The sequence below is a fragment of the Heptranchias perlo genome, chromosome 15, assembly GCF_035084215.1.
Source record: "Heptranchias perlo isolate sHepPer1 chromosome 15, sHepPer1.hap1, whole genome shotgun sequence".
Classification (NCBI taxonomy): Eukaryota; Metazoa; Chordata; class Chondrichthyes; order Hexanchiformes; family Hexanchidae; genus Heptranchias; species Heptranchias perlo.
In genome coordinates, this window is record NC_090339.1 from 58,049,298 (window position 1) to 58,169,711 (window position 120,414).

The following is a 120,414-nucleotide window of genomic DNA, read 5'->3' on the forward strand; positions in this document are numbered from 1 at the left end:
TACAAAAAACTGCCTAATAGAAAATTGGGTGTTTAAACCCAATCTGCACTCACCTCTTCCAAATGTGACTCCCACAATGCATGTACCAACCGATGGAAGATTTCTGGGGATGTTGAATTTTGGTAACAAATGGAGTATTATGGTTAATGTTATACACATTCTGGTTAATGTTATATAATCTCACAATTGATATATTTTTAAAATGTGAAAAGGAAAAACAAAGTGACATTTGGGTTTTCAACAAACCAACCCTTCCTCAAAAGGTGCCTCCACTGTAATTCTCCGATGTCCAACTCCTCTATCCCAGAAAAGCTCCTACCTACAATATGCCGAAGCCCAAATTGCTTCCAATAACAGCAAGACTTGGCTAGGAGTGGCATTGAGGAGAGAGGTCACAGTCTGTGCTGATCTAGAGCTGCTAGGCCCGCATGTCAAATGCGGGCGATTACTAAGTGGTATGAGTCTATCACGCCACTTCTCTCTGCAGTCTGGTCAGGCTCCGTGTTTTTTTTATTCGTTCATGGGATGTGGGCGTCGCTGGCGAGGCCGGCATTTATTGCCCATCCCTAATTGCCCTTGAGAAGGTGGTGGTGAGCCGCCTTCTTGAACTGCTGCAGTCCCTGTGGTGAAGGTTCTCCCACAGTGCTGTTAGGAAGGGAGTTCCAGGATTTTGACCCAGCGACGATGAAGGAACGGTGATATATTTCCAAGTCGGGATGGTGTGTGACTTGGAGGGGAACATGCAGGTGGTGTTGTTCCCATGTGCCTGCTGCTCTTGTCCTTCTAGCTGGTAGAGGTCGCGGGTTTGGGAGGTGCTGTCGAAGAAGCCTTAGCGAGTTGCTGCAGTGCATCCTGTGGATGGTACACACTGCAGCCACAGTGCGCCGGTGGTGAAGGGAGTGAATGTTTAGGGTGGTGGATGGGGTGCCAATCAAACAGGCTGCTTTATCTTGGATGGTGTCAAGCTTCTTGAGTGTTGTTGGAGCTGCACACATCCAAGCAAGTTGAGAGTGTTCCATCACACTCCTGACTTGTGCCTTGTAGATGGTGGAAAGGCTTTGGGGAGTAAGGAGGTGAGTCACTCGCCGCAGAATACCCAGCCTCTGACCTGCTCTCGTAGCCACAGTATTTATATGGCTGGTCCAGTTAAGTTTCTGGTCAATGGTGACCCCCAGGATGTTGATGGTGGGGGATTCGGCGATGGTAATGCCATTGAATGTCAAGGGGAGGTGGTTAGACTCTCTCTTGTTGGAGATGGTCATTGCCTGGCACTCAACTGGCACGAATGTTACTTGCCACTTATGAGCCCAAGCCTGGATGTTGTCCAGGTCTTGCTGCATGTGGGCTCAGACTGCTTCATTATTTGAGGGGTTGCAAATGGAAGTGAACACTGTGCAATCATCAGCGAACATCCCCATTTCTGACCTTATGATGGAAGGAAGGTCATTGATGAAGCAGCTGAAGATGGTTGGGCCTAGGACACTGCCCTGAGGAACTCCTGCAGCAATGTCCTGGGGCTGAGATGATTGGCCTCCAACTACCACAACCATCTTCCTTTGCGCTAGGTATGACTCCAGCCACTGGAGAGTTTTCCCCCTGATTCACATTGACTTCAATTTTACTAGGGCTCCTTGGTGCCACACTCGGTCAAATGCTGCCTTGATGTCAAGGGCAGTCACTCTCACCTCTGGAATTCAGCTCTTTTGTCCATGTTTGGACCAAGGCTGTAATGAGGTCTGAAGCCGAGTGGTCCTGGCGGAACCCAAACTGAGCATCGGTGAGCAGGTTATTGGTGAGTAAGTGCCGCTTGATAGCACTGTCGACGACACCTTCCATCACTTTGCTGATGATTGAGAGCAGACTGATGGGGCGGTAATTGGCTGGATTGGATTTGTCCTGCTTTTTGTGAACAGGACATACCTGGGCAATTTTCCACATTGTCGGGTGGATGCCAGCGTTGTAGCTGTACTGGAACAGCTTGGCTAGAGGCGCAGCTAGTTCTGGAGCACAAGTCTTCAGCAATACAGCTGGGATGTTGTCGGGGCCCAAAGCCTTTGCTGTATCCAGTGCAGTCAGCCATTTCTTGATATCACGTGGAGTGAATCGAATTGGCTGAAGACTGGCTTCTGTGATGGTGGGGGTATCGGGAGGAGGCCAAGATGGATCATCCACTCGGCACTTCTGGCTGAAGATGGTTGCAAACGCTTCAGCCTTGTCTTTTGCACTCACGTGCTGGACTCCGCCATCATTGAGGATGGGGATGTTTGCAGAGCCTCCTCCTCCCGTTAGTTGTTTAATTGTCCACCACCATTCACGACTGGATGTGGCAGAACTGCAGAGCTTTGATCTGATCCGTTGGTTGTGGAATCGCTTAGCTCTGTCTATAGCATGCTGCTTCCGCTGTTTAGCATGCATGTAGTCCTGTGTTGTAGCTTCACCAGGTTGGCACCTCATTTTTAGGTACGCCTGGTGCTGCTCCTGGCATGCTCTTCTACACTCGTCATTGAACCACGGTTGATCCCCTGGCTTGTTGGTAATGGTAGAGTGAGGAATATGCCGGGCCATGAGGTTACAGATTGTGCTAGAATACAATTCTGCTGCTGCTGATGGCCCACAGCGCCTCATGGATGCCTAATTTTGAGCTGCTAGATCTGTTCTGAATCTATCCCATTTAGCACGGTGGTAGTGCCACACAACACGTTGGATGGTATCCTCAGTGCGAAGATGGGACTTCATCTCCACGAGGACCATGCGGTGCTCACTCCTACCAATACTGTCATGGACAGATGCATTTGCGACAGGTAGATTGGTGAGGACGAGGTCAAGTAAGTTTTTCCCTCGTGTTGGTTCGCTCACCACCTGCCGCAGGCCCAGTCTGGCAGCTATGTCCTTCAGGACTCGGCCAGCTCGGTCAGTAGTGGTTCTACCGAGCCTCTCCTTGGTGATGGGCATTGAAGTCCCCCACCCAGAGTACATTTTGTGCCCTTGCTACCCTCAGTGCTTCCTCCAAGTGGTGCTCACATGGAGGAGGACTGATTCATCAACTGAGGGAGGGCAGTTGGTGGTAATCAGCAGGAGGTTTCCTTGCCCATGTTTGACCTGATGCCATGAGATCCAGAGTCAATGTTGAGGACTCCCAGGGCCACTCCCTCCTGACTGTATATCACTGTACTGCCACTTCTGGTGGGTCTGTCCTGCCGGTGGGACAGGACATACCCAGGGATGGTGATGGAAGAGTCTGGGACGTTGGCTGAAAGGTATGATTCTGTGAGTATGGCTATGACAGGCTGTTGCTTGACTGTGGGACAGCTCTCCCAATTTTGGCACAAGTCCCCAGATGTTAGTAAGGAGGATCTTGCAGGGTCGACTGGGCTTGGTTTGCCCTTGTCGTGTCCGGTGCCTAGTGGTCTGATGCCGGGTGGTCCGTCCGCTTTTATTCTTATTATGACTTTTCGTAGCGAGATTTTACAACTGAGTGGCTTGCTAGGCCATTTCAGAGGGCATTTACGAATCAACCACATTGCTGTGGGTCTGGAGTCACATATAGGCCAGACCGGGTTTCCTTCCCTGAAGGACATTAGGGAACCAGATGGGTTTTTATGACAATCCGGTAGTTTCATGGCCACCATTACTGATACTCGTATTTTAATTCCAGATTTTTATTTAATTAATTGAATTTAATTAATTAAGTGATTGAATTTTAATTTGCCAGCTGAACTCATTTGAACTCATGACTCCGGATTACTAGTCCAGTAACATAACCACTATGCTACCGTACCCTTGTCTGGAGTTAGACTGCAATTTTTGCAACACTGTGAAGCAAAAACTGCTGAAGGCACTTGCAGTATAAATACACCTTTCGATGGAGGGTAAAGCTACCACTGCTCTGCCTGAATAGAGCAAACTGCCCTCTAACACCTAACAGAGATAAGATTATTCTTTAGGTCAGTAATAGTTTTTTTCACCCTGCATTAAAATTACCAGGAAACCATTGACACTTTTTATTACCAATTCTTCCATTTATTAAATTCGTTCATGAGATGTGGGTGTTACTGACATAGCCAGCATTTATTGCCCATCCCTAATTGCCCTTGAGAAGGTGGTGGTGAGCCGCCTTCTTGAACCTCTGCAGTCCGTGTGGTGAAGGTTCTCCCACAGTGCTGTCAGGTAGGGAGTTCCAGGATTTTGACCCAGCGACGATGAAGGAACGGCTGATATATTTCCAAGTCCGGATGGTGTGTGACTTGGAGGGGAACGTGCGGGTGGTGTTGTTCCCAAGTGCCTGCTGCCCTTGACACCTACAGACGCTGAAAGACACCCTCGTAAGAACGGGATATGACGCTCGACTCGTCGATCGACAGTTCTGATGGGCCACAGTGAAAAATCGCATAGACCTCTTCAGAAGACTAACACGGGACGCAACCAACAGAGTACCCTTTGTCGTCCAGTACTTCCCCGGAGCGGAGAAACTACGCCATGTTCTCCGCAGCCTTCAACATGTCATCGATGACGACGAACAACTTGCTAAGGCCATCCCCACACCTCCACTACTCGCCTTCAAACAGCCACCCAACCTCAAATAGACCATCGTTCGCAGCAAATTACCCAGCTTTCAGGAGAACAGCGTCCACGACACCACACAACCCTGCCACGGCAACCTCTGCAAGACATGCCAGATCATCGACACAGATACCACCATCACACGAGAGGACACCACCCACCAGGTACATGGTTCATACTCCTGTGACTCGGCCAACGTTGTCTACCTCATACGTTGCAGGAAAGGATGCCCCGGAGCATGGTATATTGGCGAGACCATGCAGACGCTGCGACAACGGATGAACGGACACCGCGCAACAATCGCCAAACAGGAGGGTTCCCTCCCAGTCGGGGAACACTTTAGCAGTCAAGGACATTCAGCCACCGATCTTCGGGTAAGCGTTCTCCAAGGCGGCCTTCGAGACACACGACAACGCAAAATCGTCGAGCAGAAATTGATAGCCAAGTTTCGCACCCATGAGGACGGCCTCAACCGGGATCTTGGGTTCATGTCACGCTACACGTAACCCCACCAGCGAAAAAAAGTTATCTGTTTTTAATACAACGGGTCATTCTCTGTCTTTCTCTTCCTTTCGGATGTTTCTCTCTCTCTCTCTCTGTCTTTTGTTCTGGCCGTTTGTGTATTCGGTGGTCCTGTAGGTAACATCTCTCTGTCTGAACACTTTGATTGCCTTGACAACGGGCAGTTGGAAAGATTATCTGTAATCACCAGGTATTGTTCTCTGACTATAAATGCGACAACCTTCCATGGAATCCGAATCCCACACTCACCTGACGAAGGAGAAAGCCTCCGAAAGCTTGTGATTTTCAAGTAAAACAGTTGGACTTTCACCTGGTGTTGTAAGATTCCTTACATTTGTCCTTCTAGGTGGTAGAGGTCGCGGGTTTGGGAGGTGCCGTCCAAGAAACCTTGGCGAGTTGCTGCAGTGCATCCTGTAGTTATAGTAATTCTTGCATTAATAATTACAAGTTGTGCCCTTCCTATTTGATATTGGGGGGGTGGGGAGAGAGGGGGTTGTTGTTGGATGAGCAAGAGTTCTCTTTGCCGCCCCCTGGTGGTTAGTAAGAGGGAGCGGAAGTGAGTGGAGGCAGCGGGGCGGAAGTGAGAGGAGGCAGCGGGGCGGAAGTGAGGTCCGTGGGTAAGGGGGGTGAGTGAGAGAGTCGGAGTCGGGAGGGCGGCGCTGGAAAAGTGCAGCAGGTAAGAAGAGCGGCCAGTCAGCGTTCTGTGCGGTAACCAAGGACACCCCCCACCCCTCCACCCCTCCACCGGCGGAGACACAGCTGCCTGACCCCCTGGTGAGGACAGTGTGACCGGGGGGGGGGGGGGTTGGGGAGTTTGCGGCCTGGTAAATTCCAGGTTGTCTTTGAGCCCAGTGGTCGCCAAAAAGCTTCACGGTTCTGGGACTGGGACTAAATGTCAGCCTAGGCTCGGTGGTCGCCCTCTGGCCTCTGTATTTATACTAAATGGTTAGCATTGAGAGGAGGGAGGGGGGGGGGGGGGGGGAGGGGAGGGAGGGGAGAGAGAGAGAGGGAGGGGGGGGAAGTGCTTCTGGTTTTTTGCAACAACACTGACCTTCTGGAGTGCAGATTGGGTGTGAAGATGCAAATTGGCCACATTGAAAATAGTAAACAATTTTACAACACCAAGTTATAGTCCAACAAATTTATTTTAAATTTCACAAGCTTTCGGAGGCTTCCTCCTTCCTCAGGTGAACGGTGTGGAAGGAGGAAGCCTCCGAAAGCTTGTGAAATTTAAAATAAATTTGTTGGACTATAACTTGGTGTTGTAAAATTGTTTACTATTGTCAACCCCAGTCCATCACCGGCATCTCCACAACATTGAAAATAGGAGCAGGAGTCGACCATTCAGCCCTTCTCCGCCATTCAGTAGGACATATTGGCCTTGGAGGGAGTGCAGCGTAGGTTTACTAGAATGATACCCGGACTTCAAGGGTTAAGTTACGAGGAGAGATTACACAAATTGGGGTTGTGTTCTCTGGAGTTTTGAAGATTAGGGGGGTGATCTGATCGAAGTTTATAAGATATTAATGGGAACCGATAGGGTGGATAGAGTGAAACTATTTCTGCTGGTTGGGGATTTTAGGAGTAGGGGGCACAGTCTAAAAATTAGAGCCAGACCTTTCGGGAGCGAGATTAGAAAACATTTCTACACACAAAGGGTGGTAGAAGTTTGGAACACTCTTCTGCAAACGGCAATTGATACTAGCTCAATTGCTAAATTTAAATCTGAGATAGATAGCTTTTTTGGCAACCAAAGGTATTAAGGGATATGAGCCAAAGGCAGGAATATGGAGTTAGATCACAGATCAGCCGTGATCTTATCAAATGCGGAGCAGGCACGAGGGGCTGAATGGCCTACTCCTGTTCCTATGTTCCTATCATGGCTGATCCTCTATCTCAATACCATATTCCCGCTCTCTCCCCATACCCCTTGATGCCTTCTGTGTTTAGAAATCTATCTATCTCCTTAAATACATTCAGTGACTTGACCTCCACAGCCTTCTGTGGTAGAGAATTCCACAGGTTCACCACCCTCTGAGTGAAGAAATTTCTCCTTGTCTCAGTCCTAAATGTCCTACCCCGTATCCTGAGACAGTGACCCCTCGTTCAACACTGAACTTCTGGAAGATGCAAATTGCCTCCCAAGTAAAGTGAGAAAGAACTTGCATTTATTGATTGCCTTTCCTGACCTCAGGATGTCCCAAAAGCGTTTTAGGAACAGGAGAAGGCCGTTCAGCCCCTCGAGCCTCTTCCACCATTCAGTTAGATCATGGCTGATCTTTATCTTAACTCCATCTACCTGCCTTGGTTCCACATCCCTTGATACTCTTACATAACAAAAATCTATCAATCTCAGTTTTAACATTTTCAATTGCCCCCCCCCCCCCCCCCAGCCTCAACAGCCAATGAAGTACTTTTTGAATGGCTATCACTGTTGTTATGTAAGAGACTCCTCCTTATCCAGGGAGCCTGGGTCCTCTTCTTGCTGCTGTCATGTCGGGTCATGAAGCTGGCTTCATGTTTACAGTGTAACTGCAACATGAGCGCAAAGTGAGAGTTGTAGTGTGAGGAGCGATGACTTAAAATTAGCAGTGGGCAATAGGACTCCAGTGGAGAAGAAAATTGCCATTTAAGTATTGCAGCATTCGCGGTGCGGTGCACCATTGGTTCCTAAGCCTTGTTCTTGCCAATCTGTGCCTAAATTCTCTAGACTTGGGTAAATGTCGTGTGTTTCTAAAGGGAGAGTGACTAATCCATGTCGGGCCAACAGCAACTATGTGGAATTTCCGGTAGCTTAGTTTTGGGCGTGACTGTTTCAAAGAAAATGCTACTGTACTAGCTTAACAAGACTTAAGTGTTTTATGTCAAATTCTAATCATGTTGGCATCACATGAACAATTATATTGATACGGGTTAATCCTAAATTTTAAGACCCTTCACTCGATGACTCAAAAGACAAGGGCAGCAGGTGCATGGGAACATCATCACCTCCAAGTCTCACACCATCACGACTTGGACACTCTCTCTTCTTTCATCATTGCCGAGTCAGTATCATGGAACTCTGTACCTAACTGTCTTGTGAGAGAGCAACTGCACCACACGGACTGCAGCGATTCAAGAAGTAGGCCCACCACCAGTGGATGTTTAAGTCCTGCATTATGCAGAAATGATGACTTGATGTCATTGAATGCTCTTAATGAACTGAGTAGCAGTGATTATCAAACATAGGGATAGAGTTTCCGCTTTGGGCACAATCAGCAAATTGAGCGCAAAATACGCTTGAAATTGTGCTGGTTGGGTTACAGTTCAAGTTTCCATTAAAATCCATTTGCACAATCACAAACATAAAATCTTCCATGACCCAGCAATTGGGCAGCTTACTAGAACGTAATTGCTTTTTTTTTCTTTGCGTTAAAAAGTATTCCTTGATGTATTAAGAGTGGTAACCTGGCGCAGTTTTATTAATGACCGTACGACATTACAAGAACATGGGAAGCTGACAATGAATTTACCACCAAAAATCAGCATTTTTAATCTCTGTATCTAGTCCTGCACAGAGTAACCTGATTTTAAATCACTGAAATGACTCAGAAAACTATACTTAACCATTTACTATTTACTAGTTTCGTTGGTGTACATTAGTCTTGTTAAAAAATATTTAATTTACTAAGTAAAAACGTGCCTACAAGTGCTTGTGCGCCTTAGGAAATGAGTGCAATTTGAAGACCCTCCTCGAACGGCCGCGATCGGCAGAAGCTCGTTATTTCGATCTGGGGACATGGCCAGTTTTGTGGGCGGGGCAAGGTCGTTACAGATTGCGGAATCTCGATTTACACCTGACGTAACTTACGCTTGAGTTTGCGTGATCTTTTGCGCTGGTTCGGCCGGACTGCACAAGTAGAGCAAACTCTTAGTCATAAAATCTACGTAGTGCAGACTCGTCTCCCACTTGCACGGATGTGGGACTGTCATAAGCACCACAGGCTTGTATTAGGAATAGAAAGTTGTTGGGTCAAGTTTTAAACATAAATTCAAAGCCAGTGGAATGGATCCAATTGGAACACCCGTCAGAATTTGTAAGAATGATACCGGGGCTAAAAGGGTTAAATTATGAGGGCAGGTGGCATAGACTGGGCTTGGATTCCCTGGAGAATAGAAAACTAAGAGGTGATATAATTGAGGTGTTTGAGATGATTAAAGGAATTGATAGGGTAGATAGAGAGAAACTATTTCCTCTGGTGGGGGAGTCTAGAACAAGGGGACACAACCTTCAAATTAGAGCCAGGCCATTCAGGGGTGATGTCAGGAAGCACTTTTTCACACAAAGGCTAGTGGAAATCTGGAACTCTCTTTCCCCCCCCCCCCCCCCCCCCCCCCCCCCAAAAAAAAAGCTATTGAGGCTGGGGGTCAATTGAATGGTTAAAATACAGATGAGCCAATTTTACTAAGATGAGATGTGATTTAGCAAAAGTGGACTTGAAACAGCTACCTGAAGGTAAATCAGTGTCAGAGCAGTGGGAGGCATTCAAGGAGGCGATAGTGAGGGTTCAGAGCAAATACGTTCCCACAAAAAAAAAGGTTGGGACTCCCAAATCTAGAGCCCCCTGGATGTCAAGGAGCAGACAGGGTAGGATAAGACCAAAAAAGGGAAGCTTATATCAGATACTGAGAGCTCAATACTGCAGAAAGCCTGGAGGAGTATAAAAAGTGCAGGGGTGAAATTAAAAAGGAAATTAGAGCAGAGAGAGAGCATGAAAAAATATTGGCAAGTAAAACCCAAAGATGTTTTATAAATACATTAAGAGCAAGAGGATAACTAAGGAAAGAGTAGGGCCTATTAGTGACCAAAAAGATAACCTATGTATGGAGGTGGAAGATGTGGGTATGGTTCTTAATGAATACTTTGCGTCAGTCTTCAGAAAAGAGAGGGACGATGCAGAGATTGTAGTTAAGGAGGAGGAGTGTGAAATATTGGATGGGATAAACATAGTGAGAGAGGAAATATTAGGGGGATTAGCATCATTGAAAGTAGATAATTCGCCAGGCCCAGATAAAATGTATCCCAGGCTGTTAAGAGAAGCAAGAGAGGAAATAGTGGAGGCTCTGACCATCATTTTCCAATCCTCACTGTCTGCAGGCATGGTGCCGAAGGACTGGAGGACTGCTACATGGTACCATTTAAAAAGGGAGAAAGGGGTAGACCGAGTAATTACAGACCAGTCAGCCTAACCTCGGTGGTGAGCAAATTATTGGAAAGAATTGAGGGACAATATTAATCGTCATTTAGAAAGGCACAGGTTAATCAAGGACAGTCAGCATGGATTTGTTAAGGGAAGCTCATGTCTGACGAACTTGGTTTGAATTTTTTGAGGAGGTAACAAGGAGGGTCGACGAGGGGTAGCGCGTTTGATGTAGTCTACGTGGATTTTAGCAAGGCTTTGGACAAGGTCCCACACGGCAGACTGGTCAGAAAAGTAAAAGCCCATGGGATCCAAGGGAAAGTGGCAAGTTGGATTCAAAATTGGCTCGGTGGCAGGAAGGTCGACAGGTGTTTTTGTGATTGGAGGTTGTTTTCATTGGGGTTCGGCAGGGCTCAGTATTAGGTCCCTTGATTTTTATGGCATATATCGATGATTTAGACTTAAATGTAGGGAGCATGATTAAGAAGTTTGCAGATGATATAGAAATTAGCAGTGTGGCTGACAATGAGGAAGAAAGCTGTAGACTGCAGGAAGATATCAATGGACTGGTCAAGTAGGCATAGAAGTGGCAGGTGGAATTCAATCAGAAGTGTGAGTTAATGCATTTGGTGAGGGCAAACAAGGCAAGGGAGTACACAATTAATGGGAGGATACTGAGAAGTGTAGAGGAACAAAGGGACCTTGGAGTGCACGTCGACAGATCCCTGAAGGTAGCAAGACAGGTAGATAGCGTGGTTAAGAAGGCCTATAGGATACTTTCCCTTATTAGCCGAGGCATAGAATATAAGAGCAGGGAGGTTATGCTGAAACTGTATAAAAGACTAATTAATCCACAGCTCAAGTACTGCATACAGTTCTGGTCGTCACATTCCAGGAAAGATGTGATTGCACTAGAGAGGGTACAGAGGAGATTTATGAGGATGTTGCCAGGAGTGGAGAATTTTAGCTATGAGGAAAGATTGGATAGGCTGGGGTTGTTCTCATTGGAACAAAGGAGGCTGAGGAGAGATTTCATTGAGGTGTATAAAATTATGAGGGGCCTAGATAGAGTGGATAGGAAGGACCAGTTCCCTTAGCAGAGAGGTCAAAAACCAGGGGACATAGATTTAAAGTAATTGGTAAAAGGATTAGCGGGGAGTTGAGAATTCTTTTCACCCAGAGGGTGGCGGCGGTCTGGAGCTCACTGCCTGAAAGGGTGGTAGAGGCAGAAACCCTCATTGCATTTAAAAAGTACTTGGATATGCACCTGAAGTGCCGTAACCTACAATGTTATGGACCAAGAGCTGGAACGTGGGATTAGGCTGGATAGCTCTTCTTCGGCCAGCACAGAAACGATGGGCCGAGTGGCCTCCTTCTGTGCCATCAATTTCTATGATCAGCCATGATCTAATTGAACAGCGGGATAGGCTCGAGGGGCTGAATGGCCTAATCTTCCTATGTCCCTATCCCATTCCCAGTATTGTGCATGATATGATTCATGGAAAGTGGTCTCATTCAGTGTGATTTTGTTTGCTTTAGCATGTCCCACAGAAGCTGTTTCCTTGGAGCCAGGATACCATTGGAAGTAGACTTGATGGTGAAACAGCTGAAGGATTTAGACAAAGATATCTTCAGAAAAATAATCAAAGGTGAATATTGACATTTATGACTCGGGCTTGTGATTTGTCTAAACAAATGGTCATTAAGTGATGTGTTTTCTTAGGTTAAAAAGATAAAGATTGATAGTTATAACATGACGTCTGAAATATATATTGTCAGCATGTCATAGTTGATGTATAGCATCTTGACTGTCCTCTTTCGTGACGCAAACCCCTTTCCCCAGGGTGTCTCTTAACTCTTGATCTTAGCTGACACTTAAATGGGGGAGTGCTGCACTGTCTGAGGTGCTGTCTTTTGGATAAGACAATAAACTGAGCCCGTCTGCCGCCTTGGGTAAACGTAGAAGATGAGCAGGAGAGGTCTCATGCTGTCCTGGCCAATATTTATCCCTCAGCCAACATCACCAAAACAGATTATCTGGTCATTATCTCATTGTTGTTTGTGGGACCTTGCTGTGCGCAAATTGACTGCCAAGTTTCCCTACAATCCAACAATGACTACACTTCAAAAAGTATTACGTTGGCTGTAAAGCACTTTGGGACTTCCTGAGGTCATGAATGGCGCTATACAAATAAAGTCCTTTTCCTTTCCTTTTTATAATGTCCCAAGTTTATCCAAGACTCGAATACTCCTTGTGCAAACAAAATAGCTTGTCTTCTGGTAGGTGTCCTCGAGCCTCCAATCTCTCTCTCTCTCTCACACAGCTGTTCTTGTCTCTATTTTACCAATGCTACCATAGTTATTGTTCCTCTGAACGTTCCCCTCTTCATCGAGCTTGCGATGTGCCATCGCGCACAATCTTCCTCCACTCTGTATCTTCATTGTGCTGGAATCAAGGTCCATTGCACCATTTCCTTCTCTTAACTTATTCTTCCCAGAACTTCAAAACCACGGGTCCCTCACCCCCACCCCCAGTATTCTCTTCCTCCCACTGTCTCTTACTCTTTTCTACCTGTATAGTATTAATCAGCTATGGTGCTCAGTTTAAAAAAAAAAGTATTTTAAATGCAACTTTCTGGAATCGAGTGCCAACAAAACTATTGTCATTATTAAAAATGCTTGTTGCTTCTCTGTGTTTTAATGGGGCAGTACATTCGTCATGGTTAACATGAAGCAATTTGTCAGAATTCAAGTGGTTTTTAAAAAGTTAAGCAAACTAATATGTGCGGGCAAAATCTTCTTGAAATAGCCAATTCCTTTTTTTTTGTTGAATAGTACTGTAGTAAGCATGATTGTGTCCCGTAGCGGTCGTGAACTCGCTGGAAGGAAAAGACTCCAAAGAGTCTGTGAGGAGCATCACCGAGACTGAGAGCCTATCTGAGGAGCAACTAAGTTATATCCTAGCAGGCATGTACACGCTGCTCAGAGAAGCTCTGCGGCTACCACAGTCTTCCCTCAAACAAGAGGTGAGTGAAGCTCAGGCTATCGCTGTAGATAAGAGTCTGTTAAAAGCCACCCCTGCGCACTGAACAGCTTAACCTGCATTTTATGTACGTGAGCTTGCTCATTATCGTAACCAATTTGTCAGAAAAATCTGCAGCAAGTGATGGTAATGGGGAAATTCCACAGGAAGACTGAAATTTCAATATATATTGAAGGGTCGTAAGGTTTTTAAGGTCAGTCATATTAGGTAAAACAAATGCACTCTGGATGAGTTGTGCAGGTTATGAAAATTCTCATCCTTACTAGTATTGGGATGTACTAGTTGTGTGTGTATATATAATTCTGCAGCATCGCTATGTAAATGCTGTTGAATTGATGTAAATTGAAGAACATGGCTTCTGATTGAAGTTTTATTTGATTTCTTCAGGTTTTTAAGGAAGATCTAAGGGACCTCAGGTAATTATTAATATTTTCCCCCTATTTTGAGGGTGGCATTTAATGGTGAGACAAAAGGTGCTCTCGTTGCATCCCTTTACTGAGTTCATTTGTTCCTATTGATGGTTTGATCTGTGCATCTGAGAAAGCGAGAGGTTTTTTTTGTTGCCTGTCCTGTAGCTTTTGTTCAGTGATTTCCTGCAAAATGACGTGTGGGGTTGACGGTGAATTGCGTGTTTAGTTTCACTGCAGTACATTACCACACTAGGAATTGTAAAAATAACTTGTCCGGGCCTGTGTACAGCAAGGTTTTAATTTAAAATGTTTCCCTTCTGTAGTATAGACATACGTTATGAATGAAACCAGCATGTGGTGTTGCTCACAGTAAATGGGAGGATACGTTGACAGAAGCAAATTAAGTGACGGAGCTGTTGTCAAAGATCAGTAGCAGTCGCTCTGCTTCTGACACCAGTGCAAAATGTCAGAGATGGACGATTTTTGGCCTTGAAAAGTGGAGTGACTGGCACCTGCCCCTGGAGCCCGTGACAAGGAAAACCCAAAGATGTTTTATAAATACATTAAGAGCAAGAGGATAACTAAGGAAAGAGTAGGGCCTATTAGGGACCAAAAAGGTAAACTATGTGTGGAGGCAGAAGATGTGGGTATGGTTCTTAATGAATACTTTGCGTCTGTCTTCACAAAAGAGGGGGACGATGCAGACATTGTAGTTATGGAGGAGGAGTGTGAAATATTGGATGGGATAAACATAGTGAGGGAGGATGTATTAAGGGGATTAGCATCTTTGAAAATAGATGAATTGGCAGACCCGGATGAAATGTATCCCAGGCTGTTAAGAGAAGCAAGGTAGGAAATAGCGGAGGCTCCGACCATCATTTTCCAATCCTTTCTGGCTACAGGCGTGGTGTTGGAGGACTGCTAGCATTGTACCGTTGTTTAAAAATGGAGAAAGGGATAGACCGAGTAATTATAGGTCAGTCAGCCTAACCTCAGTGGTGGGCAAATTATTAGAAACAATTCTGAGGGACGGTATTAATTGTCATTTAGAAAGGCTCGGATTAATCAAGGACAGTCAGCATGGATTTGTTAAGGGAAGGTCATGTCTGACTAACTTGATTGAATTTTTTGAGGAGGTAAAAAGGAGGGTCGATGAGGGTAGTCGACATGAATTTTAGCAAGGCTTTTGACAAGGTCCCACATGGCAGACTGGTCAGAAAAGTAAAAGCCCGTGGGATCCAAGAGAAAGTGGCAAGTTGGATCCAAAGTTGGCTCAGCCCCAGGGACGCAAAGGGTAATGATCGGGTGCTTTTGTGACTGGAAGGCTGTTTCCAGTGGGGTTCCGCAGGGCTCAGTACTCGGTCTCTTGCTTTTTGTGGTATATGTCAATGATTTAGACATAAGTGTAGGGGGCATGATTAAGAAGTTTGCAGATGATACAAAAATTGGTCATGTGGTTGATAGTGAGGAAGAAAGCTGTAGACTGCAGAAAGATATCAGTGGACTGGTCAGGTGGGCAGAAAGGTGGCAAATGGAATTCAATCAGGAGAAGTGTGAGTTAATGCATTTGGGGAAGGCAAACAAGGCAAGGGAATACACAATAAATGGGAGTATACTTAGTGGTGTAGAGGAACAGAGGGACCTTGGAGTGCATGTCTCAGATCCCTGAAGGTAGCAGGACAGGTAGATAAATTGGTTAAGAAGGCCTATAGGATACTTTCCTTTATCAGCCGAGGTATAGAATATAAGCACAGGGAGGTTATGCTTGAAATGTATAAAACGCTAGTTAGGCCACAGCTTGAGTACTGCCTACCGTTCTGGTCACCACATTATAGGAAAGATGTGATTGCACCATAGATGGTACAAAGGAGATTTACGAGGATGTTGCCAGGATTGGAGAATTTTAGCTATGAGGAAAGATTGGATCGGCTGGAGTTGTTTTCTTTGGAACAGAGGAGGCTGATGGGAGGTACAATTGAGGTGTATAAAATTATGACGGGACTAGATAGAGTGGATGGGAAGAATCTACTTCCCTTAGCATAGAGGTCAATAACCAGGGGATATAGATTTAAAGTAATTGGTAGAAGGATTAGAGGGGTGCTGAGGAAAAATGTGTTCACCCAGAGGGTGATGACGGTCTGGAACTCTCTGCCTGAAAGGGTGGTAGAGGCAGAAACCCTCAACTCATTTAAAAAGTACTCGGATATGCACCTGAAGTGCCGTAACCTACAAGGCTACAGACCAAGAGCTGGAAAGTGGGATTAGGCTGGATGGCTCTTTTTTTGGCCAGCACAGACACGATGGGCCAAATGGCCGCCTCCCGTGCTTTAAATTTCTATGATTCTGTGACACAGTTTCACTTGTGTTCCCCTCCGGCGATCGTCCCTAGTCACTGGGGAAGATGGTGGCCCCTGACCAAAAAAAAAAAGTTGCATGGGCAGCTATTTAAATGTGGTGGAAATTGCCCCCATATATTAAATGAGACACCTGGCATTGCAGAACGAAAGGAGTTGCATTCGCATAGCACCTTTTCAAGTCCTCGGACGTCCCCAAAGTTCCCCATGGCTTTCAAATTAAGCTGATGGAACTCCTCTTCTCAGGCAAGAAAATAGAGTGTTTGATTAGGGAATGAAAGTCATCGCAGGGAGATTCATGGAGTCATAAGGGAGGGGGTGTTTATTTCACACCTGCATTCTTTGCCTGAGCCTCCCGATGATTGCGTGCCAGTGCGCTACCCCCCCCCCACGTTTACCACTGAAGGGGTGGTGCATCTGATTTTTCCATACCGATTAAGCCATCATGGAAGTATGGATGGTAGAAACTGGGATGGAGGACTACGTCCTCTAATTCTAGAGTGCACTTATGATACTGAAGGGTGCGATTTGCACAAGGCAGTTGGAGAGTTCTCAACCTTATAATATTCTCTGCAAAACGTTTACGTATAAAAAAATATTGGCTGGAGGTATCAAAAAGGTCTCTGTGGCCAGGGGGGCTCTTGAATTTTACTCCTGGTACTTCAAAAAGTTCTGAAAAGCAGAGCAACACTTTCAGCCGTACTTGGACCTGCAGTCCTTAATCACCTCACTGCACATTATCCAAACATTCATTTTTTGTGATTACTGTAAAAAGTGTTAAGAAGGACTCGTGATTAAGTGGTAGAACCCGTGAATGTCATTTTTATTTCAAAGACAAAAGTTCACTATTAAAATGCATCAGCCAAAACGATCACTGGTTCTGTTCCACAGATAAATCCTTATTGGTGCCCTGAACAGCACAACTTTTATTTCTAAGTGACTGCTCTTCACTTTTTTTTAGCTACTGTTAACTAATTTTGTCGATGGAAAATCTGTAGAGGATGCATCAAGCAAAGTGTGAACTTTTACTGATGCAGGAAAGAGCTATATTCAACATCAAGAAAATATACCAGTTATTTTAGTGATCGTACACTGCCGAAGCACAGGATAAGAGATTTTATTAATCGGTGTCCTTTACTTACATTAAAATTGCAGATGCCAGAAATCTGATGTGAGATAGAAAATACTGAAAATGCACAACAGGTGTGTCAGCATCTGTAAAGAAGGAAGACAAGTGAATGTTTTGGGTATCAATCCTACGCCAGAACAGTTGCAGGCGATCTGGTTATGCGTTTTCAGTTGTGAAACAAAAAATAGAAAATGATAGAAACAGCACAGACGGTCAGCATCTGAAAGTTGACTGTGTCAAGGGTTTTCAGTATCTATGAGAGAGAAAAAAAGACAAGTTAATGTTTCAGCCAGAGTCCTTCGGGACTGAAAGATGTACAAATGTTTTAATAGAAGCAGGAAAGAGAAAGAAAGGAAAGGGAGGAACAAATGCACAAGAGAACAACTAATACTGAAGTCATTTTTATGTTCTTAATTCCTTATTTGTATTATGCAAGAGTGCCAGCAGATGGCAGAGGAGCTGGATACTGTGTGTACTCTGGCACTCAAGGTTAGGTATGAAGATTGTTAGTTTAAAGGAAACTGAACGATGATGCTGAGCAAATATTTGTGCTGTACTGCGATGACCAATAAAATGTTATGATTACGCCACTCCCATTTGAGAAAAGGTGAATACAACTTTGTTTCACTTCCAACTTTGTTTCATTTTCATCTACTTGTTTGCAAAATGTGACAGAAAATAATTTTTCAAGGGCTTCAAAAATCTTCAGATTTTCACTTAGCATAGAATCTTACAGCACAGAAGGAGGCCATTCGGCCCATTGTGTCTGTGCTAGCTCTTTGAAAGAGCTATCCGATTAGTCCGGCTCGCCTGCTCTTTCCCCATAGCCCTGCAATTTTCTCCCCTTCAAGTATTTATCCAATTCCTAGGATAAGCTTTCTTTCTAAGTTTGATTTGGTAGCCAATGATAATTTGTGCAATGACGTTCCTCTGCTTTGGTTTCCAATCTATCCGCAACACTGCGACTGGCCTGGTGGAAGTTACCTGTGTGACTGTGGCCTTCTGGACTTCTCTGCCTCCTTTTCATAGAGTTGAAGTTTCCTGTATGTGAAATCTCGGGTTGGCGAGCGCAGGAATGGAAAACCCTGACCAAAATGTTTTTCTTTTATAAATAAAATGTAGTGGAGAGCCAGCGTGAAATTTTAAGAAGGGAGTTTGAAAAGTTTTACCTGGCTAATATCCCTCAACCAACATCACTAAAACAGATTATTGCTGTTTGTGGGACCTTGCTGAACACAAATTGGCTCCCGTGTTTCCTACATTACAACAGTGACTACACTTCAAAAGTACTTCATTGGCTGTGGTGAGATGCCTGAAGATTGGAGGGTAGCAAATGTTGTGCCTTTGTTTAAGAAGGGCGGCAGGGAAAAGCCTGGGAACTACAGACCGGTGAGCCTGACATCTGTAGTGGGTAAGTTGTTAGAGGGTATTCTGAGGGACAGGATCTACAGGCATTTGGAGAGGCAGGGACTGATTAGGAACAGTCAGCATGGTTTTGTGAGAGGAAAATCATGTCTCACGAATTTGATTGAGTTTTTTGAAGGGGTAACCAAGAAGATAGATGAGGGCTGTGCAGTAGACGTGGTCTACATGGACTTCAGCAAAGCCTTTGACAAGGTACCGCATGGTAGGTTGTTACATAAGGTTAAATCTCACGGGATCCAAGGTGAGGTAGCCAATTGGATACAAAATTGGCTTGACGACAGAAGACAGAGGGTGGTTGTGGAGGGTTGTTTTTCAAACTGGAGGCCTGTGACCAGCGGTGTGCCTCAGGGATCGGTGCTGGGTCCGCTGTTATTTGTTATTTATATTAATGATTTGGATGAGAATTTAGGAGGCATGGTTAGTAAGTTTGCAGATGACACCAAGATTGGTGGCATTGTGGACAGTGAAGAAGGTTATCTAGGATTGCAACGGGATCTTGATAAATTGGGCCAGTGGGCCGATGAATGGCAGATGGAGTTTAATTTAGATAAATGTGAGGTGATGCATTTTGGTAGATCGAATCGGGCCAGGACCTACTCCGTTAATGGTAGGGCGTTGGGGAGAGTTATAGAACAAAGAGATCTAGGAGTACAGGTTCATAGCTCCTTGAAAGTGGAGTCATAGGTGGATAGGGTGGTGAAGAAGGCATTCGGCATGCTTGGTTTCATTGATCAGAACATTGAATACAGGAGTTGGGATGTCTTGTTGAAGTTGTACAAGACATTAGTAAGGCCACACTTGGAATACTGTGTACAGTTCTGGTCACCCTATTATGGAAAGGATATTATTAAACTAGAAAGAGTGCAGAAAAGATTTACTAGGATGCTACCGGGACTTGATGGTTTCACTTATAGGGAGAGGTTAGATAGACTGGGACTTTTTTCCCTGGAGAGTAGGAGGTTAAGGGGTGATCTTATAGAAGTCTATAAAATAATGAGGGGCATAGATAAGGTAGATAGTCAAAATCTTTTCCCAAAGGTAGGGGAGTCTATAACGAAGGGACATAGATTTAAGGTGAGAGGGGAGAGGTACAAAAGGGTCCAGAGGGGCAATTTTTTCTCTCAAAGGGTGGTGAGTGTCTGGAACGAGCTGCCAGAGGCAGTAGTAGAGGCGGGTACAATTTTGTCTTTTAAAAAGCATTTGGACAGTTACATGGGTAAGATGGGTATAGAGGGATATGGGCCAAGTGCAGGCAATTGGGACTAGCTTGGTGGTATAAACTGGGCGACATGGACATGTTGGGCCGAAGGGCCTGTTTCCATGTTGTAACTTCTTTATGTAATCTTGTCCCAGTTATGTGGTGTTTATGTAGTCTCTTGTCACTTTTTTGTGTTCCTCTAGTGTCGTTTGCATTGATTTTTTAAGTGTTATGCCAGTCAGACACTCTTCCATTTTAAAATAAGAGCATGTATAGATTTAAAACACCAGTGCCTGAAATATTTTCCCAGTTGCAGTTGTGTGCCTGCACTAATCTGTCAAGAACCTCCGCAGCATTTGTATGTTGTGATACACAGACATAAAGAACTTGTTTTTACAGCATGTCTAATCTAATGAATGTTAAGTTCCTCAAGAGCTTCTCTTGGAAAAAGATTATTCCCCTTTTAATGAGCTGTTCCAGATAAAACAATCCATTCAGTTAAATATTACCTGCAATGAGATCACTTTCCTCCTTTTGAGAACTCACTTTAGCTTTGCGTAATGGAGTTATAAACGGATTAACTGGTCATTTATCTCATTGCTATTTGTGGGACCTTGCTGGCTGCAGGTTAGATGCTGCATTTGCCTAATAACAGTGAATGCACTTCATAAGTAATTAATTGGCTCTGAAGTGCGTTCCGACATCCTGAGGACTTGAAAGACGCTATATAAATGCAGTTTCATTCTTTAAAAAGCTGACTTGAATTAAATAAAACTGGCTAAAAATTCTTCAAATGGAACAAGAATGTTTTAATAATCAGAGGATTCGCTAATTTTTTAAAAATTCATTCTTGGGATGTGGGTGTCGCTAGCAAGGCCGGCATTTCTTGCCCGTCCCTGTTGACCTGAGAAGGCTGCTTCCTTGAACTGCTGTTTTTCTTTGTAGCAGTTTGGTGCAACTGGGTGGTTTACTAGGCCATTTCAGTGGGCAGTTAAGAGTCACCCACTGGCGTCACATAGAGGCCAGACTAGGTAAGGACGGCAGATTTCTTTCCCTAAAGGACATTACTGAACCAGTTGGGTTTTTAACGACAATCAGACATCTTCATGGTCACTTTTTAGTGATATCAGGTTTCTATTTCCAGATTTTTTTTAAAACTGAATTCAAATTCTCAAACTGCTGTGGTGGGATTTGAACTCATGTTTCTGTGGATTATTAGTCCAGCCAGGGGGTGTTGCAGTGTCAAATCCACTTGCTGAAATCAATGGAGCTGTCATTCAATGTTGGTGGATTACAATGTTTAGAAATAGAGGCCATAAATATAACCTAGTCACTAATAAATCCACTAGGGAATTCAGGGGAAACTTCTTTACCGAAAAGAGTGGTAAGAATGTGGAACTCGCTACCACAAGGAGTAGTTGAGGTAAATAGCATAGAAGCATTTAAAAGGAAGCTCGATAAGCACACGAGAGAGAGAAAGGCATATAGGGGTATGCTGATAGGGTTAGATGAAGTAGTGAGGGAGGAGGCACATGTGGAGCATAAATGCTGGTATAGACAAGTTGGGCCGAATGGCCTACTTCTGTGGTGTAGACGCGATGTAACTCAACGTATTTTATTTTAAAAATGCATGAAATATTAATATCAATGCAGAGCTGTTTTAAAAGTATATATTGTGTAGATCTGATTATGTTTTTGAGGTGCAACAAAGCTTGTATTATTAGCATGTATTTGCTGGTATGCAGGTTACTAATCTTATGCTGTCTGTTGGGAGAGTGTATAAAAAAATTAGATCTCTTTCCCATAACTTGTACACTGGATTTTTCAGTGCATATTTTGAATCCACCTTTTATGATCTGTACTTGCCTATTCTTTACCATTTATCTTATTTCAGGATTCCAGAGGAATTTGTTTCTGACTTTGCCAATGTTGTGTTCGGTAACAGGTTGGTTGATTATTTTTAATTGTTCATAGGGTGTCACTGATACAGGCTGCAAGCATTGATAATACCCAGGAGTCTATGTCCTCGATCATTTCTGCGACTTCAAACCTGTGTTTCTTTTTCTCTGTGTTCCTATTTGTCTTTTGAAGAATCAAGTTGTAAAAGGGATTCAGGTACTGCTTGATACCGTTAAAACTAGCCAGACATGAAATAAACTATGGTTAATCGGCTGACAGCAAACTGCCTTAAACTAGAGCATTTGGTTTGAAATTTTATTTGTTGGCAGTCACTGCGAGCTTTGAATGACATTCTGATAATTCTGTAATGTAAACGCAATAATGGGTTTGTAGTTTAGTGTGTACTGATCATGGTGTCTGATACGATGCTCGTTGCCAATGAATAAATGATTCAAAACAGGGTAAAATCGCCAACAATCTTTGTTGTTTATGTATTTCATTAAAAAGGTAATCTGGGAGATGTGGGTTAGACAGTGACCTTTCACTCCTAGAACCTGCATTTGAATCTAGTCCAGACTGCTGGAATGAAAATCTTCTCTGCGTCCGATTTGATTCCGAGCCGAGCTCCCGACCCCATACCCTCTCCATCACAAAGACTGGCTACTTTCACCTCCGTAATATCGCCCGTCTCAGCCCCTGCCTCAGCCCATCTGCTGCTGAAACCCACATATATGCTTTTGTTACCTCTAGACTCGACTATTCAAATACTCTCCTGGCCGGCCTCCCATCTTCCACCCTCCATAAACTTGAGCTTATCCAAAAGCTGTCTGTGTCCTAACTCCCACCAAGTCCCATTCACCCATCACCCCTGTGCTTGCTGACCTACATTGACTCCCTGTCCACTAACGCCTCAGGTTTAAAATCCTTATCCTTTTTTTTTAAGTCCCTTCTACCTCTGTAGCCTCCTCCCGCCCTACAACTGTCCGAGATCTCTGTGTTCCTCCCAACTCTGGCCTCTTGTGCATCTCCCACTTCCTTCGCCCCACTATTGGCAGCCATGCCTTCAGCCATCTAGGCCCTAAGCTCTGGAATGTGAAATGAGTGGAAAGTCCTAGTTCCGAGCATGGAAGTACCACAAAAAAACTGCCTCTAAGTCGTCATCAATTGACAGTCTTATTCAGTTAGACCCTCTTTCCCCTCTGCCCCACCCCAAGTACCAGTCAGCCAAGACTGGAACTGGGACGTGAAGAATCTCCGGTTCTTTTAAGCTGAGTTTTTAAAAGGAGAATGTTGTCAATTATTGGAGAGTGTGTGTATCTTCTTACAAAGATACACAACATCATTTTTTTTTCTCACCTGATGCTCTCCCCTCTGCTCCTCCTGGGCCATGCACATCCAACTGATAGGACTGCTCAGACTGACTACTCCCAGACCAAGGTGAACCAAGAGTGACTCCATGAAAACACCACATCCAGTTTCTCCTCCCTTCTTTCTCTTTTCCTGCCAAACCCCTCTTCACTCCTTCATTCCCCCCCCCGCCCTGTTTTGGGGAGCTGCATGGTTTCTGGCTGCCACCTGCCCACTGTGGTGATGCTGCGATGAGGAACTCGATGGACTAGGAGATTGATCCACCATCCCACCGGGTCTACTCATTTTGCAGCTTGACTGGGAAATGAGGGAATTTAGTTTTAATAGTGTTGTTTCACAGTTATGCTTTAGTTGTACACAGCCTCCATTCTCACTATTAGTGCTAATGTGTTAAACCAGTGTAAATGGGCTAACTTCAGAGTTAAATGGAGTTTGATTGTAAATATAGCAGTTTTCCAACTAAGAATTTCTGTACTAGATTTATTTATGTATGTAATTGCATAAAAGATTAGTTGAAGTTATGTGGTTAAGACTGCATCCAGCTTACCCAATAACTTGGTGGATAAAAACACATGGTGCAGTAATAAGCCTAACAGACTACCAAGCAATGCTAGGTTAGCTGATCTTGTCCAGGATGGTACTGCAGGCGATGTATTAAGCTTCAGGATCCCAGAGAGGAAAAATATCAGCTGCTGATGACTGTCCATGGAGTGCCCCCCCCCCCGCTGGACCAGGTGAAGATATTATCTGGCACTCGCGACAGTTGAATAATCTCCACGCTCAGAAGGATGTTGGGTCAATAAAGAGGGTTCAATGCAGGTTCGCTTAGATGCTGCCTGGTATGGGAAAATACAAATATGAAGAAAGACTGGAAAAAAATTGGGGCTGTTTTTCATAAGAATGGAGATTAAGGGGTGATTTGATGGAAGCGTTTACAATTATAAAGGGGTGGGACAGATTAGATGGAAACAGACTGCTTCCAGCGATTGAGGGTACATGGATATAAGATTAAATGTAAGAACTTTGGAACAGAGAACAGGAGAAACTCTTGCACAGAGAATTGCGAGGCTGTGAGATCACTACCGGAGTTAGTGATTGAAGCAGAGACCACGTCAACATTTACGGATGGGCAATTGAAGAAAAGGGGAATAAAGGAACGGGTCAGGCACATGGGATTAGAACTAGTGCTGACGTGGAAGACCAACACAGACTGGGCCAAACGGCCTGTTACTGTGTTATAATTTCTATGTAATGCTCCCAACACTCATTGTCTAGGCTCACGCATGAAAGGAAGTTGGGGCAGAAACTCACTGTGATGTTAAAACTAGTTTGTGAGTTTGTTTTGCAAATTTCTGACTCCTTGCGGTATTCTCTTTTAGCTCTCATGATGTGGTTTGTGTAAATTAAACGGCAATGTGACTTTGTGATTTCAGAAAGCATGATATTTTGAACTTTTGTCATTTAACCAATTAAAAATATTTATAGTGCAATACTGTTTGTTTTGGTTTAAGACGGTCAGTATTGGAAGCTGCAGCCTTGCAACAAGCGAATCGATTGCCAAGCATTCAAGATTTCAGATGGCGAGTTGATGTGGCTATTTCTTCCAGGTAAAATAACTTTTTAAATCGTTTGTTTTCTTTTGCCGCTTGATTTGGATCGCCATCCAGCGTGCATCATTTTGTGGCCAAGTAGCCAAGCTAGCACCAGCCTCTGCCTGGGTTTCTGTCAATGTTCCTCTCTTCCTAGATAGAATCCCCCACCTGTGGATACTGGCTGGCAGGCACATGAGAGCAGCATGACATACTCAACAACAACAAATTGCATTTATCTACCGCCTTTAACATAGTAAAACGTTCCAAGGTGCTTCACAGGAGCGATTATCAAACAATATTTGATACCGAGCCACGTAAGGAGATAGTAGGAAAGGTGACCAAAAGCTTGGTCATAGAGGTAGATTTTAAGGAGCTTCTTAAAGGAGGAGAAAGAGAAAGGGGAGAGGTTTAGGAAAGGAATTCCAAAGCTTAGGGCCTAGGCAGCTGAAGGCATGGCCACCAATGGTGCAGCAATGAAAATCGGGGATGCGCGAGAGACCAGAATTGGAGAAGCGCAGAGATCTCGGAGGGTTGTAGGGCTGGAGGAGGTTACAGAGACAGGAAGCTGCATCCTTCTTATGGGAAAAACATATGACCTGTCATGACTTATGTCAAGTACCAGGACTCCTACTGGTGCGTATGCCCTACTCCTTCACTCACTGTTTGTAAAACCTTTGTGGAAGTGCAATGTGTACGTTGCTTTTTATGGTACGGACATAACATTTTCCTGATTTTTGTTGTATCAAATTAAGTGACTTTGCCTCGCTGCACTGTTAAAGAAAGAATGAACTTATATTTATATAATGCCTTTCATGACCTCAGGATGTCCCAGAGCGCTTTACAGCCGATGAAGTACTTTTGAAGTGCAGTCACTGTTGTTATTGCAATTGTGTAATGTTAAACTGCATTTGGACTGCTCTATTTGATTTATCTCTACCTTGATCAGCTGGAAAGTCACTGTAAACCTGCTTAGAGTCATCCATTTCATGAAAAGCATTTGAAAAATTGTTATTGAAAGAAAACAAACCAAAAAGGCTGCTCGCCATTTTTGTCTTGATGTCGGCTGCAAGTGATACCTTTCAACATGATTTATTTTGTATGTTTGTAAACAGAAAAAGTGCAGAAGAATTTATCCTGAAGATCATATCATTCTAAAATGTAATACAGTGGTGGAATGGAATTGGAATTTATTATCCTGTAGTAATGTCCTCCCCCATTTCGGCATGATTCTAAATTATTCTTGAGCTAAAAAAAATCTTGCCACTTGTAATTTATATATGTAACTTAAAGCCACTTATGTCATAGTAGTGAATTTATAATGTTCATTGTGATATTACAATAACAAAATTGGCGTAAAGGCTAAAGGGTTAGTTAATGAGACTAATACTCAACCTTTCAGTGGTCTACATTGATGTGTTTGGAACAGGAATAGGTCATTCATCCCCTCGAGCCTGCTCCGCCATTCAATTCGATCATGGCTGATCTGCACCTCAACTCCATTTACCCGCCTTAGCTCCACATCCCTTGATGCCCTTACCTATCGGAAAGCAATCGATCTCAGTCTTAAAAGTTCCAATTGTCCCCCAGCATCCACAGCCTTTTGGGGGAAGGGAATTCCAGATTTTTGGTTGTGGTAGCACTTGTACCAGATACAGTAGCTAGCAAGTTAATTGTTCCTCTTTACTTTGGCACTTACCCTGATTTTCTGTTTGCAGTTCTTTGACCCGTGCGCTGCAGCCCGCTATACTGATGCAGTTAAAACTGTCGAACGGTGACACTCATCGTTTTGAAGTGAGTACTTGCAGTGTTCTAGGTTTATTGACATATTTTGAAATATTCTGGGTCAGCTGACTTGAGGCAATGGCATGAGCCTCTTCGGAGACTGGTTTTGGGCAGGACCACTGCCACTTTTGCAGGCTTTCAAAACCGCAGCTGAGACGTTTCATAAAGTGTGACATTCTACAATTTGTGGTGCTGACTTCAGCAGCACATTGTATAACAGCATGTCCTTGGCAGGATGCCTGGAAGAAGTGTTGGAGCTGGTTGCTGGTTATTATAAAACGATGTTGCTGTAGTCTGATCCTGTAGTGCTTCATGAAGTAAGAGCTGTAAGATTTCTATGCATTTGACAGATTAATTTTATCTTAACGTGCTATGGAACTACAAGATAGGTACACAGTGTTTTGCAGGAGACCAATAACAAAAGTGCGTGTGGAGAGAAGAATGGAAGGCAAAGCAGCGATTTCTTTTTAACAAAAGAAACAGCTTAACTTTCCTGAAATAAAAACAGAAAATGCTGGAAAACAATCAGAGGTCAGGCAGCATCTGCGGAGAGAGAAACAGAGTTGATGTTTCAGGTCGATGAGCTTTCATCAGAACTGGAAGATGTTAAGAGATGAACGGCTCTTAAGCAAATACAAAGCCAGGGGGAAGGGGTAAGAAAAGTACAAAAGGGAGAGGTCTGTGATAGGGTGGAGGGCAGGTGCGATTAAATGAAAAACAGGATGATGGTGCAAGGCAAAATGAGGTGATGGTGAGACAAGTATAGAAACAAAACTTGGGTCCAGAGGAGGTGTAAATGGTTACAGCATAACAGCAGAGGGAATCATGCAAAATCTGGCAAATCGGAGCAGGTTCCCGCGGCGGGATTGTGATGGGTGAGAGGTGGGTAGACCCCAGGGGTGCAGACCACCTTACCTTACCTTTCCTGCTCGTTGCCTAATTTTGAAATTTGACACTTCAATGCACACCTCCCTATTCGTTATTTCAAGTAGCTGGTGAAAGAACGGGAACTGGCTGCACAGAGATCAAAAGGCACCATTAGGATGGAGTAAAAACAAATGGCTGAAAACAAGATAGTAGGAAGACAAAATTAATGGCTAGAAAGAAACAAACAGAAGACAGGCAAGTGATTTGAATGGGGAGGAGCTGCGTGGGGTCCACTTTGCAAAGTACCATTCACCTTAAAGTTGGTTTGCGGAGCTTTTAGCACAGTGAACAGATATTGGGCAGAGGTGAGAGTGACTGCCCTTGACGTCAAGGCAACATTCGACCAAGTGTGGCACCAAGGAGCTGAGTAAAACGGAAGTCAATGAGTATTAGGGGAAAACTCTCCAATGGCTGGACGCATACCTGCCACAACGGAAGATGGTAGCCATGATGTGGTGATGCCGGTGATGGACTGGGGTTGACAATTGTAAACAATTTCAAAATCGTTGGACTATAACTTGGTGTTGTAAAATTGTTTACAACAGAAGATGGTTGTGGTTGTTGGAGGCCAATCATCTCAGCCCCAGGACATCGATGCAGGAGTTCTTCAGGGCAGTGTCTTAGGCCGAACTATCTTCAGCTGCTTCGTCAGTGACCTTCCCTTTATCATAAGGCTGGAAGTGGGGCTGTTCACTGAAGAGCGTTCAGCTCCTTTGGCAATTCTTAGATAATGAAGCAGCCCATGCATGGTAACGACATCTGGACAACATCCAGGCTTGGGCTGATAGGTGCCGCAAATGTTACTTGTCACTTAAGTGCCGGGTAATGACCATCTCCAACAAGAGAGAGCCTAACCACCTCCCATTGGCATTCAGTGGCATTACCATTGCCAAATTCCCCACCATCAACATCCTGGGGGTCACCATTGACCAGAAACTCAACTGGCTAGCCACATAAATGTCGTGGCTAAGAGAGCAAGTCGGAGTCTGGGTATTCTGTGACTAGTGGCTCACCTCCTGACTCCCTAAAGCCTTTGCCCCACCTACAAGGCACTAGTCAGTAGGGAGTTCCAGGGAGTAGGAACGAGATGGCTGCAGGCTCTGCACCAATGGTGGGGCGATAGGTAAGGAGGGTTATGCAGAGGAAATCCGAATCTTCGGAATCGAGCATTTGGCAGGGGATATGAGGCTGTAGGAGATTACGGAGATAGGGTGGCGCAAAGCCATGGAGGGATTTATGTATGAAGATGAAGATTTTGAATTTAAAGCACTGGGAAACAGGGATCCGGTGTAGGTCAGTGAGGACGGGATGATGGACGGAAGAGCTGCGGTGTCACTGCTGAAATGTTTTTCTAGAGCCACATGAGCTCCATGTTCTGACGGGGCACTTCAAGACTCAGCAGCTCCCAATCCCCCCATAAAATTAAGAATTTAATGGGCCAGATTTTGCTGTCAAAATAACGGCAAGGCTAATGGCGTTCGCCGGTATTTATGCATAAATGGTACAGCAACTTCAGGCGAGGGGCAGATTTGCTGTTAAATGCCGATACCCAAAATTTGCTGCCCGAGTTGCACTACTCTGCCGTTAGCTTCATGAAAACGGCATCTCGCTGTCTGCCTCACCGTTGAAATGCATTGAGTGTCATGACGTTGCTGTATTTGTGCGGTAGATATGAACTAAACTCACTGCAGATAGTTAGGGCTGGTAACTACAAGTGTAAGCACCCTTAATGACTGCCAAACAACCTCTTTGGCACTGAAAATTAACTATTACAAGTGTGGAATTTCATTCCTTCAGGATGTGATTTTGTTTTAGATTTTTTTTAAATGTCGAATTTTAAATTTTTGGGGGTTTTTTTACTTTTCCTTTCTGTCTTTTTTTCTCTCTCAATCCAATCTTTCTTTCCCTCTCTTTATTTCTATTTCTGTACCTGATTTGACATTGAATTTCACCCTCTTTAAATCACTCTCCTTCTAAATCCTTAAACCGCATTGGTTAAGGAGATACTCAGCTGGTTGCTCTGTTCACTCAGGTCCCAGATGCCCTGTTTCCCTCCGTGCGAGCTGATAACGTCGCAGTTTCAGCAACTTAGTGGGTAAAAGCGCTTTGAGCTGAAGGGTGCATGGGCAGACTAACCAACAGCAGATGCCATTAGATGCCCTACTACAGCAAAATCTGGCCCATCGTATCCCTGCCTGGGAGTGCTTAGCTTATTTCCTCCTCAGTCAATGTATTATTATATCATATTTATTCTTTGCAGGTTTCAAAGTAGAGGCTAATTTATCGAGAGGCAATGTCTTCCCTGCTCCATGGGTATGGTACTGGACTAACAATCCAGATCCCATGAGTTTAAATCTCATGGGCCAAGTGGTGAAATTGAATTCAGTAAATCTGGGCTAGCACCAGAAAATGACCATTAAAAGCGGCTGGATTGTCGTAAAACCCAATTGATTCACTAATGCCCTTCAAGGAAGGGAACATGTCACCCCTATCTGGTCTGGCCATTCCCACATTATGTGGTTGATTATTCCCTCAGAACAATAAATACTACTGTCCCAATGCCACCACTTCCCAAGAACAAACAATTATATTTTTAAAATTCTGGTTATATTTCTTATGCCAGTGGATTTGCCCGCTTGAATTTGATGGGTCTTGTGGTTTGGAATGACTTGTTCTCCATATTGTTCCATGGTTTGAGGGGTTTAGGATTTATTCCCAGTGAGGTCAGAGTGCTGGGAACAGACTTTGGCAAACCATCAGGCCTGCCAAATTCAAGAAAGTGGGCCTCGCCTAAAAATACAACTAGAACTAGAAATGGAGTACGTTGTGAGAGGGTAAGTCATGAGGACTTCATAGGCTGAGCGACCAAAGCCTGAGGGTTTTAGTTTGGTTTCTCCAGGGTTAAAAGAACTGAATATTTGCTCCATGAATAAATTGTCAAGATACAATCTCAAGTCTTAGTTCACAGCTAGCATGGACTTTTGCATGGTAACGGGAAGATCAGCTTGTAACTTGAGTTAATCAGTAAACACTGGGGGGGGCCAGTGCTGGAAATGAATGGTAATTAGAATTTGAGATGCACCAAACTTATATAAGTATGAATTGCTGCCAGATGCAGACGTTATATAATCATTTGGTTTGTTGCCCATTGCTGTACGGACTTCTATTAAAGGAAACAAACTGAAAGCCAGAACTATTTAATCTTGTAGCATTTGTGACATATACTTAGCATTAAATTTGGATTGCATCTTTCTCCTCTAAAATTAGAGCATTAAGAAAAAAAGCTGTAAAGATGACTCCAGACTCGACTATTCCAATACTCTCCTGGCAGGCCAACCATCCTCTATCATCCGTAAACTGCAACTCATTCAAAACTCTGCTGCCTGTATCCTATCTTGCACCAATTCCAGTCGCCCATCAACCCTTTCCTGACCTAAATTGGCTCCCAGTCCCCCAACGTCTCAAGTTTAAAATTCCTATCCTTGTGTTTGAATCCATTCATGGTCTCGTTCCTCCTTATCTCTGAATCCTCAACCAGACCGACAACCCCCATGAGCTCTCTGACTCTGGGCTCTGGTGCATTCCACCCCCATCTTTGCTCATCAATTGACGGCCTTGCCTTCAGCTGCCTGAGCCCTCCGCTCTGGAGTTCCCGCCTTAAACCCCTCTGCCTCTCACACTCCCTCTTCTCCTTTAAGACCCTTCTTAAAAACCCATCTCTTTGACTAAGCATTTTATCATCCTGCCTAATATACCCATCTTTAGCACCATTATTTTTGATTATGCATCTACAAAGCGGCTTGGGAAGTTTTTCTGCTTTAATGGTGCTATGCAAATATAAGTTGTTATTTATTTTACAGTCCACTGCAACTTGAGGTCTTGCTGTATATTCCTGAAACTAGAATAATTTTGTACTTTAAAGAATATGAATTACCGTAAATGCAACTATATAAGACCAAAGTTTTCTAGAGAATTTTAAAATGAATCAAGTATAACAAAGCACAGTTATCAGGAATATGTCATTGCAGGTAATAGTGAACCACGAGTGTGTTTGAATGCATGACCAATTTTAAATTGCTAGCAAATGGCTCACCTAAATATTATTTCTGGCTTTTTAATTTGATGCCAAGTAACCTTGAAAATGTGTCCATTAATCTTCATCATGAAGTAGAACTTAATACTGTAAAAAAAATGCAAGAATAGAATATTTTTGTTTTCAATTTTTAATGTGTAACACTTGCCGGTTATCAAGCTCTGCATTACAAAGTTATCTGATTTATAACCATCCTGCTGGTTGCATCCCAGGTACATTTTATTAGTATTCTGAGCGTAACTCACCTGAGTACGTTGAAGTGGCCATTCACTGATTGCTAGTCTGCTTCCATCCAGTTTTGTTCTCTATCATCTCAGCCCCAGGACATTGCTGCAGGAGTTCCTCAGGGCAGTGTCCTTGGCCCAACCATCTTCAGCTGCTTCATCAATGACCTTCCCTCCATCATAAGGTCAGAAATGGGGATGTTCGCTGATGATTGTACAGTGTTCAGTTCCATTCGCAACCCCTCAAATAATGAAGCAGTCCGAGCCCGCATGCAGCAAGACCTGGACAACATCCAGGCTTGGGCTCAAAAGTGGCAAGTAACATTCGCGCCAGACAAGTGCCAGGCAATGACCATCTCCAACAAGAGAGAGTCTAACCACCTCCCCTTGACATTCAACGGCATTACCATCGCCGAATCCCCCACCATCAACATCCTGGAGGTCACCATTGACCAGAAACTTAACTGGACCAGCCATATAAATACTGTGGCTACAAGAGCAGATCAGAGGCTGGGTATTCTGCGGTGAGTGACTCACCTCCTGACTCCCCAAAGCCTTTCCACCATCTACAAGGCACAAGTCAGGAGTGTGATGGAAGCTCGACACCATCCAGGACAAAGCAGCCCGCTTGATTGGCACCCCATCCACCACCCTAAACATTCACTCCCTTCACCACCAGCGCACAGTGGCTGCAGTGTGTGCCATCCACAGGATGCACTGCAGCAACTCGCCAAGGCTTCTTCGACAGCACCTCCCAAACCCGCGACCTCTACCACCTAGAAGGACAAGAGCAGCAGGCACATGGGAACAACACCACCTGCACGTTCCCCTCCAAGTCACACACCATCCCAACTTGGAAATATATCTCCATTCCTTCACCGTTGCTGGGTCAAAATCCTGGAACTCCCTTCCTAACAGCACTGTGGGAGAACCTTCACCACACGGACTGCAGCGGTTCAAGAAGGCGGCTCACCACCTCCTTCTCAAGGGCAATTAGGGATGGGCAATAAATGCTGGCCTCGCCTGCGACGCCCACATCCCATGAACCAATAAAAAAAAACCTTGCTTAACCTTATTAGTAATATGAGGCTTTAATAAAATGTATTGGTGGGAACTATCACAAAGACTTTGTCTTCTGTGATCTTTGATGGCTGGAAGATCAGATTTAGTTTTTGTCTTCTGCTAAAGTTACCAGTGCAGCCTGCCGAGCCTACTTTCAGCTACTTTTAAATGCAACGTCCACACTCTTGTTAGGAATCCATGAATTGAACAAATCTGCAAAGCCCTATTTCTTTGATTTCTTCAGCAGTGTAAGTAGTTCTTAGTTTTGGTTTGAGAAAGGGATGGAAAACAATTCATTTTGATGGTTTTCTCTACTGGCACTTACAAAGCCAGTATTCTCATGGCTTTTAAATCGGAAGGTGAACCGGCAGTAGTTTGCTTTAGGTACACTGCTATACAAGGATTTCTCCCCAGCCAGTACAGGATTTGTTAAAGGCAAATCGTGTTTAACCAACTTGAAAGAGTTTTTTGATGAGGTAACAGAGAGAGTTGCTGAGGGCAATACAGTTGATGTGGTGTATATGGATTTTCATAAAGCATTTGACAGAGTGCCACACGGTAGGCTTGCTATTAAGATTGCGGCCCATGGAATGAAGGGGGCAGTAGCAACTGGATACAGAATTGGCTAAATGACAGGAAACAGAGAGTGGTGGTGAACGGCTGTTTTTCGGACTGGAGGGAGGTGTACGGTGGTGTTCCTCAAGGGTCGGTGCTGGGACCACTGCTTTTCTTGATATATATTAATGACTTGGACTTGGGAGTGCAGGGCACGATTTCAAAATTTGCAGATGACACAAAACTTGGATGGATAGTGATAGACTTCAAGAGGATATCGACACTCTGGTGGCATGGGCGGACACGTGGCAGATGAAGTTTAACGCGGAAAAATGCGAAGTGATACATTTTGGTAGGAAAATTGAGGAGGGGCAATATAAACTAGAGGGCACAATTCTAAAAGCGGTAGAGGAACAGAGAGATCTGGGGATATATGTGCACAAATCGTTGAAGGTGGCAGGGCAGGTTGAGAAAGCAGTTAAAAAAGCATACGGGGTCCTGGGCTTTATAAATAGAGGCATAGAGTACAAAAGCAAGGAAGTCATGATGAACCTTTATAAAACACTGGTTCGACCACAACTGGAGTATTGTGTCCAGTTCTGGACACCGCACTTTAGAAAGGATGTGAAAGCCCTCGAGAGGGTGCAGAGGTGATTTACTAGAATGATTCCAGGGATGAGGGACTTAAATTACATGGATAGACTGGAGAAGCTGGGATTGTTCTCCATGGAACAGAGAAGGTTGAGATGAGATTTAATAGAGGTATTCAAAATCATGAAGGGTCTAGACAGAGTAGATAGAGAGAAACTGTTTCCATTGGCGGAAGGGTCAAGAACCAGAGGACATAGATTTAAGGTGATTGACAAAAGAACCAAAGGTGACACGAGGAAAAACTTTTTTATACACGAGTGGTTAGGATCTGGAATACACTGCCCGAGGGAACGGTGGAGGCAGATTCAAACATGGCCTTCAAAAGGGAACTGGATAAGTGCTTGAAACTAAAAACTCTGCAGGACTACGGGGATAGTGCGGGGGTGTGGGACTAGCTGGATTGCTCGTGCATAGAGCCGGCGCGGACTCGATGGGCCGAATGGCATCCTTTCGTGCTGTAAACTTTCTATGATTTGATGATTTATTGTGGGATCCAGTTCTGGCCTCTTGCGCGTCCTTGTTTTTCATTGCTCCACCATTGGCGGCTGTGCCTTCAGCTGCTTAGCCCTAAGCTCTAGAATTCCCTCCCTAAAACCCTCTACCTCTCTCTCCTCCTTCAAGACGCTCCTTAAAACCTACCTCTGACCAAACATGCCCTGATATCTCCTTATGTGGCTCGGGGTCAAATTTTGTTTGATAACGCTCCTGTGAATCGCCTTGGGTCATTTTACTACGTTAAAGGTGCTATATAAATGCAAGTTGTTGTACTGCCCGGTGAGCACTGCGAAGATGTGCTAGAGTTGACATTAGACAAGATTTTCTTCCAAAGTTGCAAGAGTGATCGATTATTGATCAGTCGTTCAGACTGAGCATGAGCACTCGAGGACAAACCCCCTCAAGAAATATACTGTCCCATGTGATTCTGCAGATTCTGATAGATAGTCTGACTTGAGGTCAGTGAATTGTTTGATGTGGATCATAGTGCGCTACCATTTTTGGGTCTGTGCTCATGCTGCAATACCTGACTCCTCCATTAAGGTGATTGGCAAAAGAACCAAAGGTAACATGAGGAAAATCCTTTTTTACACAGCGAGTGGTTAGGATCTGGAATGCACTGCCTGAGGGGGTGGTGGAAGCAGATTCAATCACGGCCTTCAAAAGGGAACTGGGATAAGTACTTGAAAGGAAAAAATTTGCAGGGCTACGGGGATAGGGCGGGGGAGTGGGACTAGCTGGATTGCTCTTGCATAGAGCCGGCGTGGACTTAATGGGCCGAATGGCCTCCTTCCGCGCTGTAACCTTTCTATGATTCCTGTACTGAACGTCAGCCCAATGCAAGCATATGACAAGTACACATCGAAAGTCCTCTCTATCACCAGTAGCATTGGAAACTGCAATGCAGTATCCTCGCACCCAGTGGTTTATGCCTAATTGGCTCCTAAGCACTGCGGCGTCTAAGCAGGACTATCCTTTGAGTAGCTCCATCTTCTGTTTCCGTGGCACTGGCGCCGATGTCTGAGGTCAGTGTTATTCAGAATGTTGTTGTGAAATTAACCTTTGACGATAGAAAGTTTGAAGGAAAGCTGAGGAACTGGTCATCAATCGAGCAAATCCAACAGGTCAGAAGGTGATCCTGAAGCTAATCCTGCACATTGCGGGGCCAGTCGCTCCCGGTCCTTGAACCCAAGTGATCGCCATTTCAAGTTGCGGTGGCTAATTTTCAGTTCGCTTCAGGTGCACACACTCTAGTCCCATTTGCCTAACTTACCACAAGAAAGTCCTCTTGCGTTTCCACTGTCCACCATTAGGATCCAGGCTTTCCTCTTCATTCAATTTCCAGTCCAGCCCAAGGTGATGCAGATGCGGTAAAGAGAAATTTAATTTATTTTGTAGAGAGTGGAAGTTCATCCCTGCAGATTCCTGGGGAAGGAGATCTGTTGCTCCAGCAATACTGTACCTAAAAGCAAAACAAGCTGTTTTTATATTGTAATTCAAAAGTGACCCTTCTGCCCATCATTGAGACCGGGAGTCTAGGAGATCATTGAGCCGAAGGGGTATTTTTCTATTGTACTTTCTGTGAGACTTTATTGGAAAATGTGCAAGCTATAATTACATAGAATGTACAGCACAGAAACAGGCCATTCGGCCCAACTGGTCTATACTGGTGTTTATGCTCCACATGAGCCTCCTCCCACCCTACTTCATTGCACCCTATCAGCTAACCTTCTATTCCTTTCTCCCTCGTGTGTATCTAGCTTCCCCTTAAATTCATCTAGGGTATTCGCCTCAACTACTCCTCATGGTAGCAAGTTCCACATTCTATCCACTCTCTGGATGAAGAGGTTTCTCCTGAATTCCCTATTGGATTTATTAGTCATTATCTGATACTTATGACCCCTAATTTTTTGGTCTCCCCCACAAGTGGAAATATATTCTCTATGTCTACCCTATCAAACCCATTCATAATCTTAAAGACCTCCTATCAGATCACCCCTCAGCCATCTCTTTTCTAGAGAAAGGAGCTCCAGCCCATTCAATTTTTCCTGATAGGTATAACCTCTCAGTTCTGCTTTTACTTTTGTTGTAAACACAATACAAGTTGCTTTTATTTACTTCCAGTACATAACTAACTGGTAAATATGTCCACTTCATTATTTTCTGTGCTTTTATTACTTTCAGGTACCAGTTGCGAAGTTCCAGGAGTTGAGGTACAATGTCGCTCTAATCCTGAAGGAAATAAATGATTTGGAAAAAAGAAGCATTCTCAAAATTCAAGATTAGTATATTTCACAAAGTGGGCCTGCTTGTTATATAAAAGAAAATAAATCTGTAAAGCAGTTTTAAAAGCTTGTATAACAGGAACTAATCTATAGCTTTCTATAGAAGACAATTTAGCTTCGTTAAAGCTGCCCTACCCAGAAAGTTTTGCATTATTTTTAGTACACGTGCAGAGAATCCAAGTCATGACTTGTGATCGGAAATCACTGGTACAGGCTCCTTGAATTCATGTCCAGTATTCAACTGCCTTAAAATGTCTACCTTACAAAGCAAACTAGTATGTCAGTCAATGCTGTTGCTCCGGCTTGATGGGTCAACCCAAGCCACACTCTCACTTTGCAGCAGTTTATTTCAAAAGGAAAAAATACAATGGCAGAAGCCTGGGTATTGGTGTGGCAGAGAGAGGGAGAGTGAGGAAACTTGAAAAGTGGAGTAAAATGAAAAACAGGCTCCATGGTGCTGCAACTTTAATAAACAATGGTATTGATCAAAACTGGAAAGTGATCAAAGAATGTAAATCATCTCATGTTCGAACATGAACAACCTTTTTTGTGTGCATATTGCAAATCTAATGTAAGCTTTTAAGTTAAACCACCTATGTACAATAACAGATCAAGTTTCAAACTTTGTACTTTATATGTAATAAATCCTCAGAAAAATTATATAACTTTATATAACTTATAGTTATATAAGATTCCATACTCTTGGCATTTCTTTTTTTAGATCAGTGAAGCTTCTGACCAGAAACTGATCATTTTGCTTGAGTCTCCAAATCAAACTACTGAAAAGTCCATCCAGTTAGAGTTTCTGTTTGCCCAATATGGGGTATGCTCTCTTTCCCTATAGGGAGGCATCCCAATTACCCCTGTCCAAAGACCTTGGATTCAGATTGGCAAGAGCCATTGATTAGGAACTATGATGCCAAATCTTTAGACTTGTACTGTAGGAACCCAGTTTTCAGTCAGTCTGAGGCTAATTCTTTGGATGTTGGTCGCATTTCCAAAATTGCTGATGGGAACCAGGAGACAATGAAAAAATAAAGTATTTAAACATGTTTTAGTCTATTTTCTTTCTCTTTCCCACTCCCTCCTTATCTCCCCTCTCCTGGAGCTGTGGACTCTTTCTGGGGTATGGTTCCATTGTACCTTTCCCAAGTGACCATTCTTCATGTGTGAGTTTTGATGGTGAATCTCAGCCTGCTAATTTATCATGGAGTGCATCACAGTTGAGCCTGATTCTATTTACATCTGATGGTTATAGAGATGCACTTTGCAGCAGTGGGTAGCAGTTATTGGTACTGAAATCAATTGAAACAACCTGCTGTGATTCTGGGATTTTCTGGCAGGCTATAGGTTAAAAGTTACATTTCTTTTATAATGCTCAAATATTTTTGAGACTTGTATATCATGAACAGACTTCAGAGTTTTGCATCATGTCATTACTTAGTCATTGAAGTATCAGTTTGACTCATTTAATAACATTCTCATCTCTGACTCAGAAGCTTGTACGTTCCCATCCCAGTCCAGGTGTTATGCACGTAATCTAGGCTGCCACGTAAGTGCAGTACTAAGGGAGTGCTGCATTGTTGGCACTATTCGAAAGAGGGCAGAATTCTGTGTGTCCTGGCTAACAATTCTCCCTGAATGAGCACCACTAAAAACAAATGAAGTGGTCATTCATCTAATTTGCTGTTTGTTTTACACAATTTGGCTGCCATGTTTACACACACAAATGTTTCCACTTTATAGAATTTGACTTTGATTGTATACAGTGTGCTTTGGGACATCCTGAGAGATGTGATAGGGTATATGTGGGTTCTTTTGTACAAAACCATCCCTTACAGATCAATGCAGTCTTTCATAGCCTTAGTCACAATTTGGGATCGTCTCCAATTTTCAGTATTATTCCATATAATTATAACACTTATTATCTGAACAAGGCAAGTTCATATTGTATAATATAATTCTGGATCACTAATCTTTATAGTAAATAAGAGTAGCTCCAACACAGCCCCTTGCAAAATACCATTCTCCATCCCTTTCCATTCTGAGAAAATACCTTTTATCATCTGTGCTCTTATCATGTGGCCACATTCTGCTTAATCCCCTGTTCCAATATCTTTGCCTACATTCACTTATGTGGACCTATGTCATATGCCTTATGAAAAACCGTACAAACCACATCCCAGACTCTAGTGGTTTAACAATTGAAGTACGACTAGTCCACAACATATTGCTTTATAGCAAAAGCAAAATACTGCAGATGCTGGAAATTGAAATAAAAACAGAAAATGCAGGAAATACTCAGCAAGTCAGGCAGCCTCTGTTGAAAAAAAATCAGAGTTAACGTTTCAGGTCGATGACCTTTCGTCAGATCTGAACTGACGAAAGGTCATCGACCTGAAATGTTAACTGTTTCTTTCTCCACAGAAGCTGCCTGACTTGCTGAGTATTTCCAGCATTTGCTTTATAGGTCTGTCACATTTGCCATCCTCCATGGCACCATTTTTCTTTTCAACAGAATTTTGGAAAATTATAGTCAGGGTTTCTACTGTTTTGTTCCCAAGCTTCCCTCAGGATGCATTGATGTAAACCATCAGCTTCCAGTGATTTGTCTACCTTAAGTTTGAGTTACTTTAGTACCATTTCTCTTTGAATAATAATGGCCACTAACCATTCAAAAATTATCAAAACAAATGAATGCCTAGAAATTCACAAGTCACTTGCCTGTACCAAACATGCAATAGGATGTATTTTGGAACCAACTACTGAAGTTGTAATTTGAAGAATCCAGTACATCATACAGTCACCCTATGAAGGGAAACAAAATGGGCCATTGGGTATTTAAAATATTTATAGGCCATTATGATGAGGTGTTCTAACCCACTTTTCCATGTATCTGGGCCTATTCTGAACAGGTCCATTAGTTCTTATTGTTTTACCCCTATCATTGTTAACCATCTTAACATCTGTCCATAAACACTGGAAATATTTTTCATTATTTATCATGGAGTTACATCGAAACTACAGCACAAAAACAGGCCATTCGGCCCAACTGGTTCTATGCTGACGTTTATGCTCCACACGAGCCTCCTCCCTCCATATTTCATCTAACCCTTCTATTCCCTTTTCTATTTTATTCTAATTCTGCAGTGTCATACGGAGTAAATAATACATTCATAAACTGTTCGAAACCTGGATAGCTAATACCATAGTGAGGTCCGTAAACAAGAAACTTGTTTCTGCTGCCTTTTACCTTGATACTGTGCAAGTAGGGCACTGGTGTTTACAACCTTGTCTGTTCAATACCTTGGCAAGGTGCAGAACGTCATAGCGTTTGCCCTCAGCAGTGTACAGCTCATGTTTCACACATTGACTTAGATCTCTTGGTAACCTTACAGCATAAATTTCCTTGATTCTTTAACAGGAGTCAAGGCTGTAGCCATTGAAAGAACAAGGTACTCGCCTGGAACAGGACATTTTTTCACACCTTCCCTCCAATTACTGAGAAAGAGCATAAGAGACAGTCAAGGACAAGAAAAGACTATTAGAAGGAAAAACTTGCATTTATATAGCACCTCTCTTAGAAACATTTCAAAGCACTTCACATACAATGAACTAGGTATTCCTTGGCAGGTTAAGAAATGACAAAAATGATTCTCCAATTATATCCTGTCCATCAGAGTATGGTTAGAAGGGACAAATCAAAGTCAGGTCATTGCAGATTCATTACCCAAACATCAACAAGAAGTAAAATAATGGAAACCATTCGAAGGAGGATGCTGGGAAAGTATACCTATATAGCAGTAGATTAATACGAAACAGCCAGCATTGATTTAGAAAGAGGGTGCTGCTCAGTAAACCTCCTGGAAGCTTGTTAAATTTGCAGACAGCGGCAAAAATAGTGAGCGCAGTAGAGAGGAACTTGGACAAATGTGGGATGAAATACAATGACAAATGTAAAGCATTACATGTGTGGCAGAAAAATGAGCAGCAAAGATAGAGAAGTGTCAGCCATGGCTCAGTTGGTAGCATTCTCGCCTCTGATTTAGTAGGTTGTGGGTTCAAGCCCCACTCCAGAGACTTGAGCACGTGATCTAGGCTGACACTCCAGTGGAGTATTGAGGGAGTGCTGCACTGTTGGAGGTGCTGTCTTTCCACTGAGACGTTAAACCGAGGCCCCATCTGCCCTCTCAGGTGGACCTAAAGGATCCCATGGTACTATTTCAACGAAAAGCAGGGGAGTTCTCCCTGGTGTCTTAGTCAACATTTATCCTTTAACCAACACCTGAAAACTTTATGTGGTCCTTATTGCATTGCTGTTTCTGGGATCTTGATGTGTGCCAATTGGCTGCAACGTTTCCTACATTACGACTGTGCCTGCTCTTTGGAAGAGCTATCCAATTAGTCCCACGCCCCTGCTCTTTCCCCATATCCCTGCGAATTTTTCCCCTTCAAGTATTTATCCAATTCCCTTTTGAAAGTTGCTGTTGAATCTGCTTCCACCGCCTAATCAAACCGTCCATTTCATATCCTACGCCGAGATAACAAAAAATATCTGGGCCAACTGAACAGGGGTTCCTTCCTTTTGTCATTGCAATTCTCTTAGTTTCATATAAGACTTCCATTGGAGGAAGAGCTTCCAATTTGAATTTGACAACACAACATAACTTCCCTCAGTATGCAAATATACAGCCCTTTCATAACCAACATTTAAACAGTTTAAAAATAAGGGGTCTCCCACATAAGACGGAGTTGAGGAGAATTTTTTTTCTCTCAGAGGGTCATGAGTCTGTGGAACTCCCTTCCCCAGAGATCGTTGGAGGCAGGGTCATTGAATATTTTTAAGGCTGAGTTAGATCGATTCCTGATTAACAAGGGAGTCAAAGGTAGACGGGAAAGTAGGGTTGAGGTCACAATCAGATCAGCCATGACCTTATCAAATGGCAGAGCAGGCTCGAAGAGCCGAATGGCCTACTCCTGCTCTTTGTTTGTATGTCCCTGACAGGTGTGTAATGTGCACGCACAATTTACACAATCTTGTGACAAGTAACTGCCTCCCCAATTTACATTACCCGCCTTGCCTGTATTGGACATCGGTGGCACATTACTGTTAGGTAATGGACGCAGATTCTGTTTACTGTGATACACAAGAGTGCTTTGAGATGCCTCATGTCTGCCATTGAGGGAGATGGCAAGTTCTGAAACCAAAAAAAGAACACATTTATGTAACCAATTTCCTAAAGTCAAGCTTTTTGACTAGATCCTTTTAAGGCTCCAGTTTTAATTTTTTTGTTGACAATTAAACTGAAAAAAATGATGCCTTTGTACTTATGATGATAAGTATTTGGTTCCAAGGAATCTCTGATAGTTTTTTTTCTGGTCAAGTATTACCAAGTATTGGCGACTGCCAGGATCTGCCCTGTTTACTTTTGAATGTATACAAATTCTTGCGGCCATTCCACCCGTGTTGGGATTACTAATTCGACAGGTCAAAAATGTTTATGATGCTGGTTTTATTGATTTTAATTTATGACACTGTTCTAACGCTCTAATTCTACGAGAGAGAGAGAGAGAAAATCCTCCTGCTTTCATGTGTCTAGCTAGCTTTTGTCTTCTTACCCACACAAAAAGTTCCAGTACAATTGTGTGAGGCTTTTTATGTAAACGGACACTATGGCAGTGCCTTACATAAGGGGGTGATGTAATCTACACACCACACATACACTCGGCAAACGAAGAGGACATTCTGGAATAAAAAGTTACTGGATCAAAAATCGTTGGCGGCAATAATTAACAGAACTATTTCATAAACAAATTTATTTTTTGCAGACTAGCTGAACGAAAACAAGTTATCGGAATCTCATTTTTTTTTTAGAGGGCATTGTTAACGATTGGATTTTGCAAAGTAGTAAATGTTTCAGTTTTAATGCTAAAACTGTGAAAGTAATTACAGGTTTGATATAAAATGCCGAAGATGTCACTTTAAACAACAGTTTTCTCTCTTCAAAAAAAAAATTTGAAGAGCTGGAGAAACATACGTCAGTGTTGAAAGACTGATGTTTATATAATTTGTTTACGCAACTCTTGTATGGTTATATATTGTGGCGATGATGCATTGTATTGTAATTTGGCTTGCATTTTCTTGCAGACTAAATATTTAGCCCTTGGAAGTGGGTGTGCACGTTCAAACACACACTGGGTTGTCTATTCATGACTTGTTACTACCCCAATAATCAGAGGACACTTTCAGTCCGTGACCAATGTAAAGAAGAAGCTTCAGGAGGGGAGGGGAGGGGGGGGTAAACCGAGTGAGAAATGCCAATCCTGCGAATCCCCCAAAATAATTCAAAATAAACAAAAATGTTACAGAACTTGCTGGTTTTGTAACAGTCTGAGTCAGGCCAATGGGAGGCGGAGATGGGCCGTCATGTGATCTCGCTTTATGTAACACATTTTTTTTTTGGTGTGTGTGGATAAGGTTCTCCCATCGGGAATGAGGCTTTAAAAAGGGGGGTCGGAGCGACACAATGGAAGCGGTGCCTTGGGGTCGATGGGCATCAGTCTTAGCCGGGCTTTGAGTCAAGGGTCCGCCATGGGTTCGGAGGGCGGCGGCGACAGGGACAGGGACAGGGAGGTGATGCTGGGACTGGCGGCGGCGGCGGCGGCGACGACTTTCAAGGCGAGGAACTTCCAGCTGGCCGCCGAGATCTACCAGTGCCAGCTGCGGGCGAACCAGCCCGAGGTGGAGGAGCTGCACCTGAAGCGTGCCCACTGCCTGGCGCTGGGGGAGCGGCTGGGCGAAGCGCTGGAGGAGTGCCAGCTGCTGTCCAAGCAGGGCAAGCTGAGAGCCGAGCACCTGGACGCCCTGGTCGGATGCCTGGCCGAGGGCATCAGGAGGAGCCAGGGCTGGGCGGAGGGCGAGCAGCCGGGCGAGGGCTTGTTGGGTTGCCTGAAGTGCTCGGGCACTCTGTTCGAGCCGGTCACCCTCCTGTGCGGTCACAGTTACTGCAAGAACTGCTTGGAGAAGGAGCGGGAGAGCAACAGAGCCTCATCCTCCTGCAAAGTTTGCAAAGACAAACTCGCCGCCGTCTCCGGCGTCCATAAAATCAACGTGGTTTTAAACAGTTTCTTAGGCAAGTACTTGCCGGCAGAGACCAGAGCACTAACTCTTAGACACGAAGGGAACGTCCTGTACAAGAATAAGAGACCGCAAGCGGCCTTAGAGAAATATCACGAAGCAATTGCGTTAGGTAATGTGCATTTTTTTTTTATAACCTGCAAATTTCAGTGCTTTGGAACAATGCATCTATTGTGAATTGTTCAGTATTGGGGCAATTAAAAGGGTCCTGTTTAAAATTGCGAACGTTTGGAAGTGATTCAGTGTCTAGAATTAATAAAATGCCAAATGGGTCTTAAGAGCAAAAGTTGCATCTTTGGTATTGGGAAATGTTACTGGATGAGAGCGTGAAAAAAAAATGTGGGGGGGAAAAAGTGTAAAAGGGAGGGCTGCCCCACACTGTCACAGGTGAAAGTTAAACCGATGATATTTAATGGTGGAGGTATTGGTGGTATGTTTAAGGGACACTGGGGAGGATTCATCGAGGCTAACAGAACAGGGCGTGTTGCATAAGATGCGATCCAGCCTTTTCACCGTTTTGTCACAGTGTCCTATGATTATATAGCAGCTGTTGTGTGTAACCTTAGTGGAAGAACTGGGTCAAACAGTAACTTTCATATCTGAAGCTTTTCATTTGTGATTCCGTTTAAATGCAGCGTTATTTCATTTTTTTTAAAAAAATTAGAAATAATATAAATAGGGCAGTTTAAAAGTTATTGTTTAAGAATAACTTTAAATTTAGACCCCCCTCAAAAAAAAAAGCTCTCAAAGGGCTGATAATTGCAGTTGTCTAGAACTTTTCAAATTATTATTTTAGACCACACATTATTCATTTGTAGGGCCACCTGGCGCAACACGTACTGAGCCAGCTAGAGAGTAAAATAAGCTTCTCTGCCACTGCTGTAATTATAGCTCTACAGTTGCCTTTTGAAAGCATCAATTAGAAGAGGGCAATTCAGACAGTACCAGTTTTTCCTTTTGAACATATGAAAATGATGGACAGGAAAAGACCAGCTGGTCCATGAAGGCTGCCCCACACTCGTAATGGTTGGAACATCCTGACTAGACACTACCCATCCCGCTCTCCTCCCGGGAGAGGCAAAAAAATCCCAGAGAAAAACCCAGGGCCAATAAGGGGGGAAAAAAAACTCTGGAAAATTCCTCCCCAACCCCCTCACTTCACTTTGCTGGATACAGTATCTCATCCAGTGCTGGAACTGAGAGCTGGCAAAAACTCAGCCAACTCAAACAAGCCACTATGGGCAAAACCCTATGATTCAAAACTTGCCAGCTTCAGAATGCACCTCGAACACTTTACCATTTGGGCTACCGGTAACAGCTATTCCTTTTTAACCGGACTACACCAGAACTCCATATGGTTAGCACAACAAAAATTAGCAGGTCCTCACTTTTTAAAAATTAAATCGTGCATTCACAAATAAAAATGGGAGTGGAAAAATATTCAAATTTCCATCTGGCTCCCTCCTTCCAAAAAAAACATTGGAGAATTAAAAAAGTGCCTCTGGAAGATGCAGTTATTGTAAGCCTAGCCCAGTCCCAGTGAGTTTGTAATAATGAAGCCTGATTGTAGTTACTTTTGAAATAATTTACCATGGATAGTAAAATAGACACACCAAGAAACAGGTGATAAGCTACACTCAAATGAAACATCCATATACATCCTTGCACAAACGCCAAGAAAAAAGGAGCAAAAATAGGAAATGGTGGAAAGACACAGCAGGTCCAAAAACGACTGTGGAGAGAACAGAAAGGTTAATTATTTTGGTCATACAGCCCTAACAAGAAAGGGGGATGTTGATATTTGGAGAATTAAGTTTATTGCAGCAGAAAGCACGCACTGTTAATTATTCCACCAATATAGCTCAGTGCAGCTTTAGTCATTTTAAAATGAATGAGGTGGTAATATTTTGCATCTTGTTCTGTTCTATATTTGCTTTCATTGCAGCACCCAAAGACCATTTGCTGTTGAGCAACCGCGCACAGATTAATGCGAGTATGAAATACTTTGAAGACGCACTGCGTGATGGAAATGCTGCCTGCAGCATCCAGCCCTTCTGGCCTAAAGTGAGGTTTTCAAAAACTCAAAACTCCACCTCATTCCATTTGTTTCATCATTATAATACTTACCGTTGCATTGTAAGGCAAGCAGTATTTGCATCCTAAACAATCGATGTGCTTTGTTGTTAGGGTCACTTAAGAAAAGCACAAGCACTGGCTGGGCTACAGAAAATGGACAAAGCTTTGAAGGAGTATCTAATTTGTATTGCTTTAGATTCAGAAAATAAAACAGCAAAAATGGAAGCTCAAAAGGTAATTAAACATTCGGCACTATATAACTGGAACGCATACTTTATATATGCAAAGTAAAGACTGTTTAATTTAGTGTAGGTTCACAAGTCCTTATTGGAATATTAAAAGCTCAAATTAATAAAATATACACTATATAGGAGCTGCTGTAGGCCATTCGGCCCCTCGAGCCTGCTCTGCCATTCAATTTGATTATGGCTCACCTGTAGCTTAACTCCATTTACCCACCTTGGTTCCATATCCCTTAATACCCTTACCTAATAAAAATCTTATCAATCTCAGTTTTGAAATTTTCAATTGACCCCCAACTTTTTGGGCCAGAGAGTTTCAGATTTCCACTCCCCTTTGTGTGAAGAAGTGCTTCCTGGCATCACCCCTGAGCGCCCTAACTCTAATATTAAGGTTATTCCCCCTTGACTTCCCCATCATTTGGGTCATTAGCTTTATGTTGAATTTAACTCCTTTCTCGGGCTGTACATTATTTCTTCACTCAATTATTTACAGTTGCCTTAAATTTTAAATGGGGAAGCTGGCATACTTTGTAACGAACGTGGAATTTATTCAGTTTTGGGGTACAAATAGCAATCCTACTAGTGTTATATTGAAAGCATTTTTGTCTACTTTTCTGCTGGATTACAGCTGTCACTTTCAAACATGAAACTTGATCCTTAACTGCGCTTAAATTTTATGTAACATGAGGTAAATTGTAATGTTGTACATCCTTGAACCAATTATATTTCAACAGCTCAATTTTGGAACAACTTGTTGGCAGGACTGTTGCCTAACAAAAATTTGAATTTAACTGATGTCACAACTTTTTTTAAAACATTTAATCCATATTTCTTTGTTGCGCTTTTCCAGATCCTATATGATTTGCTTTCGCCCATTGCTGAAAATATGCACCAAAGGTTACCCGACATAATGCGACTCTTGTCTCCACGAGCTAGAATTAAGGGAATTGTCCTGAACTTGCTGGGTTCTAGAAATTCCAGCAACATATTTGAAAATTCATGCAAGGTAGGTGTATTAGGAAAGTGAATGTGATATTTCATCCTTTACAAAGATGCTTACTTGGAAGACTAGAGGTGAGACTGTTTACTGAATTTTCTTTGCACCTCGCTGCATGCTTCTTGTGTTATTAATCACCGTACATCTATAATAACAACAACAACCTGCATTTATATAGTGCTTTTAACGTAGTAAAATGCCCCAAGGCGCTTCATGGGAGCGTAAATCGGACCAAATTGACACCGAGCCAAAGAAGGAGACATTAGGACAGGTGACCAAAAAGCTTGGTCAAAGAGGGAGATTTTAAGGAGCGTCTTAAAGGAGGAGAGACAGAGCTCTGGGGCCTAGGTGGATGAAGGCACGGCCGCCAATGGTGGGGCAAAGGAAGTGGGGGATGCACAAGAGGCCAGAGTTGGAGGAACATAGAGTTCTCGGAGGGTTGTAGGGCTGGAGGAGATTACAGTGATGGGGAGGGGCGAGGCCATGGTCGGATTTGAAGACAAGGATGAGAATTTTAAAATCAAGGCATTGGTGGACTGGGAACCAACGTAGGTCACTTTTCAAATTCCTTTTGTGGAAAAATAGTCAAAATATCCTGAAACATGACAGATTGGATTAAGTTGGTAAACAAAACACTTTTTATCAAACCAGCAACACAGGTCCTGAAGCCATTTCTATATGAGTGAACTCCATTCATCAACTAAGCTAGCCTGAAAATTCTGTGATGGATTAACAAGTTCTAAATTTTTTGGATGATGCATAAACTTATATATCAAAACATAATTCTGTTAGGATGTAGATGGTGTTCGGAGATTGCTTGAGTAGTGGAGAGCTCCACTCGTGCATCGTAAGATTTTGTTTATCGGAATTAAGAACATTGCTTCCTTCTTTTTCCTTAAAGGCAAATGTAGATAAAGCTGACGTTGGCGTCAAACAAGAATGGAAGACCCGCTCGTACAGTAACGTAACCAAGTCAGCTCAAGTAACGAGAGGCAATGAAGACACACTGAAGAATTTGCCCGCTGATCTAGTCTTGACTAGCCCTGAAAAAAATAACATTCTGAAAACAATGCATAACATTGTTAAAGAAGATAAACCTGGAACAACCGAAGGCTCCAGCAAATGTATTAAACGAGGTACAATATTCGGTCAGATTAATCCTTAGGAGACAGGCACAAGTGTTTACTGTCAGGGTCACTGTTTTATGGCGACTGAATAAGTCTATTTACCTTTTTATTACATGGATTTTCACTGGTGTTTTGGAGATGGCATTCTGCGATTCTCCCCGTTTTTCAGTGAGATCACTGGTTTATAGGGATGACTACGCCAAATTTCATTTTTTATTACACCGGGTTACAAAATTTCCCGGGATTTTTCCTAGTTTTTAAAGGATCATATTCAACCATTCTGTCCATTTTCCGTCCAAAGATTATTGTAAATATTATTAATAATTAGTATTCAATGAAATGATTTTCATTCTAATTTATGTCACAGTATTTGATATATGTATTTTTAAAAATTTATTCTAACATGTAGCCAGAACCCAGAGTCCAAACAGAGAATGTGATGTCCTACCAGAGCTCGTGGATCCGTTTGACCTGGAGTGTTCCCTGTGTATGAGGTATACGTTAATTCCTGACAATTTTTTAGTGTTCTAGTTAACTCTTCCTACAAGATTGATGTCTTAGAATAAGAAAAGAAAGAAAGACTTGCATTTGTATAGTACCTTTCATGACCTCAGGATGTCCCAAAACGGTTTACAGCAAATTAAGTACTTTTGAAGTGTAGTCACTGTTGTAATGTAGGCAGCCAATTTGCGCACAGCAAGATCCCACAAACAGCTGTGTGATAATGACCAGATAATCTGGGGGGCTTTTAGGTGTTGGTTGAAGGATAAATATTGGCCAGGACATTGGGGAGAACTCCCCTGCTCTTCTTCGAAATAGTGCCATGGGATCTTGTATGTTCCCCTGAGAGGTCAGATGGGCCTCGGTTTAACATCTCATCCGAAATATGGCACCTCCAACAGTGCAGCACTCCATTGAACTGTCAGTCTGGATTATGTGCTCAAGACTCTGGAATGGGACTTGAACCCACAATCTTCTGACTCAGAGGCAAGAGTGCTGCCCACTGAGCCACAGCTGATACCATGGGAACATATAACTAGGTGGGCATAACTATAGAGGAACACTACTAATGTTTCCCCCCCCCCCCCTGCTGTTTATAATCATGGACATTTCAGTAATGGGACAGTCCTGGTTTGTAATCATGGACAGTTTAGTAACGGGACAGTCCTGGTTTGTAATCATGGACAGTTTAGTAACGGGACAGTCCTGGTTTGTAATCATGGAATGGTGGATCAATCTAACTTGAGTACAGTCAGAAGGGTGTGAGATTGCCACCCTTAGAAAAAGAAATCGCAAACAAAATACCAAAATCAGAAGGCGCACTCAAGCGTCAGTGTAGTTGGTATGAGTGGCAGAGAGTTACTACAATGAGCTGTAACTGAGCATGGTGGCTTACCCCTGGTGTCTTTCTCCTGTTATGCAGCAGCTGGCAGAATTAGCAGACTTCCTGTTTCTTCTTAAGGTTTCCGCCTTGTCTTTATTCTCATCCTCTTACAGCTCCAAAAGCAGCTCAATGTATTTCAAATGCGGGCTTACGAAGGACAGTAATCAGATTAATTGGTGGTGAGCTAATGGGGGGGGGGGAGGGGACGGAAGAGAGTGAAGGGTTGGCAAAAAGGAAATGGGGCCAGCTCTTCCGTCAGACACTCCATGTGTCACATCACTCACCAAAGCATAGCCTGGGAATTACGTGGTGCAAATATCGTAAGAACGAAAGACTTGCATTTATATAGCGACTTTCATGACCTCGGGACGTCCCAAAGCGCTTTACAACCAGTGAAGTACTTTTGAAGTATAGTCTCTGTTGCAATATAGGAAACGTGCCAGTCAATTTGCGCACAGCAAGGTCCCATAAGCAGCAATGAAATAAATGACCAGATCATCCATTTAAGGTGTTGGTTGAGGGATAAGTATTGGCCAGGACAACGGGGAGAACTCCCCTGCTCTTCCTCGAATAGTGCTGTGGGATCTTTTACGTCCACCTGAAAGAGCAGACAGGGCCTCGGTTTAACGTTTCATCTGTAAGACGGCACCTCTGACAGTACCGCACTGGAGTGTCAGCCTAGATTTTGTGCTCAAGTCTCTGGAGTGGGACTGTGTGCTACCACTGAGCCAAGGCTGACACTGTGTTAAGTAAGAACACTTAACGCATTCATATCAAATTCCTTTGCTGTTTTAACAGAGGCATTATCGCACACCACCATTAAAATAGCAGAGGAATTTGATAGAAACACTTTAAGCATTTGTGTGATAATATCGCACAGCATATATATTTTCTTTACCTGAAACATTTATTCCTTCTGAGAACTGGATTCCAGTAAACTCCACTTCAGATTCAAGAGCCAGTTTGGACCCTGTGTCCCTCAATATCTCTTTTGTAACCTCTCCTTGTTTCTTCCCTGCACTCCATTATTTTAATGGAACTCAGCTGAGTCAACACAGAGAAAGGGGACACCCGGAAGAGAGAGAGTTTTATTGGTTTACAAAGCGGCGTGCAGGCCAGTGAGGCTCCTCAATGTTTGAAGCTTGATTTGGTCATGTCAGAGAAATGACCAAGTCAAACGTTTACACTGCGGCAGATTTTTTAACTTGCCGCCCGGGTGTAAAACTGCCTTTGCGGATCGACGGACCGTTATCTCTTTTCTCGTTCCCGTTAAAATCGTTGGAAATAAAAATCGGGCGGATTCCATAACAGACGGCCAATCAGCAACGGCAGTTTTATACCCGGGTGGCAAGTTGAAAATCTGCGCCCTTCTCTCTGGCGGTCTTGGCGGGGTGCGGGGGATGGGGGAACGGTGTAGGAGCCACAAGTAAACACAGTCCCCACAGAAAGACCAAGTCGAGATGAGTAAAATCGCCTATGGCATGCCGAGGGTTAATTGTACTTCTCGTTGCAGCGGAAGGAAAGCGTGCAATTTAGGAGATCAGTGTTTCTCACAGGTTACACACTCAGTTCCGGGGCAACCTCAAATAGGAGAAATCCCCTTTCTTAAATCTGAATCAGTATTAACACTACGGGCTATAAATCCGGCCACGTAGCGCCCATTTTATAGGTGCTACGCGGCCTCCTTAGGTCCCAAAATGGCGTCTGGAATGCGCGCGCATGGTTCTAGCGTGACGTGTGCCGGACGCCATCTTGGTAAAGGCGTTTGCGCACGCGCAGATAACGAACGCCGGTATCATTTAAAGTAAGGAGAATATGCGTTAGATCAGTGTACAACGCTGATTTAAACTGATGGATACCATTTTGGCACTCGACACTCCAGCCAACACACTGTCTTAACCACGAACAGCTGAACATGTCTTAGACGGCCTGGAGGACCCCCCACCAGCTCTATTTAAAGGGACCATGCAGGGTTTAAAGGTTAGTTGCTGGATTATTGCTTCTGGCTGTTTTTGCATTTGTACCTGTTTTTGGAGGTCTCCTATACTTCAGTACTAGGACTAGGGGACATAGCCTAAAATTTAGAGCCAAAACTTGCAGGGATGAAGTTAGGAAACACTTCTACACGGAAAGGGTGGTAGAAGTTTGGAACGCTCTTCTGCAAACGGCAGTTTGATGCTAGCTCAGTTGTTAATTCTAATCTGAGATTGATAGATTTTTGTTAACCAGTGGTATTAAGGGATATGGGGCTGGCATATGGAGTTAGGTCACAGAGCAACCATGATCTCATTGAATGGTGGAACAGGCTCGAGGGGCTAAATGCCACTGCCACTTGCTGCCTCCTGTTATGCGCCACCTTCTCCTGCAAGAAAGCGGGACGTGTGCCGGTGAGTGTCCTGCAGGATGTTTGGGTGATGTGCCTGTCATGGTTGAATAGCTGCCAGTTTGTGTGACCTGTGAGTTGTGGGTGTGCGGCTTGCATATGTGAGGGAGAGAGGAAGCATCTGATTGGAAGAGTTGAGTACTGGGTGATGGGGGGTGTAGTGCGTGGAGCAGTGGATGCGGCTAGTGGTGCAGTTGGTAAGAGACGCCACTTGACAGTTGACCTCGCTCACCTTGGCCACTTGTGTCAAAGCATTGAACTTCTACCTGCACTGTATCCATGTTCGTGGTGCCATGCGCCTGGCATTGACTTCGTCCCCTACTGCCTCCAACTGCCTCTTGAGCATATGTCTGGAGGGCCTCTTGCCCCCCCTGCGGATATAGGATGCCCCTCCTTTTGTCCACCTCTTGCACCAAGGCCTCTAGCGCATCATCAGAGAACCTTGGTGCACGCACTCTCACAGGCCTGGTACAAACTCAGATCGGCAGATTGGTGAGGTCTGGTGTGCAGATTGGAGGATGTAGGATTTAGTAGTGCGCAACCTTTATTCAATGTTTTAACATTACTCAATAGTTTGTAAACATAGGGATGGGACCTGCATCTGTGTTTTACGTGTCCGATGTCTGATCTCCGTTCGGAATCCTTGAGGACCCGTATCTTATTTTTTGCAAATAAGAGGTGCAGGCTGCCTTTAAGTGGTGTGAGCCACTCACGCGATATCTGGCCCCCCCCCCCTGCTGGTGAGAAGTCACTGAACAACACAGCGAGGCTCTCGCTGAAATCAGGTAAGTGAGCAGGCAGTACAAATCTCACGTGCTGCCTGCATCGGAACGACTGGGTGCAGGTTAATCGCGCACCGCGACCCCCGCGCCTGGATTCGGGGGTTATCGAATTTAACCCCCCCCCCAATTTTAAGTGGAGCCGAACTTGTCCATTTTCATTGCATCAAATTGTTAGTCAGAAACATTATTATGTTCAGTCAGAGTGTTCTTCTTGTCGTGTTTTCTTTTGTGGCAAGCAAGAATTCAGTGCAAGGAGAGTATGAAGGAGAATATTCAACACAAAGTAACATGTAGGTGTAGTATCCTACTCCATCGACTAGATGTCATTATCGCACTTAGTAAATGCACGACTGAGTGTTTACAGTGCACACGTGACAACTTTTGTGAGGTCGTGTATATGGATAGCTTGCCAAACAAGGTGAGTCTTGCAGTTATGTCAGCCTATAATTGGAGGTAATTGATTGATTCCAATTTGAAATTTAAAATATTAGACTTTAATGAATCCCAAAGAGGTTTAATTTTCTTTTGTCAAACTCCTTTGAGTGCCGTTTTAACGCAGTTGCCAATCTGTTTAAAATAAATAGGATAATGATTTTTAAAATATCCCGCAGGAGTTTTCCATGAGCAAGAAAACCAGTGCTTCACAAGGGGAAATTAAACTCCTTATAGTTAGTCCTGTCTCCCTTCCTGAAATAGTTTATCAGTTGTAGCTTGAACAAAAGATTCAAATAGCTACGGTCTAAACTTAAAAGTAATAAAATTACTTTTCAGCTATTAAAATCAAAAAACATGTTGACCTATTTTGCATAGATTGTAGCATAGATGCATTTAAGGAGAAGCTAGATATGTACATGAGGGAGAAAGGAATAGAAGGTTAGATGAAGTAGGGTGGGAGGAGACTCGTGTGGATCATGAACCCCAGCATGGACCAGTTGGCCTGATTCGGTGCTGTAAATTCTATGTAATTCTATGAATAACAGTGATCCATTAATTGGCTCAAACAGAGCCTATCCCAGGCTGTTCTCACCACTGTGCTAACAGTGAAGCTCCAGATACAGGTTGATGGTAACATCCCAGCTTCTAGACATCAGAAGGTTGTCCCCTTAGTTATGTAACTAGCAATGTGTACTTAAAAAGAAGCCCTGTTTAAATCTGGGCAATTGATTATTTCTGAGAGGGTAGGATGGAACTTTCACTAGCTCCTGCTTCATATCTTGATATCTTTTCATGTTGGTGCTTTGGCAGGAAAAATCAGAGAGCAAGTTATTATCTTAATTGTGAGAAACTGGAAAGTACTGCAGTACAAAGGGATCTGGGGGTCCTAGTGCAAGAAAATCAGAAAGTTAGTATGCAGGTGCAGCAGGTGATCAAGAAGGCCAACGGAATGTTGGCTTTTATTGCTCGGGGGATAGAATATAAAAACAGGGAGGTATTGCTGCAGTTATATAAGGTATTGGTGAGACCGCACCTGGAATGCTGCATACAGTTTTGGTGTCCACACTGAAGAAAAGACATACTTGCTCTCGAGGCAGTACAAAGAAGGTTCACTCGGTTAATCCCGGGGATGAGGGGGTGGACATATGAGGAGAGGTTGAGTAGATTGGGACTCTACTCATTGGAGTTTAGAAGAATGAGAGGCGATCTTATTGAAACATATAAGATTGTGAAGGGGCTTGATCGGGTGGATGCGGTAAGGATGTTCCCAAAGATGGGTGAAACTAGAACTAGGGGGCATAATCTTAGAATAAGGGGCTGCTCTTTCAAAACTGAGATGAGGAGAAACTTCTTCACTCAGTGGGTAGTAGGTCTGTGGAATTTGGTGCCCCAGGAAGCTGTGGAAGCTACATCATTAAATAAATTTAAAACAGAAATTGACAGTTTCCTAGAAGTAAAGGGAATTAGGGGTTACGGGGAGCGGGCAGGAAATTGGACATGAATTTAGATTTGAGGTTAGGATCAGATCAGCCATGATCTTATTAAATGGCGGAGCAGGCTCGAGGGGCTGATTGGCCTACTCCTGCTCCTATTTCTTATGTTCTTTGCCACATTTCTGATTAGACTTGTTGAATTTCATATCAAACATCAGTGGCCTGAAGAAGTTAATTGACCCAATTCTTTCTATCGACGAGGAAGGACGTTATCAAGTTATATCCACCTAAAATATAACTCCGCGTATGTGTTTTATAGATGTTAGCAGTATTTTGCTAACAGCTGGTTGATTTATTTGATGGTAAATGGAAGTGTAAAAGAGACAAAGGACAAGATTGCTGTCCTTTATCTTGATGGAGGAGGAGGAATACTTTAAAATGACCCTTCAAAGGGTTAGGTAGAGTCGGGAGTTGAACTGTTGTGACACAGGATGATATATTAGAATAAATTTCACAAATTTTATAGTGTCAGCCGTGACTCAGTGGTAGCACTCTTGCCTCTGAGTCAGAAGGTTGTGAGTTCAAGCCCCACTCCACGAACTTGAGCACACAATCTAGGCTGACACTCCAGTGCAGTACCGAGGGAGTGCTGCACTGCCGGAGGTACCATCTTTCGGATGAGACATTAAACCAAGGCCCCGCCTGCCCCCTCGGGTGGATATAAAAGATCCCATGGCACCATTTCGAAGAAAAGCGGGGGAGTTCTCATGGTGTCCTGGCCAAAATTTATCCCTCAACCAACATCACTTAAGAAACAGATTACCTGGTCATTATCTCATTGTTGTTTGTGGGACTTTGCAGTGGGCAAATTGGCTGCCGCGTTTCCTACATTACAACAGTGACTACACTTCAAAAAAGCACTTCATTGGCTGTAAAACGCTTTGGGACGTCCTGAAGTCGTGAAAGATGTTATACAAGTGCAAGTCTTTCTTTTCTTTCTTACCAATAAAATAATTATTGTAACTCGATGCTGTCTAAGGTTTTCAACAGACACCGGTCTTGCTTGTAAACTCTGTTGTGACTCATTGCCATTAATGCAATGGAGACGGTGTAAAAAATATTTTCAAGGAGGATATCAGAACAGCGAGTTTATAACTATCAGGTATGACTGAATAGACTGGGGCTTTTTTCTCTAGAAAAGAGAATGCTGAGGGGCGACCTAAAATTACGAAGGGATTTGGTAGGATAGACGTAGAGAAAATGTTTCCACTTATAGGGGAATCCAGAACTAGGGGTCATAATTATAAGATAGTCACTAATAAATCCAATAGGGAATTCAGGAGAAACCTCTTTACCCCGAGAGTGGTTAGAATGTAGAACTTGCTATTACATGGAGTAGTTGAGGCAAATAGCATAGATGCATTTAAGGGGAAGCTCGATAAGTACGTAAGGGAGGAAGGAATAGAAGGATACGCTGATAGGATTAGATGAAGTAGGATGGGAGGAGGCTCATGTGGAGCATAAACACCGGCATAGACCAGTTGGGCCGAATGGCCTGTTTCTGTGCTGTAAATTCTATGCAATGAGGTATTTACATTTAGTATATGGCAAATAATATTGGAGGAGTCTCCTTATGTGGCAAGGTTTTAAACAATCTCAGATTTGTCGATGACATTGACTTGATAGCAACATCTAAAACAGATTAGATGTACGTGGAGAGTAAAAAGTTTGGATTACACATTAACAAAAAAGTCATTTGGGAAGCACCAGGAAGATGTACACCTTACAGTTGGAAGAGATGCAGTTGAACAGGTGGAAAAGTTTGTATAGCTCGGTGGGTTATATCAGAGAATGAGATTTGTGAAAAAGACATCAAAAGAAGGATTGGACTTGCTTCTGCTGCCTTTGGAAGATTAAGCAGGACACGGAAGGCTAAAGATATTTTGGTAAAAACGAAGCTAAGAGTTTATGAAGCGATGGTTATCACCGTGTTATTATACAGATCTGAGAGCTGGAACATGAGAAAGGTGGTTGAGGAAAAGATACTAACAGCAGAGATGACTTGGTTGAGCGGAATAATGGCAGTATCCAGGATGCAAAGCATCAAGAATTATATAATAAGAACAAGGTTTGGACAAGAAACAGGAAGATCCAAGAAAGGCGACTGCAATGGTTTGGGCACGTTTCAAGAATGGAAACAGCCCTGCAGCCAGAGATAGAAGGAACAAGCAGCTGAGGAAGACCAAGCAGTCTGGGGCTCTTTTCTCTAGAAAAGAGAAGAATGAGGGGTGACCTGATAGAGGCCTTTAAGATAATGAAAGGGTTTGATAGGATAGATGTGGAGAAGATGTTTCCACTTGCGGGGGAGACCCAAACTAGGGGCCTTAAATATAAGATAGTCGCTAATAAATCCGATAGGGAATTCAGGAGAAACTTATTTACCCAGAGAGTGGTGAGAATGTGGAACTCGTTACCACAAGGAATAGTTGAGGCAACTAGCATAGATGCATTTAAGGAGAAGCTAGGTAAACAAATGAGGGAGAAAGGAATAGCAGGATATGGTGATAGGGTTCGATGAAGTAGAGAGGGAGGAGGCTCGTGTGGAGCATTCGATGCTGAGAGGTTATTTTCCCTGGTTGGAGAGTCTAGAACTAGGGGGCATTGTCTCAGGATAAGGGATCGGCCATTTACGACTAAGGTGAGGAGGAATTTCTTCATTCAGAGGGTTGCAAATCTTTGGAGTTCTCTACCCCAGAAGGCTGTGGATGCTCAGTCATTGAATATATTCAAGGCTGGGATCAATAGATTTTTGGAATCTAAGGAAATCAAGGGATATGGGGATCGGGCGGGAAAGTGGAGTTGAGGTCAAAGATCGGCCATGATCTTATTGAATGGCGGCGCAGGCTCGAGGGGCCGTATGGCCTACTCCTGCTCCTATTTCTTATGTAAACTCTGGCATGGACCTGTTGGGCCAAATGACCTGTTTCTGTGCTGTACATTCTATGTAAGCAAGTGCTGGATAGACAGTGTCAAGAGTGACTTGTCACAGAAAGGGATACAGATGACTGAAGTGACCAGGCTAGTTCAGAACCGACAACAGTGGAGTGAATTCATTTGGCCCCATCATTACTGCTGAGCTGACGGACAGGAATTTAGTAGCGGTATACACCAACGTATTATACAGAAAGAAACACAGTGAAAACCGTAGCGTTCTGACAACTGTTCTATAAATATCGCCAGCAAAAGACTAGTCGCTGTCTAATTTCAGGCTTATCTTGATCTGTGTGTACATTATAATAACTAGTTCAAAACCAAGGACTTGATTATATTTAGAGTTTATAATTAGAAGCCAAAATATGGTCCTGCCTCCGCAGGGATATATATCTATCCCTTAAAACTCTTGCGTATAGTACAGACAACACACTTACTTCCTGCCACAATTCAACCATCGCACTTTGTTCCTTGGCTCAAAGTAAAACAGCAGCAAATCAGAATTGAAGAGTTAGGGAGTTTATGGATCAATATCGTAAGACCCTATTTCTATAAAACACAATAAGGAATAAAATATATACGCTGTATTATATTATTTAAGTGGCTTAATGGCTCGCTTAAAATAGCATTGTATTTGTATAGGAGGATCTGGGTGATGCAGTGGGTTAGACCCTGGATTTTCATTTCTGTGACTTGGGCTCAAATCCAGCCTAGACTATAGGTGTGAAAGTCTCTACCTCTTTTTGGAAGGGTCCGATATAGAGTGGGTTTGAGCAGTCTCAGTCGAGTTGCTGGTTGGGCATGAGTCAAAAACTGCCCCTCATTTGGCATTAATTGGCACGCTCACTCAGAGAGACCGCAGGATGGCTGGAGTGGGAAATGGAAAATATGTCGCAGTGGTAGCGGCAAAGATCGCTCTCCTGAGGCTGTGGCAGAATAGAAGGGAGCTTTGCTCGACATCTGGCTGTGCTTCACCTGACCTGGGAGTGCTTGATGCTGACACTAAGTGCCTGAAATGAGAATTTTCCATTTGCCCTAGCACTGACATCCCCTCACCTTGATGAGCCCAAAAAAAAGTTTTAAATTTGTGTGATCACACCACAACAGTAATCCCTATCTTTACCTCCTGTTGCAAGATGTTGTGGTTTACTTTTTTTTTAGTGTTTGTTTTCTTTTAGGTTGTTCTACGAACCCATCACCACGCCCTGTGGACACACCTTTTGCCTAAAATGTCTGGAGCGATGCATGGACCACAGTCCAAAATGTCCTCTTTGTAAAGAAGTCCTTCCTGAGGTAAGTCCTTTCCAAGTATCAGACTGACCATTGTCATCAGTGCTCACCTGGTTGTGTGTTGCAGCAGTCCTTACGTAGTTTACGGCCAAAACTACCTGCACTGAACGGCCGCATCCTGAGTGGTGTGGTGTATCATAGAAGAATCATAGAATCACACAGCACAGAAGAAGGCCATTTGGCCCATCGTGCCTGTTCCGGCTCTTTGAAAGAGCTATCCAAATAGTCCCACTTCCCTGCTCTTTTTCCCATAACCCTGCAAATTTTTCCTTTTCAAGTATATAGCCAATTCCCTTCTGAAAGTTACTATTGAATTCCAGATCATAACAACTCGCTGCATAAAAATTTTTCTCCTCGTGTCCCATCTTGTTTTTTTTTCCAATTATCCTAAAACTGTGTCCTTTGCTTACCGACCTTCGTGCCAATGGAAACAGTTTCTCCCCAGCTACTCGTACAAAACCTCTCTTAATTTTGAACACCTCTATCAAATCTCCCCTCAACCTTTTCTGCTCGAAGGAGAAGAATCTCAGCTTCGCTCATCTCTCTACATAACTGAAGCCCCTTATCCCAGGTACCTGTCCAGTGAATTTTTTTCTATTCATTCATGCAATGTGGGTGTCACTGGTAAGGCCGGCATTTATTGTCCATCCCTAATTACCCTTGAGAAGGTGGTGGTGAGCCGCCTTCTTGAACCGCTGCAGTCCGTGTGGTGAAGGTTCTCCCACAGTATTGTCAGGTAGGGAGTTCCAGAATTTTGACCCAGCAACGATGAAGGAACGGCGATATATTTCCAAGTCGGGATGGTGTGTGACTTGGAGGGGAACGTGCAGGTGGTGGTGTTCCCATGAACCTGCTTCCCTTGTCCTTCTAGGTGATAGAGGTCGTGGGTTTGGGAGGTGCTGCAGTGCATCCTGTGGATGGTACACACTGCAGCCACGGTGTGCCGGTGGTGGAGGGAGTGAATGTTTAAGGTGGTGGATAGGGTACCAATCAAGCGGGCTCCTTTGTCCTGGATGGTATCGAGCTTCTTGAGTGTTGTTGGAGCTGCACTCATCCAGGCAAGTGGAGAGTATTCCATCACACTCCTGACTTGTGCCTTGTAGATGGTGGAAAGGCTTTGGGGAATCAGGAGGTGAGTGACTCACCACAGAATACCCAGCCTCTGACCTGCTCTTGTAGCCGTAGTGGCTGGTCCAGTTAAGTTTCTGGTCAATGGTAACCCCCGGGATGTTGATGGTGAGGGATTCGACAATGGTAATGCCATTGAATGTCAAGGGGAGGTGGTTAAACTCTTTCGTTGGAGGTAGCCATTGCCTGGCACTTGTGTGGCACGAATTTTACTTGCCACTTATCAGCCCAAGGCTGGATGTTGTCCAGGTCTTGCTGCATGCGGGCTCGGACTGCTTCATTATCTGAGGGGTTGCGAATGGAAATGAACATTGTGCAATCGTCAGTGAACATCCCCATTTCTGACCTTGTGATGGAGGCAAAGCCATTGATGAAGCAGCTGAAGATGGTTGGGCCAAGGACACTGCCCTGAGGAACTCCTGCAGCAATGTCCTGGGGCTGAGATGATTGGCCTCCAACAACCACTACCATCTTCCTTTGTGCTAGGTATGACTCCAGCCACTAGAGAGTTTTCCCCCTGATTCCCATTGACTTCAATTTTACTAGGGCTCCTTGGTGCCACACTCAGTCAAATTAAATTTTTTTTTATTCGTTCATGGGATGTGGGCGTCGCTGGTGAGGCCGGCATTTATTGCCCATCCCTAAATGCTGCCTTGATGTCAAGGGCAGTCACTCTCACCTCACCTCTGGAATTCAGCTCTTTTGTCCATGTTTGAACCAAGGCTGCAATGAAGTCTCGAGCCGAGTGGATCTGGTGGAACCCAAACTGAGCATCGGTGAGCAGGTTATTGGTGAATAAGTGCCGCTTGATAGCACTGTCGACGACACCTTCCATCACTTTGCTGATGATTGAGAGTAGACAGATGGGGTGGTAATTGGCCGGATTGGATTTGTCCTGCTCTTCATGGACAGGACATACCTGGGCAATTTTCCACATTGTCGGGTAGACGCCAGTGTTCTAGCTGTACTGGAACAGCTTGATTCGAGGCGCGGCTAGTTCTGGAGCACAAGTCTTCAGCACTACAGTCGGGATGTTGTCGGAGTGCATGGCCTTTGCTGTATCCAGTGCACTCAGTCGTTTCTTGATATCACGTGGAGTGAATCGAATTGGCTGAAGACTGGCTTCTGTGATGGTGAGGATCTCGGGAGGAGGCTGAGATGGATCATCCACTTGGCAATTCTGGCTGAAGATGGTTGCAAACGCTTCGGCCTTGTCTTTTGCACTCGTGCTGGACTCTGCCATCATTGAGGATGGGGAAGTTCACGGAGCCTCCTCCTCCCGTTTGTTGTTTAATTGTCCACCACCATTCACGACTGGGCGTGGCAGGACTGCAATCCATTGGTTGTGGAATCGCTTAGCTCTGTCTATAGCATGCTGCTTCCGCTGTTTAGCATGCATGTAGTCCTGTGTTGTAACTTCACCAGGTTGGCACCTCATTTTAAGGTACGCCTGGTGCTGCTCCTGGCATGCTCTTCTGCACTCCTCATTGAACCAGGGTTGATCCCCTGGCTTGTTGGTAATGGTAGAGTGAGGGATATGCCGGGCCATGAGGTTACAGATTGTACTGGAATACAATTCTGCTGCTGCTGATGGCCCACAGCTCCTCATGGATGCCCAGTTTTGAGCTGCTAGATCTGTTCTGAATCTATCCCATTTAGCATGGTGGTAGTGCCACACAACACGATGAACGCTGTCCTCTATGTGAAGACGGGTAAATCTCCTCTGCACCCTTGCTACGGCCTTGACATCTTCCCGAAAGTGTGGTGCCCAGAATTGGACACAATACTACAGCTGAGGCCTAACCAGTGATTTATAAAGCTTTAGCATAACTCCCTTGCTGGATTAGTGGTCTACTGCGTTGTGTCAGAGTGGCAGGATGTGGGCTCGTGCTTGTTATTCGTCAGGCAATGAGCCCCTCATTAGGCTGTGTTGTCAGGGAGAGGAGGCAAGAAGGGAAGGAAAATCAACAGCTCCTGTGGAACTCATCGTGGCCAGGTGAAGAGGAGCATAAGCTTCATCAATGTTCTTCCCACCATCATAAGGTCGGAAGTGGGGATGTTCGCTGATGATTGCACATTCGCAGCCCCTCAGAGAATGAAGCAGTCCGTGCCCGCATGCAGCAAGACCTGGACAACATCCAGGCTTGGGCTGAAAAGTGGCAGGTAACATTCATGCCACACAAATGCTAGGCAATGACCATCTGCAACAAGAGAGGGTCTAACTATCTCCCCATGACATTCAACGGCATTACCATCGCTGAATCCCCCATTATCAACATCATGGGGGTCACCATTGACCAGAAACGTAACTGAACCAGCCATATAAATACTGTGGCTACAAGAGCAGGTCAGAGGCTGGGTATTCTGCGGCGAGTGACTCACCTCCTGACTCCACAAAGCCTTTCCGCCGAATACTCTCCATTTGCCTGGATGAGTGCAGCTCCAACAATACTCAAGAAACTCGACACCATCCAGGACAAAGCAACCTGCTTGATTGGGATTCCATTCACCACCCTAAACATTCACTCCCTTCACCATCAATGCACCGTCACAGCAGTGTGTACCATCTACAAGATGCACTGCAGCAACTCGCCAAGGCTTCTTCGACAGCATCCCAAATCCACGACCTCTACCGCCTAGAAGGACAAGGGCAGCAAGTGCATGGGAACACGGCCACCTGTACTTTCCCCTCCAAGTCACACACCATCCTGACTTGGAAATATATCGCCATTCCTTCATCGTTGCTGGGTCAAAATCCTGGAACTCCCGACCTAACAGCACTGTGGGAGAACCGTCACCACACGGACTGCAGTGGTTCAAGAAGGCAGCTCACCACCACCTTCTCAAGGGCAATTAGGGATGGGCAGTAAATGCGACGCCCGCATCCCATGAATGAATAAAAAAAAGCACAGCCTGAGAATGGGTCATCTCTGCTCTGTCGTTTGAGGAATCATACGTGCCGTATGTAAAATTATAAATGAAAAAGGGAACAGAATATTATTTTGCAGCTATTACAATTTGCACAAGATGAAATCAATAAGATTTAGAATTGAGAACGAGAGAAACTTTACCCAAAGAGTTGTGAGGATGTGGAATTCACTTCCAGGGTTAGTGGTTGAAGCAGAAACTATGTCAACAATTCAAGATTGGATTGGTGGATGAAGGAAAATGGGAACAGGGTGGGTAAAATGTGACGGTAACCAGAGAACACAGATTTAAGGTAATTGGCAAGAAGAACCAGGGGGGAGATGAAGAGAAAGTTCTTTACTCTGCGAGTTGTTATGATCTGAAATACACTGCCTGAAAGGGCGATGGAAGCGGATTCAGTAATAACTTTCAAAAGGAAAACATTTGCAGTGCTATGGGAAGGGTGGAGTGGGACTAAATGGATAGCTCTTCCAAAGAGCTAGCAGAGGCACGATGGGCCGAATGGCGTCCTTCTGTGCTGTAAGAGTCTATGACTGTTCAGTGACGTGGTGGGTAAACGCCGACACAAATTGGTTGGGCCGAATGGCCGGTTTCCATGTTGTAACTTCTGTATATTTCCACGATTTTCTATGTATTTCGAAAGCTGCAAAGGACATCTAGGCCTAGATATTAACAGACAGATGCTCGACACGTTTGTGCGACATTTCTTTCACAGTTATTTTAATGCAGGCATTAGCCTGTTCATTTTTAAATGGGTCGACACTAACTTGGCAAGCAATAGAATGTCACACAAACACGTTAAATAAACGTTCCTCAATATTTCTAGACTAGAGTTTAAAGGGTGCAATGTAAAATTGTCCACCCAGGACAAGAATTCCAGCAAGATTTGGATTCACTGAATTGAGATGATTTTTTGTGGCTATGTCACTTCATTTTCTACACTGTATGGAAGTAAATCTCCGTGCTACTGTGGCTCTATCTATGGATTAGTATCGTCTGTATACAATGTGATGGCTTCTCATCTTAAACAGGAACGTTGACACACATTTTCCTCCGTTCTGCAGTATGTGGCACTGAGAAAGTACAACAGAACTGTTCTAATAGAAGAACTAATAGCCCGTTACTTGCCAGAGGAACTTGCGGAAAGAAAACGAGTAAATGATGAAGAGATGGCAGAATTGTCAAAGTAAGTAAAACTGTTGCGTTTTGGAATTTTTTTTTTATTGTGAGAGGGTCAATATTAATTTCTATTTAAAGTAGGTATTGGTTTTGAAATCAAGCTATTAAAGAATTATTATTCATGTCACCGTACATTTGCTGTCATCTGTCTATTTCTCTTGACCTTTTCAGACACTTTTCTTTGCTGACTGCCAGTGACGTAGCCATGGGGAATTGGGTGGAGGTGATTGAGTTAAAGTGCGTTAAAAAGCTGAATTTACGTACACAGTTCAAATTATAAGTTTGCCGAGGCACACTAGGATAAGGGCTGTATTTAACAGTGCGCTCGTGCTGCAAGTTTAGCATTGCTGCAAAGCAGTTTTGACTTTGCACCCATGCTAGACGTGCGGGGTCCGAATTCACGTGGTAAAAATGGTGTTAATGGGGCAGTAAGGTCCTAAAAATGGGCTCTACCGCCCTGGTATCCATGACGATCAGCCCAATGCCACTTTCACTGGGGCCTACCGCTGGGTGCCCAAAGTGTCTGCCAGCTTGAGGCGGTAGGCAACTTTTAATATGCAAATCGGGGTCCGATGACATACAGCTAGGAAAAGAAGGACTTGCGTTTTATGCAACACCTTTCACGACCTCAGGACGTCCTGAAGCGTTTCACAGCCAATGAAGTACTTTTAACGTGTAGTCACTGTTGTAATGTAGGAAATGAGGCAGCCAATTTGCACACAGCAAGATCCCACAAACTGCAATGTGATAATGACCAGATAATTTTTTTTTAGTGATGTTGATTGAGGGATAAATATTGGCCAGGACATCGGGGACAACTCCCCTGCTCTTCTTCAAATAGTGCTGTGGGATTTACATAAGAATATAAGAAATACGAGCGGCGGTAGGCCACACAGCCCCTTGAGCCTGCTCTGCCATTCAATAAGATCATGGCTGATCTTAGATCTCAACTCCACTTCCCTGCCCAATCCCCATTTCCCTTGATTCCCCTAGAGTCCAAAAATCTATCTGTCTCAGCCTTGAATATACTCAATGACTGAGCATCCTGGGGTAGAGAATTCCAAAGATTCACAACCCTTTGAGTGAAGAAATTTCTCCTCATCTCAGTCTTAAATATCCAACCCCTTGTCCTGACACTATGCCCTCTAGTTCTAGACTCTCCAGCCAGGGGAAACAACCTCTCAGCATCTACTCTGTCAAGCCCCATCAGAATCTTCTACGTTTCAATGAGATCACCTCTCATTCTTCTAAACTCCAGAGAGTATAGGCCCATTCTGCTCAATCTCTCCACATAGGACAACCCTCTCATCCCAGGGATCAATCTAGTGAACCTTCCTTGCACTGCTTCCAAGGCAAATATATCCTTCCTTAGATAAGGAGACCAAAACTGTACACTGTGCTCCAGGTGAGGTCTCACTAAAGCCCTGTACAACTGTCGTAAAACTTTCCTACTCTTCTACTCCAACCCCCTTGTAATAAAGGCCCACATGCCATTTGCCTTCCTAATTGTTTGCTGTACCTGCATGCTAACTTTTTATGCTTCTTGTACGAGGGCCCCAAATCTCTCTGAACACCAACATTTACTAGTTCCTCACCATTTAAAAAATATTTTGCTTTTCCTATTCTTCCCACCAAAGTGAATAACCTCACATTTCCCCACATTGTACTCCATCTGCCACATTCTTGCTCACTCACTTAACCTATCTGTATCCCTTTGCAGATTCTTGGTGTCCTCCTCACAACTTACTTTCCCACCTAGCTTTGTATTGTCAGCAAACTTAGACACACTGTATTCGGTCCCTTCATCCAAATCATTAATATAGATTGTAAATAGCTGAGGCCCAAGCACCGATCCTTGCGGTAACCCACTAGTTACAGCCTGCCAACCTGAAAATGATCTGTTTATCCCTACTGTCTGTTTTCTGTCCGTTAACCAATCCTCTATCCATGCTAATATATTACCCCCCAACTCCATGAGCCCTTATCTTGTGTAACAACCCTTTTTGTGGCACCTTATCGAATGCCTTTTGAAAATCCAAATATGCGACATCCACTGGTTCCCCTTTTTCTACCCTGCTAGTTACATCTTCAAAAAACTCTAATAAATTTGTCAAACACGATTTCCTTTTCATAAAACCATGTTGACTCTGCCTAATCATACTACTCTTCTTGGCAACATTATAGGCCTCTTCTTTTAATCTAATACTATCCTTAACTTCTTTAGTTTGCCACGGATAAATCACTTTTCCCATGGAGTTTTTATTTGTCAGTGGAATGTGTGGTCATTGAGAATATTGAAATATTTCTTTAAGTGTTTGCCTTTGCTTATCTACTGTCATATCCTTTAATCTAATTTCCCAATCTACCTTAGCCAACTCGCCCCTCATACCTATATAATTGGCTTTATTTATGTTTAAGACTCTAGTTTCTGACTTAAGTATGTCACTCTCAAACTCAATGTGAAATTCTATCATATTATGATCACTCTTCCCCAGAGGATCCTTTACTGTGAGATTACTAATTAACCCTGTCTCGTTATATAATACAAGATCTAAAATAGCCTGTTCCCTTGTTGATTCCATGACGTATTGTTCTAGGAAACCGACTCAAATACATTCCATGAACTCGTCCTCCAGACTGCCTTTGCCAAGTTGATTTGTCCAGTCTTTATGAAGATTAAAGTCCCCCACGATTATTACATTACCTTTGTTACAAGCTCCTATTACTTCTTGATTAATACTCTGTCAAATGGTATAGCTGCTATTAGGGGGCCTATAAACTACTCCTACCAGTGTTTTCTGCCCCTTGTTATTTCTTATCTCCACCCATACTGATTCTACTTCCTGATTTTCCGAGCCAAGATCCTTTCTCACCACTGTCCTTATGTCATCCTTTATTATCAGAGCTACACCCCCTCCTTTTCCATTCTGCCTGCCTTTTCGAAACATCAAGTACCCTGGAATATTTAGTTCCTAACCTTGGTCACCTTGCAACCATGAGCTTGATTTTCAAAGTAAAAAACGGGTGGGTTGGGGGTGGAGGGGGCATTGAAAATTGCCAACATTTCAGACCCGTCCCCAACCGCCCCTTTCTGGTTTTCACTGGGGCGGGACGAGGGGCGTGTAGCCAACCCGCTCCAAGGAGGCGGGTCGGGCCTTAAAACCTTTCAAGGAGGCTTCAGGCCTCCATTTTTAACTAATTCCCCATTTCAGCCCTAGGGGGCCGGGATTCCTGGGCCTTCTGTTTTACACCTCGTGAAAGGAGGTGAGAAGGCCCGAGACTAACAGGTGGGGGCCTAGAAAGGCACAGCTTGTGGGCCCGGAGGAACAAGCCTACCTGCACCGACTTTTTTTTTTCGCCCCCCCGATAGCGGACCCCTGACCCCGACCCTCCAACCCCCATCCCTGCCCCTCAACGATCGCGGGCCCCCGATCGCAGACCCCCGACCCCGATCCTCCCCCTCTGACCCCCGACCCCGATCCTCCCCCTCTGACCCCCGACCCCGATCCTCCCCCTCTGACCCCCGACCCCGATCATCCCCCGACCCTTCCCTTCCGATCCCGACCCCCCCCCCCCCCCCCCCGACCCTTCCCTTCCGACCACGATCCCCCCCCACTCCGACCCCGATCCTCCGAACCCCGACCCTCCCCCTCAGCGATTGTGGACCCCCGCGATGACCCCCGATCCTGCCCCACTGTGACTGACCCCCGATCCCATCCCCCATGACTTGCAACCCCTGTGCCCAACCGTGCTCCTTGCCCACCCATGGTCCTTTGCCCACCTGTGCCCGTTGCCCACCCATGTCCCCCCCCCCAATCCAAACAAAAAAGACTTGCCTGCAGACGTCCTCTCCCTGGCTGGTCTCCTGTGGGACTGTGACCGGCCTGTCAATCAGACCCCGCCACCTTCCCGATTCCGTTTGAAAATTGAGCCTCATGTCTCTGTAATGGCTATTAGATCAAACCCATTTATCTCTGTGCAACTAATTCGTCTATCTTATTATGAATCCTCCGTGCATTCAGATAAAGAGCCTTTAATTTTAACTTTTTACTATTTTTCCATGATTTGACCTTATTCGTTGATACACTATTACCGTTAAACTCTCTGTCCCTTCCTGTCACACTCTGCTTATCTTTACCCAAATCGCTGCACTGCTCTGTTGCCTTGACTTTTCTCATTAGATTTATAAATCTCCCCTCACCTGACCCCTCCCCCCTCCTTTTCAGTTTAAAGCCCTGTCTATAAGCCCTAGTTATTCGATTCGCCAGGACGCTGGTCCCAGCCCGGTTTAAGTGGAGCCCGTCCCAACGGAACAGCTCCCTCTTTCCCCAGTACTGGTGCCAGTGCCCCATGAATCGAAACCCCTGTCTCCCACACCACTCTTTGAGCCACGCATTTAACTCTCTGATCTGTTTGTCCCTATGCCAATTTGCACGTGGCTCAGGTAGTAATCCAGAGATTATTCCCTTTGAATTTCTGCTTATTAATTTAGACCCTAGCTCCTCAAAACTATCCCGATTGAACCTCATTCCTAGTTCTACCTATGTCGTTGGTTCCTACGTGGACCTCCCCCTCATGGACCCTCCTCCTCATGCTCCAAGTTCTTTGCCAGCTGCGAGGAGATGTCCTTAACCCTGGCACCGGGCAGGCAACACAGTCTTCGGGACTCTCGGTCGCGGCTGCAGAGAACAGTATCTGTCCCCCTGACTATACTATCTCCCACCACTACCACATTCCTTTTTACTCCCCCCCCCCCCCCCCCCCCCCGCTTGAATGGCCTCCTGTACCACGCTGCCATGGTCAGTTTGCCCAACCTCCCTGCAGTCGTTGCTCTTAACCATACAGGTAGCAAGTACCTCGTACCTGTTGGACAAGGTCAAAGGCTGAGGCTCCTCCATCACAAACTCCTGGGTCCCTATACTGCCTGGCTCACAGTCACACCCTCCTGTCCCTGATCACTGAACGAATCTAAACTAGTACCTAATCTAAGGGGTGTGACTGCCTCTTGGATCAAAGTGTCCAGATAACTCTTTCCCCCCCTCCTTGATGCATCGCAATGCCTGCAGCTCGGACTCCAGCTCAACAACTCTGAGTTGAAGTTCCTCGAGTCGCAGACGCCTACTACAGATGTGATTACTCGGGATTTTGCTGGTCTCCACCAACTCCCACATGCTGCAGTTACGACACACCACCTGCCCTGCCCTCTCTAAGAAAGTAAATAAATAAAACAAGGTTTGATAGAGTTTTTAATCTCTCGCCATTCTTAGTTTTGTTAACTAATTAATTTTATCTACTTTAAGTTATTGATTTAAGCTGTTCGTTTAACCCACTGCCCTAACTTGGAGAGAAGAAAAACAGTAATACTCACCAATCAATCAATACTCGCCTACCCATTGTTCTGCGACGTCACTCTTTTTCAAATTTCTGCCTATGTGAGTTGGCGCCAACTGTAAGTGAAGGAGGGCATCCGCTCTCGGGCCTGTATATCCACTCTTTATCCCCCCGCTCTCGGGCCTGTATATCCACTCTTTATCCTCCCGCTCTCGGGCCTGTGCACCCACTCTTTATCCTCCTGTGTTCCCGCTCTTTATCCTCCAGCTCTCAGGCCTGCGCTCCCACTCTTTATCCTGCCCTTTTATGAAAGGGCAGACAAGGCCTCGGTTTAATATCTCATCCGAAAGATGGCACCTCCAACAGTGCAGCATTCCCTCAGTACTGCACTGGGGTGTTGCCTAGACTTTGTGCTCAAGTCTCTGGAGCAGGACTTGAACCTGCAACCATTCTGACTCGGAGGCGAGAGACTCTACCACTGAGCCATGGCTGACAGGAAGCCAAGGGAAAACCGCTCTTGTGACAAGCTCACTACCTAATTTGGATCTTGCCACAGTGTGGAAATGGAATACATTAGTTCCATTTGAAAAATGTTTTAATAGGATCGGTATCACTGTGAGTTCACTCAGTTGAATTGTTTAACACAAGGAATGAGGATAACATGTACAGCTGAACAATCTATATATATATATATCTATACTGAAGTTTAACTTATATAAGATGGATGATGTACTTTACCATTAACCCATATTAATTCTGGAAAATATTTGTTTTTCTCCAGTCTCAATAAATCTGTGCCTATATTCATCTGCACTATGGCGTATCCCACTGTCCCGTGCCCACTGCACATCTTTGAGCCTTGCTATCGGTTAATGATTCGGAGGTGCATGGAGTCTGGCAACAAGCAGTTTGGAATGTGCTTGAGTGATCCAGTTAAGGGGTGAGCAGCATCGTCTGTTGCTTATGAATAAATCGGCATCTGGAGTACGACTTTCACTTCTGGGCTGCACACCTCAGGAAGGATATATTGGCCTTGGGAGGGGGAGCAGCGCAGGTTCACCAGAATAATACCGGGGCTAAAAGGGGTTAAATTATGAGGACAGGTTGCACGGACTAGGCTCGTATTCCCTTGAGTTTGGAAGATTACGGGATGATCTAAGTGAGGTGTTTACAATGATTAAAGGATTTCATAGGGTAGATAAAGAGAAATTATTTCCTCTGTGGGGGGGGAGGGAGAATCCAGAACAAGGGGGCAGAACCTTAAAATTAGAGCTAGGCCGTTCAGGCATGATGTCAGGAAGCACTTCTTCAGACATCTGGAACTCTCTTTCCCCCAAAAAAGCTGTTGAGACTCAGGATCAATTGAAACTTTCAAAACTGAGATTGATAAGATTTTTGTTAGGTAAGGGTATATGGAATCAAGCTGGGTAAATGGAGTTAAGATACAGATTAACCATAATCTACCTGAATGGCAGAGCAGGCTCGAGGGGTTGAATGGCCTACTCCTGTTCCTATGTCCCAGAGCTGACCCTTTTTGAAGAGGATGTAAATGTTCTTCTTTAAGCTATCTCTTTCGTCATGTAGACAAATGCCGAAGTAAGTTGTGTGGGAGGAGGTGAAATTTCTTCTGTCGATCATTGAAGTGAAAGTCGGTGCAAATAGGAAATAAAAACAGAAAATGCTGGAAATGCTCAGCAAGTCAGGCAGAGTTACACTCTGTTTCTCTCTCCACAGATGCTGCCTGACTTGCTGAGCATTTCCAGCATTTTCTGTTTTTATTTCAGATTTCCAGCACCCGCTGTATTTTGCTTTTGATTGAGTGTAAGTAGGAAATCCTGCTTCATGTTCATGCCGATATTTCTGCTAAAATTATTAACAGAAGGAATTTAATCTCCTTGCTCATTAAATGTAAGGAATCTTACAACACCAGGTTATAGTCCAACAGTTTTATTTGAAAATCACAAGCTTTCGGAGATTATCTCCTTCGTCAGGTGAGTGAGTGAATGAGAGGTTCTCAAATCGCATATCTTATATTAGGCTGGGAATCAAAGGTGTCATTGGTGTTCAGACAGGTTAGCCACGGAAAACAGTATGTCCCAGTATACTGAATACACAAGGGTCAAATTACACAGACAAGGAGAGAAAGAGACCCGAAAGGCAGAGAGAGAGAGAGAATATCCAGTTTTATTAAAAATCCACTGGTGGGGTAACGTGTAGCGTGACGTGAACCCAAGATCCCGGTTGAGGCCGTCCTCATGGGTGCGGAACTTGGCTATCAATTTCTGCTCGACGATTTTGCGTTGTCGTGTGTCTCGAAGGCCGCCTTGGAGAACGCTTACCCAAAGATCGGTGGCTGAATGTCCTTGACTGCTGAAGTGTTCCCCGACTGGGAGGGAACCCTTCTGTCTGGCGATTGTTGCGCGGTGTCCGTTCATCCGTTGTCGCAGTGTCTGCGTGGTCTCGCCAATGTACCATGCTCCGGGGCATCCTTTCCTGCAACGTATGAGGTAGACAACGTTGGCCAAGTCACAGGAGTATGAACCATGTACCTGGTGGGTGGTGTCCTCTCGTGTGATGGTGGTATCTGTGTCGATGATCTGGCATGTCTTGCAGAGGTTGCCGTGGCAGGGTTATGTGCTGTCATGGACGCTGTTCTCCTGAAAGCTGGGTAATTTGCTGCGAACGATGGTCTGTTTGAGGTTGGGTGGCTGTTTGAAGGCGAATAGTGGAGGCGTGGGGATGGCCTTAGCGAGGTGTTCATCGTCATCGATGACATGTTGAAGGCTGCGGAGAACATGGCGTAGTTTCTCCGCTCCGGGGAAGTACTGGACGACGAAGGGTACTCTGTTGGTCGCGACCCGTGTTTGTCTTCTGAGGAGGTCTATGCGATTCTTTGCTGTGGCCCGTCGGAACTGTCGATCGACAAGTCAAGCGTCATATCCCGTTCTTACGAGGGCGTCTTTCAGCGTCTGTAGGTGTCCATCGCGTTCCTCCTCGTCTGAGCAGATCCTGTGTATTCGCAGGGCCTGTCCATAGGGGATGGCCTCTTTGACGTGGTTAGGGTGGAAGCTGGAAAAGTGGAGCATCGTGAGGTTGTCCGTGGGCTTGCGGTAGAGTGAGGTGCTGCGGTGCCCGTCTTTGATGGAGATTTGTGTGTCCAAGAAAGAAACCGATTCTGAGGAGTAGTCCATGGTGAGTTTGATGGTGGGATGGAACTTGTTGATGTTATCGTGTAGTCTCTTCAGTGATTCTTCGCCGTGGGTCCATAGGAAGAAAATGTCGTCTATGTATCTGGTGTATAGCGTTGGTTGGAGGTCCTGTGCAGTGAAGAAGTCGTGCTCGAACTTGTGCATGAAAATGTTGGCGTATTGGGGTGCGAATTTGGTCCCCATGGCTGTTCCGTGTGTTTGGGTAAAGAACTGGTTATCGAAGGTGAAGGTGCCTTTCGGGTCTCTTTCTCTCCTTGTCTGTGTAATTTGAACCTTGTGTATTCAGCATACTGGGACATACTGTTTTCCGTGGTTAACCTGTCTGAACACCAACGACACCTTTGATTCCCAGCCTAATATAAGATATGCGATTTGAGAACCTCTCATTCACTCACTCACCTGACGAAGGAGATAATCTCTGAAAGCTTGTGATTTTCAAATAAAACTGTTGGACTATAACCTGGTGTTGTAAGATTCCTTACATTTGTCCACCTCAGTCCATCACCGGCATCTCCACCTCATTAAATTTGTTCGTGAACTGGACACAATTACCCAAAAACATAACTTTTCCACATTAGGCATATTGAAAGTAACTGCAGTTTGTATTATGTGGTTCGCTTTCCCATTCGACATGTGTAGCTCTAAAGTGGAAATTCACAGCTGGCTCTTCTTGGCTGTTTGACATCTTGAACCTGTCTGAAAACTTTCCAATTCTCTCAGTGTCCCTTTAAGTTAGCATCTTGTAATGGGTGTGATGGCCTAGTAGTTACAGTGCTAGCCTAACAACCCAGGGGTTGTGAGATCACAATCCCACCATGCAAGTTTATGAAATTGAATTCAGTAAACATTTGTGGGATCGCACCAGCAAATAACCATGAAAATAAAGCTAATGAATTGTCATAAAAGTCCAACTGGTTCACTAATGTCCATCAGGGAAAGGAACCTGTGATTCCAGTCTCACACTGTGTGATTGACTCTGAATGCCCTCAGGCCAGCCAAGGATGGGCAATAAATACAGTGTCACCCACATCCCAATATCAAATAAATAAAAACTTGCCATTGTAGGTATTACAATATGGAAGTTCAATGCAAATTATTTAAAGAAAGAAAGACTTGCATTTCTATTGCGCTTTTCACAACTTCAGGACGTCCCAAAGCTCTTTACAGCCAATTAAGTACTTTTGCAGTGTAGTCACTGTTATGGCGTAGGAAACGCAGCAGCCAATTTTCACACAGCAAGGTCCAACAAACAACTATGTGATAATGACCAGATAATTTGTTTTAGTGATGTTGGTTGAGGGATAAATGATTGGCCAGGACCCCGGGGAGAACTCCCCTGCTCTTCTTCCAAATAGTGCCATGGGATCTTTTATGTCCACCTGAGAGGGTAGACAGGGCCTTGGTTTAACGTCTCAACCGAAAGACAGCACCTCTGACAGTGCAGCACTCCCTCAGTACTACACTGGAGGGTCAGCCTAGATCATGTGCTCAAGTCTCTGGAGTGGGACTTTGAACCCCCAACCTTCTGACTCAGAGGCAAGAGTGCTACCAACTGAGTTACAGCTGATACTTTAGAGTCACTTAGAATTAGGCACCGTCGATGGAGGTACATTATAACTGTGTTCATTTTATCCTGCGCAGTTTTGCTGGTTATGGCTGTATGCTGGAGATCAGAAGTGTCGAGTTATTTTCAGACGGTCGTTCGGTCGTAGACTCTATCGGCAGGCAAAGGTTCAAGGTGTTACGACACAGTGAAAAGGACGGCTACAGTACTGCAGATATTGAATACCTTGAAGACGAAAAGGTGACGCTTTATCAAGAATATTGTGTGCGATCATTAAACCTTCATGCTGCGTCCTTTTGTGCTTTGACAATTACGCGGGGGCTGTTGATGATGGAGTTAATACGAAGGACCCTTTTTAGAATTAAATCTTATTTGCAGTAGGATTTTGCTGCGACTGAACAAAGTGTGAATGAAATCATGGAATCGTACAGCACAGAAGGAGGCTATTCAACCCATCGTGCCTGTGCCGGCTCTTTGAAAGAGCTACCCAATCAGTCCCACTCCCCTGCTCTTTCGCCATAGCCCTACAAATTTTTCCTTTTCAAGTATTTATCCAATTTCCTTTTGAAACGTACGAATGAATCTGCTTTCAGGCAGTGCATTCCATGTCATAACAACTTGCTGCGTAAAAGAATTTCTCCTCATTTCCCCTCTGGTTCTTTTGCCAATTATGGTAAAATCTTAAAATACGAGGAAGACATTAATTAGCGGGAGATGGAGATAGCAGAAAGAAAGACATGCATTTATATAGCTCCTTTCACAACCTCAGGATGTCCCAAAGCGCTTTAAAGCCAATGAAGTACTTTTTGAAGTGTTGGAGTGTAGGAAGTGCATTTATAGTCACATGCCATGTAATCTGACCATTGCTAATGAGAGTTCTCCAATGTGTACAGCTGGTGTAAACTAAATCTCATGTAACCTTCCATGTAACAGGTAGAGGGAGAGGACTATGCTGAACTTCTTCGCCTGCATGACTTGGTTTACGAGCAGGCGTACGTGTGGTTTAGCTCACTCAAGCAAATATTGAAGACTCGAATTCTGAGCCACTTTGGACCGATGCCGAGGAAAGATACAGATATACAGGTGGGTTAGCTCGCCACTGCACGTGCTCCGTAGTTGCTTTTAGAATTATTTTAGTGAGAAGACAGCCAACAAATATTTTGTATCTGTCTTCACGGTAAAAGACACAAAAAAAATACCGGAAATAGTGGGGAACCAAGGGTCCTATGAAAGTGAGGAACTTAAAGTAATTAATATTGGTAAAGAAAAATTACTGGTGAAATGAATGGGACTAAAAGCCGACAAATCCCCTGGACCTGATGGCCTTTGTCCTAGGGTTTAAAAGAGGTGGCAGCAGGGATAGTGGATGCATTGGTTTTGATCTTCCAGAATTCCCTCGATTCGAGAATGGTCCCCCTGGATTGGAAGGTAGCAAATGTAACCCTGCAATTAATTAAATAAATAAATAATCTGGAATTAAAATACTAGTATCAGTAATGGTGGCCATAAAACTACCGGATTGTCGTAAAAACCCATCTGGTTCACTAATGCCCTTTAGGGAAGGAAACCTGCCGTCCTTACCCGGTCTGGCCTATATGTGACTCCAGACCCACAGCAATGTGGTTGATTCTTAATTGCCCTCTGACATGGCCTAGCAAGCCACTCAGTTGTAAAATCTCACGACGAAAAGTCATAATAAGAATATAACCGGACGGACCACCTGGCATCGGACCACTAGGCACTGGACACGGCAACGGCAAACCAAGCCCAGTCGACCCTGCAAAGTCCTCCTCATGAACATCTGGGGACTTGTGCCAAAATTGGGAGAGCTGTCCCACAGACGAGTCAAGCAACAGCCTGACATAGCCATACTCACAGAATCTTACCTTTCAGCCAACGTCCCAGACTCTTCCATCACCATCCCTGGGTATGTCCTGTCCCACCGGCAGGACAGACCCACCAGAGGTGGCGGTACAGTGATATACAGTCAGGAGGGAGTGGCCTTGGGAGTCCTCAACATTGACTCTGGACCCCATGAAATCTCATGGCATCAGGTCAAACATGGGCAAGGAAACCTCCTGCTGATTACCTGCTACCGTCCTCCCTCAGCTGATGAATCAGTCCTCTGCCATGTTGAGCACCACTTGGAGGAAGCACTGAGGGTAGCAAGGGCACAAAATGTACTCTGGGTGGGGGACTTCAATGTCCATCACCAAGAGTGGCTCGGTAGCACCACTACTGACCGAGCTGGCTGAGTCCTGAAGGACATAGCTGCCAGACTGGGCCTGCGGCAGGTGGTGAGCGAACCAACACGAGGGAAAAACTTACTTGACCTCGTCCTCACCAATCTACCTGTCGCAAATGCATCTGTCCATGACAGTATTGGTAGGAGTGACCACCGCACGGTCCTCGTGGAGATGAAGTCCCGCCTTCGCACTGAGGACACCATCCAACGTGTTGTGTGGCACTACCACCGTGCTAAATGGGATAGATTCAGAACAGATCTAGCAGCTCAAAACTGGGCATCCATGAGGCGCTGTGGGCCATCAGCAGCACCAGAATTGTATTCCAGCACAATCTGTAATCTCATGGCCCGGCATATTCCTCACTCTACCATTACCAACAAGCCAGGGGATCAACCCTGGTTCAATGAGGAGTGTAGAAGAGCATGCCAGGAGCAGCACCAGGCGTACCTAAAAATGAGGTGTGCCAACCTGGTGAAGCTACAACTCAGGACTACATGCTAAACAGCGGAAGCAACATGCTGCAGACAGACCTAAGCGATTCCACAACCAACGGATCAGATCAAAGCTCTGCAGTCCTGCCACATCCAGTCGTGAATGGTGGTGGACAATTAAACAACTAACGGGAGGAGGAGGCTCTGCAAACATCCCCATCCTCAGTGATGGCGGAGTCCAGCATGTGAGTGCAAAAGACAAGGCTGAAGCGTTTGCAACCATCTTCAGCCAGAAGTGCCGAGTGGATGATCCATCTCAGCCCCCTCCCAATACCCCCACCATCACAGAAGCCAGTCTTCAGCCAATTCGATTCACTCCACGTGATATCAAGAAACGGCTGAGTGCACTGGATACAGCAAAGGCTATGGGCCCCGACAACATCCCAGCTGTAGTGCTGAAGACTTGTGCTCCAGAACTAGCCGCGCCTCTAGCCAAGCTGTTCCAGTACAGCTACAACACTGGCATCCACCCGACATCTTGCCCAGGTATGTCCTGTCCACAAAAAGCAGGACAAATCCAATCCAGCCAATTACCGCCCCATCAGTCTACTCTCAATCATCAGCAAAGTGATGGAAGGTGTCGTCGACAGTGCTATCAAGCGGCACTTACTCACCAATAACCTGCTCACTGATGCTCAGTTTGGGTTCCGTCAGGACCACTCGGCTCCAGACCTCATTACTGCCTTGGTCCAAACATGGACAAAAGAGCTGAATTCCAGAGGTGAGGTGAGAGTGACTGCCCTTGACATCAAGGCAGCATTTGACCAAGTGTGGCACCAAGGAGCCCTAGTATAATTGAAGTCAATGGGAATCAGGGGGAAAACTCTCCAGTGGCTGGAGTCATACCTCGCACAAAGGAAGATGGTATTGGTTGTTGGAGGCCAATCATCTCAGCCCCAGGACATTGCTGCAGGAGTTCCTCAGGGCAGTGTCCTTGGCCCAACCATCTTCAGCTGCTTCATCAATGACCTTCCCTCCATCATAAGGTCAGAAATGGGGATGTTCGCTGATGATTGCACAGTGTTCAGTTCCATTCGCAACCCCTCAAATAATGAAGCAGTCCGAGCCCGCATGCAGCAAGACCTGGACAACATCCAGGCTTGGGCTCATAAGTGGCAAGTAACATTTGCGCCAGATAAGTGCCAGGCAATGACCATCTCCAACAAGAGAGAGTCTAACCACCTCCCCTTGACATTCAATGGCATTACCATCGCTGAATCCCCCACCTTCACCATCCTGGGGGTCATCATTGACCAGAAACTTAACTGGACCAGCCATATCAATACTGTGGCTACGAGAGCAGGTCAGAGGCTGGGTGATCTGCGGCGAGTGACTCACCTCCTGACTCCCCAAAGCCTTTCCACCATCTACAAGGCACAAGTCAGGAGTGTGATGGAATACTCTCCACTTGCTTGGATGAGTGCAGCTCCAACAACACTCAAGAAGCTCGACACCATCCAGGACAAAGCAGCCCGCTTGATTGGCACCCCATCCACCACCCTAAACATTCACTCCCTTCACCACCGATGCACAGTTGCTGCAGTGTGTACCATCCACAGGATGCACTGCAGCAACTCGCCAAGGCTTCTTCGACAGCAGCTCCCAAACTCGCGACCTCTACCACCTAAAAGGACAAGGGCAGCAGGCACATGGGAACAACACCACCTGCACGTTCCCCTCCAAGTCACACACCATCCCGACTTGGAAATATATCGCCGTTCCTTCATCGTCGCTGGGTCAAAATCCTGGAACTCCCTTCCTAACAGCACTGTGGGAGAACCGTCACCACACGGACTGCAGCGGTTCAAGAAGGCGGCTCACCACCACCTTCTCAAGGGCAATTAGGGACGGGCAATAAATGCCGGCCTCGCCAGCGATGCCCACATACCATGAAAGAATAATTTTTTTAAAATTCAAGAAAAGAGGGAGAGAAAAAACAGGGAACTATAGGCCAGTTAGCCTGACATCAATAGTAGGGAAAATGCTAGAATCTATTATTAAGGACATAGTAACAGGGCACTTAGAAACTCATAATGTGATTGGCAGAGTCAACACGGTTTTATTAAATGGAAATCATGTTTGAGGGTGTAACTTGCAGGGTAAATAAGGGGAAACCAATGGATGTAGTATGTTTGGATTTTCAAAAGGCATTTGATAAGGTGCCGCACAAGATTCGGGCTTATGGGAGTGGGGGTAATATATTAGAATGGATTGAAGATTGGTTAATGGACAGAAAACATAGAGTAGGAATAAACGGGTCATTTTCAAGTTGGCAGGTTGTAACTAGTGGGGTGCCACAAGGATCAGTGCTTGGGCCTCAGCTGTTTACTATATATAAATAGAGCTCATCACCCCTGAAATCATCAATGGCCATGGCGTTTTATTAATTTTTTTTCTCCCAGGAGATCACATGGCTGCTGATGGGTGGTGGGTGTTGTAAATTATGATACTTAGGACGTCATGGCCGTATGGGCCAGGCTAGATGGACCAGTTGGTCTTTTCGTTTTCATCGTCTTTTGTATCTCCCCATTCAAATAGACACCCTTTTATCCCATGATACTTTCTGCCTTCTTAAGAACTGGTTTTACTTATCTATAAATCAGCACGACTACAATTCAATTAAAATACAGTAAATGTCTATCCAGTGAGACCATTAGATTTAAATCTTTAGGATCAATTAGGATACCTCGGCTCTTTTTTTTAGACCCTTTAATTGATAGAACTTCAACTTCATTACATATCTCACAGATTCTTCAACTGGCTTCAGTCAGTCTACCTACGGTTTTCTTGTCTTATGGCCTTGTCTACTGAATTATCCGAGATCTGGACCATTATTGATACGTTTGATAGATTTTCGGAATGATTTGTAAGTGACCGCTTTGGTGGATAAGAAGACAGCTGATCACAAGGTTCCTGATGAATTTAGGATCTGATCAATATGTCTTTTCCAAAATAAGTTCCCAAATTGCACGAGACAACCTATAATACTTTCTGTCTTCTTAAGAACTGGTTGACTTAACTATAAATCAGCTACTACTACAATTCAACTGCCACCCCTTAAAGTACAGTAAATGTCTAAACAATGAGATCCTCAGGTTTAAATCTTCATCCAATTTCACATACTTTTGAAGGAATTGAAGAAAACCAATTGCTTATTCATTAAGAACACTGACAAGTTCCTCATAGATAGAAAAAGCCAGCTCTTGCTGTCACGCACGGTCTACAGAAATTCCACCGATGCGTGTGTGGTAGGAAGTTATTTTGATGACTGATCAAATGTCATTCAAGTTGATAACGGGGCCGATGAATGGGAATCCAGTTCTGGCCAGACTGCAAATACTGGTTAGGCAGTAGTTGACTTACCATTACATCATCATGTGTGCATCCAGAAATCCAAATGCTAATGCTGATAGATTATCTCGGTCACCTGTGAAAAGTGCAAAATCAGGGCGGCCACGAGCGTCGCGCATGGCCACTGATTTCAGTACTACCCAAGTTATGAATGTTTGCGGCAGCTGCATTGTAAAATTTGTGAAGCCAGACCCAGGGACAAAGTTATGCCAAAAGCCTGGTCACGTCACAGTGATGTGACAACGGAGGTAGCCGCGCGGAGCGTCGAACTGGATACGCTGGCCTGTGCACGCGTTCCTGATACGCGCTCCCGTCGCCTGAAGCTCTGCACCAGGAACTCTGGGCCGTGACACCGTAACACTTCACCCCACTTCTGCATACATTGACTCGAACAACGGCTAGAATAGAGTTGCCAACTGTGGTTGGACATATTCGTGGAGGTGTCATCACATGACCACCTCGCTCGCCCGCGCCCCCCCCCCCCCGCCATTGGTCTCCCAACACTTTCATATTTTCAATGCACCGCCTTCACACGCAGTTGGAAAGCAAATAGCTTCTTCATTGGATGATTTTTGACTGAAAGCGAAGCAGCCATTTTTCCTCATCTCAAATATTTTTTTATAAATAATAACCAAAGTGTTCACAGAAATAAATTTTAAACACACAATTTTTTAATGCCCCTATGATTTTTCTCTCCGGTTTGCTTGTAGCAGTGCTCTGGAGATTAGTCTTTCATTCCTGGAGACGCCAGGGCAATCCTGGAGGGTTGGCAACTCTAGGCTAGAATGTATTTGGAACTGCGTGTCGTTCCAGCTGACCTTAAGCGGATGTGTCTTTCTTTTTTTTGTCTCCCAGGCAAGTCCTAATGGCCCGGGCTGGTGTTGGTGGCTACTGGCCGTGCTCCCGTTAGAGAATCGGGCTCAGCTTCCTTTTCTCGCAATGACTTCGCTTCAAGAACGTTTGAATGGCATTCGACACGTGCTATTATTCATGTCTCGCAACTGCTTGCGGTGACTAACTGCCTGGCTTGGGGTCCCAGCTCACGTCTGCATTGTGGCAGGTTTGGCGGATAAACACCGGTCGCCTCCCCACTGATTATCTTTTTCTACATTCATGTCTTACTGAAGCTGTCCGTTGAAAGGAATCTCATCTATTAAAGTACGTGTACAGTCAGGAAGGTGTAAAGAGTGTTACTGATAATATAATCAATTGACGACATCTAGTGCTGAAATGTCAGTACATTTTTGTGACTATTTTTACAGCCTGAATCCCAGTAATATTATCTTATTTGAGAATGTATATTTTTGTTAAGTCATATGTATATTTATGGAGAAACAAAAGTTTTAAAAATTATTTAAGCTTTCTTATCTACTTAGAATTCATTTTAGGGACGAGCTAAAAAATCTGCACGGAATATACAAACTATAAAATAGTTCGAAATCATGACTTAATTAGTCCTAAAGGACATGACGAGGGGAATGTATTATTTATATCTGGAATACAAATACACTGGGAGGCACAAATTTGCATGCAAGCATCCTCTTTTGAGTGAATTTTAAAACTTTTACATTTTCTGCTCAATTATATACTTCAACATATACTATTTTCTTGTTACCCTATTTAAAATAGAAGGCCAAACTCTCCCCTCTCCTCCCCTCCCCTCTCCATTCCCTTGGGTCTTCCTGGCTTATGAACTAACTGAAGCCAAGAAACCAGGGTGGACGGCTGACTCCCAGGTACCCACCAATAGAGCTAGTTGTAAGGAGGTGTACGAGAACAGACCAGGGATGACGCTCCCTCGGATTTTCCTACTCTCCCTCGCCCTCACCCCATCGCAAAGCCATCAGCCTCCATTAGGTGCCTCCCTGCAGTGACACAACTGAGATCAGGGACTTAGAACTCATAGGCAGTGCATCTTAGTGCTCTGACCCATTGGACCACTATGCCTCCGACGATTCCCCTATTTAAAAGTGATGTTAAGTAGCATTTATAGTCTTTAGAAGCACCTTGTCTTCCACGGACATCATTACGTCCAGCACAAAATAATACAAGAACGGACCAGTTAGCCCTGGGGACGTCTTTTTTTTTACTTGAAAACGTGTTTGCACCTTGTTGGATTTTGGGTTTTCGTTATATTATCAGTAACATTCAGTGTAACCTGCTACCTGAAAGTTTGCATATTCCTTCTCGTGTATGTATGTTCTCATGAAGCCAAAGTAAAATATATTTATTATCTTATTTTTGCAGCAATCCATGTGGTGTGCACACAACATTTAGACGTGTGAAATAATTCAATCTGTCAGAAACTGTGTGAAGGATTCCGTTGTATGTCTTAAAGAAACACTTGGGCTCAATATACTAACGTAGATTAGGATTAGGTAGCACAATTCTGCCTTTTAATGCACATTCTGATTATATAGAGTATTGCTTGGTTGAGAACTGTATGTATGTTGTTAAAAAAAAAACACTGTATCCAAATCATATGTTTTTTGGTGTAGTGCGTTGCTATGGAATTGATTTTGTCTAAACAAAATCTTAACTAGTTGATGCCCCCAGCCTTAATAACTGTATTAATTGCATTTCTGACAATTAGTAAAACTTAACTAGGTTAAGTGCATTTCAACCGACCCCACAATCTTTCATGATTGAATGTAACATATCGCTTCAGTGTAACCACTTAGATATGCTGTGAAGTAATTCTGGAGGCCAACCTACCAGCTAAAGGCCAGGAGTTTGGCTCTGGTTTATTCTCGGTTCTCTCATGATAGACTGCCCTGTTTAGATTGAGTGGGACTCAGCAGCAGAGAGCTGATAGGAATCGAGCCCCAAATTTTTTACATTTGCACTGTGACCTGGTAACAACCAATCTGAAAGTTTAAGAATTTAGAGGCACTGTTTTCTGTCGTCGAGGAGAGGAATCACCCAGATCAGCAGTAGGTTGTTTTCACCCCTGAAGTTTATTGTGACTAACAGTGCATTTTGATGTGATGACTTAAAAGTGTTTGACAAATAAGAACAGCCTACCATACAATCTCACTAAAAAAAACTGTGCCTCTTTAAACCATATTTCTACTTAAATTATTCATGCATATTGCTAACATTTCAATTTAACCTGCGTAGTTTAACATTTCCAACCCCCTCAAATAGCTTTTGCACACATTTTTCCACAAAGTAATGCTGTTTGCATAAAGTAAGATAAATGTTCCGATCTTACTCCTCATCATTATTTTCCTCTCCTTTACAAATTGGCCTGGTGTTGACCTGAACTGGATAATGGTGTAAATGATGAAGAATTGTAGGCGATCCCTAAATTTCCATTCATCAGCACAGTTGGAACTAGAAATTTTGTTCACTTGAGTGAGGTGAACACCCATTTTGGAGCGTTACATGGAGCACATAGTCACAGGTGAAAACTACCAAGAAGACAGGCTACACGCAGTAGATGGACTTGATCAAAATAGGGACATATATGCATTTAAGAAAGCTGATTACACTCTAATGTAAAGCAACTTTGACTTCACAAGATAAGTACAGATGATGGAGGCCGCTTGGCCTATCTTAAGTCATCCATCCAGAATAAACAAAGAGTTACATCCCCCTATCATGTCCTGGAAAACAGGAGTAGGCCCTTCAGCCCCTCGAGCCTGTTCCGCCATTCAATTAGATCATGGCTGATCTGTATCTTAACTCTATCTGCCCGCCTTGGTTCTGTATCCCTTAATACCCTTGCCTAATAGAAATCTGTCAATCTCAGTTTTGAAATTTTCAATTGACTCCCAACCTCAGCTGCTTTTTGGGGGAGAGAGTTCCAGATTTCCACTACTCTTTATGTGAGGAAGTGCTTCCTGACATCACCCCTGAACGGTCTAGCTCTAATTTTAAGGTTATGCCCCCTTGTTCTGGACTCCCCCCACCAGAGGAAATAGTTTCTCTCTATCTATCCTATCAAATCCTTTAATCATCAATTAGATCATCCCTTAATCTTCTATACTCTAGGGAATACAAGCCTAGTCTATGCAACTTGTCCTCATAATTTAACCCTTTTAGTCCCGGTATCATTGTGGTGACTCTGCACTGCACCCTGTCCAAGGCCAATATATCCTTCCTGAGGTGTGGTGCCTCGAAGGCGAAAGAGCCCAGTTTCTCCAATCTACCCTCGTAACTGAATCCTTTGACACCAGGGACCATCTCTGTGGCTTTTCTTTGCACTGCCTCCATAACTAAAGGTGTAGTCTGACATGGGCGTGCACAGTTTTAGCATGACACCCTTTCCCTTACACCCTACTCCCGACTGATCCAGCAACATAATTAAGCAATCGCTCTGTTTGTTGCTGCTCCACAGTAATTGTAAGTGCTGAATTTTCTATCAGCCCCAAATCCCTTTCCACTTCACCTTCTACGCCATCCGTTGTATACTTTTGTCACCCGTTTTTCCTTCCAATGCAGAGTACCCTTCACCTACCTTTATTGAATTTCATGAAGCGATGTTGCATTGAACAAGGCTTTGCACATTTCAGTGCTGCACGGAAGTGGACTTCGCTGATGTTACTGTTACATTTTGTGCCGTTGCCCTTCTCGCTGCACCATCCAAATCATTGATCCCAGCAAACCCTGCTTGCAGAGACTAACGTGAACTTGTTTCGATTTCTTATTCTTCGTCATATTCGCTTCATTGCGTTTGTTATTGTACTTCATCTTGTTTCTAGAACTCTCCCTCAAAAGGCTGTGGATGCTGGGGGGACAGTTGGAGCTCTCAAGACTGAGATCGGTAGATTTTTGTTGGGTAAGGTTATTGAGGGATATGGAGCAAAGGTGGGTAAATGGAGTTGAGGTACAGATCAGCCATGATCCAATTGAATGGTAGAGCAGGCTCGAGGGGCTGAATGGCCTCCTCCTGTTCCTAATGTTCCAATGTTTTTCTACAGCAAGTCGGAAAACAAAAGCTGCCTCCTGAAAGTTCTAATATTTAATATCTCCTTAATATCGCAGTCGCTTATGTAATAAATGTACAAATATTCCTGTGAAACTAAGTGGAGAATTTGTTGAGCTTCATTGTGCCCATTGTTGTCTCTTAGTGATTGGTCACTTGTTTCCAGCTATGTTTTTGGTTTATATTGATGGGGACACTCATGAAGCAAATATTTAAATAAACTAAGATTTAGAAGTGCAATTAAAATGAAATGTTTGTGGCGATTACAGTTAAGACAACCATGAAGTTAAATAAAATCATGTTTTACCTGTAGCTTGTGGTCTTTATCCTTGTACTTTCTAAACAGAATGCTCCAACCATAAGGAAAGAGTCTCATGTAATATACCCTTTAGCCAGTTAATGAGGATGATATCCTAACTCGTAAATCAAAAGCAAAATACTGCGGATGCTGGAAATCTGAAATAAAAACAGAAAATGCTGGAAATACTCAGCAAGTCAGGCAGCGTCTGTGGAGAAAGAAACAGAGTTAACATTTCATGTCGATGACTCTTCGTCAGAACTGGAAATAGTTGAAGATTAAGCAGTTTTTAAGCAAGTACAGAGCCAGGGGAGGAAGGAACAAAAGGGAAGGTCTGTGATAGGGTGGAGGTCAGGAGTGATTAAATGACAAAAGCGATGATGGTGCAAGACAAGGAGGGTGGGAATGGGACAAGTAAAGAAACAAAAGATGGGTCTAGAAGATCTGTAAATGGCAACATCAGGACCATTATCAGCACCTACTGTCCAAAAAAAATGGGAACAGCGGTTATGATCTGAAGTTATTGAAATCAGTGTTGAGTCCAGAAGGTTGTAAAGTGCCTAATAGAAAGATGAGATGCTGTTCCTCGGGCTTCCACTGAGCTTCATTAGAACAGTGCAAGAGGTGGAGGACAGAGAGATCAGAGTGAGAGTGGGACGGGGAATTAAAATGGCAAGCGACCGTCAGGTCAGGGTCACGCTTTCAGACTGAACGGCGGTCTTCAGCAAAGCGATCACCCAATCTGCGTTTGGTCTCCCCGCTGTAGAGGAGACCGCATTGTGAGCAGCGAATCCAGGGTACTAAACTGAAAGAAGTACAAGTGAACCGCTGTTCCACCTGGAAGGAGTGTTTGGGGCCCTGGACGGTGGGAAGGGAGGAGGTGAAAGGGGCAGGTGTTGCATCTCCTGTGCTCACATGGGAAGGTGCCGTGGGGAGGAGAGCGGGTGTTGAGGGTGATGGAAGAGTGGACCAGGGTGTCGCGGAGGGAATGATCCTTTCGGAATGCTGAAAGGGGAGGGGAGGGGAAGATGTGTTTGGTGGTGAGATCGCGCTGGAGGTGGTGGAAATGGCGGAGGACGATACATTGAGTGTGGAGGCTGGTGGGGTGGAAGGTGAGGACAAGAGGGGCCCTTATGGTTCTGGGAGGGAAGGGAAGGGGTGAAGGCAGAAGTGCGGGAAAAAGGACGGACACGGTTGAGGGCCCTGTCAACTACAGTGGAGGGGAGTCCTCGGTTGAGGAAAAAGGAAGACACACACAAGCACTGGTGTGGAAGGTGGTATTGTCAGAACAGATGCGACAGGGACAGAGAAACTGGGAGAAGGGAATAGAGTCCTTACAGGAAGCGGGGTGGGAGGAATTGTAATCAAGGTAGCTGAGAACATTGCTGGGCATTTAAGAGATACTGGTCGTCAGTCTATCCCCAGAAATAGTGATAGAGAAAACAAGGAAGGGAGGAGTCGGAGATGGACCATGTGAAGGCGAGGGGAGGGTGGAAATTGGAAGCAAAGTTGATGAAATTTTCCAATTCGGGGCGAGAGCAGGATGCAGCACCGAAACAGTCACCAATGTACCTGGAAAAGAGTGAGGAAGGGGACCTGAGTAGGACTGGAACAAGGATTGTTCCATGTATTCCACAAAAAGGCAGGCCTAGCTGGGACCCATATGGGTTCCCATAGCGACACCTTTTATTTGGAGGAAGTGAGTGGAGTCAAAGGAGAAGTTGTTCAACGTAAGAACAAGTTCAGCCAGACGGAGGAGGGTGGTGGTGGATGGGGACTGGTTGGGCCTCTGTTCAAGGAAGACGCGGAGGGCCTGCAGGCCGTCCTGGTGGGAGTTGGAGGTGCAGAGGGACTGGGTGTCCATGGTGAAAAGGAGACAGTTAAGGCCAGGGAACTGGAAACTGTTAAAAGTGGCAGAGTGTGTCAGAAGAGTCGCGGATGTAGGTGGGAAGAGATTGGACGTGGGGAGAAACAGTAGAGTCAAGATAGGAGGCAATAAGTTCAGCGGGGCAAGAACAGGCTGAAATGATGAGTCTCCCAGGGCAGTCTTGTTTGTGGATCTTGGGAAAGAGGTAGAAACAGGCTGTGCAGGGTTGGGGGACTATGAGGTTGGAGGCCACGGCGGGGGGAGATCTCCAGAGGAGATGAGGTTAGTGACGGTCTGGGAAACTGTGGTTTGATGTTCGGCGGTGGGGTCATGGTCCAGAGGGAGGTAGGAGGAGGTGTCGGAGAGTTGGCATTCAGCCTCCACAAGGTAGAGATCTGTTTGTCATACAGTTTTGGTGTCCATACTTAAGAAAAGACACACTTGCTCTCGAGGCAGTACAAAGAAGGTTCACTCGGTTAATCCCAGGGATGAGGGGGCGGACATAGGAGGAGAGGTTGAGTAGATTGGGACTCTACTCATTGGAGTTCAGAAGAATGAGAGGCGATCTTATTGAAACATATAAGATTGTGAAGGGGCTTGATCGGGTGGATGCGGTAAGGATGTTCCCAAGGATGGGTGAAACTAGAACTAGGGGGCATAATCTTAGAATAAGGGGCTGCTCTTTCAAAACTGAGATGAGGAGAAACTTCTTCACTCAGAGGGTAGTAGGTCTGTGGAACTTGCTGCCCCAGGAAGCTGTGGAAGCTACATCATTGAATAAATTTAAAACAGAAATAGACAGTTTCCTAGAAGTAAAGGGAATTAGGGGTTACGGGGAGCGGGCAGGAAATTGGACATGAATTTAAATTTGAGGTTAGGATCAGATCAGCCATGATCTTATTGAATGGCGGAGCAGGCTGGAGGGGCCGATTGGCCTACTCCTGCTCCTATTTCTTATGTTCTTATGTTCTTACAACAACAGCGCCGCCCTTGTCAGCAGGTTTAATGACAATGTGAGGGTTGGACCTGAGAGAACGGAGTGCTGCGAGTTCAGAGGGAGGGAGGTTAGAGTGAGTGAGGGGAGCAGAGAAATTGAGACGGCCGATGTCACACCGGCAGTTCACACCGACTCACTCTGTTTCAGAGTTGTCCTGTTCCTCAGTTCCATTTCATCCTTCGCCTCATCCAGCACTTTAACAAAACTTTTTTTCTTCCTTTCAGGTGTCAAGGACCGCAAGCTTCAACAACTCTTAGATACCAACACCCCTCCTGATCCTGCTTCCCCTTCACTTTCCTCTGACCCCATCCCTCCCTCCAATCTCATCCTTTGTCGTGTTTTCACTATTCCCTCTGACCTTCCCCTCTCTGACCCCGAACAATCTGTCCTCAGCAATAAATAATCACTCCTCTGCCCTCCACCCTATCAGAGACCTTCCCGTTTGTTCTTTCCTCCCCCGAACCCACCCAACCTTTCTCTGACTCTGTACTTGCTTGAAAACTGTTTAATCTTCAACTTTTTCCAGTTTCGATGAAGGGTCACCTGAAACGTTAACTCTGATTCTTTCTCCACAGATACTGCCTGACTTGCTGAGTGTTTCCAGCATTTTCAGTTTTTATATTCTAACTTGCGCCTGATTAAGTGATGAGTGAATTATTAAAGTCTCTTTGAATACTGGATGTTCCATCATTCTCCATTGTGTATTCTGTTTATATAATACATGTTCTTGAACAGCATCTTCCAAACCTCTACCACCTAGAAGGACAAAGGCAGCGTGTGCATGGGAACACCATCACCTCCAAATTCCCCTCCCGGTCACACACCATCCTGACTTGGACATATAGCGGCCGTTCCTTCATCGTCGCTGGGTCAAAATCCTGGAACTCCCTACATAACGGCGCTGTGGGAGCACCTTCCTCACACGGACAGTAGCAATTCAAGAAGAAGGCCCACCGCCACCTTCTCATGGGCAACCAGGGATGGTCAATAAATGCCTCCTTTCTACCGAAGCCCATATACCAAGAATGAATACAAATAAAATGCACACAATATATGATTAAAAGTCTTCCATCTAGCACAAATCCATCACACTCCGTGTCACACATGAAAATAAAGCAATCAGCTCAAACAAAGAAAGCAATAAACAATTGTTAAAAGAACAATGGTGATTGCCTGCAATACACAAATAGCAAAACTAGCCAGCAGCAAACAGATACCATCAATGAGCAACCAGCAAACCAATAAAATCTCTTAAAACACTGTTACAAACTGATGTCAGTGACCATCTAAGTGTCTCATTAAGTCCAGGACATATGCCAAAATCAATTTTATAAGATAACAATGTAGAAAAAATTAAATTGTTCATTACAAAATCATGAAATTTACCAAAACACTTGCCTTTGCTGTGTTCAAAATCCCTGCAACAATGTTTCTCACCACAGGTTTGCCCCTCTTTAGAAAAGTGATGGAGGTCTTTAAGATAATGATAGGGTTTGATAGGGTAGACGTAGAGAAAATGTTTCCATTTGCGGTGGAGACTAAAACTAGAGATTATAAATATGAAATAGTCACTAATAAATCCAATAGGGAATTCAGGAGAAACTTCTTTACCCAAAGAGTAGTAGGAATGTGGAACTCGCTACCACAAGGAGTAGTTGAGGCGAATAGCATTTAAGGGGAAATTAAATAAGTACATGAGGGAGAAAGGAAAAGAAAGGTATGCTGATAGGGTTAGATAAAGTAGAGAGGGAGGAGGTTTGTGTGGAGCATAAACGCTGGCATAGACCAGTTGGGCCAAATGGCCTGTTTCTGTGCTGTAGTTTTGATGTAACTGGATGACGTTACTCTCCCTGGGGCCTGGGTGTTGAGATCTGCTTTAATCCCATACCTTTTCACAGTGTACTTAGGGTTTCCCTGAATAAAGAAGCTCCTGCATTACAACAGTGACTACACTTCAAAAGTACTTCATTGGCTGTAAAGCACTTTGGGACGTCCTGAGGTTGTGAAAGGCACTATATAAATGCGATTGTTCCTTTTTTTCTGTCTAATCTGGATAGTGAACTACAACTCCCAGACTACACTGGTGTCACTTCCAGAATGCATCTCAAGCCTGTCTCTTGAAAAGGAAACTGGAATTTACAAACAGGAAGTTGTGATGTACTCTGTGAATGGCCATTCTTGCTGTCAATGATAAATTAATAAATCAAACATTTTTTTAAAGCATACAACGCAGTTTGGATTGCAATTGCAGTAAGGGAGAAATGAAACACCAGGATTTTTTTCTTTAGTCACTGGTAGTAAGACTGGCTATTCACAGAACATACCAGGACTTCTTGTTAGCAAGCCACACCCCCTTTCCCAACAATGGGGAAGGAAGTGACAACATTAAAGCCAATACTTTGAAAGTATCCATCAAACAACAAAACAGAGTAAATCACAAACTTTTGAACAACATCTGAGGTAAATGATAAGATAAACCATATAACTGTCTCATTGGTTTTTGTATTGTTTTAATATGTGAGGGTAATGCAGTACTGAAAATAGCCTCAGCCTGTTGTGTCTCTGGGATGCATCGATGTAATCCCACTGCCTGGGATGCTTGCGAAAGTCCTGCTGCGAGAATGGGTGTGGGATAGGCAGCAGCGTTGGTACGTTAGACTTTTACAGGAAGGATCTGGGTTAATACATGGGGTGTTGTGATTTTCCCCAGCTCCTATGACAATTCTGACATAATTAAGAACAATTTCATCAAATAATTCATCTAAAGCTGCTTTTATACTGTTCTTTCTTCATCTGACTGTATGAGTCTGTCACCAGGCTACCAAGAATAGATTTAACAGCATAAATATCAGGAGCTGAATCATACAGCACAGAAGGAGGCCATTCAGCCCATCGTGCCTGTGCCGGCTCTTTGAAAGAACTATCCAATTTAGTCCCATTCCCCCGCCCTTCCTCCAGAGCCTTGCAAATTTTCCCCCTTCAATTATTTATCCAATTCCCTTTTGAAAGTTACTATTGAATCTGCTTCCACCGCCCTTTCAGGCAGTGCATTCCAGATCATCACAACTCGCTGCGTAAAAAAAATTCTCCTCATCTCCCTTCTGGATCACAGACACCGGGCTCCCAGAATCTGAATTAAAATAGTAAAAAAAAACAGCTAATTGAATTTATCCTGGGGTAATGGGTCAGACTTATATGGAATTTTCATTTGCTGCTGTGTTAGTGGATTTGCAGGAAAGAAGATACAAATGTTATAAAACTATATGTCATTGTTTACTGAGGTGTGAAGACTGTTAACATCTTGCTTGCTTAACTTCTGGAATAAAATTGTTTCAACTTCACAGTAGAAAATGTCCTTAAATCTCGAGAACCTTTTAGTTTTCAAAATGTTTTTCTGTTTATCTTGTAAAGAAAGAAAAGAAAGAACTTGCATTTATGTAGCAACTTTCACGATGTCCCAAAGCCAATTAAATGTTGGTGTTCAGAGAGATTTGGGTGTCCTTGTACACAAAACACAGAAAGTTAACATGCAGGTACAGCAAGCAATTAGGAAGGCAAATGGTATGTTGGCCTTTACTGCAAGGGCATTGGAGTACAAGAGTAAGGAAGTCATGCTGCAATTGTACAGAGCTTTGGTGAGACCTCACCTGGAGTACTGTTTTGGTCTCCTTACCTAAGGAAGGATATACTTACCTTCGATGTGGTGCAGCGAAGGTTCACTAGATTGATTCCTGGGATGAGAGCGTTGTCCTATGAGGATAGATTGAGTAGAATGGGCCTATACTCTCTGGTGTTTAGAAGAATGAGAGGTGGCCTCATTGAAATATATAAGATTCTGAGAGGGCTTGACAGGGTAGATGCTGAGAGGCTGTTTCCGCTGGCTGGAGAGTCTAGAACTAGGGGGCAGGCTCAGGATAAGGGGTCGGCCATTTAGGGCTGAGATGAGGAGAAATTTCTTCTTTTAGAGGGTTGTGAATCTTTGGAATTCTCTACCCCAGAGGGCTGTGGTTGCTCAGTCATTGAGTATATTCAAGGCTGAGATTGATAGATTTTTGGACTCTAAGGGAATCAAGGGATATGAGGATCGGATGAGAAAATGGAGTTGAGGTCGAAGATCAGCCACTGTCTTATTGAAAGGCCTAGCAGGCTCGAGGGACCATATGGCCTACTCCTGCTCCTATTTCTTATGTTCTTATGAAGTACTTTTGAATTGTAGTCATTGTTGTAACAAAGGAAACGCGGCAGCCAATTTTGCACACAGCAAGGTCCCACAAACAGCAATGTGACAACAACCAGATAATCTGTTTTAATTATGTTGGTTGAAGGATAAATATTGGCCAGGGCACTGGGGAGAACTCCTCTGCACTTCTTCAAAATAGTGCCATGGGATCTTTTACGTCCATCTGAGAGGGCAGATGGGGCCTTCGTTTAACGTCTCATGTGAAAGACGGCACCTCTGACAGTGCAGCACTCCCTCAGTATTTCACTGGAGTGTCAGCCTAGATTTTGTGCTCAAGTCTCTGGAATGGGACTTGAGCCCACAACTTTCTGACTCAGAGTTGTGAGTGCTACCACTGAGCCATGACTGACACGGTATGTATAAGGGTGTACCTTCCTGCTTCTGTTAATTATTTTATTCGTAAGTAATGGACAGGAGTTTAACCAGTAGAAAGCAATCTAATGTGAATATATTTCAACTTCCAATTTACCAGGAGATGTGAAGAGCAATTGACATGTTCTCCATCAAGCATTATGAGATGAATTGTTAAAACTGTACTGTGCTAACTCATAAAGGAAGCAGGTTTCCAGTTCTTCAGACACATACTCTGCTTCTGGAAACAACTGCGTTCCTCCAACTCTGGCCTCTTGCATGTCCCCCACTTCCTCCGCTCCACCATTGACGACCGTGCCTTCAGCTGCCTAAGCTCCGGAATTCCCTCCTGATACCTCTCTACCTCTCTCCTCCTTTAAGAAGCTCCGTAAAACCTACTTCTTTAACCAAGCTTTTGGTCACCTGTCCTAATATCCCCTTATGTGGCTCGGTGTCAAATTTTGTCTGCTTTACACTCCTGTGAAGCACCTTGGAATGTTTTACTATGTTAAAGGTGCTATATAAATGCAAGTTGCCATTGAAAAAAAATGTTGGATTAAAGCACAATCTTAAAACTACAAGCAAGGGGATATAATATGTAATGGCACAACAATAGTGCAAATATGCTGTGTTATAATGAACTAACCTTGTCAATTTCATCGGGTTGTGTCCCAGTCTTATTCCAAGCCTCTGTTCCCAACCCTGTCGAAAACTTAAACTTAATGCATTGTATAGAATAAGTAATATTAACACCCAAACACTTAATTCAGACAAGCGAGAATTTATTAAGAAACTTGTACAAGTGGAAGAGTGCCTCAAACAATGGTTGAGGCTACGTCTTCGCTGAGTTCAAGAAACAGCTCACGTTTATACAGTTCAGTACCGACGCCCACCTGTCATAGAATATGGGCGTACACGTACATTCTTTATTGGCTCAGGTAGTTGGTCAATCAAGTAGTGAGCCTGCCCCCTCCGAGCGTCCATAGCCCTTTTTTATCTTGGCACGTAGGCCTGAGCATTCTCATCCTTCCCACATTTCCGTCTTGGTTATCAGTAGGGCTGAAGTCAGTCTCAAGGCCACATGGCCTTTCAAGAAACTGTATTCTCATTATATTTTTGTAGTCAGCAATATCCTTATCTGCTAGGGGGGCCAGACGGTACTAAGCACCTGCTCAGCTAACTTAATTATCAACATACCAAGGCTTAACCGTAATTACACAATTGTGCTTCTCTGTGTGTGCTGTAGCTACCCCATTATGTGAGCTAACAAAGAGTTAATATGGTCAAATATCTCTTCATGCATTGCTACATTAATATGGTCAAGTATCTCTTTATGCATTTCCACAACCCTAGACCCAGGAGAACCCCCACTTCTGGCCTCTGCACCCTTAAAACCTCCGCCTATTCCAGGCCCCATCTACTGTGGCTCACATTCGCCAGGTAACAAGAAACTGAAACCACCCCCTCTTGCTTTAGTTTGGGCCTTGTGTCTCGCAGCAGCCCTACTCTCACTTTCTTAAATACTTTGAAAATTAGTGACAGCAGAATCGGGAATGTAGTTTATTAAAGATTCCTGTGAAGCACAAAGTATCGGATCGACAAGAAAGTTGCTATAAACAGGGAGCAGTGAAAGGAGGTTAGAATTGAAGCAAGTAATCCAACGTGGAGCTCTTTCCTCCATTTGAATTCCGTTAAAAATAAATGCTTGACATTCTGCTTGTATGCAATTTCTCTTTAGTAACATAAAGGTTAATCTACCTTTGCTGCACAAACACTTAACGAGTTTGTAAATTCCTCCCTCTGGTATTTTAATGAAGGCGTTCACAGGTTTAAAATAAATAGGGCAACACCTCAGTTAGAATAGAGAAGGGAGGAATTTGAAACGAGTGACTAAAGCATTTGTGATATAAAACTGCTGATAGTAATTTCTACCTTTTTAAAGGGTTTACTGTAAGTCCCACTGCTGTCGTAGAAATATGGTACAGATCTGACTCAGCCATAACGTCACAGTGGTTCGTTCAGAGAGCATCTATAAAGCTATCACTTGAGCAATCCCCACAGCATGGCCCAACAGGACTGATCCAGCATCTCTGTCTTAGCCAGAGACAGTATTAATGGACTCAAAGATCCCACGGAAAATATGATTTCTTACTTTGCAAGATCATTTTCACCCTTTGAATGGCAACATCCTCCACATACCATTTAGGTAGGCAAAAGTCACAAGCAGGAGAATTGCATTTGCAACATCCTTTTAGAACATTTCTTGAAATGTAGTTCGCCCATTCTCGGCTCTCCTGAGCCATAAGAAAGGTCCATCTCCCACAGGAAAGGGTTGGGGGGTGGGGGGCGGGGGATAAAATCATTGTAATAATCATATGTAATAATAAGAGCTTAAAGAAAGAAAGACTTGCATTTATATAGTGCCTTTCACGACCTCAGGACATCCCAAAGTGCTTTATGGCCAATGAAGTACTTTGGAAGTGTAGTCTCTGTTGTAATGTAGGAATCTTGTACTATGGACATGATTTTAAATGGGAAGAACGGGTGGGTTGGGGGTGGAGGGCAGTAAAAATTTTAAAAACCTAAAACCCGCCCACTTCCGTTTTTCACGGAGGTGGGACGAGGTAGGGGCAACCAACTCGCTCTCAGGAGCCGGGTCAGTCAGTAAAAGCTTCCAAGGAGGCTGCGGGCCTCCATTTTGACAGATTTTTTGTTTTTAATCCCTGGGGGGGCCGGGATTCCCGGGCCTTCTCCTTCACGCCATGTGAGAGGAGGGGAGAAGGCCTGAAACTGCAGGTAAGTAAGTGCTTTTATAGCACAGCTTGTGGGCCCAGAGGAGCAGGAGTGCTTCCCCCAGACCCAACAAGCCTGCCTGCAGCGACCCTGCAAACGCGATCTCCGACCCCCCCATCATGATCTCTGGCCCCCGACCCCAACGCCATGGCCACCGACCCCCCCCCCCCATGACCTCCAACCACCCCCCCCATGATCTCTGCCCCTGATGGCCCCCGACCCCCGATGACTGAGCCCCCCCTCTCCAATGACTGACCCGAATGCCCGCCCGCCCACCAGTGACCCCCGGTGATGGACCCTGACCCCCCTTCATCTAACACTTACCTCTTCACGTCCTCTTCCTTCTTCTCCTGTCCGACAGAGGCCAGCCTGTTGGGCAGGAAATCGTCAAAAAATAAATAAAAGACATTCTTTTGTCAAAATCGTACGGACATCCGTGAAACCCGTACTTCTGGGTTTCCCGACAAGAATTCCCCTCCCCCCTCACCCCACCCCACCACATACCCCTGATAAAATCATGCCCCATATTTCCAAAAGGAACTGGTTGAAGGGTCTATAGTGTCTGAAGTTTGCTTCTGTTTGAATATTGCTGATCCTAACAGATCAACAATCAATCTTCTTCATTTGCATCATCCATACACATTTGGATCTTGACTAAATAGTAGCTCCACTGGCAGGGAAGTGCTTTAAATGATTAAGCAGTGAGTGAAAGATACAAGCGGTAGTGTTGGGTGATGCTGTGGGGATTGCTCCAGTGATAGATTTATAGATGTTCTCCAAATGACGTACTGACTTAATTAAATGCCTTTTGATATTTCCTGGAGCTTTTCCCACTGCTCGGCAGCAGCAGTATGGGAATGTAACACATCAGCAACTTTGCCAATCTCTGGAGATTGGAGTCTTAAAGATATGTGAATCATAGGAAAAAAAATAACGATTTGGTTTTATCAACAGTCTGGTCCTGTCATTAAAGAAGATGAACGCACAAGTACCCTACACACAGCCCACTTTGCATTCCATATCAGAGGTTTGAGCCAGTGGACAAAAAAGGTGGATTCGATTTGAGGGCAACCTTTAGGGACTAACCTTTAGGGGAAAATTAAGCTGCTTTTATATTGTTGAACTGCCCTGCGAGTGATCCCAGTATTCCAATCATGCAGTGTAGATTACAATCTAAAATCTACTCCAATTTAAATCCCCTTCAATTCCATAGGCATGAAAAATAACATGGAATTATGGGTCTGAGCCTGAACTAGCGTCCTCACAGAATCCTTTTCTTTAGCTTAAGAAAACTATTCTAAAGCCTTTACAGAGGAGTTTGACCGCGATAAGACATGTCAGTAGTGTATAAGCTATGCGCATCATCAATATACAGACCCATTCTTTATGCCTTAAGACCTGTAAGCCATATAGAGCATTTTGATCAATGGTAAGGAGTGTGATTAAGAACTATGGTCATTAAGAGATGAAAGATAAAAGTAAACGGATTAAGGATGAGTGGAAAGTATAGCAAAAAATAAAGAGATTAGAAGGAATGAATGGAGATGTTTGTCAAAAGGTTTCTTTTTGTTTCTCTGGGTTATAGCAATAGAAGAAAATGTTAATTTGATGGGGGAATAAAAAGTAGATTCTTTATTGAATAATCCAAACAGGTGAATCACCAAGTCATGGGCACCCTTCTAACCTTCCCTTCCTCCACTTCTGTGTCCAGGAGGCTGTTGGTATCCGTGCATTTTGTTACATCAGATGGCCGTCCATTTTCTCAGCAGTAGTTTCTGATTTTACTGAGCAGCTGCTTTCTCAGCCACACACATTGCTTCCAGTGCCTTCCCCTCAGCTCCAATTTAATACAATCCCCCGATGCACCTCATCCTCCTCAACCTCTACGACCTCCTCCAGCTCCACTGGTAGAGCTCCAGCTCCACATGTTAACGCACGACCCTCCCACCCTCCACTGTTCTCAGACTCTGACCTCGTCCCAATCCCCCCACTTCATCTTCAGCACTACAACCTTCCTTCAGCCATTTTGGCCCTAAACTCTGGAATGTACTCCCATAACTTCTCCTTTCTCTTTGTCACCGTTCTCCCCTCTTTCAAAAACCTCATTGAAGCTTACCTCTTTGACCATGCTTTCAATCACCTCCCCTTTAACTCTTTTTAGCATCCGTTTACACTGCTGTGAAGCACTTTGGGATGTTTTACTATGTTACAAGTGCTGTCTGAATATAAGTTGTATGAAATTATGGAACGCTTTCTGAAGAAGCTCGGTACAATCGTCTGAAGTGTCTTATCTTTCCATATTCCAGTTGAAATGTACAGAAAGGCAGGTAGGAAACAGATCTTCAAACCAATGAATGAAAAGGAGGATCAGTGAGATTTTAGACTTTCTTCTATCTGTAGTTCAAAAACAAAATCTATGCAAACCTTCAATTTTGAAACTGTTGCTAAAACTTGGCTTGTAGCCAATTTGTGCACAGCAAGGTCCCACAAACAGCAATGTGATAAATCACCAAATCATCTGGGTTTTTTTTTAGCAATGTCGGTTGAGGGATAAATATTGGCCAGAACGCCCCTGCTCTTCTTCGAAATAGTGCCATGGGATCTTTTACTTCCACCTGAGAGGGCAGACGGGGGGCCCCAGTTTAACGTCTCATCCGAAAGACAGTTAGGATTTGGTTAGCAGCAAGAGAGTTAGATCGGATCCCTGCGGATTCCTTTGCCTTGCTAATTGAAATCATCTGCCCTGCCTTTTCTGATGTCTACATTGACAAACAAATTGCACCTTAACCTTGAAAGCATTTATGGAAATGAAGCCTGAGGAAAAAATGCACCCTAACAGAAAAAAAAACAAGTAGTTTTGTTAAGTGAAGACCAAATTACTGAATAGAAGACCTGGCAGTGTTATATAACCATGGTTTTATTCAAAAAGCTTTGCTAATGTTATTGTATTGTAGAGCTTAGAGAGGAAATCAAATAGATTGCCAGTAAAGAGATTTGTCCTTCTGCTTAGCTGGTTGGCTACAAATAGTCTGATTATATAATTTGTTTGAAAGAATGGTTGTCACACCACAGTGTCACCGTAGTAACAGTGACAGATATTGTTACCTGTTATAACATCAGTTTCCTGTTATCCAAAAGAATTGAATCGAAGAACTGCATTGTGGGAGAATGTTACACAACAGAGCTAAGAGGTAACCAGAGGTTGTATGAACAGAGGCGTATGATTTAAAGCGACCTGAAAACCAATATAATTGAAGGGTTTAGAAAGCTGCATGCACTCTACGATTGTTTGCAACCACTTGTCACATTATTCAACCAATTATTATTTATTATATATATATATATATAATCTTCAGGCTTGCTGCTTTGGGTTTTAATCATTGGGATTTGAACCCACAACCTTCATGATTCAGAGGTAAGACTGCTACCAACTGTGCCACAAATGAATCCTTACCATGTTACCTTATTAGCTCTCCCTTCTCCCTTAGATTTATGTTAACCAAAGGTATTAAGGGATATGGGGCTAAGGTGGGTATATGGAGTTAGGTCACAGATCAGCCATGATCTCATTGAATGGCAGAACAGGCTCGAGGGGCTAAATGGCCTACTCCTGTTCCTATCTTCCTATGTTCTTTGTTCAGTGTTGTCTCTGGCCTCATAGGCTCCGGCCAGTAACCCATTACATATTGTAATAAAAACGGAAAATGCTGGAAACGCTCTGCAGGTCAGGCAGCATCTGTGAAGAGAGAGAAACAGAGAGTTGAGAGACAAACAAAAATCTTGTCGGACAGAAGACCGGAATCTCTTCCCGGAGGAGAAGTGGCCGTGAGCTAAACAATAAAACAAAAGGAAAATACCGCAGATGCTGGAGCTCTGTTTCTGTATCTCCACCAATGCTACCTGACCCGTGGAGTGTTACCGGCATTTTCTGTTTTTAGTCCAGATTTCCAGCATTAAACTTTGCAGTTGGGTGCAAGTATTGTATTCACATATGTAGGTAGCCTTGTACTACTGTGGTAAACAATTTTGTGAGTAGGTGAAAAGATAAGAAAGACAAGTAACCATCAGCCTGATGAATAATGGCTCTGCTTTATATGCATTTCACTTTTTGATTCAGTTATCAGTATATAGTTGCACAGCTCTGGCAAGAAAATATCAGTGCAGTAGTTAAACGCTGATGAATACTGGGTGATTTTTCCCACTAGACTAATTGAGAATGCATAACGATTTGAAAGGTGTAGAGGAGACATCATTTGGAAGAATGATGATTATTAAAATGCAATTAACCTATTCTCTCTCAAAATAAAATCTAAATTGCTGCCAAATTGCAATAAAGAGGCATTGTCTTTTGAATTGATTTTTCACTACAATCCTATTTACAAACTCAACAGGATGTATGAATGTGTATGTCTTGCTGTCAAATTAGCCCCCACAATTGAAAATGAAGAACCAACTACAATTGTTACCAAACAAAAGCAAAATACTGCGGATGCTGGGAATCTGAAATAAAAACAGAAAATGCTGGAAATGCTCAGCAGGTCAGGCAGCCTCTGTGGAGAGAGAAACAGAGTTAAAACCAAAAGATATTAGAATGCTCTAAAGACATCCAGTTCTGGTGAAAGGTCATCGACCTGAAACGTTAACTCTTTTTTCCTCTCTCTCCACAGAGGCTGCCTGACCTGCTGAGTGTTTTCCAGCACTTTCTGTTTTTATTTATAAAAAATAACAGGGTTAACTTGGATTTTGCACATTAAAGGCTGTATCCCGTACATGGTTCAATTTCATACTGAATGTTAAACATTGTGGGCCAAAACTTACTGCGGGCTCTGTGGCGTCAACTTGCTTGATTTTGAACTTTTAAAAATAATTGTGCCCTATCAACTCAGTATCTGAGCAGGGTAAGTTGGTGTGCATCGAACAGTCTGTGAGAACTGAAGACAAGCCCACAAAATCTGTCAGGAAGAGAAGTCATGCCCACAGGCAGGCAAGCAGACTTCATTCATTTAAAGTTAGTATTCTGGAAGTCATTGTAAATAAGAAAAAAATGTTTTTTTATATAAAAAGCCAAAGAAATAATTAAATTAATTTAAAGGGACAGAAGGGAAAATGTTATTGTTTTTAAAATTCTTTAACTCTTAAATTTTTTTTTAATGACCAAAAACTATTAAAATAAGGAGTAATATGAGACTTCACATTTTAAAATTTAATTTTTAGTTGTTTGGCAGTCATTAAAACCGTGCTTTTAAAACTTAGTCCTGGTATTTTTAAGTGTACCTTTTGGTGGCGTAATTAGTTACTTTCCAGTTGGGTGGATGAACAAGTTTGTGATTTTTCAGTGATTTAAATGATTGCAGCGTGCGATGGCCCTTTAATTCGCAGCTGTCAATCACCAGCGAACCAATAGGAGCAAGTTCACGATTTCCAAGTTTTAGTGCGCATGTGCAAACGCGGGAACTTGCTCCTTCAATTTGCCGTTAACAACGGAGAGCGCTGTTGAGCTCCTCCGTCATTTCAGGATCAAGTTCTGCCCCCATGTAAATTATGTCTCAGGATACGGGATATGCCTTATAGAACCGAGATGAGGAGAAATTTCTTCACTCAGAGGGTGGTGAAACTGTGGAATTCTCTACCACAGAAAGCAGTGGAGGCCAAGTCATTAGATGTATTCAAGAAGGAGACAGATATATTTCTTAATGCTAAAGGGATCAAGGGATATGGGGAAAAAGCGGGAACAGGGTACTGAGTTAGACGATCAGCCATGATCATTTTGAATGGCGGAGCAGGCCCGAAGGGCCGAATGGCCTACTCTTGCTCCTATTTTCTATGTTTCTATGTGTAACAAATGGTGCTCAACTATGTAACAGTTAGTTGTTCCAGTGTAAACATTTGCAGTTTCTTCTCCAATCCAATGTTGTCCCCACCCCTACCTTCCTTCATTTCCCCCCCGCCCCCTGAGAAAGATGTTGATTGCTGCTGGGTAACAGAAGCCCCCTGATATCATGCTCGGGATGCCACTCGCCCTGTGTGGTCCTGGACAGTTAATGTCAGCCGACTGCTGACTTTTGGAGGTCACCACAGACCAGCCTGAATTTGTCTGAGGCCTTCCTTCCCTGATCCCGGGGACAGCGAGATCGCTTGTGTGCTCCTCCACTGTCCCGTTTGAAGTCGAGCGACTCAGCATAGATCAGGGGTCAAACCTGGAACCTTTGATCAATGTTGCTCAATACCACACCCTATGCTGCATTTATCAGTTGGGGTCATAAACGGATGGAAACATGGAAACATAGAAAATAGGAGCAGGAGGAGGCCACTCGGCCCTTCGAGCCTGCTCCACCATTCAATATGATCGTGGCTGATCCTTTATCTCAATACCATATTCCCGCTCTCTCCCCATACCCCTTGATGCCTTCTGTGTCTCGAAATCTATCTCTCTCCTTCTTAAATATATTCAGTGACTTGGCCTCCACAGCCTTCTGTGGTAGAGAATTCCACAGGTTCACCACCCTCTGAGCGAAGAAATTTCTCCTCATCTCAGTCCTAATTGTCCTACCCCGTATCCAGAGAGTGTTCTGGAACCCCCAGCCATGGGAAACATCCTCCCTGCATCCAGTCTGTCTAGCCCTGATCTTTAATAAAATAAAATCCTACTACTTGTATTATATATTTTGCTCCTTCACAATCAGACTAGAAATGACTGTGGGTGACATGAGTTTTACCAGAATGGTGCCAGGGATGAGGGAATTCAGTTATATAGAGAGACTGGAGAAGCTAGGGTTGTTCTCCTTAGAACAGAGAAGGTTAAGGGGAGATTTGATAGAGGTGTTCAAAATCATGAATGGTTTTGATAGAGTAAATAAGGAGAAGCTGATTCCAGTGGCAGAAGAGTCGGTAACCAGGGGACACAGATTTAAGGTGATCGGCAAAAGAACCAGAGGTCGACATGAGGAAACATTTTTTTACGCAGCGAGTTGTAATGATCTGAAATACACTGCCTGAAAGGGCGGTGGAAGCAGATTCAACAATAACTTTCAAAAGGGAATTAGATAAATACTTGAAGGGAAAAAATTTACAGGGCTACGGGGAAAGAGCAGGGGAATGGGACTAATCGAATAGCTCTTTCAAAGAGCCGGCACAGTCATGATGGGCCGAATGGCCTCTTCCTGTGCTGTACATACTATGACACCATGGGGTCAATTTTCGGATGGCCGAGCAGGTGCGTTCGTGGTGGGGGGGCTCCTAAAATTGGGGGTTCCCGGAGAGGGTCCGGAGCCCGGCTCCAACCCGCCCACTTCCGGGTTCCCCAATGACGCAAATCGGTGCGCACACAGCCCCCACATGCGGGACTCCCACCGGCAAACAAAGCCGGTTGGATCCCACTTAAGATCATTATCTGGGTACTTGAGGTCATTTACAGACCTCATTAGTTGGAGGTTTTAGGAGGATTCGGATTTTGGACTACCCAGAGCGTGTTTCCCATGCTGGGAGAAACCCTCATTCATTGCAGCAGGGCACTCTGTCACCTCAGACAAAGTTTTGCCTGCCACACTGTTGTCTCCACACTCCAAATTATTAAATCAAACCCTAAACTCTGCTGTCCAAACACATTTACCTACTTTGCAGACCCCCTCACATTCACACCATCAGGATGGTGGGGGGGGGTCCATTGCTGCATTCATCACTCCATTGGAGGACGAGCAACATCACCAGCCTCGCCAGGCACGCCATCCACCTCTGCCACATGGAGCTACACAACACAGTGCTGTGCAACAGGCACCTGCACAAAGTAGTCGTGCAACTACACATACACCCGCTGGAGGGTGACCCAATGGGTGGCATCAAAGGTGTTCATGGAGAACCTCATGAAAGGGCATTATTGCACAAGCCAGTCAAGAATGGCCAAGACGTGGCAGTAGTGGTGACAATATAATATGTAATGTGAGTTGATCAGAAATCGAATAGAAGTAAAAACCATGACAAACCCTCAAACACCCTTGTGCATCCCCTTCATGCTCACGACACATTTGCCTTACGCTTCCTACTGCACATATGTGATGCATGCCCTGTGGCTACAGCACAGGTAGTGGCAGGTTGAGTGAGGCTGACCGTGAAAGAGATGCATGAGAGAGTGAGTATGAGATAGAGCCATGAGATTGTATGAGGATTGGGTTGAGTGGTAGTGGTGGGATGAGTACCGGCGAGGTGAGTAAGTGCAGGTAAGATGAGGATGAGCTTTGAGTGGGTGTGAGGGGTGATGTGATAGAGTAGTGTTGGCAGTACAGAATGAGATGTGGGGTGGGGGCGGTGATGTGGCAGACGGAGTGTAGGGGAATGTAGGTCACTTCGGCTGACCTACTTAGGTCATTGAAGCGCCTCCTGCACTGTATGCAGGTGTGTGATATGTTGGTGATGCTGGTGACCTCCTCTGCTACCTCGAGCCAGGCCTTCGTGGTGGCAGAGGCAGGCCACTTCCTCCCGTCGGCCGGGGAGAAGATCTCTGTCCTCCTCCTCCTCCTCCTCCTCACCCCATCCAGTAAGACCTGGAGTGAGGCATCATTAAACCTGGGAGCAGCCTTCCCCCTGGGCTGCTCCATGCTGTAATTTTGACTCCTTTCTGCAGCATCAGTCAGTGGAGGACTGCCCCTTTAAATAGGACTCCTCCAGCTGACAGCCTATGATGTGGGTGCGCAGTCCACCCGCTGAGCAGCTTTCCAGCGCGAAACCCGGAAGCCAAGGTAAGTGGCTTCAATTTACTTACGATCGCATGGGGAACCCACGGATTTTACTGGGCGGGGAACCCACGGATTTTACTGGGCGGGGAACCCACGGATTTTACTGGGCGGGGAACCCACGGATTTTACTGGGCGGGTTACCCACGCGCCCGGTCGACCCCCCGCTGGCTACCTGCCTCCCTCCTAATATCAGGCTCCATGTTTCAGAGTAAGATAAGGCAGAAAAAGAAAGCCTATGATAGACATCGGGAACTCAATACTACGGAAAGCTTAGAGGAGTATACAAAGTGCAGGGGTGAAGTTAAAAAGGAAATTAGGAAAGCAAAGAGAGGGCATGAAAAAGTATTAGCAGGCAAAATCAAAGAAAACCCAAAGATGTTTTATAAATACATTAAGAGCAAGAGGATAACTAAGGAAAGAGTAGGGCCTGTTAGAGACCAAAAAGGTAAACTATGGGCTCGATTTTAGCACCCACGATCAGGTGCGTTCCTGTTGGGGGGGCTCCGAAAATCGGGGATTCCCGGGGCGGGAGCCCGGCTCCAACCCACCCACTTCCGGGTTTCCCACAGACGCGCCGACATGCGCGCCTCCCCCTCGCATGTGGGACTCCCGCAGGCAATTAAAGCCAGCGGGGTGCCACGTAAGCTATTTATTTAGGTATTTCAGGTCGTTTAGAGACCTGATTAAGGAGATATTTTACATGGGGTGGGATTTTGCAAACAACTGGGACTGTTTCCCGTACTGGGGGAAACACTCCCAGTTCAAATGGACGTGTTGCAGCCATCAGCCTGTGGCAGCAGCAAAGGTCCATTTGACAGGTGCGGGGGGAGACCCTCACTCATTGCAGGAGGCCACTCTGTCACTTTGGACAAAGTTTGGCCTCCACCACCCTCCTCCTAACAATCAAATTTACCAACTTGCACACTTACCCCGGGGTCCAGACACATGTACCTACCTTGCGGACCCCCTCAGATGTACATCTTCCGGATGGGGGCCGCCGTAGCTGCAGTCATGACCTCCACGGAGGGCGAACAGCATCACCAGCCTCGCCGGCCTCGCCGTCCACCTCTGACACGTGGAGCTCCACAACACAGTGCTGTGACACATCCACCTGCACAGCAGGAGGGAGGGCAACCGTAGAGAGAGATGCGTCGCAGAGGGCACTACCCTCGCTACAGGGTCCACAGATCGAGGCTCAGCTTCCTGGACCTCTCTGAGCAGCAGTGCACACGGAGGCTCAGAGTCACTCGACATGTAGTCGTGGACATCTGCAGCCTCCTTCATGCCGAGCTGCTCCCGGCTGGCCCGAGCACCATCTTCTTACCTGTCGCTCTCAAAGTCACCACTGCCCTCAACAACTTCTCCTCCGCATCCTTCCAGGGTGCCACCGGGGACAACACTGACTTCTCTCAGTCGTCTGCACAAAAGAGCCCTGCAAATACACCTACACCCACTCTGCAGTGACACAATGGGTGGCATCAGTTGTGGGTCTTCATTGTGATCCTCAGGAAATGGCATTATTGCACAAACCAGACAAGATTCGCAAACATGTGGCAGTAGTGGTGACAATATAATATGTGATATGAGTTGCTCAGAAATTAAATAGCGGTAAAAACCATGACAAACCCTCAAACACCCTTGTGCATCCCCTTCATGCTCATGACACGTTTGCCTTACGCTGCCTACTGCACATATGTGATGCATGCCCTGTGGCTGCAGCACAGGTAGTGGCAGGTTGAGTGTGGCTGACCGTGAAAGAGATGCATGAGAGGGTGAGTATGAGATAGAGCCATGAGATTGTATGAGGATTGGGTTGAGTGGTAGTGGCGGGATGAGTACTGGCGAGGTGAGTAAGTGCAGGTAAGATGAGGATGAGGTTTGAGTGGGTATGAGGGGTGATGTGACAGAGTAGTGTTGGCAGTGCAGAAGGAGATGTGGGGTGGGGGCGGTGATGTGGCAGACGGAGTGTAGGGGAATGAGTAAGTGTACTCACTGTGGCTGACCTACTTAGGTCATTGCAGCGACTCCTGCACTGTATACAGGTGGGCGATATGTTGGTGGTGCTGGTGACCTCCTCTGCCACCTCGAGCCAGGCCTTCTTGGTGACCGAGGCAGGCCACTTCCTCCCGCCCGCCGGGGGGAAGATCTCTGTCCTCCCCCTCCTCCTCACCCCATCCAATGATACCTGGAGTGAGGCATCATTAAACCTGGGAGCAGCCTTCCCTCTGGGCTGCTCCATGCTGTAATTTTTCCTATTTCTTGCAGCATCAGTCAGTGGAGGACTGCCCCTTTAAATAGAGCTGCTCCAGCTGACAGACCTTACTGCGTATGTGCAGTCCGCGCGCAGCTCAGCAGCGGGGAACTCTGAAGAACAGGTAAGTGGATCCAATTAGCCTGCGATTGCGTGCGGAGCAGACTGATTTCACCGGGCGCGTTACCCACGTGCCCAATAGCTCCCCCGCCGCGAACCCGCCGCCCTGGTAATATCGAGCCCAATGTGTGGAGGTGGAAGATGTGGGTATGATTCTTAACGTCTTTACAAAGGAGAGGGATGATGCAGGGATTGAAGTTGAAGAGGAGGAGTGTGAAATATTGGATGGGATAAACATAGTGAGAGAGGAAATATTAAGGGGATTAGCATCTTTGAAATTGGATAAATCACCAGGGCCAGATGAAATGTATCCCAGGCTGTTAAAAGAAGCCAGGGAGGAAATAGCAGAGGCTTTAACAATCATTTTCCAAACTTCACTGGATACAGGCGCAGTGCCGGAGAATTGGAGGACTGCTAACGTTGTACCGTTGGTTAAAAAGGGAGCGAAGGATAGACCGAGTAATTACAGGCCAGTCAGTCTAACCTTGGTGGTGGGCAAATTGGAATCTGAGGGACAGAATAAACTGCCACTTAGAAAGGCACGGACTAATGAAGGACAGTCAGCACAGATTTGTTAAGGGGAGGTCGTGTCTGACTAACTTGATTGAATTTTTCGAGGAGGTGACAAGGAGGATCGATGAGGGTAGTGCAATTGATGTAATCTACGTGGATTTTAGCAAGGCTTTTGACAAGGTCCCACATGGCAGATTGGTCAAAAAAATAAAGGCCCATGGGATCCAAGGGAATGTGGCAAATTGGATCCAAAATTGGCTCAGTGGCAGGAAGCAAAGGGTAACGGTCGACGGGTGTTTTTGCGACTAGAAGGCTGTTTCCAGTGGGGTGCCGCAGGGCTCGGTACTAGGTCCTTGCTTTTTGTGGTACACATTAACAAATTGGACTTAAACGTAGGGGGCGTGATTAAGAAATTTGCAGATGACACAAAGATAGGCCGTGTGGTTGATAGTGAGGAGGAAAGCTGTAGACTGCAGGAAGATATCAATGGACTGGTCAGATGGGCAGAAAAGTGGCAAATGGCGTTCAATCCGGAGAAGTGTGAGGCAATGCATTTGGGGAGAGCAAACAAGGCAAGGGAATACACAATAAATGGGAGGATACTGAGAGGTGTAGTAGAAGTGAGGGACCTTGGGGTGCATGTTCACAGATCCCTGAAGGTAGCAGGACAGGTAGATAAGATGGTTATGAAGGCATATGGAATGCTTTCCTTTATTAGCCGAGGCATAGAATATAAAAGCATGGATGTTATGCTGGAACTGTATAAAACATTGGTTAGGCCACAGCTTGAGTACTGCGCACAGTTCTGGTCACCACATTACAGGAAGGATGTAATTGCACTAGAGAGGGTGCAGAGGAGATTTATGAGGATGTTGCCAGAACTGGAGAATTTTAGCTATGAGGAAAGATTGGATTGGCTGGGATTGTTTTCTTTGGAACCAAAGAGGCTGAGAGGAGATTTAATTGAGGTGTATAAAATTATGAGGGGCCTAGATAGAGTGGATAGGAAGGATCTATTTCCCTTAGCAGAGGTCAATAACCAGGGGGCATGGATTTAAAGTGATTGGTAGAAGGGTTAGAGCGGAAATGAGGAAAACAAATTTCACTCAGAGGGTGGTGGGGATCTGAAACTCACGGCCTGAGAGGGTGGTAGAGGCAGAAACCCTCAACTCATTTAAAAAATACCTGGATGTGCACCTGAAGAGCCGTGACCTGCAGGGCTATGGAACAAATGCGGGAAAGTGGGATTAGGCTGGGTGGCTCGTTTCTCAGCTGGTGCGGACACGATGGGCCGAATGGCCTCCTTCTGTGCTGTAAATTTTCTTTGATTCTATTGACATTCTTCTGGCTTTTACCCTGTTTATTTTAGATGGATGAACGTCTCCATTTAAATGTGGACAGAATAGCGCCATACACAAATGCCATTGTGGAAGTACCTTCACCACACGAACTGCAGCGGTTCAAGAAGGACATAAGAAATAGGAGCAGGAGTATGCCATATGGCCCCTTGAGCCTGCTTCGCCATTCAATCAGATCATGGCTGATCTTCAACCTCAACTCCACTTTCCTGCCCGATCCCCATATCTCTTGATTCCCCTAGAGTCCAAAAATCTATCGATCTCAGCCTTGAATATACTCAATGACTCAGCATCCAAAGCCCTCTGGGATAGAGAATTCCAAAGATTCACAACCCTCTGGGTGAAGAAATTCCTCCTCACCTCGGTCCTAAATGACCGACCCCTTATCCTGAGACTAGGCCCTCTAGTTCTAGACTTTCCAGCCAGGGGAAACCTGCCTCTCAGCATCTACCCTGTCAAGCCCCCTCCAACACCATCTCAAGGACGACCAGGGATGGGCAATAAATGCTGGCCTTGCCATCGATGCCCACATCCCGGTGATGAGATTTTAAAAATATGCATAGAGTTGGTCCACTAATATTTTGAGCCTATAGTTAACATGACCTTTAATGCTTCAACGATTTATCAGTTATTCAAGCATCAATAACTTTAATGTTCAACAACGGCTCATTACAAAGGAACATCAACATGGGCAAGCTGGCATTTTATATGTTTTATATCACAAATTGCTGAGCAATAATTTAAGGAATAGGGATTAGGAAACAGGTTTAACTTGGACCTGTAATTCAATACTGGCCATATTTAAAGCTTGCATTCTGAACCTGATTACCTGGCATGTTAAATCCGTCCTTCAAACTCTCTGCAACTACACGTGTTGGCAACTGAATGTAAGATCAGTAACAGCAGCAGCAGCTGGGTAAACCAGTGTATTAGGAGATGTCTCCATCTTTTCTTCTATCTTATGTGTGCTCTTTTTTATGTCAATGTTTGTGTCCACGTTCTTCCCTTGCTCTGTGTGTGCGCATGTGCATGTATGTGCCCGTGTGCATGTGTGCGTGTGTATGTGCATGTATGTGTATGTGTGCCTGCTCATTTCCCCCCTCCCCCCCTCATTCTTTGTGTGACTCCCTTTCCTTCTTGATCTGTCCATTCCTTGCCCATGTATTTTTCCTATTAATCTACTCCTTCTGTACGTCCCATTAGCTAGCTCTTAAAGTTAATGTTCTTTTGGCCACCTGATTTATGTTATTGTATTAAAATAACTACATCCAATTATTGCACAAGTAGAATCTCACTACTGACTTATAGAATCATAGAAATTTACGGCACAAAAAGAGGCCATTCGGCCCACCATGTCTGTGCTGGCTGGAAAAGAGCTACCCACCTAATCCCACTTTCCAGCTGTTGGTCCGTAGCCCTGTAGGTTACGGCACTTCAGGTGCATATCCAAGTACTTTTTAAATGTCATGAGGGTTTCTGCCTCTACCACCCTTTCAGGCAGTGAGTTCCAGACCCCCACCATTCCCCTCTAATCCTTCTACCAATTACTTTAAATCTATGCCCCCTGGTTATTGACCCCTCCACTAAGGGAAATAGGTCCTCCCAATCCACTCTATCTAGGCCCCTCATAATTTTATACACCTCAATTAAATCTCCCTTCAGCCTCTTTTGGTTCCAAAGAAAACAACCCCAGCCTATCCAATCTTTCCTCATAGCAAAAATTCTCCAGTTCTGGCAACGTCCTCGTAAATCTCCTCTGTACCCTCTCTAGCGCAATCACATCTTTCCTGCAATGTGGTGACCAGAACTGTACGCAGTACTCTAGCTGTGGCCTAACTAATATTTTATACAGTTCTAGCATAACCTTCCTGCTCTTATATTCTATGCCTCGGCTAATAAAGGATAATATCCCGTAGGCCACCTTAACCATCTTACCTACCTGTCCTGCTACCTTCAGGGATCTGTGGACATGTACTCCAAGGGCACTCTATTCCTCTGCACCTCTCAGTATCCTCCCATTTATTGTGTACTTCCTTGCCTTGTTTGCCCTCCCCAAATGCATTACCTCACACTTCCCCGCATTGTTTTCCATTTGCCACTTTTCTGCATATTTTACTGTATGACATTGTCAAAAGTTCTGCTTACAAAAGCTAGCCACAATCAAGTTTTAATTGAAAAGTCCTTTGCCTAGATTTTCTGATTGGTGTTAAAATAATGCAGATGGGAAAATCTCTGCCATTATCTCAATTATATTTACTTTACAACGAACATTCATTCCCACATTCCATATAAATATCCACAATTGTCCCTGTGTTGGTGTTTATAAATTAATCTAAGAAATTTCTTTGTCATGCAGTGTTAGAATTTAAAGAGGAAGAAAAACTGAAATTACCCATACGCAACAACAACTTGCATTTATATAGCACCTTTAACGTAGTGAAACGTCCCAAGGTGATTCACAGGAGCGTAATCAGAAAAAACTTGACCCCGAGCCAAAGGAGGAGACACTAGGACAGGTGGCCAAAAGCTTGGTCAAAGAGATAGGTTTCAAGGAACGTCTTAAAGGAGGAGAGAGAGGCAGAGTGGTTTAGGGAGGGAATTCCAGAGCTTAGGGCCTTGGCAGCTGAAGGCACGGCCGCCAATGGTGGGGCGAAAGAAGTCGGAGATGCACAAGAGGCCAGAGATGGAGAAACACGGAGTTCTTGGAGGTGGACAGAGTGGAGGAACAGGGAAATTTAGGGATGCAGAAATATAGATCTTTAAAGATGGGCGTGCAGGTAGAAAGACCACACAGCTCACGGGATTCTGGATTTTCCTTACAGTGTACTAAATGATGATGAATTTATACTAGACATTAATTAGCTGAAATATTGCATGCAGTTCAAGGCTTCCCATTACTGGGAGAATATTAGATACATGGGAGGATTACAGACCAGAATGACACCTGGAATGAGAGGCTATAATTATGAAAAGGGTGCAGGAAAATGATGAGTACACTACAGGCATTCTGGAAAAACTGAAAGGATTATGATAGAATCTTACAGGACATAAGGTGGCTGTTCGGCCCATTGTGCCAGTGCCAGCTCTTTGAAAGAGCTATCCAATTAGTCCCACTCCTCTGCTCTTCCCCCAAAGTCCTGCAAACTTCCCTTCACGTACCTTTCTTTACTTTCTGTGAGGATTGAAGGCTAGGAAGAACATTGAACAGCCCCAATATCAAAAATATTGCCTCTCTTGTTACGATTTAAGCACTGGGAAACAAAAGGAAGTTTAACACCAAACTGGAACCCTGCCCTTTGTCAAGCTATTAAATTCTGGCAATTATAATTTTGGTTCAAGTCTGTCCTGTTAAATGACACCTCAGTAAAATGTAAAGAATCTTACAACACCAGGTTATAGTCCAACAGTTTTATTTGAAAATCACAAGCTTTCGGAGATTATCTCCTTCGTCAGGTGACTCACCTGACGAAGGAGATAATCTCCGAAAGCTTGTGATTTTCAAATAAAACTGTTGGACTATAACCTGGTGTTGTAAGATTCTTTACATTTGTCAACCCCAGTCCATCACCGGCATCTCCACATCATGACCTCAGTAAAAGAGGCAGGTAACTGAATTGATTATGCTGGTTGGTCACTAATCATTATGTTCCCTTAAGTGGTATTTCCTTTGTGAAAATCAAGGTAGTTAAAATCACACTATGTCCACCCAAATCCGAAAGAGTAGGAGATTAAAGGAAATTGCAAACCACTTTGGGAGCAGGTCTCTAAAACCAAGAAAGTGTCTCGAGTGAAAGCTGGAAAGTTAAGAAAAATCAAGGGGCCAAATTACCTCGGCCATTCTGGCGGACTTCTGCCGTAATTCTGGTGAGGTCTGGGGAAATGGGTCCGGACCAGTACGCGCTGGGTCCTGACCTAATCTGGGATTCGCCACTCGGCCTTGTAAGAGGTGAGGTTATGACGGGAGTCTGGTGGAAGAGCGGAGGCAACGAGGCCCCATGTCCTTGACGGTGCACACAAGTTTTGCCGAGTGAAGAAGGGCGATGGGAAATGGAAACTCATTGGGACCACTGACCAAGGAAGAAGTCAACAGCCTGGAAACCATCTTTCCCGGTGCTAACAAGCCTCACCTTTGATGAACCTGAACCTCAGGGGGCACAATTCTATTACTAATTCCCAAGAATCCAGAGCTGCACCCTCTGAACAACTGTGGGTAATTCCACATATCATTCTTAGTTTCACTTATAAGGATCAGTAAGTATTGTTGGCAGTGTGATTAATGGAGACATTAACCTGTTGAAAATAAATGGGTTAATGCCTCTGGTAAGCAGTGGAGAGAGGAATCTGTAGGACTGCGTTAAGCATTCATATGATAGCAACGCAGACAATAACTTTTAGCCTAAATCCCTCAGTAGTCAGGAACTAAAGCCTAAATATCTGCAACAGCTACACAGCAAAACAAAAGAAAGAAAGATTTGCATTTATACAGCACCTTTCACGACCTCAGGATGTCCCAAAGTGCTTTACAGCAAATGAAGTACTTTTGAAGTGTAGTCACTGTTGTAATGTAGGAAACACGGCAGCCAATTTGCCCACAGCAAGGTCCCACAAACAGCAATGGCCAGATAATCTGTTTTAGTGAAGTTGGTTGAGGGATAAATGTTGGCCACGACACCGGGGATAACTCTCTTGCTCTTCTTCAAATAGACCCATGGAATCTTTTACGTCCACCCAGAGGGCAGATGGGGCCTCAGTTTAATGTTTCGTCCTACACATCCGACAGTGCAGCAGTCCCTCAGCAAACAACAACAACTTGCATTTATATACAACAACAACTTGCATTTATATACAACAACTCACATTTATGTACAACAACAACAACTTGCATTTATATACAACAACTCACATTTATGTACAACAACAGCTTGCATTTATATACAACAACAACTTGCATTTATATACAACAACTTGCATTTATATACAACAACAATTTGCATTTATATAGCGCCTTTAAGGTAGTAAAACGTCTCAAGGGGTTTCACAGGAGCATAATCGGACAAAATTTGACACCGAGCTACATAAGGAGATATTAGGACAGGTGACCAAAAGCTTGGTTAAAGAGGTGGGTTTTAAGGAGCATCTTAAAGGTGGAGAGAGGTAGAGAGGCGGAGAGGTTTAGGGAGGGATTTCCAGAGCTTAGGGCCCAGGTAACTGAAGGCAACGGTTGCTAATGGTGGGGTGAAGGAAATTGGGAAAGCAAGAGGCCAGAATTGGAGCAGCGCAGAGTTTACGGAGGGTCATAGGGCTGGAGGAGGTTACAGAGATAAGGAGGGGTGAGGTCATGGAGGGATTTGAACAGAAGGATGAAAATGTTAAATTTGAGGTGTTGCTGGACCGGAGACCAATGTAGGTCAGCGAGCACAAGCATCTGATTGGGTCCGTGCCCAGCAAAAGCAGCAACTTCATTTTCAGCCTCAAAACACATCATGAAAATGCAGTGCCTCTGTTCTAATAACTTAGTTTCTGGGTCAATGTTGCGAGTGTTTCCTCTCCAGAACTAATACGAATGGAACGGAGAGGCTCTTGGACTGGTGAATTGATTTAAAATGAATCCAAAGCAAAAATGATTTCGCTTAGAAGCGAAATGCAGAGATGGAATGTTACATCTTCTGAGTACTACACCGTGAAAGAAGAATGAACTCAGCTGCAGTAACCATTTCCATCACAACAGGACCGATGAGCTGGGCTGGACGGAAATAGAAATCTGCTGCTGTTCAATCTCTATCATGAAAGAGATCGCCAGGCAGTGAGGCAATCTGATAAGTATTTCTTCATCTAATTTTCAGAACATAGAGTTCCAATTTTACCTCCTTTTATTATTCGGCAGTTCCTTTCAATAAAAAGGTTTCAACGTTACCATTTTTAAACCATCCTTAAAGGAAAATAACGAAAAAGAGAAGACGTAGAGAAGATAGGCTAGAAACTCGGCCGTGTAGCGCCCGTTTTTCAGGCGCTACGTGGCCACCTGAGGTCCCAAAATGGCATTCGAAACGCGCAAGCATGCTTCTAGCGTGTCGCGTGCCGGACGCCATCTTGGGAAAGGGGTTTCTCGCAAGTGCAGATAACGAACGCTGGCATCATGTAAAGTAAGGAGAATATGCGTTAGATCAGTCAGCAACGCTGATTTAAAGGGATAGATACCATTTTGGCACTCAACGCTCCAGCCAACGCACTGTCTTAACCACAACCAGCTGAACATGACTTAGACGGCCTGGAGGACCCCCGCCCGCGCTATTTAAAGGGACCATGCAGGATTTACAGGTTAGTTGCTGGGTTATTGCTTCTGGCTGCTGATGAATTTGTACCTGTTTTTGGAGGTCTCCTATACTTCAATACTAGGACTAGGGGACATAGCCTCAAATTTAGAACCAGAACTTTCAGGAGTGAAGTTAGGAAACACTTCTACACGGAAGTGGTGGTAGAAGTTTGGAACTCTCTTCCGCAAATGGCAGTTGATGCTAGCTCAATTGTTAATTTTAAATCTGAGATTGATTGATTTCTGTTAACCAGTGGTATTAAGGGATATTGGACTAAGGCGAGTATATGGGGTTAGGCCACAGATCAGCCATGATCTCATTGAATGGCGGAACAGGCTTGAGGGGCTTAATGCCACTGTCACTTGCTGCCTCCTGTTATGCACCACCTTCTCCTGCAAGAAAGCGGGATGTGTGTTGGTGTGTGTCCTACAGGATGTCTGGGTGATGTGCCTGTCATGGTTGAATAGCTGCCAGTGTGTGTGACCTGTGTGTTATGGATGTGCAGCTTGCAACAGTGGTAATGTGTGAGGGTGAGAGGAAGCATCTGATTGGAAGAGTTGAGTACTGATTGAAAGAGTTTGTTGGTATGTGGGTGATGGGGGTGTAGTACGTGGAGCAGTGGATGCGGCTAGTGGTGCAGTTGGTAGGAGACGCCTCTTGATAGTTGACCTCGCTCACCTTGACCACTCATGTCAAAGCATTGAATTTCTTCCTGTACTGCATCCTTGTTCGTGGTGCCATGCACCTGGCATTGACTTCGTCCCCTACTGCCTCCAACTGTCTCGGGAGCATAAGTCTGGAGGGCCTCTTGCCCACCTGCGGATATAGGATGCCCCTCCTTCTGTCCACCTCTAGTATCAAGGACTCTAGTGCATCAGCAGAGAACCTTCGGGCACACACTCTAGCAGGCCTGGTAGAAACTCAGCTCAGCAGATTGGTGAGGTCTGGTGTGCAGATTGGAGGATGTGGGATTTAGTAGTGCGCAACCTTTATTCAATGTTTTAACATAACTCAACAGTTTGTAAACATAGGGACGGGACCTGCATCTGTGTTTTACGTGTCCGACGTCTGATCTCCATTCAGACTCCGTGCGGACCTGAGTCTTATTTTTCGCAAATAAGAGGTGGAGGCTGCCTTTAAGAGGTGCGAGCCACTCACGCAATATCTGGGCCCCCCCTGCTGGTGAGAAGTGTGAAGCTGGTGAGAACATCTCAGACAGGCCTGGCTATTGTGTTACAATCAGGTAAGTGAGGAAGCAGCACAAATCTCACGTGCTGCCTACATCGGAACCACCGGGCGCGAGTTAATCGTGCACAGCAATGCCCGTGCCCAGATTCGGGGGTTAACCAATTTATCCCCCGATGTTTCCACTTGCGGGGGAGACCGTCTGCCCTCTCAGGTGGGCATAAAATTGACCCTTCCGCCAATGGGAACAGTTTCTCTTTATTTACTTTATCTAAACCCTTCGTCATTTTGAACACTTCTATCAAATCTCCTCTCAACCTTCTCGGCTCTAAGGAGAACAACCCCAGCTTCTCCAGTCTATCCACGTAACTGAAGTCCTTCATCCCTGGAATCAGTCTAGTAAATCTCTTCTGCACCCTCTCTAAGGCCTTCACATCTTCCCTAAAATGCGGTGCTCAGAATTGGACACAATACTCCAGTTGTGGCCGAATCAGTGTTTTATAAAGGTTCATCATAACTTCCTTGCTTTTGTACCCTGTGCCTCTATTTATAAAGCCCAGGATCCCATATGTTTTTTTAACCGCTTTCTCAACCTGTCCTGCCACCTTCAATGATTTGTGCACATACACCCCAGATCTCTTTGTTCCTGTACCCCTTTAGAATTCTACCATTTAGTTTATATTACCTCTCCGCATTCTTCCTGCAAAAATGTATCACTTTGCACTTCTCTGTGTTAAATTTCATCTGCCATGTGTCCGCCCATTCCACCAGCCCGTCTATATCCTCTTGATGTCTATCACTATCCACCTCACTGTTCACTACACTTCGAAGTTTTTTATCATCTGCAAATTTTGAAATTGTGCCCTGTACCCCCAAGTCATTAATAGATATCAAAAAAAGGAATGGTCCCAGTACCGACCCCTGGGGAACACCACTGTACACCTCCCTCCAGTCCAAAAAACAACCGTTCTCCACTACTCTCTGTTTCCTGTCACTTAGCCAATTTCGTATCCATGCTGCCACTGCCTCCTTTATTCCATGTGCTTCAATTTTGCTGGCAAGACTATTATGTGGCACTTTATCAAATGCCTTTTGAAAGTCCATATACACAACAGGTTTAATGAACCTGATAGAGTTTTTGATGAGGTAACAGAGAGGGTAGATGAGGGCAATGCAGTTGTGTATGTGGACTTTCAAAAGGCATTTGATAAAGTGCCGCATGGTAGGCTTATCATCAAGATTGCGGCTCATGGAATAAAGGGGGCAGTAGCAACATGGATACAGAATTGGCTAAGTGACAGGAAACAGAGAGTAGGGGTGAACGGTTGTTTTTCGGACTGGTGTTCCTCAGGGGTCGGTGCTGGGACCACTGCTTTTCTTGATATATATTAATGACTTGGACTTGGGTGTACAAGGCACAATTTCAAAATTTGCAGATGACACAAAATCTGGAAGGGTAGTAAACAGTGAGGAGGATAGTGATAGACTTCAAGAGGATATAGACAGGCTGGTGGCATGGGCGGACATGTGGCAGATGAAATTTAACGCAGAAAAATGCAAAGTGATACATTTCGGTAGGAAGAACAAGGAAAGGTAATATAAACTAGAGGGTGCAACTCTAAAAGGGGTACAGGAACAGAGAGATCTGGGGGTATATGTACACAAATCATTGAAGGTGGCAGGGCAGGTTGAGAAAGCGGTTAAAAAAGCATACGGGATCCTGGGCTTTATAAATACCGGCATAGAGTACAAAAATATGGAAGTCACGGTGAACCTTTATGAAACACTGGTTCGGCCACATCTGGAGTATTGTGTCCAGTTCTGGGCACCGCACTTTAGGGAAGATGTGAAGGCCTTAGAGAGAGTGCAAAAGAGATTTACTAGAATGATTCCAAGGATGAGGGACTTCAGTTACGTGGATAGACTGGTGAAGCTGGGATTGTTATCCTTGAAACAGAGAAGGTTGTGAGGATATTTGATAGAGGTATTCAAAATCGTGAAGGGTCTAGACAGAGTAGATAGAGAGAAACTGTTCCCATTGGCGGAAGGGTCAAGGACCAGAGGACATAGATTTAAGGTGATTGGCAAAAGAACCAAAGGTGACATGAGGAAAAACTTTTTTACACAGCGAGTGGTTAGGATCTGGAATGCACTGCCCGAGGGGGTGGTGGAGGCAGATTCAATCATGGCCTTCAAAAGGGAACTGGATAAGTACTTGAAAAGAAAAAAATTGCAGGGCTACGGGGAAAGGGCAGGGGAGTGGGATTAGCCGGATTGCTCTTGCATAGAGCTGGCGCGGACTCGATGGGTCGAATAGCCTCCTTCCGATTCTATGATTCTACTTCAACCGCATTGCCCTCATCAATCCTCTCAGTTATCTCATCAAAAAAAATCAATCAATTTAGTTAAACACGATTTGCCTTTAACAAATCCGTGCTGGCTTTCTTTTATTAATCCACACTTGTCCAAGTGACTATTAATTTTGTCCCGGATTATCATTACTAAAAGCTTCCCCATCACTGAGTTTAAACTGACTCGCCTATAGTTGCTGGGTTTATCCTTACACCCTTTTTTGAACAAGGGTGTAACATTTGCACTTCTCCAGTCCTTTGGCACCCCCATATCTAAGGAGGATTGGAAGATTATGGCCTGGTGATTTATTTACTTTAAGTACAGCCAACTTTTCTAGTACCTCTTCTTTATCAATTTTTAGCCCATCCAGCGTCTCAACTACCTCCTCTTTTACTGTGACTTTGACAGCATCTTCTTCCTCGATAAAGACAGATGCAAAGTACTCATTTAGTACCTCAGCCATGCCCTCTGCCTCAATGCGTAGATCTCCTTTTTGGTCCCTAATTGGCCCACCTCTCCTCTTACTACTTGTTTACTATTTATATGCCTATAGCAGACTTTTGGATTCCCTTTTATGTTAGCTGCCAGTCTAGTCTCATACTCTCTCTTTGCCCCTCTTATTTCCTTTTTCACTTCTCCTCTGTCATACACCCCCTTTTTCTGCATCATCTTACTTTCTATCTCTTTCATCATCCAGGGAGCTCTGGCATTGGTTGTCCTACCTTTCTCCCTCGTGGGAATGTACCTGGACTGTGCCCGAACCATCTCCTCTTTGAAGGCCGTCCATTGTTCAATTACAGTTTTGCCTGACAATCTTTGATTCTAATTTACCTGGGCCAGATCCGTTCTCAATCCACTGAAATTGGCCCTCCTTCAATTAAGTATTTTTACTCTAGATTTCTCCCTTTTCCATAACTAGTCTAAACCTTATGATACTATGATCACTGTTCCCTAAATGCTCCTCCACAGACACTTGCTCCACTTGACTCATTTCATTCCCCAGAACCAAATCCAGCAATGCCTCCTTCCTCGTTGGGCCAGAAACATACTGATCAAGAAAGTTCTCCTGAACACACTTCAGAAATTCCTCCCCCTCTTTGCCCATTAAACTATTAATATCCCAGTCCATATTAGGATAGTTGAAGTCTACCATTATCACTACTCCATAGTTTTTTCACCTCTGTAATTTCCCTGCAAATTTGCTTCTCTATATCCTTCCCCCAAATTGGCCGCCTATGGAATACCCCCAGTAGTGTAATGGCACCTCTATTGTTTCTTAACTCAAACCAAATAGATTCTGACTTTGACCCCTCAATGACATCCTTTCTCTCCAACACTACAATATTCTCCTTAATCAATACTGCCACCACCTCCCCCCTCCTTCTTTTTCCTTCCCTATCTTCCCTGAACACCTTGTATCCAGGAAAATTCAATACCCAATCCTGCCCTTTTTTGAGCCAGGTCTCCGTTATCACCAATAAATGCCGGCCTCGCCAGCGACGCCCACATCCCATGAACGAATAAAAAAAAACGACATCATATTCCCTTGCGGCTATTTGCATCTGCAGCTCACCAACCTTATTGTTGACTAATCATAGCAATCAATCTCTATCAATATAGTCTACAACAGACCCAGACATGATGCAAAGAAAACCCA

General features: G+C 44.4%; 2 protein-coding genes across 5 annotated transcripts; both read left to right on the forward strand.

Annotated features, from left to right (window-relative positions):
• Nucleotides 1-5,671: 5,671 nt before the first annotated feature.
• On the forward strand, nucleotides 5,672-37,806 carry commd5 (COMM domain containing 5). 3 transcript variants are annotated; one of them, XM_067997298.1, is made up of 8 exons: nucleotides 5,672-5,758; nucleotides 11,802-11,911; nucleotides 13,128-13,288; nucleotides 13,693-13,721; nucleotides 21,716-21,766; nucleotides 24,600-24,695; nucleotides 26,396-26,471; nucleotides 36,654-37,806. In XM_067997298.1, exons 2-8 carry the CDS (start codon nucleotides 11,803-11,805, stop codon nucleotides 36,753-36,755), a joined length of 624 nt encoding a protein of 207 aa, XP_067853399.1. In that variant the 5' UTR covers nucleotides 5,672-5,758; nucleotide 11,802; the 3' UTR covers nucleotides 36,756-37,806. The 3 variants fall into 3 exon arrangements, with proteins under 3 accessions (XP_067853399.1, XP_067853401.1, XP_067853400.1); XM_067997299.1 differs by lacking the exon at nucleotides 5,672-5,758 and adding an exon at nucleotides 5,771-5,856; XM_067997300.1 differs by lacking the exon at nucleotides 21,716-21,766.
• A 5,381-nt stretch (nucleotides 37,807-43,187) lies between these two features.
• On the forward strand, nucleotides 43,188-85,692 carry LOC137333135 (LON peptidase N-terminal domain and RING finger protein 3-like). 2 transcript variants are annotated; one of them, XR_010965803.1, is made up of 13 exons: nucleotides 43,188-44,004; nucleotides 45,838-45,956; nucleotides 46,080-46,202; nucleotides 47,061-47,216; nucleotides 48,109-48,343; nucleotides 48,744-48,828; nucleotides 58,921-59,035; nucleotides 64,153-64,274; nucleotides 70,380-70,538; nucleotides 74,449-74,611; nucleotides 75,305-75,454; nucleotides 81,315-81,617; nucleotides 82,707-85,692. XR_010965803.1 is itself a non-coding variant. In XM_067997301.1 (12 exons), the coding sequence occupies exons 1-12, from the start codon at nucleotides 43,305-43,307 to the stop codon at nucleotides 81,471-81,473; spliced, it is 2,286 nt and encodes a 761-aa protein (XP_067853402.1). In that variant the 5' UTR covers nucleotides 43,188-43,304; the 3' UTR covers nucleotides 81,474-85,692. The 2 variants fall into 2 exon arrangements, 1 of the variants encoding a protein (XP_067853402.1); XM_067997301.1 differs by having other exon boundaries at nucleotides 81,315-85,692.
• Nucleotides 85,693-120,414: the final 34,722 nt, after the last annotated feature.

Excerpts from the sequence above, each read along its gene's own strand:
- LOC137333135 (XM_067997301.1), top strand. The coding sequence starts at position 43,305 with ATGGGCATCAGTCTTAGCCGGGCTTTGAGTCAAGGGTCCGCCATGGGT. Across the intron at positions 44,005-45,837 it reads TCACGAAGCAATTGCGTTAG|CACCCAAAGACCATTTGCTG; the intron begins GTAATGTGCATT and ends CTTTCATTGCAG. Across the intron at positions 70,539-74,448 it reads TTGAGTGATCCAGTTAAGGG|TTTTGCTGGTTATGGCTGTA; the intron begins GTGAGCAGCATC and ends TATCCTGCGCAG.
- commd5 (XM_067997298.1), top strand. The coding sequence starts at position 11,803 with ATGTCCCACAGAAGCTGTTTCCTTGGAGCCAGGATACCATTGGAAGTA. Across the intron at positions 13,289-13,692 it reads AGTCTTCCCTCAAACAAGAG|GTTTTTAAGGAAGATCTAAG; the intron begins GTGAGTGAAGCT and ends TGATTTCTTCAG. Across the intron at positions 21,767-24,599 it reads AATGTTGTGTTCGGTAACAG|ACGGTCAGTATTGGAAGCTG; the intron begins GTTGGTTGATTA and ends TTTTGGTTTAAG.